This window comes from Rutidosis leptorrhynchoides, chromosome 1, assembly GCF_046630445.1.
Source record: "Rutidosis leptorrhynchoides isolate AG116_Rl617_1_P2 chromosome 1, CSIRO_AGI_Rlap_v1, whole genome shotgun sequence".
NCBI lineage: Eukaryota > Viridiplantae > Streptophyta > Magnoliopsida > Asterales > Asteraceae > Rutidosis > Rutidosis leptorrhynchoides.
This window is the reverse complement of record NC_092333.1, coordinates 65864004-66008182: the sequence shown is the minus strand read 5'-3', so window position 1 is coordinate 66008182 and position 144179 is coordinate 65864004.

Genomic DNA, 144179 nt, shown 5'->3' with positions numbered 1-144179 from the left:
ACTTAAGGTAAAATAAGTCATGTAAGGTCATCTTCTCCTTGTTTTTACCTCTTTGTGTAATCGAATTAGCCAAAAATCTATGTATAATACGTAGCTCTGCTTTGTTAATATCTAAGTAGGAGTGTCTTGCTCCTAGCGAAAAAACATTATAATCTGACATACGCCTCCAGACGGCGTTTGCGTCAAAATTCCTATCTACCCGCTCCCCATGATAAATCAAATTTGTACAATCGGGTAGTAGTAATTCACCAGGAGTGTAAATCTGTAAAGCCCTGGCCATGTCCAGCATGGACATCCTGTACATCCTACGGCCAAGTATAAATATAAGAAAACTTCTATCATCTAACCTATCTACATCCGCATTTAACGCTATAGTACTCATAAGCTCAACACACCATTCCTTATATATAGGCCTACGAATGGTGAATAAACGTTCCCAATCGGTAAAAGAAGAGCTGCCATACCATTGGATCAGATGCAGTCTAACTGAGTTAACTAGGTGGACCCTTTCCAAAGGCTCCCAATCGATTACCCTCGGCACTTCTACATTTTTCGTTACCAGTTTGAATTTGTTATTTTGATAAATCAGGTAATCTCTCCAACTTCGATCAAATCTTAGATTGGGATGCTACTGTTCTTCATGAATCGTCGGGTGTGCTACTATCGGATGAATCGAAAGTATTACGAAGGCATTAATATATTCTTGTTGCGGATCATAATATGGTACGTGTTGATCATGTTGTTGTTGTTGTTGTTGTTGTTGTTGTTCCTGTTGTTGCTCCGGTTCATATTGCATTTCTGGTTCAGGTTCTGGAGCAGGTTGTCTAGATGATGATGATGCACCATCAGTATTGGTATTTTTATGCAAAACACATTATACACAAAATTTGTGCATCCAAATATGAATTAGTGTTAGCAAAATAACAACTTGAAACAATTACAATAACATGTTTAATCAAAATTAAACTTATACACATTTTCACAATTTTCACAATTCTACACTTTTTCAAATAAGCATATATGAAAATGTTTACAAAGTTCATAAGCATTCAACTCAAATAACATGTTAAAACAACCATTACTAGCAATTAAACAAGTTTCAAATGGCATTTACATCAATTTAATCAAGTTCATGAATTTTAGACCTAAAAAGTCTACTTTAATTCTCAAAAATCATGTTTAGGATCAAAGTTTGAATCATTTAGCTACCTAAACATGTTACACTATTTAATTTAGCAATAATTCATGACAAAAATCGGCCATAACCTGTTTATATCAAAAAGTCCCAAATTGCTCAAGAACACAAACCCTAGATTCTTAAAAATTTTGAAGTTTTTGGCTTCAAATCATTTTAAATAGCATCAATCTAGGTTATACATGCATAATATACTTACAATTTAACACTAATTACACTAGAAATTAACAAAATCAAATTAGGTAAAATATTGGTAATTATCACAAAAAATAGAAAATTTAAGAGTTTAGGGGTGTAATTTTTACCTTCTTGCTAAAAAAAATCCGAACCTAGGCATGATTAGAGTGGATTGTAGGATGAAATTTGGTGAATTTTGGTGAAAAAATGAAGATTTTAGGGGTGTTTTGGAGAGTATGCTCGTATAAGTGTGTGTGTTTGTGAGGATACAGAGAGCAGACCCGCTGGAACTTTTATTTCTGGCCAAAATTTGGTCCCCATGCGACCGCATGGAAATGAAGGCCAAACCCCATGCGATCGCATGGGGTATTTTTTTTTAAAACCTTATACTTTTAAAACATAAATTAATAAATTTAAAAATTTGTTTCCTTTTAGAATGAGGGCGTTTCGGATCGTTGTCCTAGTCCATCTCTCAACAAAGTTTTAAAATTTGTTACTTTTTAAGCGTCGTTTTAGAAGCAAAGATTTTTGGGTTTTTTTATATTTTTTTTAATGTTTTTGGTATACTTTAATTCAATAAGATAAAAAATAATGATAATAAAAGTTCTCGTCCCTCCCTTGGGTAAAGCAATTTCGGTTCAACGACCTAGTTTTCAACTCACGACGAATTTTTAGAAATCACATTTTTAACTTAATGAAATAAAGTAAATTTTTGTTTTTAAATTCACACCTAACTTAAATTTAAAATGCATAAAATTAAAAATTCATATTAATATTATTAAAAATTCACACCAAATTCATATTATATTTTTGTTTTTATACATACAAACTTATATTAAAAATATTATTTTTTCAAATATTTACAAACTTAAATATATTTATTTTAAAAAGTTTACAATATTAATTTTAAAAACATGGTAAAATTAAAATTAAAAATCTTTTTGGTCTTTTATCCCACTTTAATCAATCAAATATTATCAAAAATATACGCCCCTCTTTTCGGTAAAGTAATTTCGGCTATATTACCTAGTTTTACTCCTGACGAATTTCTGAAATATTTTGGGTTGATTGATTAAAGATATTTATACCTTAAGAATAAACGGTAAATTTGGCAGTGATGTAATAAATTTTTGTATGATATCAATAATTTCGGTTACGCATACCTAATTTTATTGAATACCAATTTAATACTTTATAGCGAACGATTCAGCGTTTATTATCAAAAGGTTAAAAGCAATAAAAATAAAAATAAAAACTGTACATACTTACCTGTGAGATAGAATTCTCAGAGACCTGCTTTAGCCGACTCATAGGAGAGTCGTGTGATTTGGTTCTCCATAGCTACGTAAGCATAACCTCGATTCTTCAATATCTTTTCTTCTAAACATATGAACGGTCCTTCTCTGCATAGAGTAACAAATTCGGTATTTGAATATGTTTGATTATTTGAATATTTATCTTCGTGTGACCATTTTCCGCATTTATAACATCTTTCAAGGTGTCGTGCTCTTCTTTTTGTTGCGGATTTTGATTTGCCTTTACCAAAATGTATCTTATGATGATCTTTTCTTAGTTCTTTTCTTACTCCGTCCATTTTGCCTCTTATGAATGATACCAGTTCACTCGGAAGTGTGTCATTATTACGTTTAGTAATCATAGCGTGTAGCATTAGACCATGGTTCAGATCAAAGGAATTCTTCATCTCGTAAAACTTAAAAAAATAAAAATTCAGAATGGGGGGAGAATACTAGTTCTTTAGGGTCTGCTAGGGAAAGACCATTCGGATTCCATTCTCGAGAACTACACGAAAACAGAATATCTAACTCTAACAGAAATATATATTACCCTAAAAAGATTCGAAACTTCCCACATTTAGTTAGCTGTGGTATCAAAATTGTGATTAACTTCATCTTCAACTTCCATTAGATTATCTATGTAATGTTTAACTCTGTGACCATTAACTTTAAATTCAATCCCATTTGAATTTATTAACTCTATTATTCCGTACGGGAAAACTCTTTTGACTATGAATGGTCCAGACCATCTTAATTTCAATTTTTCAGGAAATAGCTTGAATCGTGAATTGAAAAGAAGAACTCTGTCTCCTTCTTTAAATTTTTTTGAACTTCTGATTCTTTTATCATGCCATTTCTTCGTTTTTTCTTTATAGATTAACGAATTTTCATATGCTTCATGTCTTAACTCTTCTAATTCGTTTAGTTGGCTTAACCGTAGACGTCCGGCTTCATGTAAATCAAGATTACATGTCTTCAAAGCCCAAAATGCTTTGTGTTCAATTTCTACTGGAAGGTGACATGCTTTTCCGTAAATGAGTCTAAAAGGTGTGGTTCCAATTGGAGTTTTATAGGCTGTTCTAAAAGCCCAGAGTGCATCCTCCAATTTCATGGACCATTCCTTTGGATTTGATCCTACGGTTTTCTCTAGAATACGTTTTAAAGCTCGGTTGGTATTTTCAACTTGTCCACTTGTTTGTGGATGATAAGCGGTTGAGAATTTATGAGTTACTCCATATCTTTTGAGAACTTTCTCAAGTTGATTGTTACAAAAATGAGTACCCCGATCACTTATTAAAGCTTTCGGTGTTCCAAACCTAGCAAAAAGACGTTTTAAAAAGTTGACTACAACTCGTGCATCGTTAGTCGGGAGAGCTTGTGCTTCCGCCCATTTAGATACATAATCAATGGCAACGAGAATGTAGAAATTATTATGAGATTTTGGAAATGGACCCATAAAGTCAATACCCCAAACGTCAAATACTTCACATACTTGAATGACATTTTGTGGCATTTCATCACGTTGACTTATTTTTCCGGCCCTTTGACATGCATCACAGGATTTGCAAAGAAGGTGTGCGTCTTTGAAAATTGTAGGCCAATAGAATCCAGCATCGTAAACTTTTCTTGCTGTAAGTTGAGGCCCATAATGCCCTCCTGTTGGTCATGTGTGACAATGGTTTAAGATTTGACTGACTTCATCCCCGAATACACATCGGCGTATTATTCCATCGGGACAACTTTTAAAAAAATGTGGATCTTCCCAGAAATAGTGTTTTATATCACTAAAGAATTTCTTTCATTTTTGGTATGACAGCCCTTTTTCAAGGAATCCACATACTAAGTAGTTTGCATAGTCTGCAAACTATGGAATTTCACTATAATCTATCTTCAATAGATATTCATTAGGAAAGTTATCTTGTATGGCCGATTCATTTAGAACTTCTAATTCAGGATTTTCAAGACGAGAAAGATGATCAGCTGAGAGATTTTATGCTCCCTTTTTATCTCGGATTTCAATATCGAACTCTTGTAAGAGTAAGATCCAACGGATTAATCTTGGTTTGGCATCTTGTTTCAAAAATAGGTATCTAAGAGCAGAATGGTCGGTATAGACCATCGTTTTAGCTAAAACGAGATATGAACGAAATTTGTCAAAAGCAAAGACAATAGCAAGGAGTTCTTTTTCAGTAGTTGTGTAATTTGTTTGTGCTCCTTGTAACGTCTTACTAGCGTAATAAATAGGTTGAAATCGTTTTTCAATCCTTTGTCCTAAAACGGCTCCCATTGCAAAATCACTTGCATCGCACATTAGTTCAAATGGTAGATTCCAATTTGGAGTTATCATGATCGGCACATTAATGAGTTTTTCTTTAAGAATATTAAAAGATTTGATGCATTCATCTGAAAAGATGAATGGAGCATCCTTTTCTAGGAGTTTATTCATAGGAGTGGCAATTTTAGAAAAATCTTTTATGAAACGTCGGTAAAAACCGGCATGCCCTAGAAAACTCCTAACTCCTCTAATATTGGTGGGATGTGGAAGTTTAGCAATTACATATACTTTAGCTCTATCTACTTCAATTCCTTCCTTTGAAATTTTATGACCATGAACGATGCCTTCTTTAACCATGAAATGACATTTCTCCCAATTAAGTACTAGATTTGATTGTTCGCATCTAATAAGCATTCGTTCAAGATTAACTAGACATGTTTCAAAAGTATCACCGAAGACTGAAAAGTCATCCATGAAAACTTCCATGCATTCTTCTATCATATCGTGAAAAATCGCCATCATGCACCTTTGAAAGGTTGTAGGAGCGTTGTAAAGTCCAAATGGCATGCGTTTGTAAGCAAAAGTACCATAAGGGCACGTGAATGTGGTTTTTTCTTGGTCCTCGGGTGCTATTGGAATTTGAAAATATCCGAAAAAACCATCAAGAAAACAATAGTAACTATTTCCGGCTAATCTTTCCAACATTTGATCAATGAAAGGTAAGGGAAAGTGATCTTTTCTGGTGGCGTCATTTAATTTTCTATAATCAATACAAACCCGCCATCCTGTTAAAGTCCTAGTAGGAATAAGCTCATTTTTTTCATTTGTGATGACAGTCATGCCACCCTTCTTAGGTACGCATTGAACTGGGCTTACCCATGGACTATCAGAGATTGAATAAATTAAACCTGCATCTAGTAGTTTAATAATTTCTTTCTTAATAACATCTTGCATATTAGGATTTAGTCTTCGTTGGCGTTGCACATACGTTTTATGACCTTCTTCCATAAGGATTTTATGTGTGTAATACGAAGGACTTATTCCTTTAATATCATGAATCTTCCATGAAATAGCTGGTTTATGAGCTTTTAGCACAGAAATGAGTTGAGATTTTTCATTTTTCGTAAGAGAAGACGATATTATTACAGGTAATTCAGATTCACCATGTAAATAAGCATATTCCAAATGGTTTGGAAGTGGCTTTAACTCTAATATCGGTGGTTCTTCTATCGATGATTTGTATCGATATCTGTCTTCTTCTTTTAGCATTTGAATTTCTTCTGTTGTTGGTTCATATCCATTAGCCATGAGTGCGGCTAACATTTCAGCTTCATCAATTGGTTCAGTTCCTTCTCCTAAAGAACATTTTCCTGTTCCTTGTAATTCTAAAAATTATTCTAACAATTCTGCATGTAAATCAATAGTTTGAATATAATAACATGTATCATCTGCAGATTGTGGTTGTTGCATGGCTCTATCAACTGAAAAGGTAACACTCTCGTCCACTATACTTAGGGTCAGTTTCTTACCAAACACATCTATTATTACTTTAGCCGTGTTTAAGAATGGTCTTCCTAATATGAGAGGAACTCGAGAATCTTCTTTCATGTCCAGAATAACAAAATCTACTGGAAATACTAAAGTACCAACTTTAACTAGCATGTTCTCCATTATCCCTATAGGATATTTTACTGATCGATCGGCTAGTTGTATGCTTATTCGTGTTGGTTTCAATTCTCCAAGGTCTAGTTTAGCGTATAGTGAATACGGCATTAAATTTATACTAGCATCTAAGTCTGCCAATGCTTCTATTGAACTAAGACTACCCAGAAAATATGGAATTGTGAAACTTCCTGGATCTGAAAGTTTTTCTGGTATCTTATTCAATAGTACTGCAGAACAATTTGCATTCATAGTAACAGCCAAGAGTTCTTCCATTTTCTTTCTATTCGTGATTAGATCTTTCAAAAATTTAGCATATCTAGGCATTCCTGAAATCACATCAATGAAAGGAAGATTGATATTTATTTGTTTAAACATATTCAAGAATTTGGATTGCTCGGCTTCAAGTCTTTCTTTTCTCATTTTACTTGGGTAAGGAAGCGGTGGTTGGTATGGTTTAACATAAGGTTTAGCCTTAACTGTGTTATCTTCATTAACCTTTTCAACTACCGGTTCTGTTTCCTTATTTTGACCAGGTTGTGGTTCTTGTGGAGTAGGAATAGCTTCATCAGAAATTACAGGTATTTCAGGTGGTTTAAGTGTAATACCACTTCTTGTGGTAATGGCTTTAGCTGTTTCATTCCGGGAGTTAGCATTTGTATCGCTAGGTAGACTCCCCGGTTTTCTTTCACCTATCAATCTTGCTAGGTTGCTTATTTCTTGTTCTAGATTTTGGATAGAAGCTTGTTGATTTCTAAATGCTTGAGCATTTTGTTCATTGGTTTGTTTCTGAGATGTGAAAAATTGAGTTTGAGATTCAACTAGCTTCGACATCATATCTTCTAAATTTGGCTTTTTATCATCGGTCTGTGGTGGTTTATTTTGAAAAATAGGTCTTTGCTGATTGTAAGTATTATTGGATACTTGCTGATTGCTAGGACCTTGTTGATTGTTGTATGAAACATTTTGGTTATAATTCTGGTTTTGATTGTAGATTGGTCTTGGCGGTTGATAATTATTCTGATAATTATTTCCAGGCCTTTGGTTCATGTATGAAACATTCTCTCTTTATTCCATTGTTTGTTCAATACTGAGACAATCTTTTGTTAAATGTGGTCCTCCACACTACTCACAACTAATTCTTATTGAGTGAATATCTTTAGTCATCTTTTCCATTCGTCTCTCGACAGCATCTATCTTTGCGGAAATGGAATCAAAGTCATGGCTAGAATCGGCTCTAGCCACTTTAGATGATCTAACAATATCTTTTTATTGGTGCCACTCATGTGAGTGTGAAGCAGTGTTATCAATAATTTTGTAAGCTTCAGTTGCGGTTTTCTTCATAATGGAACCACCAGCTGCTATATCTATGTCTTTTCGTGTAGTGATGTCGCATCCTTGGTAGAATATTTGTACTATTTGATAAGTGTCTAAACCATGTTGCGGACATCCTCTTAATAACTTTCCAAATCTTGTCTACGCCTCATATAGAGTTTCATTTGGCTTTTGTGTGAACGTAACAATTTCTCCTTGAAGTCTTACGGCTTTAGATGCCGGAAAGAATTGTTTAAAAAAATTTTCAACTAAGACATCCCATGTATCAATCGCCCCTTTAGGTAACGATTCTAACCAATCTTTGGCTTCTCCCTTTAAAGTCCAGGAAAATAATATGAGATATATATGTTCATCCTCCACTTCTCTTATTTTGAATAAAGTACAAATCCTATTAAAGGTACGAAGATGTTCGTTTGGATCTTCCTTCGGCGCACCACTAAATTGGCATTGATTAGTTACCATGTGTAGTATTTGTCCTTTGATTTCATAATCTGGCACATTAATGTCTGGTTGAGTAATTGCGTGACCTTGGCCAGTGCGTTTAGCTCTCATTCGGTCTTCCATACTTAAAGGTTTCAGATTCTCCATGATTGAATTTATTGAATCTGAATCACTAGAGGATTCTGATTTAATGGTTTATTCCTCGACAATCTCTGTTTGAATGATTGGTGGTTTCGGAGGAAAGATTAATGGTTCAGGATCTCTGAATTGTCCCTGAATATCCTCCGGATTCTCAATTGTGAGGTCTGGTTCAAAAAATGGATTATCGGAAATTTAAATTGGAGTACTTGGTCGACTGGATGATGATTCTAAAGAAAAATGAACGGCGACAATATTGGTTTGATGTCTTGATCGAGTCACAGGTGGTGAACGTATAAAAGGCGGTGAACGTTTTGCTCGGTGCATTCACTGAATATCCTATTAGTTAAAAATAAAAATTATATAAGTTTTCAAACTAATAGACTTATCTGATTTTGCCCACGTTTCGAATAGCCAATAGATGCAGCAGGTAGCCAGGACCCTTTAAATCGGAAGCCCACAACTCGCCACTAACAAATTCAACTATTACAACGAACCAGAAAATTTTGGATGTCTATCAATTTAACCACTTAAAATAATTTATCGTCGAAATTTAAAGAAATTTTAGAGAAGAAATAGAAAATTCTATGTCCTAAAAACTAAAGCGTCGAGAAATAAGAAAGAAAAAGAGCACGTCGGAAAACGTCAAAAAATAAAAGGTCGAAAAATAATAAAAAGAACGTAGCGCGTCGAGACTTAAAAGTCTAAAAAATAAAAATTAAAAGTTACGTCTAAAGGTATTAAAGCTTAAAAGGAATACTATATCCAAAACGGCAATAACTTAAAAAGTACTAAAATCTAAAAACGGCGTCGCAAAATTCTAAAGCACCTAAATCTTAGTCTAAAGAAAAAGCACTTACGGGATTTTACGGGAAATCCTAAAAATCTATAAATAAAAAGAACTACGGCAAATACTAAATTGAAAACTAATTACGAGCGAAAAATATACAACTTATGATTAAACGACTAAAAAGATACGAAAATATAAAAATAAAACTTAAAGTTTATAAAAGTACAATTTTTATAAAAATATTATTTATATAAAAGTATTAGTTTTATATATTTAATAAACTAAATTTAAAACTAAAAATACAAAATAAACTAAATAATAAAATAACTATACCCTAATTAGGGTTAATCAATAATAATTAATAATAATATACCGTAATTATTGCTGTACCAGGTTCAGATGTGGCGTGTCAGAGCTACTCATGCGGTCGCATGAGTTTTGGTCTACGGATCCATGCGGTCGCATGAATTAAAAAATCGGGCCAGATTATTTGGGCTGCTACAGTGTAGCCCGAATATAATTTTAAATTTTTTTCTGTTTTAAATTTTCTGTTTTAATATTTATATAAAGTATTTATATAAAATAAATAAAAACTTATATTTTTACAAAAAAAACTAGCTATTAGTTTTTGTAACTAAAAGAAAATACAAACTTTTTAATTTTTTTATATTTTGAACAACTCTTAAAAATATATATATTTTGTTTTTGTTTTTATATTTTTGTATTTTTAATATTTAAAACGTATTTTTACAAAAGTAAATTAAAAATCTTTTTTTTTATATATATAGCGTTTCGCTTCCGGCGTTTAAGCAGTTCCCCGGCAGCGGCGCCAAAAATACTTGATGTGCGTAGAGGTGTATACGAAATAGTTATATTTTTACTACAAAATACTATTAAATACGATATAATTTCACACAAGTTATTTATTTATTTATAGAGTAGATATACCTAAACCTTGCTACAACACTTATAGGCAGTGTACCTAATCGTACAGTAGTGTAGTTTTTAGTAAGTCCGGTTCGTTCCACAGGGAGCTAGCCAAGTTTAACGCTATATTTTATAAACTATATTTGTAAATATAAATATATATATATATATATATATATATATATATATATATATATATATATATATATATATATATATATATATATATATATATATATATATATATATATATAAGTAGTATTATTATTATAAAAGGGGGTTTTTACCGTTTAATGACCTGTTTGTCGATTTTAAAACTTTAGTCGCAGTTAAAACCTAATGTAAAATATTAAAAATATAAAAGACTTAATTTAAAGCGTAAAGTAAATGACAATAATTAAAGTGCGATAAATTAAAGTGCGATAAATAAAATGACAATAAATAAAATTGCGATAATTAAAAAGTGCAATAATTAAAATGACAATAAATTAAAGTGCGATAATTAAAAGTGCAATTAAATATGAAATAAAGGAATTATGCTTATTTAAACTTCCGTAATCATGATGTTTGACTTGTTGATTTTAGTTTATTACCATGAGTTAATTGTCCTTTGTCCTGGATTATTCAATATGTCCGTCTGGTTTTTGTCCATAACAGTCCATCAGTCATAAATATAAAGTGCGAGTATCCTCGTCAAATTATCCTTATATCCGAAGTCAAATATTCTAACTAATTGGGGACTTAAACTATAATTACACCAATTTTCCTTGTATGTAATTCACCCCTGTTTTAAATGAACGATTATTAGTACTTATAAATATCCCGCCCATCGTGTCCGATCGAGTGTTTGTGGTTATTTATAGGTACGTTCAATTGTAAATCTTTATATTAAATTAACAAACTATCATTTAATTAAACAAATATAAAGCCCATTAATAGCCCATAGTCTAGTTTTCACAAGTGTCGTTCTTTTGTCCAAACCCCAATTATGGTACAAAGCCTAATTACCCCGTCTTTAATATTTAGCCCAACATCACGATTACTTCGGCTTAAATAAGCATAATAATAACTTAGCTACGAGACATTAATTTAAAAAGTTTGAACATAACTTACAATGATTAATAATAGCGTAGCGTTACACGGACAGAATTTTGACTTACACCCTTACAACATTCGCTAACATACCCTTATTATTAAACTTTAATATTAAAATTATAATTAAAATATATATATAAATATATATCGTGTGAGGGAGAGGAAAGAAAAAGATGTGTTTAGTTCGACCAAAAACTGCGAAATTTATAGATGTGGCCTGACATTTTGGGTCATGCGACCGCATGAAATTCCTTCTTCCTGGCCATGCGATCGCATGGCCAGCTGGTACAGCTTACATTTGGTTGTTTTCTTCTTGCCGACGGTTTTATTAAATATATATAATATATAAATAATTTTAAGAATTATTTATATATTATATTATATTTATGTGCATAGTTGACTTGTAATTTTCGCTCCGTTGCGTCGCGCGTTGAAAGTTGACTCTGGTCCCGGTTCCGGATTTTCGAACGTCCTTTCGTACAATTTAATATCTTGTATTTTGTGTTTCGCGGCTCGTACTTTTGTAATTTTGAGACGTTTCTCATTAATAATTTGAACCACTTTGATTGTACTTTGTACTTTTTAGCTTTTTGGTCGTTTGCGTCTTTAAATCGTCGAATCTGTCTTTTGTCTTCACCTTTTATTATTTAAACGAATATCACTTGTAAATAGAACAATTGCAACTAAAAGCTTGTCTTTCTTGAGGGATAATGCTATGAAATATATGTTCGTTTTTAGCATTATCATCTGCATGTCAAAAGTTTTGCTTATCATTTCGTGTCGAAAATTTCCTGTTTATCATTCTTAGAAAATCACTTGCTTATCATTCTTAGTCTAGACACATCTTACTGCATTGACTGCATGATTAGTGTATACACAAAATTCATATCTTAGCGTATCTTCTAATTCGTATCTTAGCGTATCTGTTACTGTAAACTTTACCGGACAGCTTCTGAAAATTCCTCCGTAATCTACGGGATCTTCTGTACTATACATAAGTATTCTATGTAATTAGAATATCATTTGATATCCAAAAATCATTTCATATCGAAAACCCTTTATCTAACTGTACAAGATGGAACTCGTAACTAGTTCAAATTCCTCGAATTCCGACAGCTATTCCGACATGTGTAGCGACCCGACCAAATCATATTTGACGGCGCCGTCTACTTAGGTCCCGTTACGTGGTCATAAGTCTTTAACATGACGTTTGACCAAAATATGTCGCATTCATTTCATAAGTAAAAGGATGTTTCAAGTTTACAAAAGTAGTTCACAAGACTAGTTACATTACAATGTTTGACGTACGAATGAAACCTATGCGACACAATTTAAAGTAGTCAAAAGACGCTCCAACTATGCATGTATACTCGACATCTAAGCAAGTATCAAAAAGAGTGCGGAAGCATGTATCAAGTAGCTTTCAAGGACTTGAGAAAACATATAGAAAACTGTCAACGAAAACGTTGGTGAAATCATAGGTGTTTTAGTAAACGTTGCATTTGAACCACAAGATTTAATATAATATGATTATCAAAATCATTTGCATTCCAAAGTTGTTATTTGTTTCGCGGGCACCCAATTATCAAACTTAACTGTTTTGCACCCTTTGCGTAGTGTTAGAACATACACTAGACCCGAAAATATATTTCATCCGCTAACGGTAGCGAACCGTCCGAATGAGGCTCGTCAAGCCCATGTGATCACATAATATAAGTTCACGTTTACACCCTGCAAGTGTAACTAATGATAATTGAATTGAGGATTTTCGTTCAAACCCGTACGTGGAATGTTCGTTTTCGTACTTGTGTTCAATGTGTAAAAGTATGATACGTATATGTTTCTCATCCCATAGTTTAAAGCGTAAAAGTTGTTTGAAAGATGGGACTATGATCTCACCTTGAGTGCACGTATGAAAAGTACTTCACAAAGTAACGTGTGCGAAGGATAGTGCTAGTCTTGACCTAAACAAATAGGTCGTATCAATAACGGTAAACACGAAAGGTCAAAGATGTTCAATTAGTCCTATGGCTCGTTACGACTCGATTATGTAGCATGTGAATTAATTTGTCAAGTTTCATGCAAGATACAAGTATAGAAACAAGTTGGGAAGGTTGCATAATCATTTGGTTAAGTTTGACAAAAAGTCAAACTTTGGTCGGTCAAAGTCAACGAAAAAGTCAACACGTTCGGGTCGGGTCCCGAACTATTTTTCTGAGGTTTCTATTCATATTTAAGCATGTTAGAATAAGTCTCATGTGAATCGGAGGTCCATAGGGTGCCAAACATTTTCCATATAATTGACATGTAGGTCAGAACCTGAACACGTTATATGTCGCGCCGCGACCCAAGGCTGCCGCGCCGCGGCATATAACGGGTGCTGGTACCTGGTCAGTCTCAAATGTTCAAGTCTTTTTCCGAACTTCGAACGAACACAAATCACAAACCGTAAACACTTATGACTCGCACCTTATATCGTTGGAAAGCTCTTTTGACAAGGAAGACAACTAAGCACATTTCACTAACCGAAAACATTATTTGCAATAACCGACTTTTCAAATCAAATGATCAATCAATGCACACATTTAATACTCAAATTTGATAAGTGCACATTTATGATTCGGGCATTTAATGCATACATACAACACGCCATTTTGTAGGTAATTGAGCATACAATACAACTAACTACTTACTAACAATAATTCATGGCATTCAATGCATCAAATATTCATTTCAAGCTTATCAAACCCTAACCCAAATTCACCAAAATCACTAATCAAGTTTATGGAGTTTTCTCAAGCAATCTACACTTGAAATTGAAGCTAGTGATGTTAGGAACACATTTAATACATGCATTTATGACATTTAACATCATTCAAACAACCAAACCACCAAATCAAACACACCAAAGTTTATGTTCATGCTAGTTACTTCAAATAACAAAATCAAACATATAAATCATATATTCATGTTAGACTTGAGCCATAGACACTAATTAACAACTTTATAAGTTAAAAACATCAAGAACACAAAATCTAGTGATTTTAGAAAGTTACCCAAATGTAATGAAATCGGTATGGAATCGAAGAGGAAGTTGCAAGGATTCCAAATATGTAATTTGTTTTGGTTGAAGCTTGATCGATTTGTTTTAGATGATGAATTTTTGTTTGAAGATTTGAGAGAAACTTTGAAAGTAATTAGAGAAAATGGAAAAGAAATGGGGAGGTGGGTTTGACTAGTCAAAAGCTAGTCACCTCTTTGGCATTTTGGCGAAACTAGTCCCTCGAGTTCGGTTACGGGTGCGTGAATTACCTAAACGAGATATTTTTAAAACGCGTATTAACGAGGGATGTCATAATCATATAACGAAATTTAAATAGTTAAACGGAAAAGTAAATGGAAAAAGGCGGGATGTTACATTACCTACTCCTTAAAAGATATTTCGTCCCGAAATTTAAGTAGGCGTAGTAGTCGTTGTTTCTTCCTCGAAATTTTGCGTTTCCGGAATCGGGAATAAGTGAGGGTATTTATTTTGCATTTGATCTTGCCTTTCCCAAGTAAACCCGAGTCCTCTTTTGGCATTCCAACGGACCTTGACAATCGGGATTCGGCTTTGTTTCAACGTCTTGACGGAGGTGTCCACAATTTCAACCGGTTCTTCCACAAAATGAAGTTTGTCATCAATAGTAAGTTCCTCGAGAGGGATGACGATATCGGGTTCGGCAAAACACTTTTTCAAGTTAGATACATGGAAGGTAGGATGAACGGAGCTCAATTGAGGCAGAAGATCTAAACGATAAGCAATGGTTCCAATACGCTCCAAGATCTTGAAAGGACCAATATACCGCGGATTTAATTTCTCCCGTTTTCCAAAACGAATGACACATTTCCAAGGTGCGACTTTTAACATGACGCGGTCACCGACTTGAAATTCAAGGTCGTTGCGTCTTTTGTCGGTATAGCACTTTTGACGACTCCGGGCCGTCCGAAGCCTATCTCGGATTTGAACGATCTTCTCGGTGGTTTCGTGAATGAGTTCGGGTCCGGTGATTTGCACGTCGCCTACCTTGGCCCAACAAAGAGGGGAACGACATTTTTGGCCATATAGCGCTTCAAAAGGTGCGGCTTTAATACTCGCGTGATAACTATTGTTGTAAGAGAACTCGGCGAGAGGTAAGTGCTTGTCCCAAGCTTTTCCAAAATCAACCACGCAAACTTGTAACATGTCCTCCAAGGTTTGAATTGTGCATTCGCTTTGCCCATCGGTTTGGGGATGATATGCGGTGCTCATGTCTAAACGCGTTCCCAACGCTTCTTGCAAGGTACGCCAAAATCTAGAAACAAAACGGCTATCTCGGTCGGAGATAATCGATAAAGGTACACCGTGTCGGGCTACGATCTCCTTGATGTAAAGTTGTGCAAGTTTCTCCATTTTGTCGGTCTCCTTCATGGCGAGAAAGTGTGCGGATTTAGTGAGATGGTCAACAATAACCCAAATGATATCATAACCGCCCGTCGTTTTTGGTAGTTTATGATAAAATCCATCGTTATCCTTTCCCACTTCCATTGTGGGATCTCGGGTTGTTGAAGTAGTCCGGACGATCTTTGGTGTTCGGCTTTGACTTTGGAACACGTCAAACACTTGGAAACATAAGTAGCTACGTCCCTTTTGATGTTCGGCCACCAATATTGTTGTTTAAGGTCGTGGTACATCTTATTGGTACCGGGGTGAATCAAGTATCGTGACTTATGGGCTTCATCTAAAATAAGGCTTCGTAGGTCCCCATAGCTAGGCACCCAAATCCTTCCGGCGTAATATCGGAGTCCGGTCTCCCTAATTTCGAATCGAGAGACGAGAATGTTCAAGAGCTCGTGTGAAACGTTTTCATCCTTGAGAGCCTCATCTTGGGCTACCCGAATTTGGCTATTAAGGTTTGTGTGGATGGTGATGTTTAAGGCTCGGACACGAAGAGGCACCGCTCTTTCTTTTCGACTTAAGGCATCAGCTACTACATTTGCCTTTCCGGGATGGTAACGAAGCTCTCAATCGTAATCGTTTAAGGTTTCAATCCACCTTCGTTGTCTCATGTTTAGTTGCTTTTGATCGAAGATGTGTTGGAGACTTTTGTGATCGGTAAAGATTGTACTCTTAGTTCCATAAAGATAGTGTCTCCACATTTTAAGTGCAAATACAACGGCTCCGAGTTCGAGATCATGTGTCGTGTAGTTTCGTTCATGAATTTTGAGTTGTCGAGAAGCATAAGCAAAGACTTTCGTTCGTTGCATCAATACACACCCAAAACCATGTTTCGAGGCATCGCAATATACAACAAAGTCATCATTGCCTTCGGGAAGTGACAAGATAGGAGCGGTGGTTAGCTTCGTTTTCAAGATTTGGAATGCGGATTCATGTTCGGTTGCCCAAACGAATTTTCTTCCCTTATGAGTTAACGCGGTTAGAGGATGAGCAACCAAAGAGAAATCTTTGATGAATCTACGATAGTATCCAGTGAGACCCAAGAATTGACGAATGTGAGTAGGAGTAGTAGGAGTCTCCCATTTACTAATGGCTTCGATTTTTGATGGATCTACTTTAATACCTTGATCACTTACCACATGACCAAGAAATTGAACTTCCTTCAACCAAAATTCACACTTGGAGAATTTGTCATAGAGTCGTTCTTGTCTTAAAAGTTCAAGCACAAGTCGGTGGTGTTCCTCGTGTTCTTCTTCGCTTTTAGAATAAACCAAAATATCATCGATGAACACGATAACGAATTTGTCAAGATACTGTTTGCACACGCGGTTCATAAGATCCATGAACACCGCCGGTGCGTTAGTGAGACCAAATGGCATGACAAGGAATTCATAACTACCATAACGAGTTCGAAAAGCGGTTTTGGAGACATCTTCCCCCTTAACCCTTAATTGATGATAACCCGAGCGGAGATCGATTTTTGAATATACACAAAACCCTTGTAGTTGATCGAAGAGGTCATCGATGCGAGGAAGAGGATATCGGTTCTTAACCGTCAGTTTGTTTAGTTCACGATAATCAATGCACATTCGTAGGGATCCATCTTTCTTTTTAACAAACAAAATCGGAGCGCCCCAAGGTGAATGGCTAGGTTGGATAAAACCACGATCAAGTAGTTCTTGGATTTGACTTTGTAATTCTTGCATTTTGGATGGAGCGAGTCTATATGGTGCACGAGCTACGGGTGCGGCTCCCGGGATAAGATCGATTTGGAATTCAACTGGTCGATGAGGTGGAAGACCCGGCAATTCGTCGGGAAATACATCGGAATAGTCACTAACAATTGGCACATCATTGATGTGCTTCTCATCAGACTCGACTTTCTTAACGTGAGCAAGGATCGCAAAACAACCCTTACGCAGTAGTTTTGTAACTTTAATACCTGAAACGAGGTTGAGTCCGGTGCAACTCTTATCGCCATAGATGATCAAAGGTTCACCATTCTCGATAGGAATTCGGATTGTGTTAAGATCACAAAGGATGTGAGATTTCATTTTGGCTAGCCAATTTATACCGATTATTACATCGAAGCTTCCTAGTTCCATGGGTATCAAGTCAATTTCAAACTCATTACCCAAAATGTTTAACGTACACCCCCGGTAATATGTGTCGGCACTCAATAGTTTTCCGTTGGCCAATTCAATGGTATAAGTGGTATCTAGTGGATGTGGTGGAGTATTAAAAGAATGAGTCAAAGTCTTGGATACAAAACTCTTATCGGCACCCGAATCGAATAAACAAGTAACATAAGTGTTGTTGAGGAGAAACGTACCCGTGACTAATTCATTGTCATCTCGGGCTTCCTCGGTGTTGATGTTGAAAGCTCGTCCGCGTGTGTTGGTGTTGGCTTTCTTCTTCAGACATACATTTCTAAAATGACCCGTTTGGCCACATTCATAACAAGTACCCGGTTTTGCTGCATTGGGCACCTTTTGAGTGACGGGGGCGGCACTTCTACAATCGTTGGCCACATGACCACCCCTTTGGCACCGGTGGCAAAATAGATTGCTACATTCACCATAGTGGTGTTTGTGGCATTTGTTGCAAAAGGGTTTATTTTCGCCATAACTTTTCTTGGCGTCGGAGGTGAAAGGCTTTTTGGTGAAGTTGTTGTTGTAGTTGTTGCTTGATTGGGGGGCTTCCCATTTTCTTTTGTTGCCGCCCGATTTATCCTCGGCCTTAGGTGCCGGAACTACGATTTCGTCAACCATTTCGATCAATTGGCGGGCCATGTTCAAAGCTTGTTGTAGGTTAGCGGGTTTGGATGACATCACTCCTTGTTTGATGCTCTTTGGAAGACCATCCATATAGAGTTCAACCCTTTGAGATTCGGGGTTCACGAGGTTGGGACACATAAAGGATAGCTCGGCGTATCATTGATTATAGGCCTTGAGATCATTTTCGACCGCCTTTAAAGTTCTTAGCTCTTGTTCGAGCTTTCGGGTTTCTTCACGAGGGAAAAATTCGACGATCATCCTTTCTCTCAAATCGGCCCAAGAGAGGGCGTGAGCTTCATCGGTACCCACCGATTGTACATACGTGTTCCACCACGTGAGGGCGATACCGGCAAAGGTGTGGGTGGAATATTTGACTTTATCTTGGTCCCGACGACCGCTTATGCTAAAAATGGCTTCCGTTTGTTCGAACCATCGAGTGAGCACAACCGGTCCCCCGGTTCCATCAAAAGTGTGAGGTTTGCACCCCATGAAGACTTTGTAGGAGCACCCTTTGCTTGAGTTACCGGCCCCTTGATTGTTGTTGTGGTTGTTGTTATTGTTGGAGGAGTGATCGGCCATGGCCGCTTCCACGGCGGTGGCTATCATTCGTTGTAGTGCCTGTTCGGGTGTCTCATGGCGTAGCACACTACGAGGAGGCATTGTTCCTTAAAAACACAAGAATACCATTGATTAGTATTCTTAATAATACTAACCATGATATGGAATAAGGATAGAGAGAAATTTTCCTTGACTCGCCTTAAATTCTTTATGTCATAATGTCGGAACGTTCATATGAGTCACCGTAATATAATCCCGGAAATTATATTACCCTAATTCATATGTGCATTCGGCACTAATTCATATAGTCAAGGTGGCGCGTCAATTAAATCAAGTAACGTGAGATTAAGATTGAATAAGAATTAGATATGATAGACGAGTTCGAGTATAATGCACAAGTAGTCAAGTAATCCCTACTTCAAGTCTATATGCCTGTTGTAGTCTAGACTCACCAATGTACCCTATGACTCGGGGTTGACACCAATGAACTCTAAATCCCTACAACCAACGCTCTGATACCATCTGTAGCGACCCGACCAAATCATGTTTGACGGCGCCGTCTACTTAGGTCCCGTTACGTGGTCATAAGTCTTTAACATGACGTTTGACCAAAATATGTCGCATTCATTTCATAAGTAAAAGGATGTTTCAAGTTTACAAAAGTAGTTCACAAGAATAGTTACATTACAATGTTTGACGTACGAATGAAACCTATGCGACACAATTTAAAGTAGTCAAAAGACGCTCCAACTATGCATGTATACTCGACATCCAAGCAAGTATCAAGTAGCTTTCAAGTAGCTTTCAAGGACCTGAGAAAACATATAGAAAACTGTCAACGAAAACGTTGGTGAAATCATAGGTGTTTTAGTAAACATTGCATTTGAACCACAAGATTTAATATAATATGATTATCAAAATCATTTGCATTCCAAAGTTGTTATTTGTTTCGCGGGCACCCAATTATCAAACTTAACTGTTTTGCACCCTTTGCGTAGTGTTAGAACATACACTAGACCCGAAAATATATTTCATCCACTAACGGTAGCGAACCGTCCGAATGAGGCTCGTCAAGCCCATGTGATCACATAATATAAGTTCACGTTTACACCCTGCAAGTGTAACTAATGATAATTGAATTGAGGATTTTCGTTCAAACCCGTACGTGGAATGTTCGTTTTCGTACTTGTGTTCAATGTGTAAAAGTATGATACGTATATGTTTCTCATCCCATAGTTTAAAGCGTAAAAGTTGTTTGAAAGATGGGACTATGATCTCACCTTGAGTGCACGTATGAAAAGTACTTCACAAAGTAACGTGTGCGAAGGATAGTGCTAGTCTTGACCTAAACAAATAGGTCGTATCAATAACGGTAAACACGAAAGGTCAAAGATGTTCAATTAGTCCTATGGCTCGTTACGACTCGATTATGTAGCATGTGAATCAATTTGTCAAGTTTCATGCAAGATACAAGTATAGAAACAAGTTGGGAAGGTTGCATAATCATTTGGTTAAGTTTGACAAAAAGTCAAACTTTGGTCGGTCAAAGTCAACGAAAAAGTCAACATGTTCGGGTCGGGTCCCGAACTATTTTTCTGAGGTTTCTATTCATATATATGCATGTTAGAACAAGTCTCATGTGAATCGGAGGTCCATAGGGTGTCAAACATTTTCCATATAATTGACATGTAGGTCAGAACCTGAACACGTTATATGTCGCGCCGCGACCCAAGGCTGCCGCGCCGCGGCATATAACGGGTGCTGGTACCTGGTCAGTCTCAAATGTTCAAGTCTTTTTCCGAACTTCGAACGAACACAAATCACAAACCGTAAACACTTATGACTCGCACCTTATATCGTTGGAAAGCTCTTTTGACAAGGAAGACAACTAAGCACATTTCACCAACCGAAAACATTATTTTCAATAACCGACTTTTCAAATCAAATGATCAATCAATGCACACATTTAATACTCAAATTTGATAAGTGCACATTTATGATTCGGGCATTTAATGCATACATACAACACGCCGTTTTATAGGTAATCGAGCATACAATACAACTAACTACTTACTAACAATAATTCATGGCATTCAATGCATCAAATATTCAATTCAAGCTTATCAAACCCTAACCCAAATTCACCAAAATCACTAATCAAGTTTATGGAGTTTTCTCAAGCAACCTACACATGAAATTGAAGCTAGTGATGTTAGGAACACATTTAATACATGCATTTATGACATTTAACATCATTCAAACAACCAAACCACCAAATCAAACACACCAAAATTTATGTTCATGCTAGTTACTTCAAATAACAAAATCGAACATATAAATCATATATTCATGTTAGACTTGAGCCATAGACACTAATTAATAACTTTATAAGTTAAAAACATCAAGAACACAAAATCTAGTGATTTTAGAAAGTTACCCAAATGTAATGAAATCGGTATGGAATCGAAGAGGAAGTTGCAAGGATTCCAAATATGTAATTTGTTTTGGTTGAAGCTTGATCGATTTGTTTTAGATGATGAATTCTTGTTTAAAGATTTGAGAGAAACTTTGAAAGTAATTAGAGAAAATGGAAAAGAAATGGGGAGGTGGGTTTGACTAGTCAAAACCTAGTCACCTCTTTGGCATTTTGGCGAAACTAGTCCCTCGAGTTCGGTTGCGGGTGCGTGAATTACCTAAACGAGATATTTTTAAAACGCGTATTAACGAGGGATGTCATAATCATATAACGGAATTTAAATAGTTAAACGGAAAAGTAAACGGAAAAAGGCGGGATGTTACAACATGGATGTTCACTTAAGCTCCGAAAGCAGTGTCACCAGAATGAATCAACCAATCAGCCATCCCCAATTCATCTGATGGGTTCGTAACCTCCTCAATCATTGGAGACAAGAAGAAGGTGATCCTTTCCATCCACCACATTGTCCTCTTGGCGATGAACCTGAAGCACTTACCGGCGAACCTGTCCGAGACACCATTTTCTCTCATTTCCAGAGTATCTCGGCATGATTATATACTATCTCACATTCTAGATCTTATTCACCCACTCGTCCGAATCACCAATCATCTCAGTGTAATAGAAGAAGTCAACGAGCTTCGCGCTCGGGTAGTGGCTTTGGAGAATATAGTGCAAAGGTTACAAACACCAGCAGCAGCACCAGCAGCATAACCAGTACCACCATCATCAACGCCAACAGTACCATTACTAACCCCAACCACAATCGCATCGTAAATCTCAACTTTACAATCTGTACCTCGAGCGTCAACGTCATACACCCTGTAGATACCAAGGAGTACCAACAACAATAACCGATGAAGTATTAATCTATAACTTCATGGGAAAAACATTCTGCGGCGATTATGTAATCTCTAAAGTCTTAAAGATTATTTATTTTAGCTCAAACCAAAAAGCAAATGAGATTAATATCATATTAACTCATAAATCCATGATTACATCTGAAGAAAATATACATGTATATATGTTTTCATAAGGATTGTAATTAAAAATTCTTTTGTACAAACTGTTAATGGTGAAAATATTTTAACGGGTAGGTAATACCCGAGGAATATTTAGATTTCACATTTGTAAGTTACACTGTACATTCTTCGAATCTGATTCAACAGTCATTTACTATCCTACTTACATCCACCGATATACGTATCAGTTTACCGCAGAATAACCATTTTTATTCAATTTCATATTTGGATTTTGACCTATAAGAATCCAACAAGTGGCATAATGAAGAAAACATTGGACAAAATAAAATTTGTTAGAAACAAACAAATTAACTATGAGAAAAATTTTGTTAAGAATCCACGCTAACTGTTCCTAGCTAACTGATTACATTTTATTTATCGCAATTTATTTATCGAAATTTATATTCTCGCAATTTTATTTATCGTCATTTAATTTCTGTTATTTATTTTACGCACTTTAAATATCGGGACACGTATACAAGGTTTTGACATATCATATCGACGCATCAATATATATTATTTGGAATAACCATAGACACTTTATATGCAGTAATGATCGAGTTAGCTATACAGGGTTGAGGTTGATTCTATAATAATATATATACTTTGAGTTGTGATCGAGTCTGAGACATGTATACAATGGGTCACGAATACGTATTAATTAATTCGAATATTATATATTAAACTATTTATGAATTGTTGAATTACTAATTGTGGACTACGAACTGTGGACTAATGATATTGGACAATTAAAATGAATTAAAATATTGATTATAACATATGAAACTAAACATCTCTTCAAGTTTGCCACTTGATTTCAACTTAAACCTCATTTGTATCTTGACGATTCCAATCTGCATTCAAACCTTTCATGATACTTGAAAACACCTCAATCGAGAGGATGAACCAACTGCACTTTGTAGTGACCCGAACTTTTCCATGTTTATATATATATTAAATGAAATTGTTATTTACATGATTAAGTCTTTCCAACATGTTAAGCAATCAAACTTGTTAAGACTTGATTAATTGAAGTAGGTTTCATATAGACAATTGACCACCCAAGTTGACCGGTGATTCACGAACGTTAAAACTTGTAAAAACTATATGATAACATATATATGGATATATATATAGTTAACATGATAATATGATAAGTAAACATATCATTAAGTATATTAACAATGAACTACATATGTAAAAACAAGACTACTAACTTAATGATTTTTAAACGAGACATATATGTAACGATTATCGTTGTAAAGACATTTAATGTATATATATCATATTAAGAGATATTCATACATGATAATATCATGATAATATAATAATTTAAAATCTCATTTGATATTATAAACATTGGGTTAACAACATTTAACAAGATCGTTAACCTAAAGGTTTCAAAACAACACTTACATGTAACGACTAACGATGACTTAACGACTCAGTTAAAATGTATATACATGTAGTATTTTAATATGTATTTATACACTTTTGAAAGACTTCAATACACTTATCAAAATACTTCTACTTAACAAAAATTCTTACAATTACATCCTCGTTCAGTTTCATCAACAATTCTACTCGTATGCACCCGTATTCGTACTCGTACAATACACAGCTTTTAGATGTATGTACTATTGGTATATACACTCCAATGATCAGCTCTTAGCAGCCCATGTGAGTCACCTAACACATGTGGGAACCATCATTTGGAAACTAGCATGAAATATCTCATAAAATTACAAAAATATGAGTAATCATTCATGACTTATTTACATGAAAACAAAATTACATATCCTTTATATCTAATCCATACACCAACGACCAAAAACACATACAAACACTTTCATTCTTCAATTTTCTTTATCTAATTGATTATAATAATATTTCGCGTTCAAACTTTTATACAATATTTTACAAACTTACAATACCGCTTATTTTACATAAAGCATGAAATATAGCACACAATAACTTTGATACAAGATAGTTGTGAAGATAATTCTAGCTAGTACACAAGTCGTTCAGCAAAGGCAATAAAGACACGTAATTCATACGTCCAGAAACAAGTCATGCATTCTGGTTTTACTAGGACTACTTCCCATCCTTGGTCTTGTGGAACATAACCGTTATGGCCGTTGATAAGACAGCGTGTTGTAACGTCGTCAAAGGGACGAGGGTTACGTAATGTCCAACAGTCCCGTAATAATCTAAAAACCTCATTTCTTACCCCAATTACCGACTCCGTCACTTGTGGAAACATTTTGTTTAATAGTTGTAGCCCGATGTTCTTGTTCTCACTTTGGTGAGAAGCGAACATTACTAATCCGTAAGCATAACATGCTTCTTTATGTTGCATGTTAGCCGCTTTTTCTAAATCACGAAGTCCAATATTCGGATATATTGAGTCAAAATAATTTCTTAACCCGTTGCGTAAAATAGCATTTGGGTTCCCCGCAATATATGCGTCAAAGTAAACACATCGTAACTTATGGGTTTCCCAATGTGATATCCCCCATCTTTCAAACGAAAGTCTCTTATAAACCAAGACATTCTTGGAACGTTCTTCGAATGTCTTACAAACTGATCTCGCCTTAAATAGTTGTGCCGAGGAATTCTGGCTGACTCTAGACAAGATTTCATCAATCATGTCTCCGGGTAGGTCTCTTAAAATATTGGGTTGTCTATCCATTTTGTGTTTTTAAACTGTAAAATAGACAAGAGTTAGATTCATAAAAAAAATACTTATTAATACAAGCAATTTTTACATATATCATAAAGCATAAGAACACTATATTACATATATTACACCACACGAATACAACTATCTTATTCTGACTTGCTCGTTTCTTCTTCTTCGGTTTTGGTTCGTTTTGACAAGTTTCTAGGGATATATGATGTTCCCCTAATACTAACTGTCGTTTTCCACATTGGTTTAGAAAAACCTGGTGGTTTAGAGGTTCCCGGGTCATTGTTACAACTTAAGGACTTCGGGGGTTGACGATACATATAAAGTTCATCGGGGTTGGAATTAGATTTCTCTATTTTTATGCTCTTTCCCTTATTATTTTCTTTTGCCTTTTTAAATTCAGTTGGGGTAATTTCTATAACATCATCGGAATTCTCGTCGGAATCCGATTCATCGGAGAATTGGTAATCCTCCCAATATTTTGCTTCCTTGGCGGAAACACCATTGACCATAATTAACCTTGGTCGGTTGGTTGAGGATTTTCTTTTACTTAACCGTTTTATTATTTCCCCCACCGGTTCTATTTCTTCATCCGGTTCCGATTCTTCTTCCGGTTCCGATTCTTCTTCCGGTTCCGACTCTTCTTCCGGTTCCTCTTTGGGAACTTGTGAATCAGTCCACGAATCATTCCAATTTACATTTGACTCTTCATTATTATTAGGTGAGTCAATGGGACTTGTTCTAGAGGTAGACATCTATCACATAATATCAAACGCGTTAAGAGATTAATATATCACATAATATTCACATGTTAAAAATATATAGTTTCCAACAAAATTTGTTAAGCAATCATTTTTCAAGTAGACACAGTCGAAGTCCAGACTCACTAATGCATCCTAACAAACTCGATAAGACACACTAATGCAAAATTCTGGTTCTCTAAGACCAACGCTCGGATACCAACTGAAATGTCCCGTTCTTATTGATTAAAAACGTTCCATATTAATTGATTTCGTTGCGAGATTTTGACCTCTATATGAGACGTTTTTCAAAGACTGCATTCATTTTAAAACAAACCATAACCTTTATTTCATCAATAAAGGTTTAAAAAGCTTTACGTAGATTATCAAATAATGATAATCTAAAATATCCTGTTTACACACGACCATTACATAATGGTTTACAATACAAATATGTTACAACAAAATAAGTTTCTTGAATGCAGTTTTTACACAATATCATACAAGCATGGACTCCAAATCTCGTCCTTATTTAAGTATGCGACAGCGGAAGCTCTTAATAATCACCTGAGAATTAACATGCTTAAAACGTCAACAAAAATGTTGGTGAGTTATAGGTTTAACCTATATATATATATCAAATCGTAACAATAGACCACAAGATTTCATATTTCAATACACATCCCATACATAGAGATAAAAATCATTCATATGATGAACACCTGGTAACCGACATTAACAAGATGCATATATAAGAATATCCCCATCATTCCGGGACACCCTTCGGATATGATATTAATTTCGAAGTACTAAAGCATCCGGTACTTTGGATGGGGTTTGTTAGGCCCAATAGATCTATCTTTAGGATTCGCGTCAATTAGGGTGTCTGTTCCCTAATTCTTAGATTACCAGACTTAATAAAAAGGGGCATATTCGATTTCGATAATTCAACCATAGAATGTAGTTTCACGTACTTGTGTCTATTTTGTAAATCATTTATAAAACCTGCATGTATTCTCATCCCAAAAATATTAGATTTTAAAAGTGGGACTATAACTCACTTTCACAGATTTTTACTTCGTCGGGAAGTAAGACTTGGCCACTGGTTGATTCACGAACCTATAACAATATATACATATATATCAAAGTATGTTCAAAATATATTTACAACACTTTTAATATATTTTGATGTTTTAAGTTTATTAAGTCAGCTGTCCTCGTTAGTAACCTACAACTAGTTGTCCACAGTTAGATGTACAGAAATAAATTGATAAATATTATCTTGAATCAATCCACGACCCAGTGTATACGTATCTCAGTATTGATCACAACTCAAACTATATATATTTTGGAATCAACCTCAACCCTGTATAGCTAACTCCAACATTCACATATAGAGTGTCTATGGTTGTTCCGAAATATATATAGATGTGTCGACATGATAGGTCAAAACATTGTATACGTGTCTATGGTATCTCAAGATTACATAATATACAATACAAGTTGATTAAGTTATGGTTGGAATAGATTTGTTACCAATTTTCACGTAGCTAAAATGAGAAAAATTATCCAATCTTGTTTTACCCATAACTTCTTCATTTTAAATCCGTTTTGAGTGAATCAAATTGCTATTGTTTCATATTGAACTCTATTTTATGAATCTAAACAGAAAAAGTATAGGTTTATAGTCGGAAAAATAAGTTACAAGTCGTTTTTGTAAAGGTAGTCATTTCAGTCGAAAGAACGACGTCTAGATGACCATTTTAGAAAACATACTTCCACTTTGAGTTTAACCATAATTTTTGGATATAGTTTCATGTTCATAATAAAAATCATTTTCTCAGAATAACAAATTTTAAATCAAAGTTTATCATAGTTTTTAATTAACTAACCCAAAACAGCCCGCGGTGTTACTACGACGGCGTAAATCCGGTTTTACGGTGTTTTTCGTGTTTCCAGGTTTTAAATCATTAAGTTAGCATATCATATAGATATATAACATGTGTTTAGTTGATTTTAAAATTCAAGTTAGAAGGATTAACTTTTGTTTGCGAACAAGTTTAGAATTAACTAAACTATGTTCTAGTGATTACAAGTTTAAACCTTCGAATAAGATAGCTTTATATGTATGAATCGAATGATGTTATGAACATCATTACTACCTTAAGTTCCTTGGATAAACCTACTGGAAAAGAGAAAAATGGATCTAGCTTCAACGGATCCTTGGATGGCTCGAAGTTCTTGAAGCAGAATCATGACACGAAAACAAGTTCAAGTAAGATCATCACTTGAAATAAGATTGTTATAGTTATAGAAATTGAACCAAAGTTTGAATATGATTATTACCTTGTATTAGAATGATAACCTACTGTAAGAAACAAAGATTTCTTGAGGTTGGATGATCACCTTACAAGATTGGAAGTGAGCTAGCAAACTTGAAAGTATTCTTGATTTTATGTAACTAGAACTTGTAAAATATATGAAGAACACTTAGAACTTGAAGATAGAACTTGAGAGAGATCAATTAGATGAAGAAAATTGAAGAATGAAAGTGTTTGTAGGTGTTTTTGGTCGTTGGTGTATGGATTAGATATAAAGGATATGTAATTTTGTTTTCATGTAAATAAGTCATGAATGATTTCTCATATTTTTGTAATTTTATGAGATATTTCATGCTAGTTGCCAAATGATGGTTCCCACATGTGTTAAGTGACTCACATGGGCTGCTAAGAGCTGATCATTGGAGTGTATATACCAATAGTACATACATCTAAAAGCTGTGTATTGTACGAGTACGAATACGGGTGCATACGAGTAGAATTGTTGATGAAACTGAACGAGGATGTAATTGTAAGCATTTTTGTTAAGTAGAAGTATTTTGATAAGTGTCTTGAAGTCTTTCAAAAGTGTATGAATACATATTAAAACACTACATGTATATACATTTTAACTGAGTCGTTAAGTCATCGTTAGTCGTTACATGTAAATGTTGTTTTGAAACCTTTAGGTTAACGATCTTGTTGAATGTTGTTAACCCATTGTTTATTATAACAAATGAGATGTTAAATTGTTATATTATCATGATATTATGATATATAATATATCTCAGTATGATGTATATACAGTTAAATGTCGTTACAACGATAATCGTTACATATATGTCTCGTTTCGAAATCATTAAGTTAGTAGTCTTATTTTTACATATGTATTTCATTGTTAATACACTTAATAATATATTTACTTATCATTTAACATAATTAACCAAGTGTATCAATATCTTAATATGATTCATATGTACCTAGTAAGACGTTGTTATAACGATAATCGTTATATATATCGTTTTCGAGTTTCTTAAATTAATTGTCTCATTTTTATGTATATAACTCATTGTTAAAATACCTAATGAGATACATACTTATAATAAAAACATGTTAACTATATATATAACCATATATATGTCATCGTATAGTTTTTACAAGTTTTAACGTTCGTGAATCACCGGTCAACTTGGGTGGTCAATTGTCTATATGAAACATATTTCAATTAATCAAGTCTTAATAAGTTTGATTGCTTAACATGTTGGAAACATTTAATCATGTAAATATTAATCTCAATTAATATATATAAACATGGAAAAGTTCGGGTCACTACAGTACCTACCCGTTAAATAAATTTCGTCCCGAAATTTTAAGCTGTTGAAGGTGTTGACGAATCTTCTGGAAATAGATGCGGGTATTTCTTCTTCATCTGATCTTCACGCTCCCAGGTGAACTCGGGTCCTCTACGAGCATTCCATCGAACCTTAACAATTGGTATCTTGTTTTGCTTAAGTCTTTTAACCTCACGATCCATTATTTCGACGGGTTCTTCGATGAATTGAAGTTTTTCGTTGATTTGGATTTCAACTAACGGAATAGTGAGATCTTCTTTAGCAAAACATTTCTTCAAATTCGAGACGTGGAAAGTGTTATGTACAGCCGCGAGTTGTTGAGGTAACTCCAGTCGGTAAGCTACTGGTCCGACACGATCAATAATCTTGAATGGTCCAATATACCTTGGATTTAATTTCCCTCGTTTACCAAATCGAACAACGCCTTTCCAAGGTGCAACTTTAAGCATGACCATCTCTCTAATTTCAAATTCTATATCTTTTCTTTTAATGTCAGCGTAGCTCTTTTGTCGACTTTGGGCGGTTTTCAACCGTTGTTGAATTTGGATGATCTTCTCGGTAGTTTCTTGTATAATCTCCGGACCCGTAATCTGTCTATCCCCCACTTCACTCCAACAAATCGGAGACCTGCACTTTCTACCATAAAGTGCTTCAAACGGCGCCATCTCAATGCTTGAATGGTAGCTGTTGTTGTAGGAAAATTCTGCTAACGGTAGATGTCGATCCCAACTGTTTCCGAAATCAATAACACATGATCGTAGCATGTCTTCAAGCGTTTGTATCGTCCTTTCGCTCTGCCCATCAGTTTGTGGATGATAGGCAGTACTCATGTCTAGACAAGTTCCTAATGCTTGCTGTAATGTCTGCCAGAATCTTGAAATAAATCTGCCATCCCTATCAGAGATAATAGAGATTGGTATTCCATGTCTGGAGACGACTTCCTTCAAATACAGTCGTGCTAACTTCTCCATCTTGTCATCTTCTCTTATTGGCAGGAAGTGTGCTGATTTGGTGAGACGATCAACTATTACCCAAATAGTATCAAAACCACTTGCAGTCCTTGGCAATTTAGTTATGAAATCCATGGTAATGTTTTCCCATTTCCATTCCGGGATTTCGGGTTGTTGAAGTAGACCTGATGGTTTCTGATGCTCAGCTTTGACCTTAGAACACGTCAAACATTCTCCTACGTATTTAGCAACATCGGCTTTCATACCTGGCCACCAAAAATGTTTCTTGAGATCCTTGTATATCTTCCCCGTTCCAGGATGTATTGAGTATCTGGTTTTATGAGCTTCTCTAAGTACCATTTCTCTCATATCTCCAAATTTTGGTACCCAAATCCTTTCAGCCCTATACCGGGTTCCGTCTTCCCGAATATTAAGATGCTTCTCCGATCCTTTGGGTATTTCATCCTTTAAATTTCCCTCTTTTAAAACTCCTTGTTGCGCCTCCTTTATTTGAGTAGTAAGGTTATTATGAATCATTATATTCATAGATTTTACTCGAATGGGTTCTCTGTCCTTCCTGCTCAAGGCATCGGCTACCACATTTGCCTTCCCAGGGTGGTAACAAATCTCAAAGTCGTAATCATTCAACAATTCAATCCACCTACGCTGCCTCATATTCAGTTGTTTCTGATTAAATATGTGTTGAAGACTTTTGTGGTCGGTATATATAATACTTTTGACCCCATATAAGTAGTGCCTCCAAGTCTTTAATGCAAAAACAACCGCGCCTAATTCCAAATCATGCGTCGTATAATTTTGCTCGTGAATCCTTAATTGTCTAGAGGCATAAGCAATCACCTTCGTTCGTTGCATTAATACACAACCGAGACCTTGCTTTGATGCGTCACAATAAATCACAAAATCATCATTCCCTTCAGGCAATGACAATATAGGTGCCGTAGTTAGCTTTTTCTTCAATAACTGAAACGCTTTCTCTTGTTCATCCTTCCATTCAAATTTCTTCCCTTTATGCGTTAATGCAGTCAAGGGTTTTGCTATTCTGGAAAAGTCTTGGATGAACCTTCTGTAGTAACCAGCTAGTCCTAAAAACTGGCGTATGTGTTTTGGAGTTTTCGGGGTTTCCCACTTTTCAACAGTTTCTATCTTTGCCGGATCCACCTTAATACCTTCTTTGTTCACTATGTGACCGAGGAATTGAACTTCTTCCAACCAAAATGCACACTTTGAAAACTTAGCGTACAATTTTTCCTTCCTCAATACTTCTAACACCTTTCTCAAATGTTCACCGTGTTCTTGGTCATTCTTTGAGTAAATAAGTATGTCATCAATGAAAACAATGACAAACTTGTCAAGGTATGGTCCACACACTCGGTTCATAAGGTCCATGAACACAGCTGGTGCATTAGTTAAACCAAACGGCATGAACATAAACTCATAATGACCGTAACGTGTTCTGAAAGCAGTCTTTGGAATATCATCTTCTTTCACCCGCATTTGATGATACCCGGAACGTAAGTCAATCTTTGAATAAACAGACGAGCCTTGTAGTTGATCAAATAAGTCGTCGATTCTCGATAGTGGGTAGCGGTTCTTGATGGTAAGTTTGTTTAACTCTCGGTAGTCGATACACAACCTGAATGTACCATCTTTCTTCTTGACAAACAAAACAGGAGCTCCCCACGGTGATGTGCTTGGTCGAATGAAACCACGCTCTAAAAGTTCTTGTAATTAGCTTTGCAGTTCTTTCATCTCGCTGGGTGCGAGTCTGTAAGGAGCACGAGCTATTGGTGCAGCTCCTGGTACAAGATCTATTTGAAATTCAACGGATCGATGTGGGGGTAATCCCGGTAATTCTTTCGGAAATACATCAGGAAATTCTTTTGCAATGGGAACATCATTGATGCTCTTTTCTTCAGTTTGTACTTTCTCGACATGTGCTAGAACAGCATAGCAACCTTTTCTTATTAGTTTTTGTGCCTTCAAATTACTAATAAGATGTAGCTTCGTGTTGCCCTTTTCTCCGTACACCATTAAGGGTTTTCCTTTTTCTCGTATAATGCGAATTGCATTTTTGTAACAGACGATCTCTGCTTTCACTTCTTTTAACTAGTCCATACCGATTATCACATCAAAACTCCCTAACTCTACTGGTATCAAATCAATCTTAAATGTTTCGCTAACCAGTTTAATTTCTCGATTTCGACATATATTATCTGCTGAAATTAATTTACCATTTGCTAATTCGAGTAAAAATTTACTATCCAAAGGCGTCAATGGACAACTTAATTTAGCACAAAAATCTCTACTCATATAGCTTCTATCCGCACCCGAATCAAATAAAACGTAAGCAGATTTATTGTCAATAAGAAACGTACCCGTAACAAGCTCCGGGTCTTCCTGTGCCTCTGCCGCATTAATATTGAAAACTCTTCCGCGGCCTTGTCCATTCGTGTTCTCCTGGTTCGGGCAATTTCTAATAATGTGGCCCGGTTTTCCACATTTATAACAAACTACATTGGCATAACTTGCTCCGACACTACTTGCTCCGCCATTACTCGTTCCGACACCATTTGTTCCTTTCGTTCTATTAACCCCTGGTCCGTAGACCTCACACTTCGCCGCGCTATGACCATTTCTTTTACACTTGTTGCAAAATTTGGTGCAGAACCCCGAGTGATACTTTTCACACCTTTGGCATAGCTGCTTCTGATTGTTGTTGTTGTTGCAGTTATTATTGTTGTTGGGATGATTGTTGTAGTTGTTGTTGCTGTTGTTGTTGTTGTTGTTGTTATTGTTGGGCCGTTTGTTGTAGTTGCGATTGATATTGCGATTGTTGGGATAATTGTTGCGATTATTGTTGTAATTGCTGTTGTTGTTGTATTGGTGATTCTTATCACCGTTTTCCTCCCACTTTCTTTTGACTTGCTTCACATTGGCCTCTTCAGCAGTTTGTTCTTTAATTCTTTCTTCAATCTGGTTCACTAGTTTGTGAGCCATTCTACATTCCTGTTGTATAGAGGCGGGCTCGTGTGAACTTATATCTTCTTGGATTCTTTCCGGTAATCCTTTCACAAATGCGTCGATCTTCTCTTCCTCATCTTCGAATGCTCCCGGACACAATAGGCACAATTTTGTGAATCGTCTTTCGTACGTGGTAATATGAAATCCTTGGGTTCGTAACCCTCTAAGTTCTGTCTTGAGCTTATTGACCTCGGTTATGGGACGGTACTTCTCGTTCATCAAGTGCTTGAATGCTGACCACGGTAGTGCGTACGCATCGTCTTGTCCCACTTGCTCTAGATAGGTATTCCACCATGTTAACGCAGAACCTGTGAAGGTATGCGTAGCGTACTTCACTTTGTCCTCTTCAGTACACTTACTTATGGCAAACACCGAATTGACCTTCTCGGTCCACCGTTTCAATCCGATCGGTCCTTCGGTTCCATCAAATTCCAAAGGTTTGCAGGCAGTGAATTCTTTGTAGGTGCATCCTACACGATTTCCTGTACTGCTAGATCCAAGGTTATTGTTGGTATGTAGCGCAGCCTGTACTGCGGCTATGTTTGAAGCTAGAAAAGTACGGAATTCCTCTTCATTCATATTCACGGTGTGTCGAGTAGTCGGTGCCATTTCCTTCAAAATAGTCAAATGGAACAAGTTAATCATACAGAATATTAAGAGTAGTTAATAGTATTTCGTAGCATAATATGAACTCATTTATAAAAGCTTTTTCTTCATATTAGCGTTTTATAAGTTTAAATTCGGGTAGTACCTACCCGTTAAGTTCATACTTAGTAGCTAATATACAATTCAACTACTACAATTCTATATGAAAAACTGATTATAATAATATTTCGCGTTCAAACTTTTATACAATATTTTACAAACTTACAATACCGCTTATTTTACATAAAGCATGAAATATAGCACACAATAACTTTGATACAAGATAGTTGTGAAGATAATTCTAGCTAGTACACAAGTCGTTCAGCAAAGGCAATAAAGACACGTAATTCATACGTCAAGAAACAAGTCATGCATTCTGGTTTTACTAGGACTACTTCCCATCCTTGGTCTTGTGAAACATAACCGTTATGGCCGTTGATAAGACAGCGTGTTGTAACGTCGTCAAAGGGACGAGGGTTACGTAATGTCCAACAGTCCCGTAATAATCTAAAAACCTCATTTCTTACCCCAATTACCGACTCCGTCACTTGTGGAAACATTTTGTTTAATAGTTGTAGCCCGATGTTCTTGTTCTCACTTTGGTGAGAAGCGAACATTACTAATCCGTAAGCATAACATGCTTCTTTATGTTGCATGTTAGCCGCTTTTTCTAAATCACGAAGTCCAATATTCGGATATATTGAGTCAAAATAATTTCTTAACCCGTTGCGTAAAATAGCATTTGGGTTCCCCGCAATATATGCGTCAAAGTAAACACATCGTAACTTATGGGTTTCCCAATGTGATATCCCCCATCTTTCAAACGAAAGTCTCTTATAAACCAAGACATTCTTGGAACGTTCTTCGAATGTCTTACAAACTGATCTCGCCTTAAATAGTTGTGCCGAGGAATTCTGGCCGACTCTAGACAAGATTTCATCAATCATGTCTCCGGGTAGGTCTCTTAAAATATTGGGTTGTCTATTCGTTTTGTGTTTTTAAACTGTAAAATAGACAAGAGTTAGATTCATAAAAAAAATACTTATTAATACAAGCAATTTTTACATATATCATAAAGCATAAGAACACTATATTACATATATTACACCACACGAATACAACTATCTTATTCTGACTCGCTCGTTTCTTCTTCTTCGGTTTTGGTTCGTTTTGACAAGTTTCTAGGGATATATGATGTTCCCCTAATACTAACTGTCGTTTTCCACATTGGTTTAGAAAAACCTGGTGGTTTAGAGGTTCCCGGGTCATTGTTACAACTTAAGGACTTCGGGGGTTGACGATACATATAAAGTTCATCGGGGTTGGAATTAGATTTCTCTATTTTTATGCCCTTTTCCTTATTATTTTCTTTTGCCTTTTTAAATTCAGTTGGGGTAATTTCTATAACATCATCGGAATTCTCGTCGGAATCCGATTCATCGGAGAATTGGTAATCCTCCCAATATTTTGCTTCCTTGGCGGAAACACCATTGACCATAATTAACCTTGGTCGGTTGGTTGAGGATTTTCTTTTACTTAACCGTTTTATTATTTCCCCCACCGGTTCTATTTCTTCATCCGGTTCCGATTCTTCTTCCGGTTCCGATTCTTCTTCCGGTTCCGACTCTTCTTCCGGTTCCTCTTTGGGAACTTGTGAATCAGTCCACGAATCATTCCAATTTACATTTGACTCTTCATTATTATTAGGTGAGTCAATGGGACTTGTTCTAGAGGTAGACATCTATCACATAATATCAAACGCGTTAAGAGATTAATATATCACATAATATTCACATGTTAAAAATATATAGTTTCCAACAAAATTTGTTAAGCAATCATTTTTCAAGTAGACACAGTCGAAGTCCAGACTCACTAATGCATCCTAACAAACTCGATAAGACACACTAATGCAAAATTCTGGTTCTCTAAGACCAACGCTCGGATACCAACTGAAATGTCCCGTTCTTATTGATTAAAAACGTTCCATATTAATTGATTTCGTTGCGAGATTTTGACCTCTATATGAGACGTTTTTCAAAGACTGCATTCATTTTAAAACAAACCATAACCTTTATTTCATCAATAAAGGTTTAAAAAGCTTTACGTAGATTATCAAATAATGATAATCTAAAATATTCTGTTTACACACGACCATTACATAATGGTTTACAATACAAATATGTTACAACAAAATAAGTTTCTTGAATGCAGTTTTTACACAATATCATACAAGCATGGACTCCAAATCTCGTCCTTATTTAAGTATGCGACAGCGGAAGCTCTTAATAATCACCTGAGAATAAACATGCTTAAAACGTCAACAAAAATGTTGGTGAGTTATAGGTTTAACCTATATATATCAAATCGTAACAATAGACCACAATATTTCATATTTCAATACACATCCCATACATAGAGATAAAAATCATTCATATGGTGAACACCTGGTAACCGACATTAACAAGATGCATATATAAGAATATCCCCATCATTCCGGGACACCCTTCGGATATGATATTAATTTCGAAGTACTAAAGCATCCGGTACTTTGGATGGGGTTTGTTAGGCCCAATAGATCTATCTTTAGGATTCGCGTCAATTAGGGTGTCTGTTCCCTAATTCTTAGATTACCAGACTTAATAAAAAGGGGCATATTCGATTTCGATAATTCAACCATAGAATGTAGTTTCACGTACTTGTGTCTATTTTGTAAATCATTTATAAAACCTGCATGTATTCTCATCCCAAAAATATTAGATTTTAAAAGTGGGACTATAACTCACTTTCACAGATTTTTACTTCGTCGGGAAGTAAGACTTGGCCACTGGTTGATTCACGAACCTATAACAATATATACATATATATCAAAGTATGTTCAAAATATATTTAGAACACTTTTAATATATTTTGATGTTTTAAGTTTATTAAGTCAGCTGTCCTCGTTAGTAACCTACAACTAGTTGTCCAAAGTTAGATGTACAGAAATAAATTGATAAATATTATCTTGAATCAATCCACGACCCAGTGTATACGTATCTCAGTATTGATCACAACTCAAACTATATATATTTTGGAATCAACCTCAACCCTGTATAGCTAACTCCAACATTCACATATAGAGTGTCTATGGTTGTTCCGAAATATATATAGATGTGTCGACATGATAGGTCGAAACATTGTATACGTGTCTATGGTATCTCAAGATTACATAATATACAATACAAGTTGATTAAGTTATGGTTGGAATAGATTTGTTACCAATTTTCACGTAGCTAAAATGAGAAAAATTATCCAATCTTGTTTTACCCATAACTTCTTCATTTTAAATCCGTTTTGAGTGAATAAAATTGCTATTGTTTCATATTGAACTCTATTTTATGAATATAAACAGAAAAAGTATAGGTTTATAGTCGGAAAAATAAGTTACAAGTCGTTTTTGTAAAGGTAGTCATTTCAGTCGAAAGAACGACGTCTAGATGACCATTTTAGAAAACATACTTCCACTTTGAGTTTAACCATAATTTTTGGATATAGTTTCATGTTCATAATAAAAATCATTTTCTCAGAATAACAAATTTTAAATCAAAGTTTATCATAGTTTTTAATTAACTAACCCAAAACAGCCCGCGGTGTTACTACGACGGCGTAAATCCGGTTTTACGGTGTTTTTCGTGTTTCCAGGTTTTAAATCATTAAGTTAGCATATCATATAGATATAGAACATGTGTTTAGTTGATTTTAAAATTCAAGTTAGAAGGATTAACTTTTGTTTGCGAACAAGTTTAGAATTAACTAAACTATGTTCTAGTGATTACAAGTTTAAACCTTTGAATAAGATAGCTTTATATGTATGAATCGAATGATGTTATGAACATCATTACTACCTTAAGTTCCTTGGATAAACCTACTGGAAAAGAGAAAAATGGATCTAGCTTCAACGGATCCTTGGATGGCTCGAAGTTCTTGAAGCAGAATCATGACACGAAAACAAGTTCAAGTAAGATCATCACTTGAAATAAGATTGTTATAGTTATAGAAATTGAACCAAAGTTTGAATATGATTATTACCTTGTATTAGAATGATAACCTACTGTAAGAAACAAAGATTTCTTGAGGTTGGATGATCACCTTACAAGATTGGAAGTGAGCTAGCAAACTTGAAAGTATTCTTGATTTTATGTAACTAGAACTTGTAAAATATATGAAGAACACTTAGAACTTGAAGATAGAACTTGAGAGAGATCAATTAGATGAAGAAAATTGAAGAATGAAAGTGTTTGTAGGTGTTTTTGGTCGTTGGTGTATGGATTAGATATAAAGGATATGTAATTTTGTTTTCATGTAAATAAGTCATGAATGATTACTCATATTTTTGTAATTTTATGAGATATTTCATGCTAGTTGCCAAATGATGGTTCCCACATGTGTTAGGTGACTCACATGGGCTGCTAAGAGCTGATCATTAGAGTGTATATACCAATAGTACATACATCTAAAAGCTGTGTATTGTACGAGTACGAATACGGGTGCATACTAGTAGAATTGTTGATGAAACTGAACGAGGATGTAATTGTAAGCATTTTTGTTAAGTAGAAGTATTTTGATAAGTGTCTTGAAGTCTTTCAAAAGTGTATGAATACATATTAAAACACTACATGTATATACATTTTAACTGAGTCGTTAAGTCATCGTTAGTCGTTACATGTAAATGTTGTTTTGAAACCTTTAGGTTAACGATCTTGTTGAATGTTGTTAACCCATTGTTTATTATAACAAATGAGATATTAAATTGTTATATTATCATGATATTATGATATATAATATATCTCAGTATGATGTATATACAGTTAAATGTCGTTACAACGATAATCGTTACATATATGTCTCGTTTCGAAATCATTAAGTTAGTAGTCTTATTTTTACATATGTATTTCATTGTTAATACACTTAATAATATATTTACTTATCATTTAACATAATTAACCAAGTGTATCAATATCTTAATATGATTCATATGTACCTAGTAAGACGTTGTTATAACGATAATCGTTATATATATCGTTTTCGAGTTTCTTAAATTAATAGTCTCATTTTTATGTATATAACTCATTGTTAAAATACCTAATGAGATACATACTTATAATAAAAACATGTTAACTATATATATAACCATATATATGTCATCGTATAGTTTTTACAAGTTTTAACGTTCGTGAATCACCTGTCAACTTGGGTGGTCAATTGTCTATATGAAACATATTTCAATTAATCAAGTCTTAACAAGTTTGATTGCTTAACATGTTGGAAACATTTAATCATGTAAATATTAAACTCAATTAATATATATAAACATGTAAAAGTTCGGGTCACTACACATCCAACCTCAAGAAATCTTTGTTTCTTATAGTAGGTTATCATTCTAATACAAGGTAATAATCATATTCAAACTTTGGTTCAATTTCTATAACTATAACAATCTTATTTCAAGTGATGATCTTACTTGAACTTGTTTTCGTGTCATGATTCTGCTTCAAAAACTTTGAGCCATCCAAGGATCCGTTGAAGCTAGATCCATTTTTCTCTTTTCCAGTAGGTTTATCCAAGGAACTTAAGGTAGTAATGATGTTCATAACATCATTCGATTCATACATATAAAGCTATCTTATTCGAAGGTTTAAACTTGTAATCACTAGAACATAATTTAGTTAATTCTAAACTTGTTCGCAAACAAAAGTTAATCCTTCTAACTTGACTTTTAAAATCAACTAAACACATGTTCTATATCTATATGATATGCTAACTTAATGATTTAAAACCTGGAAACACGAAAAACACCGTAAAACCGGATTTACGCCGTCGTAGTAACACCGCGGGCTGTTTTGGGTTAGTTAATTAAAAACTATGATAAACTTTGATTTAAAAGTTGTTATTCTGAGAAAATGATTTTTATTATGAACATGAAACTATATCCAAAAATTATGGTTAAACTCAAAGTGGAAGTATGTTTTCTAAAATGGTCATCTAGACGTCGTTCTTTCGACTGAAATGACTACCTTTACAAAAACGACTTGTAACTTATTTTTATGACTATAAACCTATAATTTTTCTGTTTAGATTCATAAAATAGAGTTCAATATGAAACCATAGCAATTTGATTCACTCAAAACGGATTTAAAATGAAGAAGTTATGGGTAAAACAAGATTGGATAATTTTTTCTCATTTTAGCTACGTGAAAATTGGTAACAAATCTATTCCAACCATAACTTAATCAACTTGTATTGTATATTATGTAATCTTGAGATACCATAGACACGAATACAATGTTTCGGCCTATCATGTCGATACATCTATATATATTTCGGAACAACCATAGACACTCTATATGTGAATGTTGGAGTTAGCTATACAGGGTTGAGGTTGATTCCAAAATATATATAGTTTGAGTTGTGATCAATACTGAGATACGTATACACTGGGTCGTGGATTTATTCAAGATAATATTTATCGATTTATTTCTGTACATCTAACTGTGGACAACTAGTTGTAGGTTACTAACGAGGACAGCTGACTTAATAAACTTAAAACATCAAAATATATTAAAAGTGTTGTAAATATATTTTGAACATACTTTGATATATATGTATATATTGTTATAGGTTCGTGAATCAACCAGTGGCCAAGTCTTACTTCCCGACGAAGTAAAAATATGTGAAAGTGAGTTATAGTCCCACTTTTAAAATCTAATATTTTTGGGATGAGAATACATGCAGGTTTTATAAATGATTTACAAAATAGACACAAGTACGTGAAACTACATTCTATGGTTGAATTATCGAAATCGAATATGCCCCTTTTTATTAAGTCTGGTAATCTAAGAATTAGGGAACAGACACCCTAATTGATGCGAATCCTAAAGATAGATCTATTGGGCCTAACAAACCCCATCCAAAGTACCGGATGCTTTAGTACTTCGAAATTTATATCATATCCGAAGGGTGTCTCGGAATGATGGGGATATTCTTATATATGCATCTTGTTAATGTCGGTTACCAGGTGTTCACCAAATGAATGATTTTTATCTCTATGTATGGGATGTGTATTGAAATATGAAATCTTGTGGTCTATTATTATGATTTGATATATATAGGTTAAACCTATAACTCACCAACATTTTTGTTGACGTTTTAAGCATGTTTATTCTCAGGTGATTATTAAGAGCTTCCGCTGTCGCATACTTAAATAAGGACGAGATTTGGAGTCCATGCTTGTATAATATTGTGTAAAAACTGCATTCAAGAAACTTATTTTGTTGTAACATATTTGTATTGTAAACCATTATGTAATGGTCGTGTGTAAACAGGATATTTTAGATTATCATTATTTGATAATCTACGTAAAGCTTTTTAAACCTTTATTGATAAAATAAAGGTTATGGTTTGTTTTAAAATGAATGCAGTCTTTGAAAAACGTCTCATATAGAGGTCAAAACCTCGCAACGAAATCAATTAATATGGAACGTTTTTAATCAATAAGAACGGGACATTTCAGTTGGTATCCGAGCGTTGGTCTTAGAGAACCAGAATTTTGCATTAGTGTGTCTTATCGAGTTTGTTAGGATGCATTAGTGAGTCTAGACTTCGACCGTGTTTACTTGAAAAATGATTGCTTAACAAATTTTGTTGGAAACTATATATTTTTAACATGTGAATATTATGTGATATATTAATCTCTTAACGCGTTTGATATTATGTGATAGATGTCTACCTCTAGAACAAGTACCATTGACTCACCTAATAATAATGAAGAGTCAAATGTAAATTGGAATGATTCGTGGACTGATTCACAAGTTCCCGAAGAGGAACCGGAAGAAGAATCAGAACCGGAAGAGGAGGAACCGGAGGAGGAAATAGAACCGGTGGGGGAAATAATAAAACGGTTAAGTAAAAGAAAATCCTCAACCAACCGACCAAGGTTAATTATGGTCAATGGTGTTTCCGCCAAGGAAGCAAAATTTTGGAAGGATTACCAATTCTCCGATGAATCGGATTCCGACGAGAATTCCGATGATGTTATAGAAATTACCCCAACTGAATTTAAAAAGGCAAAAGAAAATAATAAGGGAAAGGGTATAAAAATAGAGAAATCTAATTCCAACCCCGATGAACTTTATATGTATCGTCAACCCCCGAAGTCCTTAAGTTGTAACAATGACCCGGGAACCTCTAAACCACCAGGTTTTTCTAAACCAATGTGGAAAACGACGGCTCGTATTAGGGGAACATCATATATCCCTAGAAACTTGGCAAAACGAACCAAAATCGAAGAATAAGAAACAAGCGAGTCAGAATAAGATAGTTGTATTCGTGTGGTGTAATATATGTAATATAGTGTGCTTATGCTTTATGATATATGTAAAAATTGCTTGTATTAATAAGTAATTTTTTTTTATGAATCTAACTCTTGTCTATTTTACAGTTTAAAAACACAAAATGGATAGACAACCCAATATTTTAAGAGACCTACCCGGAGACATGATTGATGAAATCTTGTCTAGAGTCGGTCAGAATTCCTCGGCACAACTATTTAAGGCAAAATCAGTTTGTAAGACATTCGAAGAACGTTCCAAGAATGCCTTGGTTTATAAGAGACTTTCGTTTGAAAGATGGGGGATATCACATTGGGAAACCCATAAGTTACGATGTGTTTACTTTGACGCATATATTGCGGGGAACCCAAATGCTATTTTACGCAACGGGTTAAGAAATTATTTTGACTCAATGTATCCGAATATAGGACTTCATGATTTAGAAAAAGTGGCTAACATGCAACATAAAGAAGCATGCTATGCTTACGGGTTAGTAATGTTCGCTTCTCACCAAAGTGAGAAAAAGAACATCGGGCTACAACTATTAAACAAAACGTTCCCACAAGTGACGGAGTCGGTAATTGGGGTAAGAAATGAGGTTTTTAGATTGTTACGGGACTGTTGGACATTACGTAACCCTCGTCCCTTTGACGACGTTACAACACGCTGTCTTATCAACGGCCATAACAGTTATGTTCCACAAGACCAAGGATGGGAAGTAATCCTAGTAAAACCAGAATGCATGACTTGTTTCTGGACGTATGAATTACGTGTCTTTATTGCCTTTGCTGAACGACTTATGTACTAGCTAGAATTATCTTCGCAAGCATCTTGTATCAAATTTATTGTGTGCTATATTTCATGCTATATGTAAAATAAGCGGTATTGTAAGTTTGTAAAATATTGTGTAAAAGTTTGAACGCGAAATATTATTATAATCAGTTTTTCATATAGAATTGTAGTAGTTGAATTGTATATTAGCTACTAAGAATGAACTTAACGGGTAGGTACTACCCGAATTTAAACTTATAAAACGCTAATATGAAGAAAAAGCTTTTATAAATGAGTTCATATTATGCTATGAAATACTATTAACTACTCTTAATATTCAGTATGATTAACTTGTTCCATTTGACTATTTTGAAGGAAATGGCACCGACTACTCGACACACCGTGAATATGAATGAAGAGGAATTCCGTAATTTTCTAGCTTCAAACATAGCCGCAGTACAGGCTGCGCTACATACCAACAATAACCTTGGATCTAGCAGTACAGGAAATCATGTAGGATGCACCTACAAAGAATTCACTGCCTGCAAACCTTTGGAATTTGATGGAACCGAAGGACCGATCGGATTGAAACGGTTGACCGAGAAGGTCAAATCGGTGTTTGCCATAAGTAAGTGTACTGAAGAGGACAAAGTGAAGTACGCTACGCATACCTTCACAGGTTCTGCATTAACATGGTGGAATACCTATCTAGAGCAAGTGGGACAAGACGATGCGTACGCACTACCGTGGTCAGCATTCAAGCACTTGATGAACGAGAAGTACCGTCCCAGAACCGAGGTCAATAAGCTCAAGACAGAACTTAGAGGGTTACGAACCCAAGGATTTGATATTACCACGTACGAAAGACGATTCACAGAATTGTGCCTATTGTGTCCGGGAGCATTCGAAGATGAGGAAGAGAAGATCGACGCGTTTGTGAAAGGATTACCGGAAAGAATCCAAGAAGATATAAGTTCACACGAGCCCTCCTCCATACAACAGGCATGTAGAATGGCTCACAAACTAGTGAACCAGATTGAAGAAAGAATTAAAGAACAGACTGCTGAAGAGGCCAATGTGAAGCAAGTCAAAAGAAAGTGGGAGGAAAACGGTGATAAGAATCACCAATACAACAACAACAGCAATTACAACAATAATCGCAACAATTATCCCAACAATCGCAACATCAATCGCAACTACAACAAACGGCCCAACAACAACAACAACAACAACAACAACAACAGCAACTACAACAATCATCCCAACAACAATAATAACCGCAACAACAACAACAATCAGAAGCAGCTATGCTAAAGGTGTGAAAAGTATCACTCGGGGTTCTGCACCAAATTTTGCAACAAGTGTAAAAGAAATGGTCATAGCGCGGCGAAGTGTGAGGTCTACGAACCAGGGGTTAATAGAACGAAAGGAACAAATGGTGTTGGAACGAGTAATGGCGGAGCAAGTAGTGTCGGAGCAAGTTATGCCAATGTAGTTTATTATAAATGTGGAAAACCGGGCCACATTATTAAAAATTGCCCGAACCAGGAGAACACGAATGGACAAGGCCGCGGAAGAGTTTTCAATATAAATGCGGCAGAGGCACAGGAAGACCCGGAGCTTGTTACGGGTACGTTTCTTATTGACAATAAATCTGCTTACGTTTTATTTGATTCAGGTGCGGATAGAAGCTATATGAGTAGAGATTTTTGTACTAAATTAAGTTGTCCATTGACACCTTGGATAGTAAATTCTTACTCGAATTAGCAAATGGTAAATTAATTTCAGCAGATAATATATGTCAGAATCGAGAAATTAAACTGGTTAGCGAAACATTTAAGATTGATTTGATACCAGTAGAGTTAGGGAGTTTTGATGTGATAATCGGTATGGACTGGTTGAAAGAAGTGAAAGCAGAGATCGTTTGTTACAAAAATGCAATTCGCATTATACGAGAAAAAGAAAAACCCTTAATGGTGTACGGAGAAAAGGGCAACACGAAGCTACATCTTATTAGTAATTTGAAGGCACAAAAACTAATAAGAAAAGGTTGCTATGCTGTTCTAGCATACGTCGAGAAAGTAGAAACTGAAGAAAAGAGCATCAATGATGTTCCCGTCGCAAAAGAATTTCTCGATGTATTTCTGAAAGAATTACCGGGACTACCCCCACATCGATCCGTTGAATTTCAAATAGATCTTGTACCAGGAGCTGCACCAATAGCTCGTGCTCCTTACAGACTCGCACCCAGCGAGATGAAAGAACTGAAAAGCCAATTACAAGAACTTTTAGAGCGTGGTTTCATTCGACCAAGCACATAACCGTGGGGAGCTCCTGTTTTGTTTGTCAAGAAGAAAGATGGTACATTCAGGTTGTGTATCGACTACCGAGAGTTGAACAAACTTACCATCAAGAACCGCTATCCACTACCGAGAATTGACGACTTATTTGATCAACTACAAGGCTCGTCGGTTTATTCGAAGATCAATTTACGTTCTGGATATCATCAAATGCGAGTAAAGGAGGATGATATTCCAAAAATTGCTTTTAGGACGCGTTATGGTCATTACGAGTTTATGGTTATGCTGTTTGGATTGACTAACGCACCAGCTGTGTTCATGGACCTTATGAACCGAGTGTGTGGGCCATATCTTGACAAGTTTGTCATTGTTTTCATCGATGACATACTTATTTACTCAAAGAATGATCAAGAGCACGAAGAACATTTGAGAAAAGTGCTAGAAGTATTGAGGAAAGAAAAACTGTACGCTAAGTTTTCAAAGTGTGCATTTTGGTTGGAAGAAGTTCAATTCCTCGGTCACATAGTGAACAAAGAAGGTATCCAGGTGGACCCGGCAAAGATCGAAACCGTTGAAAAGTGGGAAACCCCAAAAACTCCGAAACACATACGCCAGTTTTTAGGACTAGCTGGTTACTACAGAAGGTTCATCCAAGACTTTTCCAGAATAGCAAAACCCTTGACTGCATTAACGCATAAAGGGAAGAGATTTGAATGGAATGATGAACAAGAGAAAGCATTTCAGTTATTGAAGAAAAAGCTAACTACGGCACCTATATTGTCATTGCCTGAAGGGAATGATGATTTTGTGATTTATTGTGATGCATCAAAGCAAGGTCTCGGTTGTGTATTAATGCAACGAACGAAGGTGATTGCTTATGCGTCTAGACAATTGAAGATTCACGAACAAAATTATACGACGCATGATTTGGAATTAGGCACGGTTGTTTTTGCATTAAAGACTTGGAGGCACTACTTATATGGGGTCAAAAGTATTATATATACCGACAACAAACGTCTCCAACACATATTTAATCAGAAACAACTGAATATGAGGCAGCGTAGGTGGATTGAATTGTTGAATGATTACGACTTTGAGATTCGTTACCACCCGGGAAAGGCAAATGTGGTAGCCGATGCCTTGAGCAGGAAGGACAGAGAACCCATTCGAGTAAAATCTATGAATATAATGATTCATAATAACCTTACTACTCAAATAAAGGAGGCGCAACAAGGAGTTTTAAAAGAGAGAAATTTAAAGGATGAAATACCCAAAGGATCGGAGAAGCATCTTAATATTCGAGAAGACGGAACCCGGTATAGGGCTGAAAGGATTTGGGTACCAAAATTTGGAGATATGAGAGAAATGGTACTTAGAGAAGCTCATAAAACCAGATACTCAATACATCCTGGAACGGGGAAGATGTACAAGGATCTCAAGAAACATTTTTGGTGGCCGGGTATGAAAGTCGATGTTGCTAAATACGTAGGAGAATGTTTGACGTGTTCTAAGGTCAAAGCTGAGCATCAGAAACCATCAGGTCTACTACAACAACCTGAAATCCCGGAATGGAAATGGGAAAACATTACCATAGATTTCATTACTAAATTGCCAAAGACTGCAAGTGGTTATGATACTATTTGGGTAATAGTTGATCGTCTCACCAAGTCAGCACACTTCCTGCCAATAAGAAAAGATGACAAGATGGAGAAGTTAGCACGACTGTATTTGAAGGAAGTCATCTCCAGACATGGAATACCAATCTCTATTATCTCTGATAGGGATGGCAGATTTATTTCAAGATTCTGGCAGACATTACAGCAAGCATTAGGAACTCGTCTAGACATGAGTACTGCCTATCATCCACAAACTGATGGACAGAGCGAAAGGACGATACAAACGCTTGAAGACATGCTACGAGCATGTGTTATTGATTTCGGAAACAGTTGGGATCGACATCTACCGTTAGCAGAATTTTCCTACAACAACAGCTACCATTCAAGCATTGAGATGGCGCCATTTGAAGCACTTTATGGTAGAAAGCGCAGGTCTCTGATTTGTTGGAGTGAAGTGGGGGATAGACAGATTACGGGTCCGGAGATTATACAAGAAACTACCGAGAAGATCATCCAAATTCAACAACGGTTGAAAACCGCCCAAAGTCGACAAAAGAGCTACGCTGACATTAAAAGAAAAGATATAGAATTTGAAATTGAAGAGATGGTCATGCTTAAAGTTGCACCTTGGAAAGGCGTTGTTCGATTTGGTAAACGAGGGAAATTAAATCCAAGGTATATTGGACCATTCAAGATTATTGATCGTGTCGGACCAGTAGCTTACCGACTTGAGTTACCTCAACAACTCGCGGCTGTACATAACACTTTCCGCGTCTCGAATTTGAAGAAATGTTTTGCTAAAGAAGATCTCACTATTCCGTTGGACGAAATCCAAATCAACGAAAAACTTCAATTCATTGAAGAACCCGTCGAAATAATGGATTGTGAGGTTAAGAGACTTAAACAAAACAAGATACCAATTGTTAAGGTTCGATGGAATGCTCGTAGAGGACCCGAGTTTACCTGGGAGTGTGAAGATCAGATAAAGAAGAAATACCCGCATTTATTTCCAGAAGATACGTCAACACCTCCAACTGCTTAAAATTTCGGGACAAAATTTATTTAACGGGTAGGTACTGTAGTGACCCGAACTTTTCCATGTTTATATATATATTAAATGAAATTGTTATTTACATGATTAAGTATTTCCAACATGTTAAGCAATCAAACTTGTTAAGACTTGATTAATTGAAGTAGGTTTCATATAGACAATTGACCACCCAAGTTGACCGGTGATTCACGAACGTTAAAACTTGTAAAAACTATATGATAACATATATATGGATATATATATAATTAACATGATAATATGATAAGTAAACATATCATTAATTATATTAACAATAAACTACATATGTAAAAACAAGACTACTAACTTAATGATTTTTAAACGAGACATATATGTAACGATTATCGTTGTAAAGACATTTAATGTATATATATCATATTAAGAGATATTCATACATGATAATATCATGATAATATAATAATTTAAAATCTCATTTGATATTATAAACATTGGGTTAACAACATTTAACAAGATCGTTAACCTAAAGGTTTCAAAACAACACTTACATGTAACGACTAACGATGACTTAACGACTCAGTTAAAATGTATATACATGTAGTATTTTAATATGTATTTATACACTTTTGAAAGACTTCAATACACTTATCAAAATACTTCTACTTAACAAAAATGCATACAATTACATCCTCGTTCAGTTTCATCAACAATTCTACTCGTATGCACCCGTATTCGTACTCGTACAATACACAGCTTTTAGATGTATGTACTATTGGTATATACACTCCAATGATCAGCTCTTAGCAGCCCATGTGAGTCACATAACACATGTGGGAACCATCATTTGGCAACTAGCATGAAATATCTCATAAAATTACAAAAATATGAGTAATCATTCATGACTTATTTACATGAAAACAAAATTACATATCCTTTATATCTAATCCATACACCAATGACCAAAAACACCTACAAACACTTCCATTCTTCAATTTTCTTCATCTAATTGATCTCTCTGAAGTTCTATCTTCAAGTTCTAAGTGTTCTTCATAAATTCTACAAGTTCTAGTTACATAAAATCAAGAATACTTTCAAGTTTGCTAGCTCACTTCCAATCTTGTAAGGTGATCATCCAACCTCAAGAAATATTTGTTTCTTACAGTAGGTTATCATTCTAATACAAGGTAATAATCATATTCAAACTTTGGTTCAATTTCTATAACTATAACAATCTTATTTCAAGTGATGATCTTACTTGAACTTGTTTTCGTGTCATGATTCTGCTTCAAGAACTTTGAGCCATCCAAGGATCCGTTGAAGCTAGATCCATTTTTCTCTTTTACAGTAGGTTTATCCAAGGAACTTAAGGTAGTAATGATGTTCATAACATCATTCGATTCATACATATAAAGCTATCTTATTCGAAGGTTTAAACTTGTAATCATTAGAACATAGTTTAGTTAATTCTAAACTTGTTCGCAAACAAAAGTTAATCCTTCTAACTTGACTTTTAAAATCAACTAAACACATGTTCTATATCTATATGATATGCTAACTTAATGATTTAAAACCTGGAAACACGAAAAACACCGTAAAACCGGATTTACGCTGTCGTAGTAACACCGCGGGCTGTTTTGGGTTAGTTAATTAAAAACTATGATAAACTTTGATTTAAAAGTTGTTATTCTGAGAAAATGATTTTTATTATGAACATGAAACTATATCCAAAAATTATGGTTAAACTCAAAGTGGAAGTATGTTTTCTAAAATGGTCATCTAGACGTCGTTCTTTCGACTGAAATGACTACCTTTACAAAAACGACTTGTAACTTATTTTTCCGACTATAAACCTATACTTTTTCTGTTTAGATTCATAAAATAGAGTTCAATATGAAACCATAGCAATTTGATTCACTCAAAACGGATTTAAAATGAAGAAGTTATGGGTAAAACAAGATTGGATAATTTTTTCTCATTTTAGCTACGTGAAAATTGGTAACAAATCTATTCCAACCATAACTTAATCAACTTGTATTGTATATTATGTAATCTTGAGATACCATAGACACGTATACAATGTTTCGACCTATCATGTCGACACATCTATATATATTTCGGAACAACCATAGACACTCTATATGTGAATGTTGGAGTTAGCTATACAGGGTTGAGGTTGATTCCAAAATATATATAGTTTGAGTTGTGATCAATACTGAGATACGTATACACTGGGTCGTGGATTGATTCAAGATAATATTTATCGATTTATTTCTGTACATCTAACTGTGGACAACTAGTTGTAGGTTACTTAAAACATCAAAATATATTAAAAGTGTTGTAAATATATTTTGAACATACTTTGATATATATGTATATATTGTTATAGGTTCGTGAATCAACCAGTGGCCAAGTCTTACTTCCCGACGAAGTAAAAATCTGTGAAAGTGAGTTATAGTCCCACTTTTAAAATCTTATATTTTTGGGATGAGAATACATGCAGGTTTTATAAATGATTTACAAAATAGACACAAGTACGTGAAACTACATTCTATGGTTGAATTATCGAAATCGAATATGCCCCTTTTTATTAAGTCTGGTAATCTAAGAATTAGGGAACAGATACCCTAATTGACGCGAATCCTAAAGATAGATCTATTGGGCCTAACAAACCCCATCCAAAGTACCGGATGCTTTAGTACTTCGAAATTTATATCATATCCGAAGGGTGTCCCGGAATGATGGGGATATTCTTATATATGCATCTTGTTAATGTCGGTTACCAGGTGTTCACCATATGAATGATTTTTATCTCTATGTATGGGATGTGTATTGAAATATGAAATCTTGTGGTCTATTATTATGATTTGATATATATAGGTTAAACCTATAACTCACCAATATTTTTGTTGACGTTTTAAGCATGTTTATTCTCATGTGATTATTAAGAGCTTCCACTGTCGCATACTTAAATAAGGACGAGATTTGAAGTCCATGCTTGTATAATATTGTGTAAAAACTGCATTCAAAAAACTTATTTTGTTGTAACATATTTGTATTGTAAACCATTATGTAATGGTCGTGTGTAAACAGGATATTTTAGATTATCATTATTTGATAATCTACGTAAAGCTTTTTAAACCTTTATTGATGAAATAAAGGTTATGGTTTGTTTTAAAATGAATACAGTCTTTGAAAAACGTCTCATATAAAGGTCAAAACCTCGCAACGAAATCAATTAATATGGAACGTTTTTAATCAATAAGAACGGGACATTTCACACTTCATCTACGGAAGAAAAGATTGATGCATATAGTTATGCACCTGAAAACACTGGGAACCTATCACACCCCCAGTTAGGGCCTGGGCGAAATGTGACTTAATATCAAAATATACCAACATATTATAATAACGAGAACAATACTAAATGAGAAAATTAACTTCAATGAGTACGCAGCGGAAAATGAAATGTCGTTACAAAGGAATAAAGTAATTGTTTAAATGCAATAGTAATAAATGCGATAATCTCTTGATCCTATGTCCAAGTAGCATCACATAAGCAGTAGATAAGTAAGCTTGAATCAAACAGCACCTGAGACAAAACATGCTAAAGTGTCAACCAAAAAGGTTAAGTGAAGTTCATAGGTTTAACAAAAGTTTGACCGTTGTTTTAGACCACAAGATTTAGTTTGTAAAGTTGATCTCCCGCAGGATCAAAAAGTTATGCCAAAGCGTGATATTTAGACTAAACGTTCAAGTTTGCCCCATGACAAGTTATGTCTGTCCTTGTCGGTTTTAATTTCATTATCAAGTAATACAAAGACTTAGTCAAATGTATCGGGGACGTTACTCCCGATAGGCCTACCCCCAATAATTAAGCATGCCGCAGCAATTAAAAATATCATTGTAGGAACTTAGTCGGACATAGCCGGGTATAGCATAGTTTAACAGTTTGGTACTTGTGTCTAAAGTGTAAAAAGTAAAAACAGCATGTGTCTCACCCCAAGTAAAGTAAGTAAGTTGTGCACAATAGAAAGTGGGGCTATGAAGTTCACCTTAGTAGAGAGAGCTAGTTATTCCTCAGAATAGAGAGTTGAACGAGTGAGCAGGAAAGTCAATCTATTGACATTTAAGAGTAGTTAAGTGTTTTTCCCATGTTTAAGTTTAAATATGATAGCGTTTTAAGTATAGCTTGTTTTACTAAGTTTCTATAACTAGAAAGTTTCCACTTTTCGAAAGTTTCCATTTTAGGATACTTGCCGTATTAGATAAGCTTCCAATCACCCCTTTCTCTTCAAATGGCCATTTCAGGTCTAGGGGCTTGAGCTATAGGACCCTTTAAATCGAAAATCCAAACCCTTCCGCCTAGAGTTTTGTAGAAACCATTCGTCAAGAAAGTTCGAAGATCTATACATTTCTAATACATATCCCAAAAAGGTTTTTATGTGTTACAATATAAGTAGCAGGTTATAGGTGCTAATAATAGTAATAGTGTATACATATTAATTAATAGTATAAGTAGTATTAGGGTTTCATTAATTAGAGTTAGTTATTTAAAGTAGTATTAAATTAACTAGGGTTTAGTAATTAATGTCCTAGGGTTTCATAAATTAGGGTTTAGTAATTTAGGGTTTTATTTATTGTAGTAATGATTAGGGTTTAATAATTAAAGTGGTATTAATTAATTAGGGTTAGGTTTAATAATTAATTAGGTTTTTAATAAACTAGGGTTTTGATTAAAGTAGTATAGTTTAGGTGTAATTAGGGTTTAGGGTTTTAGTGTATATATGTACATGTTGTCGTGTATATGTATATATGTATATAAAAATTTAGTTTTTACATGTATATATATATGTATATGTCGAATTATATGTATATATATATGTAGGTTTATTTTGTTTCCTTAATTAAACACTAACAAATCTCCTAAGTGTATCTAGGGTTTTAAAGATCAAAACTTCCTTCCCTTTTTTTTTCTAGTCGACACATACATACACATGTATAGATTTATATTTTTTTTTTACATGTAGATCTAGGTTTGTTCTTATGTTTATGTGTTTATGAATTTATATGAATATAGATTAAAACAAAGATCAAAGAATTAAGGAAATAGTTTAGGGTTTTATATTATACCTTTGAAGATCCAAGAAGATTAACAAAGATAAGATGAACACTTTGAAGATTGAAGATCAAAGTCTTGAAAATCTTGAAGAAACCCTTGAAGATCCTTGAAGAACACGAAGAACGCGAAGAACAACTCAAAGATCACTTGGAAACCCTTGAAGATTTCGATGGGTGGTGGTGGTGATATTTCCGGCTTTGGCCGAAAATTAGAGAGGGAGAGAGAGAGATTTGAGAGTGAGATTTGATTGTGATTTGGTACATGGAATGGTTTAGCCTAGGTCCCTATTTATAGGAGTGTTAGGATTATTCTAGAATTAGGGTTTTATAAGGAATTACTTAGGGAACAAGTTGGACTTGGAGAAGGGTTGGTGATTTGGACCGAAATTTTGGAGTGTATGAGGGTAATTTTACCCTCTAAAAATCGGCTAGGGTTTAGGGAGATTAGGGTTTAATATTTTCACTTTAAACCTTGCACCTTAATTTAGCTTAATTACCCCTTAATTATCCATGTTTACTTATTTCAAGTACACAAGTCTTAAAGTTATTTATTTGTTCACAAAGACTAATTAACTTATTATTTTTATTAACTCGTCAATTAATGTACAAAGTTAATTATCGTATTTTATAATTCTTAACACTTAACCTTTATCGATTAAAGTTTAATTATATTGTTGGGCATTTAATAAGGAAAAGTATAGAATGAAAAAATGAGGAATATAGAATGGAAAAATGAGGGTCGTTATAGTACCTCCCCGTTATTGAAAACTTCGTCCCGAAGTTTTTAGGTAGATTCCTCGTTTACATCGGCAGTTGAGAAGAGATGGGGATATTTCCGTTTCATGTGGTCTTTGCGTTCCCAGTGATATTCGGGGCCTCTACGCGAATTCCACCGGACTTTAACGATAGGTATGTTGCTTTTACGCGTTTGTTTGACCTCTCCTTCCATGATTTCTATAGGTTCTTCAACAAAGTGCATTTGCTCATCAATGCGGACATCATCTAAAGGAATAATGAGTGTTATCATCAAAACTCCGTTTAAGATTTGATACATGAAACACATCATTTACTTGACTGAGTTTGGTTGGTAGTTCTAATCGATATGTCACGGGACCGACTCTTTCAGTGATTGTGAAAGATCCTACATATCGTGAACTGAGTTTACTTCGCTTACCGAAGCGAACAACACCTTTCCAAGGGGATTCTTTCAACATGACTTTATCTCCAACTTGGTATTCGATGTCTTTTCGTTTCTTATCGGCATAGCTCTTCTGTCGGCTACGGGCATTTTCTAAACGTTGCTTAATCTGAATGATCTTTTCGGTAGTTTCGTGGATGATTTCAGGACCAGTTAAATGCCTGTCCTCAAGTTCATCCCAACACAGAGGGGATCTACACTTCCGTCCATACAAAGCTTCAAAAGGTGCAACTTTAATGCTAGAGTGATAACTGTTGTTGTAAGAAAATTCAACCAAAGGTAGATGTCTATCCCATCCTTTGCCGAAATTGATTGCATAAGCACGTAGCATATCTTCCATGGTTTGAATAGTTCGTTCACTTTGACCATCCGTTTGAGGATGATTGGCTGTACTCATGTCGAGTTGAGTTCCAAGAGCAGATTGTAAAGTTTTCCAGAATCTGGAAACGAATCAACTGTCGCGATCAGAAATAATCGAGATAGGAACACCATGACGTGAGACGATTTCTTTAATATAAAGCTGTGATAATCTCTCCATCTTGTCAGTTTCCTTGATCGGTATGAAATGTGCAGATTTAGTAAGACGATCAACTACGACCCAAATAGTATCGTTACCGTTCGCAGTCTTAGGTAACTTAGTAACAAAGTCCATAGTGATACATTCCCACTTCCACTGCGGAATATCGGGTTGTGTCAACAGACCAGAAAGCTTTTGATGTTCGGCCTTGCCCTTCAAACAAGTAAGACACTTACTAACATAAGTAGCTATGTCAGCTTTCATGTTAGGCCACCAGTAGAATTGCTTCACATCGTGATACATTTTACCGGAACTGGGGTGAATAGAATATCTAGTCTTATGTGCTTCATCCAAGACTAGTTCTCAAAGATTACCGAAACTAGGAACCCAAATCCTGTTGCCAAAGTACCGTGTACCATTAGCTTTCACTTGAAGTTGGTTCTCAAAACCAATGGGTCCTTCACCTTCGATAAGTGTCGGTTTAATGGCTTCCAATTGAGCTTCACAGATTCGTGAGATAAGATTTGATTTGATTTTCAGGTTTAGAGCACGAACACGTTTAACATCGTCTTTTCGACTAAGGGCATCGGCAACTACATTCGCCTTGCCAGGATGATATTTCAGCTCACAGTGATAATCGTTCAATAACTCGAGCCATCGGCTTTTCCTCATGTTCAGCTGTTTTTGATCAAAGATGTGTCGAAGACTTTTATGATTAGTGTACACCGTAAAATGGGTACCATACAAATAATGTCTCCATAGCTTTAATGCAAATACCGTGGCACCTAACTCAAGGTCATGTGGGGTATAGTTCTTTTCATGTTTCTTCAACTGCCTAGATGCATAAGCAATAACCTTTTCTCGTTGCATTAAAACACAACCAAAGCCTTGCTTTGAAGTGTCGCAGTAAACAACAAAATCATCAGTACCTTCAGGTAAAGATAGAATCGGGGCTGTGGTCAATTTCTCCTTCAGAATCTTGAAAGCAGATTCCTGTTCTTCGGACCACTAAAATTTCTTCCCTTTTTGAGTTAGCTTCGTAAGAGGTTTAGCAATGAGAGAAAAATCTTTTATGAACCTTCGATAGTAACCGGCAAGTCCCAAAAATTGGCGAATATGCTTCGCAGTCTTTGGTATCTCCCAGTTCTGAATAGCAGCAATCTTAGCTGGATCGACATGTATTCCGTCTCTATCAACAACATGTCCAACGAATTGTAGTTTTGAGCCAAAACTCGCACTTAGAAAATTTAGCATAGAGTTGTTCCTTTCTTAAGAGTTCAAGAATCATACACAAATGTTGCTCATGTTCTTTCTCACTCTTGGAATAGATCAAAATATCGTCAATGAACACAATAACGAATTTATCGAGGTAAGGCTTGCAGACACGATTCATAAGATCCATGAATACAGCAGGAGCATTGGTGAAACCAAAAGGCATGACACAGAATTCATAATGTCCATATCGAGTACGAAAAGCAGTCTTAGGAATATCGGATTCCTTGACTTGGAGTTGGTGATAACCAGATCTCAAATCAATTTTTGAATAGACGCTTGACCCTTGAAGTTGGTCAAATAGATCATCAATACGTGGCAACGGATAACGGTTCTTGATAGTAAGCTTGTTAAGTTTGCGATAATCAATGCACATCCTTAACGTACCATCTTTCTTCTTAACAAACAGAATAGAAGCTCCCCATGGGGACAAGCTAGGACGAATGAAACCTTTATCCAATAGTTCTTGGAGCTGGTTGGATAATTCCTTCATCACAGAGGGTGCTAAACGATACAGCGCTTTAGCAATAGGAGCAGCACTGAGAGTTAAATCAATTTGAAATTCAACTTGTCGAGGAGGTGGAAGACCAGGAAGATCTTCGGGAAACACATCGGGAAAGTCTTTAACCACTGGTACATCTTCAATACGTTTCTCTTTCGATTCAATCATCTTAACGTGAGCTAGAATAGCTGGATAACCTTTCATAAGGTATTTGCGAGTTTTAATACAGGAGATGATGTTGAGATTGGAACCACTCTTTTCACCTTGGATGATGAGAGTCTCTCCATTTCCCAATGGAACATGAACAGTTTTATCGTAACACATGATAGCAGCATGTAATGGACGTAACCAATCCATTCCAACTAAGACGTCAAAACTTCTGAGCTCGACCGGCAAAAGGTCTATCTTAAATTCCTTATCGGCTAAGATTAAGTTGCAATTTTTATAGATTTTATCGACTTGCATGATCTTTCCATTGGCTACTTCTACTAATCGTTTAGTTTCTAAGGGTTGAGGCTTTTCAGTAAATAGGGTACAAAAATCACTAGACACGTAACTTCTATCGGCACCAGTATCGAATAAAATAGTTGCATAACAATTATTGACAAGATACGTACTTGTGATGACCTCATCCTCATCTCGAGCTTCAGCAGCAGTAATAACAAACGCACGACCCTTTTCAGCAGTAGTATTAGCTCCAGTAGTGGGATTATCCTTCTTCTTAGGATAATTAGGACTAATGTATCCCTTCTCTCCACAAGTATAGCAGGTTGGAGGAGCTTTGGCTGGAACAATAGCCTTATCCTTTGGAGGAGTCTTACACGTCTTAGCAACGTGTCCCACTTTTTTACACAACGCACAAACCGCAGTATACTTCCCCGGGTGATGCCTCTCACAACGAATACAGAAAGGATAAGTACCCTTATAATTCGACCTTGTGTTATCCGCAGGCTTCTTATTATCATTCTGAGCTGAACCTTGAGATGGCTCAAACTTCCTCTTACCATCATTACCCTTGGTTTCAACCTGCTTATTAGCTGACGCTCTTCTTCTCTTGGCCAACATGAGATTTTGTGCCATAAGAATCACAGTATCCAGAGTAACCTTCTCGACAGCTATAACATTCCCTTGAACATCCTCGGGAAGACCTTCAATATACCGCTCAATTCTTCTAGCTTCGGTAGGAAACATCTCAGGACATAGAGTAGAAAGCTCCAGATAATGATTGGTATAGTTCTCAATGTCATTACCCTTGACCTTGAGCTCCCAGAACTCAGCTTCAAGCTTTTGGACTTGACTTCGAGGGCAGAATTTGTTAACCATCATGCTTTTGAGTTTGTCCCATGGAATTGCATTAGCATTATCAATCCCTACAGACTTGGCATGAGCTGACCACCAAGTTAAAGCATTACCACCTAATGATATAGTGGCATACTTTACTCGATCGTCATCTCTACAGTTGCAAATACGGAAAATAGATTCCATCTTCTCGAACCAGCGAACTAGCTCGACAGCTTCTTCATTTCCTTTGAACGCAGGAGGGTGACAGTTTGAAAAATCCTTGTAGGAACAAGGTTTTGGTTGAGGATTAACATTGTTAGCTTGATTGTTGCCTTGTGCGGCAGTGAGTAGTTGTTGGAATTGCTCAGTAGTCAATACGATATTGTTAACCAATGGTGCAGCTGGAAGAACCATGATGTCGCTACATAAGTGAACATAAGTCGGATAAGTTAACAAATTATAGGGTTGAGCAATTACAAGTAGGAATAAGATAAAGTATTGATATCACATGATATATATAAAACACTTTATATTATTAAGGAACGAGGCATTAAATAAGCCTTTTTATTACACGATTCAGAAATAGAAATAGTTTTAAGGTATAGCCTTTACATAGATGGAAAAATAGGAAAGATATCTAAAGAATATTAAGATTGAAGTAGTCATCATATTTATTCTTCTCGTCCTCAAACTGCTTCATAACTTTTTCCATGTTATCCTTCACAAGTTTCTCCAGCTTTTCAGTTTGAGAGTCGAGAGACTCTTTGATAAACTTATCATATCGCTCGTTCTTCCCTTTTTGCTTTTCGTAGAGATATTCGATATTGTCGTAAAGGTTAGTAACATGATTGTTAACGGAATTGGTGTTGTACTCTCTTAAAGCAAGCTGTTTGTCGACTCGACTTCTTTCCATTTTCATTCGGAAGTCCACATCCTCCTGGAGATAGGCAAGTGATTGCTTCCCCCAGCGAGTGTTGCGTTCTTCCTCGCTTCTTAGCAGCATTAACTCCTTCCTTAGCTCGACGTTTTCTTTCATAAGTTTCTCCATTCGAAGCTCCACTCTCGCCACATGGCGAAGCAGACCTCCAATGTTCCTTTCAGTATCATTTCGTAGGGTCATGATTTCATACTTAGGACCATCATAAAAGGAGATCGGGCTCTCTTCCTTGACAGACCAGCTTCTTCATGACGTTTTTCTTTATCCTCGATTATTGGAGTTGGATAATATTGAGGAGACCTTTGTGAATTTCGAAGAGTATTTGGGCTATAGTTTGGTGACGGTGAGGCAGGACTGTAGGAAGGACTTCGAACAGATCTTGATGTTACAGAGTGTCCAACACCTACTTCGGTGGTAGGGTTGTGAGTTGCCTTGATGGGCTTGTTAACGCTTGAGCTTGACATCCTATCATTAGGAAAGAGACTTGATTAGAATCTTTTAGTCAAGTTTAGGAAGCATAAATGTTAAGATTATAGGGCAATCCTAAGTACATTAAAGTCTATGGCAGGAAAGGTTATAGTTTCCTAGATTGCTAAGGCACCCAAGCTAGCAAATAAGGCACACAATAAAATGCAATTCTAGTTCTCTATAACAGCCTGGTTATGCTCTGATACCAATCTATCACACCCCCAGTTAGGGCCTGGGCGAAATGTGACTTAATATCAAAATATACCAACATATTATAATAACGAGAACAATACTAAATGAGAAAATTAACTTCAATGAGTACGCAGCGGAAAATGAAATGTCGTTACAAAGGAATAAAGTAATTGTTTAAATGCAATAGTAATAAATGTGATAATCTCTTGATCCTATGTCCAAGTAGCATCATATAAGCAGTAGATAAGTAAGCTTGAATCAAACAGCACCTGAGACAAAACATGCTAATGTGTTAACCAAAAAGGTTGAGTGAAGTTCATAGGTTTAACAAAAATTTGACCGTTATTTTAGACCACAAGATTTAGTTTGTAAAGTTGATCTCCCGCAGGATCAAAAAGTTATGCCAAAGCGTGATATTTAGACTAAACGTTCAGGTTTGCCCCATGACAAGTTATGTCTGTCCTTGTCGGTTTTAATTTCATTATCAAGTAATACAAAGACTTAGCCAAATGTATCAGGGACGTTACTCCCGATAGGCCTACCCCCAATAATTAAGCATGCCGCAGCAATTAAAAATATCACTGTAGGAACTTAGTCGGACATAGCCGGGTATAGCATAGTTTAACAGTTTGGTACTTGTGTCTAAAGTGTAAAAAGTAAAAACAACATGTGTCTCACCCCAAGTAAAGTAAGTAAGTTGTGCACAATAGAAAGTGAGGCTATGAAGTTCACCTTAGTAGAGAGAGCTAGTTATTCCTCGGAATAGAGAGTTGAACGAGTGAGCAGGAAAGTCAACCTATTGACATTTAAGAGTAGTTAAGTGTTTTGCCCATGTTTAAGTTTAAGTATGATAGCGTTTTAAGTATAGCTTATTTTACTAAGTTTCTATAACTAGAAAGTTTCCACTTTTAGAAAGTTTCCATTTTAAGATACTTGCCGTATTAGATAAGCTTCCAATCACCCCTTTCTCTTCGAATGGCCATTTCAGGTCTAGGGGCTTGAGCTATAGGACCCGTTAAATCGGAAATCCAAACCCTTCCGCCTAGAGTTTCGTAGAAACCATTCGTCAAGAAAGTTCAAAGATCTATACATTTCTAATACATATCCCAAAAAGGTTTTTATGTGTTACAATATAAGTAGCAGGTTATAGGTGCTAATAATAGTAATAGTGTATACATGTTAATTAATAGTATAAGTAGTATTATGGTTTCATTAATTAGAGTTATTTATTTAAAGTAGTATTAAATTAACTAGGGTTTAGTAATTAATGTCCTAGGGTTTCATAAATTAGGGTTTAGTAATTTAGGGTTTTATTTAATGTAGTAATGATTAGGGTTTAATAATTAAAGTGGTATTAATTAATTAGGGTTAGGTTTAATAATTAATTAGGTTTTTAATAAACTAGGGTTTTGATTAAAGTAGTATAGTTTAGGTGTAATTAGGGTTTAGGGTTTTAGTGTATATATGTACATGTTGTCGTGTATATGTATATAAAAATTTAATTTTTACATGTATATATATGTATATGTCGAATTATATGTATATATATGTAGGTTTATTTTGTTTCCTTAATTAAACACTAACAAATCTCCTAAGTGTATCTAGGGTTTTAAAGATCAAAACTTCCTTCCCTTTTTTTTTCTAGTCGACACATACATACACATGTATAGATTTATAATTTTTTTTACATGTAGATCTAGGTTTATTCTTATGTTTATGTGTTTATGAATTTATATGAATATAGATTAAAACAAAGATCAAAGAATTAAGGAAATAGTTTAGGGTTTTATATTATACCTTTGAAGATCCAAGAAGATTAACAAAGATAAGATGAACACTTTGAAGATTGAAGATCAAAGTCTTGAAAATCTTGAAGAAACCCTTGAAGATCCTTGAAGAACACGAAGAATGCGAAGAACAACTCGAAGATCACTTGGAAACCCTTGAATATTTCGATGGGTGGTGGTGGTGATATTTTCGGCTTTGGCCGAAAATTAGAGAGGAAGAGAGAGAGATTTGAGAGTGAGATTTGATTGTGATTTGGTACATGGAATGGTTTAGCCTAGGTCCCTATTTATAGGAGTGTTAGGATTATTCTAGAATTAGGGTTTTATAAGGAATTACTTAGGGAACAAGTTAGACTTGGAGAAGGGGTTAGGGTTGGTGATTTGGGCCGAAATTTTGGAGCGTATGAGGGTAATTTTACCCTCTAAAAATGGGCTAGGGTTTAGGGAGATTAGGGTTTAATATTTTCACTTTAAACCTTGCACTTTAATTTAGCTTAATTACCCCTTAATTATCCATGTTTACTTATTTTAAGTACACAAGTCTTAAAGTTATTTATTTGTTCACAAAGACTAATTAACTTATTATTTTTATTAACTTGTCAATTAATGTACAAAGTTAATTATCGTATTTTATAATTCTTAACACTTAACCTTTATCGATTAAAGTTTAATTATTAAGTTTAATTATATTGTTGGGCATTTAATAAGGAAAAGTATAGAATAGAAAAATGAGGGTCGTTATAGTACCACCCCGTTATTGAAAACTTCGTCCCGAAGTTTTTAGGTAGATTCCTCGTTTGCATCGGCAGTTGAGAAGAGATGGGGATATTTCCTTTTCATGTGGTCTTTGCGTTTCCAGGTATATTCGGGGCCTCTACGCGAATTCCACCGGACTTTACACAACTCTTTCATTCTGCTTAATCTCTGAACGTATCAAGAAATTATATTCTTGATAGTTCCATTCTCAATGATTCTGGTAATTTACAAAATCAAATCGTGATATTTCGTTCCTTCCTGCTTAGGACACTATGAACAATCAAAACTTCATACCTACGAATTCTGGACCATTATTCGCTTGACTTGAAGTTGGGGAGAGAAAACAAAAGCATGGAACTCCGAAACATAAGGGAAAATATAAAGCCTGATAACAACACAGAAATTACAAACCGTGTATATCAATACGTATAGCAAGATAAAGACACAGGAGAATTATAAATACTATAACCCCAAGGTAATAGTAGAAGTGAATAAAATCCTCCGGTAGGAGTTGGAAAAGAATAAAGACAGATACGATAGTCAGAATAAGAACAAGGATCAGAACTGGATTAAGCATTGTTACAATTTTTAGATGTATGGATTAGAGAAGAAAGTATATGAATGGTGAGAATAATAAAATGGAAGAGGTCAATTTATAATGAAATTACTTGACAGAGCAATCGAGGCAGATGACCGCATTTAATTAAAGAGATCTTATTTTCCTTAATCACTGACGAATCAAATCTTATATAGATAATGAAGATTTTCTTTGAAATCCCTTGAATTCCGAAATTCAACCATGACTAGTCAAAAGTTATGATGAAACTTGTCTTTCTCATTTCACTATTTAGTGATAGCTTCATTCGTACTCTTCGAGTAATCGAATTGTCTTATTAATATTACTCAATGATGATAAAACTCTATTTATCAACTCATATTTGTCGTGAAAACACTTTTATTGTTAGCCATGACGACCACACTCAAATTTCGGGACGAAATTTCTTTAACGGGTAGGTACTGTGACGACCCGAAAAATTTCGACTAAATTTAAACCAAACTCTCGATACGATTTTAATATTTTTGACACGATAAGAAAAATCTATTAGGTTGAGTCTCAATATTTTTGAACTGTTTCATATATTCAATTGACCTTTGACTATGTCCGACGATTCACGAATAACTATTTGTAAATAGATATGTGTGTGTGTGTGTGTGTGTGTGTGTGTGTGTATATATATATATATATAAACTGGAAATATAATTTGAAATATTATATGTTGTTGTTATTAAATGTAATTATGTAAAATAAAAATAAAATAAAATATGATATTATTATTAAAATAAGTATATATATATATATATATATATATATATATATATATATATATATATATATATATATATACATATATTATGTATATTAAAAATAAATATTAAATGATCGTAATACTTGTTTGATGTTCCGATTGATATTAAGTAAGTTAAATTCGAACTTATATTATTTTAAAATAAACGGTGATTCGAAAATGAGTTAGATAAATTATAGGCTTATTAAAAGTATATTTAGGATCTAATTAATAAATTTTAATACATTTTATATTTTACCCTGAATCGAGCGCAGACAGTTGATTTAATTTTTAATTAATAATTTTAAACAATTAATGACCGCTTTATAAATTAATGATTAGATTATATATATATATATATATATATATATATATATATATATATATATATATATATATATATATATATATATATATATATATATATATATATATATATATTTAGTAATGTAAAATTTGGGATTATTCTGAGAACTTTTATCCACCATGGACTAATGACGGAGAACAAAATTCAGTCCGTAAATGGTGTCTGCTAATATTATCACACGTTTAATTATTTATATTATATATTTCTTTTCACCACTTTATTGAACCTCCACCCGTGAAACTAATAGACAATATTCAATGTGTATTTGTGCATATTGTTATTATGTTACTGTATTTGATTGAGATATGCATCAACCAACTCAATCATTATTTCTCTCATATACATATAGTTATATAGCTAGGTGATAGAGAAGAATATAGATATACAATACTAGAGTTATATGAATCGTTCTTTATCACTTTGTCTCTCTTATTCCACATCTCTCTCCCTCACCATTTCTCTTCTTCATGAACTTAAAAACCATTACAACCGACACTCTATGACCACCTTAAACCCTCTCCATCGCCACTCTCCTTCTTAGTGTAAACCCGCCACCCTACAAAGCAAACCCGTCACCACCAAACGCCACCATACACCTTCATCTTCTCCACCACCAATTAACCACCTTCTTCATCCCTAATTGAAACCACTAAAACATCACATAACTGTCTGCTATAACGTGCTATTCCAATTTATGTTTTTTTCTGTTTTGATCGAGCAACATCATAACCACCATCATCAACGGTTCAAACTAACACCTTCATCATCTCAAACACTACCAACGTAAGGAACCATTAAACACCCAACATCATCATGAACCTGCAAGTGTTGCTGTTTCTACTCGATTATTACTGCCGCTATTTCCTTTTTCTTGTTTCAGTCTACCTACTACAGCTACTACTGTAGCACCTTAAATCATCAAAACTACCACTATCCATCACTCGATAAACTACTGCTGTTCTGCTGCTGTCTTGGCAGTTTAAAATCCACCTCAACAGTCACATACAATCACTCAACAACCATATTGCCACCACCAAGAACCACCCATCTGCTGCTACGTTTTACTGCCGTCAAACACCAACACCACTATCACCATAAACCACAACCATCTCTAATCACCATCGTATCCGTAATCAACAACCATTGAATCATCAAAAATTCTACGAGAACACCCTGCTCGTTCACTGTTTCTACAGCCCAACCAAAAATCGAATACCATGCCATATTTTTCTTTCTTCTCTTTCAGTCGTTAACGATGAAGATGATGAAATAATTCCTGTGTACTTGATCAATAATTGTCAAACCAGATTATGACCTATAAGTCCTTCAAGACGTTGATGTTGGGTGGCCACGCAAGAAAGGAGAGGCTTTTTATTATTTTAATTTTTTTAACCTAATCTGTGACGTGGAATTCCACTGAAGTATACTACATCGGAAGTTTTAAACGAACTGAACTGGGTTACTTGATTTAGTCGGTTATGATATGAGATTGATGATTGGGCCGAGAGCTTTTATATTGATGATTGGGCCGAGAGCTTTTATATTGATAATTGGGCCGAGAGTTTATAGTTCCATTGGGCCATGAACTTAATTAGTTGTTGGACTATGTCCTATTTTCGTTGGGCCAAGAAACGGGTTATATAGTATTAGTATCGGATTTAAATCAGAAAATCAAGCAAGAGAGCAATGGTTTAGGGGTGTTTGTGTGAGCGTGAGGTCGCGGGTTCGAGTCCCATTCGGGGCATTTCTTTTTACAAAAAGCTTCTAAAGGGTATATTTTTATTACTTTTATTTCAATTATTATTATTATTATTATTATTATTATTATTATTATTATTATTATTATTATTATTATTATTATTATTATTATTAGAATTGTTATTATGATGATTATTATTATTATTATTACACTTAGTATTATTGTTATTATTATTATTATCATGAAGTATTAGAATCATTATTATTATTATTAGTATTATTATCATTAAGTATTATGAACATTAGTTATTACTATTATTATTAATAATATAAGTATTAGTTACCATTTATTATTATTATTATTATTATTATTATTATTATTATTATTATTATTATTATTATTATTATTATCATAACCTTAGTTACAATCATAATTATTATTATTTTTATTGTTATTACTAATATTATATTATTATCAATATAAGTATTATTATTAAGTAAAATTATTATTAATATAATCATTATCAATAAGAATTCTAATACTATTATAAGCATTATAACTATTAATATTATCATTAATATTAGTATTAGTATCATTTTAGATGTATTATTATTATTAACAAAAGTATTACTATTAAGATTACCATTAGCAAAAAGATTGTTATAATTATTATTATGAATAGGCATTAAGAATTAACATCAAAACTATTATTTTTATCATCATTACTATTATTAAATTATTCATTATATTAAAAATTACTGATATTATCATTATTAATATAGTTATTATTATTATTATTACTAGGATTATTTTTACTAAAAATTATTATTTTATTTTCATTAAAACTATCATTATTGTTATTATCAGCATTATCTATATCAATATTACTAAAAATAATTACGTTTATGAAAATAAAAGTTTTAAAAATATTATTAAGGTAGTAAGTATGTTTTTAATCAAATTAACAAAGTTTATATAAATATTCATATATAACATGTTAGGTATTTTTTATTAAAATACTAATCAAATATATATCAATATAAATATATAAATATTGAACCTTTTGAATATATATACAAACTAAATAAGTATAATATATAATTTAAGATATAATATATAAACTTGTTCGATTACGATTATATATTTTAATATATATACAAATGATATAGGTTCGTGAATCCGAGGCCAACCCTGCATTGTTCAGTATCGTCATATGTATTTTTACTGCAAAATACAGTATTGTGAGTTTCATTACTCCCTTTTTTAATTGCTTTTGCAATATTTTTTTTTTAGGACTGAGAATACATGCGCTTTTATAACTGTTTTACGAAATAGACACAAGTAATCGAAGCTACATTATATGGTTGAATGATCGAAGCCGAATATGCCTCTTTTGCTTGGTAGCCTAAGAATTAGTAAACCGATCTACTAATTGACGCGAATCCTAAAGATAGATCTATTGAGCCTAACAAATCCCATCCAAAGTACCGGATGCTTTAGTACTTCGATGTTGTTTTATCATGTCCGATGGATGTCCCGGAATGATAGGGGATATTCTTATATGCATCTTGTTAATGTCAGTTACCAGGTGTTCAATCCATATGAATGATATTTTTGTCTCTATGCATGGGACGTATATTTATGAGAACTGAAAATGAAAATCTTGTGGTCTATTAAAATGATGAAAATGATTATTTATGTTAAATTAATGAACTCACCAACCTTTTGGTTGACACTTTAAAGCATGTTTATTCTCAGGTATGAAAGAAATCTTCCGCTGTACATTTGCTCATTTTAGAGATATTACTTGGAGTCATTCATGACATATTTCAAAAGACGTTGCATTCGAGTCGTTGAGTTCATCAAGATTATTATTAAGTCAATTATAGTTGAATATATTATGCAATGGTATGCATGCCGTCAACTTTCGATGAAATGAAAGTTTGTCTTTTAAAAACGAATGCAATGTTTGTAAAAAGTATCATATAGAGGTCAAGTACCTCGCGATGTAACCAAATGTAATGTATTCGTCCAGGTGGATTAGGACGGGTCCTTTCAACTTTCCCGTGATCAACCTCTTAAATTAGAATTACAGCTCAGGAGCTTTAAAGTTTGGTTTAGGCCTTTTTATTAGGGTTTATGATTTATGATTACGGGACTAAATTGAATATCGAAGAAGAAGATATAGTTACGCTCCTCGTCTCTGTTGTTTAATGACCTTTTTACCCCCACATGTTCTGCACGTGATAGGAGGGTAACGGAAAAATAGACAGAAAATAGACGGAGGACGAGGGATGTAGATTTCTGATACATTAGGGACGAGGGATACACAAAAAAAGGAAAAGGACAGGGAGTCAAAGTTGATGTAAAATTCAGGGACGAGGAATGAAATTTTATCTTCTAACAACCTATAAACTTAATTTATCATTAATTATCTTAATCTTTCTAAACTAAGTCATTAATTATCTTAATAATCTTTCTAAACTTATATTCTTCCGTATCATTGTAATTTGTAATTGCTCATCATACTATATTTATTAATTTAAAAGTTGTTCACTTAGGAAAAAAAAATCTTAAACTCTTAATCATATTGTTACTCTTAATCATGTAATTGTTAATGACCGGTCACACTAACTTCTTATACAAAGATGAACGAATATCTATATACTAATATAAAAGAGAGTTTTAATTAGCCTAATTGTCAAAAGAAGAGTGAAATTCGGAATGATTGACAACTGTTAATTCCAAGTGTCAAATTAACAGAATTTGTGATTAAAAGGCATGTTAAATAAAAATACGTATTACTAGGAAGGGATTAGCTTAATGAATAATGAATAAAGATAAAAAAAAATAAAAGGAAAAAACACAGAACAATAACCACGAATTTTTTTCCCAACCTATATCCGTTTCTCAAACAAACCCTAACACCCCACAATTCTTGAAGAGAATTCAGGAAAGAAATTCAGCTTTGATCAGCATATAAGGAAAATCAATGGCTGTAATCAAACAATTTCAAGCCCAACGCATCAATCGTATAGATGATCTTATCTGTAATCCTAACGAATTTCAAAGCATGAATTTCAGGTTTGATTCAAATATTGTTCCATTTTACTGCATTAGAACATCACACGTGTGATTGACTTCTTCTTTTACAACCCAATTGAAGAAATAACTGCAACTCATTAGAACCCGTTTGATTACTACCCATTTGATTTTCAACCCATTAGAACATAACAGTAGTGAATGAATTCTGTTTATTTTAACAAATAACTGCAACCCATTTACATCCCATTTGATTATCAACCCATCACAGTTCTGTTTACAGCCCATCATAGTCCTGTTTACAACCCATTTACTCTATTTACCATAAATCATCAACTTTGCATATATAAATGTATTTACTAAATTTAAACACAATATGTAGGATGACAAAATCGGATTGACAATCAAAAGTAGGTTTAGGCATAAGTTTGTTAACAAACCGTCTGAAGACGAGAATTTTGACATTAAGAATGTTAGTGTAGGAAATGTTAACAAGCTGTACAAGTCAGCTCATTGGAGTCACGACTTCAAACTTTCTTGCACATACACCACTTCTGTTACGCGAGTCAACGTCTGGAATGGAAAAATATTTAATCGCTTTAATTTGTGTATGATAGGCAATTATATGTCTAAAGACGTGAAGACTCGGGGATGCTAAGATAATTCGCTGCATAGTGACTTGGTTATATCATGTAAATGCTATTCAATATGACCCAAATGATGACTTTGTTATTCATCTATATAATCTGAAGGGGAGTAGGGTGACATCACTGAATTTGATATGAGAAGTCTGAGATGGGAATATTGCCATGGTAACTTTGTAAGGATAGTTACCACTACTTTTTGTTATGCATTTTTAATTTGTAACTCTTCATGATGGAATAATTTAGATCATTTTCTATTATAATATTTTCGACTTGATCTCCCCTTAGGTGGGTGCTTAAATATCTTCAGTCCAAAAAGAGTATTGAGGCTTATCTCAGTAACCAGTAACCATTTCAAGAATATATTTTTAATATACATATGCATATTTTAAATTAGCATGTGACGTTCCTATATTTTGCAATGTGGCAATATGAACTAATATTATGTTTTTAGTTAGTTGAGGAAGTTCTACAGTTTTCATGAAGCAATTTATCTGTTTTATCGTGATTTACTTTGTTACACCAACAGTACAGATACATCTCTATATCTTTATTCATTTGTACATCGTTATTAACAAATGTCCTTATAGAATATAAAAATTATATCTATATGTAACTACTCTTTAAACGTGTTTTGAGTAGCCGTGCAACGCACGGACTCAAAACCTAGTTAAGGAATCTATTATAAATTAATTGTTTTTAATTATTATTATTATTATTATTATTATTATTATTATTATTATTATTATTATTATTATTATTATTATTATTATTATCATTATCATTATCATTATCATTATCATTATCATTATCATTATCATTATCATTATGATTATCATTATCATTATCATTATCATTATCATTATCATTATCATTATCATTATTATTATTATTATTATTATTATTATTATTATTATTATTATTATTATTATTATTATCATTATTATTATTATTATTATTATTATTATTATCTCGTTATCATTATCATTATTATTATCATTATTATTGTTATTATTGTCATTGTTATTATCGTTATTATTGTTATTATCGTTATTATCGTTATTATTATTATTATTATTATTATTATTATTATTATTATTATTGTTATTATCGTTATTATTATTATTATTATTATTATTATTATTATTATTATTATTATTATTATTATTATTATTATTATTATGGAACGCAAGAGTAATTCACACATATCACTCATAAAAACTTTCCATTATGAGAGAGACACTTTAAGCGTTGTTTAGATGTATATAGACAATACACGAATCACATTCAACTAACATGTAACCAAATTAAATCATGCAACTACACAACAAGTGAATGGAAATTGGTAAAAATGGCCATCATTCACGAAAGTGTTTAATAATATGTCCTAAAAAAATTGTAATTGTAAAAATGGCCCCTTTATACCCCATGCAAAGTTCGTGATGGCATGTGTGTGGTATTGTTGCGCCAGAACATTAAATGGTCGTATATTTTGAATTATTGCTCCGATTTTATCACTGTTTTTTTTAAATCTCGGTAACACGCACATCACGCATGGTGTGTGGTGCGTGAAGGGGGAGCATTTTGACAACTACAATTTTTTGACGACATATTGTAAAATATTTTTCGGGAATGAGGACAATTTGACCAATTTTTCAAAAGTTAATTCTTTTAGTGTCCAAAATTTGTCGGCAAGCTCAGCCTATATACGAAATTTTATTTATTCATGTTAAGTACGTTGTTAACAACATGAAATAGTTCATACTATTGATAATGATGAGTAAAAGCCCAAAAGTAGTAGTTTGGTTTTGCAGAGAACAATATATTTTAATGATGGGCCGAAGCCCAAAAGTAGTGGCTGGGTTTTTTTTATTTAAATATTTAAAATGTATTTTTTTTTCTTGAATAGCAGTTCGGGTCACCCGGGACTAAACCACTCACGACTCCATCTTCTGCAGTTGCATAACCTCTCTTGGGTAGAATTCAAGGGTTAATGGGCAACCTTGTTTGCAATGTTGCACCCCACGTGAGTCGAACTTCTGACCTCTCGCTAAGAGAGGCAGACCACTATAACATGAGCTACAACGCAAAGTTTAAATATTTAAAATGTATTACCGGTAAGATTTAAATCTTCGACCTCGAATATCATCATACTAATCATTTTGAGTGTGTTTAGCACTTTTTTTTTGTTTTATAAATTGTAAATTTTGGTATGCAGTAAATAGACTGTTGACTATGATAGTTGCTGCTTGTACTAAAATCTGATTTATTTGTGGAACTTTAACTTTATCGACATAACGCTCTATTTTCGTTTGTTAAAAAACAAAATATGTGGTTTGATTAATTTACAAATGTTTTTTTTTTTTTTTTTTTTTGGAACATTTTTATATATTAAAATAAAAACCTCTGGCAAGGAACTAGGAAAGGCCAAAGATTACAATGGATCTAACAAGCCAATCGCTCCATGAAACCTTACATTTGCTTCTACTACTAAACCATAAAAAATAGTAAAACAAATAGAATCAAAAAGCAAGTTTTTCTTCAACGAGGGATGAAATATCACACTATTCATGAATCTCCACAAGTACCAAACGGAAGCCGCTATGATAGAATACAATTTGTTCTTCACTTCTAGCCTTTCCCGCCAACGATCGAACCAAGCGATCCACTCGTTCCAATCTTTGAACCTCAGCCAATCAATATTTACCCACCTACGAACCTTGGTCCAAATGTCAACCGCAATGTGACAATCGAACATAACATGCTCAATAGTTTCGACGCTGTAACAATAGGACACACACCCATTTTTTGAATCTCCACACAACGACGCGATAAATTTAATCGGGTCGGTAATCTGTTTAAAACGAGTCTCCATTAAAAAAAAGTTTATTTTCCAAAGGATGCAAGTATTCCAGCGCGTATATGGCTCTTTCGTGGGCAGCATAATCTCGTCAATATAACACCTTGTACTTGCGACTGAAAAATCAACTTCGTCTCGTAACTCCCAAATCAAAGTGTCATCTCCTTGTGATAGACTAACTTCACCCAATTCGTTAATCAATTCGGCTAAAAGATCCATGTTTCTATCTCCTATATCCGATCGGTTCCATAACCAAATCCAATTTCCATTAACTAATCTATCACTGAGCTTGCAATCCTTATGAATCTCGAGATGATAAAGGCTACGGTATTTATCTTTTAACACTCCGTCACCCCGCCAATTATCTAACCAAAAGTTAATATAGAGGTCACTACCAATTTGTGCTCCCACAACGTCAACTGGAATTAAACTTCTTCGCTTAGCTTTAATAAATGCATTAATAAGGTTTGACCATGTACCTTTAGAAAACAAAACTGCTCTGCTAATGCCTGCTTTTTCACCATGAATTGCCTTCACTACCGTGGCCCACATCGAGTTCGGATGAGCCAAAATACGCCATATCCATTTAAACATTGGGGTCATATTAAAAGTTTTTAAGCTCCCGACATTAATTCCACCTTTCTCGAACGAGGATAGAGTTTGGTTCCACTCAATCCAATGCATTTTGCGATTACTTTCGGACTCATCCAAAAAATTTGAGCACGAAGCATCTCAATCTTATTGATCACCGTATCCAGACATCGAAATAATGATAAATAGTAAATACCCTAACTACCCAAAATCGATTTAATGAGGGTTAGTCTTCCACCAATCGATAGGAGATTCGCTTTCCAACACGATAACTTTTTATTGAACCGTTCCTCAAAAGACTTCCAATTTCTCACCAAATTCATGTTCACTCCTATTGGAAGACCCAAATAAGAGAATGGGAATACCCCTTTCAAATTCCCGAACTCGTTAACCGTCGAGTCTAAGATCTCATCAGTTATCCCGAGTCCGAATAAATGCGACTTTGCAACATTTATTATCAGACTCGAGAATTTGTGGAACTTGTCCAATGCTTGAATCGTATTGTGTAAACTATCCTTATTCCACTCGAATAATATTAATGCATCATCCGCATAAAACAAGTGAGACACATTTCAAGAAGAATCGCCAGTACTTACTCCGGTGATCACCCCCGACTCCACTTTTCTTTTCAAGCATAAATGTTACCCTTCTATAACTATTAAAAATAAAAATGGACTTAACGGATAACCTTGTCTCAAACCACGATGTAACCGGAATTCACCCGGTGGGCTTCCATTAACAAGAACTGACGTCCATGAATTACACAAACACATCTTGATGCAGTCTCTCCATAATTCACCAAAGCCAAGAATCGTAAGCATGTAATCAAGAAAAATTTACATATGACATTCTAATTATTTTTTAAAGGCAAACTCACACACACCATTACACGAATTAACCAAAAAAAATATATATAAATTATCCTAAGCAGGACTCGAACTCCCAACCTCCTGGTTGGAAAGGCCACCTCAATATCGTTGGGGAAATGGCACTTTGGTCCTTGATAATATTAAGATTTTTTTTTTCTTAGATTAAAATATGAAGTTGTTTCACTGGTGCTAATGCTAATATCTATCTTATCTATCTAAATCGGTAAGCTAAGTCCACGTGTCCTCCACATATTGTCCTACAACGATTCCTATTTTTCTAATTAATCATGATTAATTTAATATTTAATATTTAATTTAATATTTAATATTTAATTTTAATACTTATATACTAAAAGTAGTGGCGGTTTTCGTCGTTTCAGTTATATCGGATTGTCGTTTTGAGTTTGCATTCACATTACAAACGGTCCCTCAACTTCGGCTAAATTTACACAACGGCCCCTTAAGTTCACACTTTTTCAGAGGTAAAAAGTGTAAATATATAAATTTATTAAAATAAAAAAATTAATTCCACCCGAATTTATAACGGGCCCTATCTTCTTGCTCGGTGCGAATTAAATTTTTCCCAGACCACCGTTCAACTCGAAAAAATCTTACGAACCCAATGGGACTAACTATACGCGAAACGGACACTTTTTAAAAAACGCTAAACACAACGACAGCCGGTATTTTTCTGTTCGCCGCGAGTTAAATTTTTCCGAAAGCACCGTTACACTTGAAAAAATTAATTGAACAAAACAAAACTAACTATGTTCGAAACAGATACTTTTTGAAAAAACGATTAACACAACGACATCCAAAACAACGCTTAATACATGGCCCGTGTTCCCCTCTGTAAATACACAACGCTACGTTAAATATGAATACGCATGCCGAAAGCCCCCGCGGCAACGCGCGGGCCGGTCCGGACTAGTTATCGCTAATTATCTATGATTGCCACGTGTCCACAAAATTAAGCCCGTGCAATTCTTTCAAGTTTCATTCAGATGAGGGTTCAAAAAAAAAAAAAAAAAAAAAAAAATACTCCGTACTTCTTTAATAATTTCAACAAAGAAGTTACTCAGCAATTAACAGATCTGTTCTCAACATCGATCCAACCTTAAAATTCATAATTCCGTGAGACCGTAACCGCCAAAATCAAACCTTCCAAATCAACAGTTCATCAATTTTTTCAGCCAGAAAACTTGTCCACGGATAGTCGTGATTATATCGTGTTTAAATGGATTCGAAGATAACAAATTCCAGTATTTGATCGAGTTTTGCAACCTTGGGCACATACATAATTGCTTATGTGATTTATAAAATTCTATTGATTGTGACATGTGTATATACGAATAGATACATATGTGAGTGATAGGGCAGATATGAAACTTTAGTCAAGGTGTTTTATTGATAATCTGACTGACATGCAGTTTGTTTCAAAAACTGTACCCTAATGGCTTTGGTCATGTAGGTCACAATCGATTGTGTTTATCATACTAATACCAATGTCTCTGTGCTAATAACAGCCCTTGCTGGAAACTATGTAAATTTTGGGATGTTTGAATTGTATGGAGATTAAGCTCTTGCCGATGCACCTGACATTGTTCTAAATATGACCCTATCCGTTCCTTTAGCAGATTTTTTTTTTTTGCTTACATGAAGGTATGTTGATCATTTTGGTTCATTGGCATACATTGGAAATTTGGAATATGACTACTGTATTATTTTTGGTGCATTTAATACCTTCAGATTTATAATCTATGTAAAACGTGTTTTCATACACGATTAATGTTGGTTTTTATGTGTTTGTAGCTTACGAAGGTATATTATATTATGCTTTTTTTGGAGGTTCTATTCAACAGCCATATAGTTTTTATGTTGAATCTGGATATGAACACTTTCATGCATATTGTTGGCTCGCTAGAGTCTAGACTGAAAGGCCTTGATACTACATCTCAACTCAGGTATTTTTGTCAAGCAACTTATAGTTGGGTAGTTAACATTCGTTTATAAAAATGTGAAGAAAATAGTTTTATGTTTTAAATTAATGTGGATCAGAATCAGTGAATATTAATCTTCCATGATGAAATTATATTTAACTTAATGTGGATCAGAAGAATCAGTGAATATTAATCTTCCATGATGAAATTATAATGTAGGATATAACCTCAATTAATGAATATTAGATTGAAATTGTTAACACTATGTTACCAAAATGAAAATGAAATGATGTAGATAAATGTTACCGACAACATGTATCTGACTAAGATTAACTGAAAGAGCTTATATTGATGAATGTTAGGTGACAAGTCAATAATATTCTTTGGGGGGAATATAAATTTTCATATAACTTGAACATTCTAATCGGCAAACGTCAGAAAAAGGAATTTTTAATAAATGTTAATCAAAATCGAAGTACAGACTTTAAGCTTTTTTGATGAATATGTAGGTGGGTTTCAACATTAATTGACGAATATTAAATAAAAAATCGCGAACCTTCATCCTGACTGAATGTTACCGAAATAATAAACTTTACCAAAATGAAAATAATGCTGGCGAATGTTATCAGCAACATTTATATGACTAATAATTCATTGAAAGAACATACAAAAATGTTATTAAATTTATCACTTAAATATTCATTAATGAGTAATTTTTCTATGCATACAAGTCAAATAAATATCTATCAATGAGTTTTAACTGATACATATTTATATTTTGGGTACGGAAAATATGTTAAGGTGGCTCTTTGTTTGGGGGATCAAAAGTGAAGCCTACTTTTGTTCTATTCGATGAACCATATTTGCATTATACCTCTTTTCATGGATTTTTTTAGCATGAATTTTCATTTCTATAAGGTATTCAACAATTTCAAAACTTGGTTATGTCAGGCTGCATCAGCAGTTGACAATTTGTCTGCTTTTTATTTCAATAACATCATCATTGCGAGGCACCAACATCATCTGCTGCAGTCAACCTTGCTCGGTGAAATGTCTCGTTCATATCGATTATAAACGTTTCATATTAATTAATTTCTTTTAAAAGGTTTTAACCTCTATATGAGACGTTTTTCAAAGACTGCATTCGTTTTTAAAACAAACCATAACCTTTATTTTATTGACAAGGTTAAAAGGACACCACCTAGATTATCAAGAATTTGATAATCTAAAAATATCACACTTACACACTACCAATACATATTGGTTTACAATATTAATATGTTACAACAAAGTAAATCTCGAATGCAGTTTTAAACAATATTATACAAGCATGCTGACACCAAATCTTGTCCATATTTTAGCATGCAACAGCGGAAGCTCTTAATAATCACCTGAGAATAAACATGCTTTAAACGTCAACAAAAATGTTGGTGAGTTATAGGTTTACCCTATATATATCAAATCGTAATAATAGACCACAAGATTTCATCTTTCAATAACATACAATCTGTATAAAAATCATTCATATGTTGAACACCTGATAACCGACATTAACAAAATGCATATAGAATATCCCCAAACAGAAATCCATCTGTATTAATAACTCGAAGTACTAAAGCATACCATTTTCCAGTATGGGGGGAGTTAGTGCCCGTAGATCTACCTTTAGGATTCGCGTCAATTAGGGTGTCTGTTGTAGTGACCCGAACTTTTCCATGTTTATTTATATTAAATGAAATTGATATTTACATGATTAAGTGTTTCCAACATGTTAAGCAATCAAACTTGTTAAGACTTGATTATTTGAAATGAGTTTCATGTAGACAATTGACCACCCAAGTTGACCGGCGATTCACGAACGTTAAAACTTGTAAAAATGACATGACGATATATATATATATATATATATATATATATATATATATATATATATATATATATATATATATATATATATATATATATATATATGGATATACATATAGTTAACATGAGATTATGATAAGTGAGTATCTCCATAAGTATATTAACAATGAGTTATATACATAAAAACAAGACTACTAACTTAAGGATTTCGAAACGAGACATATATGTAACGATTATCGTTGTAACGACATTTAAATGTATATATATATATATATATATATATATATATATATATATATATATATATATATCATATTAAGATATATTAATATATCATAATATCATGATAAGATAATAATTTAACATCTCATTAGATATAATAAACAATGGGTTAACAACATTAAATGAGATTGTTAACTTAAAGGTTTCAAAACAACACTTACATGTAACGACTAACGATGACTTAACGACTCAGTTAAAATGTATATACATGTAGTGTATTTAGATGTATTAATATACTTTTGGAAGACTTCAAGACATATATTAAAACACTAATACTTAACGAAAATGGGTACAGTTACATTCCCATTCTTTTTTCATCAAGAATTCTAGTCGTATTCATACCCGTATTATACACAGCTTCTAGACGTACTTACTGTGGGTATATACTAATAGGAACTAGCATGGGATTCCACTCTTGATTATGTCATGTATGACTAATCAATTTTAACTTCTGCCATGAACTAGTCAACTAACTAGAACTCCTTTTAACCCCACTCACCACTCACCACTTACCACTCATCATTCACTCCATTTCACTTCCAATTCTCTTTCTAATTCTCTCTCAACACACACACACACTTATGAATGAATTTTTCCAGTAGCTAATTATCATCTTCATCAAAAATTACTTCAAGAATCAAGCTATAATCATCTTAGGAAGAACACTTCAAGAACACTTCGAAAATCCTTTCAAGTTTACTAGTTTACATCCAAGCTTTCTAATCCATTCCAAGTAATCATCTAAGATCAAGAAACCTTTGTTATTTACAGTAGGTTATCTTTCTTATTCAAGGTAATAATCATATTCAAACTTTGATTAAATTTCTATAACTATAAAATATCTTAATTCGAGTAAAAATCTTACTTGAACTTGTTTTTGTGTCATGATCCTACTTCAAGAACTTTCAAGCCATCCAAGATCCTTTGAAGCTAGATCATTTCTTGTCACTTCCACTAGGTTTATCTACTAAACTTAAGGTAGTAATGATGTTCATAACATCATTCGATTCATACATATAAAACTATCTTATTCGAAGATTTAAACTTGTAATCACTAGAACATAGTTTAATTAATTCTAAACTTGTTCGAAAATAAAGTTAATCCTTATAACTTGACTTTTAAAATCAACTAAACACATGTTCTATATCTATATGATATGCTAACTTAATGATTTAAAACCTGGAAACACGAAAAACACCGTAAAACCGGACATACGCCGTCGTAGTAACACCGCGGGCTGTTTTGGGTTTGATAATTAAAAACTATGATAAACTTTGATTTAAAAGTTGTTCTTCTGGGAAAATGATTTTTCTTATGAACATGAAACTATATCCAAAAATCATGGTTAAACTCAAAGTGGAAGTATGTTTTTCAAAATGGTCATCAAGGCGTCGTTATTTCGATTGAAATGGCTACCTCTTACAAAAATGACTTATAACTTATATTTCCGACTATAAACCTATAATTTTTCTGTTTAGATTCATAAAATAGAGTTCAATATGAAACCATAGCAATTTGATTCACTCAAAACGGATTTAAAACGAAGAAGTTATGGGTAAAACAAGATTGGATATTTTTGCTTGTTGTAGCTACGTGAAAATTGGTAACAAATCTATATTAATCATATCCTAGCTAACTTATATTGTATTATACATGTATTCTAATATATTATGTAATCTTGGGATACCATAGACACGTATGCAAATGTTTTTACATATCATATCGACCCATGTATATATGTTATTTGGAACAACCATAGACACTCTATATGCAGTAATGTTGGAGTTAGCTATACATGGTTGAGGTTGATTCCAAAAATATATATACTTTGAGTTGTGATCTAGCATGAGGCTTGTATGCACTGGGTCGTGGATTGATCCAAGATAATTATATTTATTTATTTCTGTACATCTAACTATGGACAACTAGTTGTAGGTTATTAACGAGAACAGCTGACTTAATAAGCTTAAAACATTAAAACGTATTAAAAAAATATTGTAAATATATTTTGAACATACTTTGATATATATGTACATATTTGTTATAGGTTCATGAATCGACCAGTGGCCCAAGTCTTACTTCCCGACGAAGTAAAAATATGTGAAAGTGAGTTATAGTCCCACTTTTAAAATCTAATATTTTGGGATGAGAATACATGCAGTTTTATAAATGTTTTACGAAATAGACACAAGTAAATGAAACTACATTATATGGGTGAATGATCGAAGCCGAATATGCCCCTTTTGCTTGGTAGCCTAAGAATTAATAAACTGATCTACTAATTGACGCGAATCCTAAAGATAGATCTATTGGGCCTAACGAACCCCATCTAAAGTACCGGATGCTTTAGTACTTCGAATTCATTTTTATCATGTCCGAAGGATTTCCCGGAATGATAGGGGATATTCTTATATGCATCTTGTTAATGTCGGTTACCAGGTGTTTACCATATGAATGATTTTTATCTCTATGTATGGGATGTATATTGAAATATGAAATCTTGTGGTCTATTATTGCGATTTGATAAATATATAGGTTAAACCTATAACTCACCAACATTTTTGTTGACGTTTTAAGCATGTTTATTCTCAGGTGATTATTAAGAGCTTCCGCTGTTGCATACTAAAATAAGGACAAGATTTGGAGTCCATGCTTGTATGATATTATGTAAAAACTGCATTCAAGAAACTTATTTTTGATGTAATATATTTTTATTGTAAACTATTATGTAATGGTCGTGTGTAAACAGTATATTTTAGATTATCATTATTTGATAATCTACGTAATGCTTTTTAAACCTTTATCGATAAAATAAAGGTTATGGTTGTTTTAAAAATGAATGAAGTCTTTGAAAAACGTCTCATATAGAGGTCAAAACCTAGCGACGAAATCAATTAATATGCAACGTTTATAATCAATATGAACGGGACATTTCAGTTGGTATCCGAGCGTTGGTCTTAGAGAACCAGAAAATTGCATTAGTGTATCTTACCGAGTTTGTTAGGATGCATTAGTGAGTCTGGACTTCGACCGTGTTTTTCTTCAAAAACGATTGCTTAACATTTTTTTGTTGGAAACTATATATTATTAACATGTAAATATTATGTGATATATTAACCTCTTAATGTGTTTGATATTGTGTGATAGATGTCTACCTCTAGTACAAATTCCATTGATTCACCTAATAATAATGAAGAGTCGAATATATTTTGGGAAGATTCACAAATTCCCGAAGAGGAACCGGAAGAGGAGGAACCGGAAGAAGAGGAACCAGAAGAGGATGAATCGGAAGAGGAGGAACCAGAAGAAGAAGATGTTCCGGAGGAAGAAATAGTGTTACCTACAGTAAATCGTTTAAATAAAAGAAAATCCTCAACCAACGAACCAAAATTAATAATGGTCAATGGTGTTTCCGCCGAGGAAGCAAAATATTGGGAAGATTACCAATTTTCTGATGAATCGGATCCCGATGAGGATTCCGATGATGTTATAGAAATTACCTCGACCCAATTTAATATAGCAAAAGAAAATAATAAGGGAAAAGGTATAAAAATAGAGAAACCCGATTCCGATCCCGATGAGCTTTATATGTATCGGCAACATCCGTATTTCCTAAAGTGTAACAATAACCCGGGAACCTCTAAACCACCAGGTTTTTCTAAACCATTGTGGAAAAAGACGCCTCGTATTAGAGGAACACCATATATCCCTGGAAAATTAGGAAAACGAACCAAGTCCGAAGAAGAAGAAACAAGTGATTCAGATTAGGGAGTTGTAATCATGTTGTGTATTATATGTATTATAGTGTGCTTGTACTTTTATGTTCTATGTAAAAATTGCTTGTATTGTTTGTTAATTATCTTTTATGAATCTAATCCTTGTCTATTTTACAGTATAAAAACAAAATGGACATTAAGGGTAGACAACCGAATATTTTAGAAGACCTACCAGAGGATATGATTGAGGAAATCTTGTCTAGAGTCGGTCAGAGTTCATCAGCACATTTAGTTATGGCGAAATTAACTTGTCAAACATTTGAAAGACTTTCAGAAATGCCTTAGTTTATAAAAGGCTTTCCTTTGATAGGTGGGGTATATCACATTAGAGAGACCGTAAGTTATGCCGTGTTTTCTTTAAAGCATTAAATGTGGGGAACCCAAATGCAATTTTACGCTACGGGTTAAGAACCTATTTTGACTCAACATATCACAACATAGGATTTCGTGAATTAGAAAGAGCTTCTAACATGCAACATAAAGAAGCATGTTATGCTTACGGGTTAGTGATGTTCGCTTCTTACCAAAGTGAGAAAAAGAACATCGGGTTACAACTTTTAAATAAAACCTTTCCACAAGTGACGGATTCAGTAGTTGGGGTGAGAAACAAGGTTTTTAGATTATTACGGGGCTGTTGGACATTACGAAACCCTCGTCCTTTTGACGACATTACAACATGCTGCCTAGCCAATGGTCATAACGGTTATTTTCCACAAGACCAAGGATGGGAAGTCGTCTTAGTAAAACTAGAATGCATGACTTGTTTCTGGACTTATGAATTACGTGTCTTTATTTCCTTTGTTGAACAACTTGCGTATTAACTAGATTTATCTTCAAAATTGTCATGTATCAAAGTGTAATATATTTCATGTTATATGTAATATAGCAAAGTTGTAAGTTTGAAGAATATTTGTATGTGATATATTATTATAATCATTTTTTCATATGGAATTGTAGTAGTTGAATTGTATATTAGCTACTAAGTATGAACTTAACGGGTAGGTAGTACCCGAATTTAAACTTATAAAACGCTAATATGAAGAAAAAGCTTTTATAAATAAGTTCATATTATGCTACGAAATACTATTGACTACTCTTAATATTCTGTAAGATTAACTAGATTCAGTTGGCTATTTTGAAGGAAATGGCACCGACTACTCGACAAACCATGAATATGAGCAAAGAGGAATTTCGTACTTTTCTTGCTGCAAACATAGCTGCAGTACAAGTTGCGCTACATACCAACAATAACTCTGAATCTAGCAATGCAGCTAACGGCGCAAGAAATCGTGTAGGTTGCACCTACAAAGAATTCACTGCCTGCAAACCTTTGGAATTTGATGGATCCGAAGGACCAATTGGATTGAAACGGTGGACCGAGAAAGTTGAATTGGTGTTTGCCATAAGTAAGTGTACTAAAGAGGACAAAGTTAAGTACGCTACGCATACCTTCACAGGTACTGCGTTAACGTGATGGAATACCTATCTTGAACAGGTAGGACAAAATGCTGCTTACGCACTACCGTGGTCGGCATTCAAGCAATTGATGAACGAGCAGTACCGTCCTAGAAACGAAGTCAATAAACTCAAGGCAGAACTTAGAGAGTTACGAACACAAGGGTTCGACGTTACCACATATGAACGACGATTCACAGAGTTGTGCCTATTGTGTCCGGGAGCATTCGAAGATGAAGAAAAGAAGATCGACGCGTTTGTAAAAGGGTTACCAGTAAGGATTCAAGAAGATGTAAGTTCACACGAGCCCGCTTCTATACAGAAGGCAAGTCGAATGGCTCATAAACTCATAAATCAGATTGAGGGAAGAATTAAAGAGCAGGCGGCCGAAGAAGCCAACACGAAACAACTCAAGAGGAAGTGGGAGGAAAACGGTGACAAGAGTCACCAGTACAACAACAACAACAACAATTACAACCACAATCGCAACAACTATCCCAACAACCGCAACAACAATCGCAACAATAACCGCAATCCTAACAATAACTACAACAAACATCCCAACAACAACAACAACAACTACAACAACCGTTTCAACAACAATAACAATCCCAACAACAACCTCAATAACAACAACGGCAATAAAAACCAAAAACAGCCATGTCATAGGTGTGAAGAAAATCATCAGGGGTTTTGCATGATATTTTGCAACAGGTGTAAAAGAAATGGTCATAGCGTGACAAAGTGTGAGGTCTACGGACCAAAGTTTAACAGAACTAAATGAACAAATAATGTCGGAACAAGTAATGCCGAAACGAATAGTGTAGGAGCAAGTAATACCAACGCTGTTTGTTATAAATGTGGAAAACCGGGCCACATTATTAGAAATTGCCCAAATCAGGGGAATACTAATGGGCATGGCCGTGGAAGAGTTTTCAATATTAATGCGGCAGAAGCACAGGAAGACCCGGAGCTTGTTACGGGTACGTTTCTTATTGACGATAAATTTGCTTATGTTTTATTTGATTCGGGTGCGGATAAAAGCTATATAAGTAGAGAATTTTGTGCTAAATTAAGTTGCCCATTGACGCCTTTGGATAGTAAATTTTTACTCGAATTAGCAAACGGTAAATTAATTTCAGCAGATAATATATGTCGGGAGAGAGAAATTAAACTGGGGGATGAAACGTTTAAAATTGATTTAATACCAGTCGAGTTAGGGAGTTTTGATGTAATAGTTGGCATGGACTGGTTGAAAAAGGTAAGAGCAGAGATCGTTTGTTACAAAAATGCGATTCGCATTATGCGTGAAAAAGGAAAACCTTTAATGGTGTACGGAGAAAAGAGCAACGCGAAGTTAAATCTTATTAGTAGTTTGAAGGCACAAAAACTAATAAGAAAAGGTTGTTACGTCATTCTAGCACACATCGAGGAAGTTAAACCTGAAGAAAAGAACATCAATGATGTTCCCGTCGTAAAAGAATTTCTCGATGTATTTCCGAAAGAATTACCGGGACTACCTCCGCACCGATCTGTTGAATTTCAGATAGATCTTGTACCAGGAGCTGCACCAATAGCTCGTGCTCCATACAGACTTGCACCCAGTGAGATGAAAGAACTCCAAAGCCAATTACAAGAAGTTTTAGAGCGTGGTTTCATTCGACCAAGCACATCACCTTGGGGAGCTCCTGTTTTGTTTGTCAAGAAGAAGGATGGTACATTTAGGTTGTGTATCAACTACCGAGAGTTGAACAAACTTACCATTAAGAACCGCTACTCACTACCGAGAATCGACGACTTATTTGATCAACTACAAGGCTCGTCGGTTTATTCGAAGATCGATTTACGTTCCGGATATCATCAAATGCGGGTGAAGGAGGATGATATTCCGAAGACTGCTTTTAGGACGCGTTACGGTCATTATGAGTTTATGGTTATGCCGTTTGGTTTAACTAACGCACCAGCTGTGTTCATGGACCTCATGAACCGAGTGTGTGGGCCATATCTTGACAAGTTTATCATTGTTTTCATCGATGACATACTTATCTACTCAAAGAATGACCAAGAGCACGAAGAACATTTGAGAAAAGTGCTAGAGTTGTTAAGAAAGGAAAAACTGTACGCTAAGTTTTTAAAGTGTGCATTTTGATTGGAAGAAGTTCAATTCCTCGGTCACATAGTGAACAAAGAAGGTATTTAGGTGGATCCAGCAAAGATTGAAACCGTTGAAAAGTGGGAAACCCCAAAAACTCCGAAACACATACGCCAGTTTTTAGGACTAGCTGGTTACTACAGAAGGTTCATCCAAGACTTTTCCAGAATAGCAAAACCCTTGACTTCATTAACGCATAAAGGGAAGAAATTTGAATGGGAAGATGAACAAGAGAAAGCGTTTCAATTGTTAAAGAAAAAGTTAACTACGACACCTATATTGTCATTACCTGAAGGGAATGATGATTTTGTGATATATTGTGACGCCTCAAAGCAAGGTCTCGGTTGTGTATTAATGCAACGAACGAAAGTAATTGCTTATGCATCTAGACAATCGAAGATTCACGAACAGAATTATACGACGCATGATTTAGAATTAGGCGCGGTTGTTTTTGCATTAAAGACTTGGAGACACTACTTATATGGGGTCAAAAGTATTATATATACCGACCACAAAAGTCTTCAACACATATTTAATCAGAAACAACTGAATATGAGGCAGCGTAGGTGGATTGAATTGTTGAATGATTACGACTTTGAGATTCGTTGCCACCCGGGAAAGGCAAATGTGGTAGCCGACGCCTTGAGCAGAAAGGACAGAGAACCCATTCGAGTAAAATCTATGAATATAATGATTCACACTAACCTTACTACTCAAATAAAGGAGGCGCAACAAGGCGTTTTAAATGAGGGAAATTTAAAGGATGAAATACCCAAAGGATCGGAGAAGCATCTTAATATTCGGGAAGACGGAACCCGGTATAGGGCTGAAAGAATTTGGGTACCAAAATTTGGAGATATGAAAGAAATGGTACTTAGAAAAGCTCATAAAACCAGATACTCAATACATCCTGGAACGGGGAAGATGTAAAAGGATCTCAAGAAACATTTTTGGTGGCCAGGTATGAAAACCGATGTTGCTAAATATGTAGGGGAATGTTTGATGTGTTCTAAGGTCAAAGCTGAGCATCAGAAACCATCAGGTCTACTTCAACAACCCGAAATCCCAGAATAGAAATGGGAAAACATTACCATGGATTTCATCACTAAATTACCAAGGACTGCAAGTGGTTTTGATACTATTTGGGTAATAGTTGATCATCACACCAAATCAGCACACTTCCTGCCAATAAGAGAAGATGATAAGATGGAGAAGTTAGCATGACTGTATTTGAAGGAAGTCGTCTCCAGACATGGAATACCAATCTCTATTATCTCTAATAGGGATGGCAGGTTTATTTCAAGATTCTGGCAGACATTACAGCAAGCATTAGGAATTCGTCTAGACATGAGTACTGCCTATCATCCACAAACTAATGGGCAGAGTGAAAGGACGATACAAACACTTGAAGACATGCTACGAGCATGTGTTATTGATTTCGGAAACAGTTGGGATCGACATCTACCGTTAGCAGAATTTTCCTACAACAACAGCTACCATTCAAGCATTGAGATGGCGCCGTTTGAAGCACTTTATGGTAGAAAGTGCAGGTCTCTGATTTTTTGGAGTGAAGTAGGGGATAGACAGATTACGGATCCGGAGATAATACAAGAAACTACCGAGAAGATCATCCAAATTCAACAACGGTTGAAAACCGCCCAAAGTCGACAAAAGAGCTACGCCGACATTAAAAGAAAAGATATAGAATTTGAAATTGGAGAGATGGTCATGCTTAAGGTTGCACCTTGGAAAGGCGTTGTTCGATTTGGTAAACGAGGGAAATTAAATCCAAAGTATATTGGACCATTCAAGATTATTGATCGTGTCGGACCAGTAGCTTACCGACTTGAGTTTTGCTAAAGAAATGTTTTGCTAAATAAGATCTCACTATTCCGTTAGAAGAAATCCAAATCAACGAAAAACTTCAATTCGTCGAAGAACCCGTCGAAATAATGGATCGTGAGGTTAGAAGACTTAAGCAAAAAAAGATACCAATTGTTAAGGTTCGATGGAATGCTCGTAGAGGACCTGAGTTCACCTGGTAACGAGAAGATCAGATGAAGTAGAAGTACCCGCACTTATTTTCAGAAGATACGTCAACACCTTCAACTGCTTAAAATTTCGGGACGAAATTTATTTAACGGGTAGGTACTGTAGTGACCCGAACTTTTCCATGTTTATTTATATTAAATGAAATTGATATTTACATGATTAAGTGTTTCCAACATGTTAAGCAATCAAACTTGTTAAGACTTGATTATTTGAAATGAGTTTCATGTAGACAATTGACCACCCAAGTTGACCGGCGATTCACGAACGTTAAAACTTGTAAAAACGACATGACGATATATATATGGATATACATATAGTTAACATGAGATTATGATAAGTGAGTATCTCCATAAGTATATTAACAATGAGTTATATACATAAAAACAAGACTACTAACTTAAGGATTTCGAAACGAGACATATATGTAACGATTATCGTTGTAACGACATTTAAATGTATATATATATATATATATATATATATATATATATATATATATATATATATATATATATATATATATATATATATATATATATATATATCATATTAAGATATATTAATATATCATAATATCATGATAAGATAATAATTTAACATCTCATTAGATATAATAAACAATGGGTTAACAACATTAAATGAGATTGTTAACTTAAAGGTTTCAAAACAACACTTACATGTAACGACTAACGATGACTTAACGACTCAGTTAAAATGTATATACATGTAGTTGATGTCGTGCTAGGTGTATATAAAATAGCTTAAATTTTAGCAGGGAAATACTATTAAATATGATACTATTTTACACAAGATATTTATTTATTTATAGAATGGATATACTTAAACCTTGCTACAACACTTATAGGCAGTGTACCTAATCGTACAGTAGTGTAGTTCCACAGAGAAATTCTTTAAACAAAGCTTAACGCTATATTAGTTTACTTTTATAAAAATACAAATACATATAAGTAATATTATTATTATAAAGGGGGTTTTTACCGTTTAATGACCGGTTTGTCGATTTTAATTCTTCAGTCGCAGTTAAAACCAAATTTAAAATATTAAATAAAAGACTTAATTTAAAGCGTAAAGTAAATAACGATAATGAAATTGCGAATAATAAAAGTGTGATAAAATAAACTTGCGATAATTAAAAAGTACGATAATTAAAAGTGCAATTAAATACAATAACAATAAATAAAAATGCGATAATTAGAAGTGCAATTAAATATAAAATAAAGGAAATTAAATATGAAATAAAAGAATTATGCTTATTTAAACTTCCGTAATCATGATGTTTGACGTGTTGATTTTAGTTTTATGCCCATGGGTTAATTGTCCTTTGTCCTGAATTATTTAATGTGTCCGTTTGGTTTTTGTCCATAACAGTCCATCAGTCATAAATATAAAGTGCGAGTGTCCTCGTCAAATTATCCTTATACCCGATGTTTAAATATTCCAACTAATTGGGGACTTAAACTGTAACAAGATTTTAATACTTTGTTTAATAATTACACCAGGATGTCGACTGAGTGTAACCCAAGGTTTTAATACTTTGTTAACAATTATGCCAAGTGTCCTTGTACATAATTTCACCCCTGTTTTAATAATTCTAGTGGCTATTAATCCATTCCCGTGTCCGGTTAAATGAACGATTATTCGTACATATAAATATCCCGCCCATCGTGTCCGATTGAGTGTATATGGTTATTTATAGGGACGTCCAATTGTAAATCTTTATATTAACATTAACAAACTATCATTTAGTTAAACAAATATAAAGCCCATTAATAGCCCATAGTCTAATTTTCACAAGTGTCGTTCTTTTGTCCAAACCCCAATTATGGTACAAAGCCCAATTACCCAATTTTAGTAATTAGCCCAACATCATGATTATTTCGGATTAAATAAGCATAATAATAACTTAGCTACGAGACATTAATGTAAAAAGGTTGAACATAACTTACAATGATTAAAAATAGCATAGTGTTACACGGACAGAATTTCGACTTACACCCTTATAACATTCGCTAACATACCCTTATTATTAGGATTTAAAATTAAAATTAAAATTAAAATATAAATTATATATATATATATATATATATATATATATATATATATATATATATATATATATATTTACGTATATATTGAGAGAGATTGATATATTGGATGATTTTTGCGATCAAACTGCGTTTGCTTTTATAGGGAATTGAGTCCAGGGGAACTCTGTGACTCGCGGCATTTTTTGCCTTCAAACTCCGCGAGTCGCGGAGTTTGAAATTCCAGCTCACCAGCTTTGGCTTCTTTCTTGCCGACGATTTTAAATATTAATATAATATAATATATATATATATATATATATATATATATATATATATATATATATATATATATATATATATAATTTTTAAGAATTATTTATATATTATATTATATTCATGTGCATAGTTGACTTGTAATTTTTAGTCCGTTGAGTCGAGCGTTGAGAGTTGACTCTGGTCCCGGTTCCGGATTTTCGAACGTCCTTGCGTACAATTTAATATCTTGTACTTTGCGTTTTGAATCTTGTACTCTTGTAATTTCGAGACGTTTCTTATCAATAATTGGAACCACTTTGATTGTATTTTGTACTTTTGAGCTTTTTGGACCTTTGCGTCTTCAATTCGTCGAATCTGTCTTTTGTCTTCACCTTTTATTATTTAAACGAATATCACTTGTAAATAGAACAATTGTAACTAAAAGCTTGTCTTTCTTGGGGAATAATGCTATGAAATATATGTTCGTTTTTAGCATTATCAAATATTCCCACACTTGAGCGTTGCTTGTCCTCAAGCAATATAGTCTTGAAATACTAGAATCACTTCTTTATTCTTCACACTTTGTACATCAGTGATTTCTATACGGTGGTATAAACAATGGTAGTAACGATATGGTTTACAGTCCCACATGACTATAAAAATTTAGATCCATTAAGGAAATTGGATCTTTATAAAAACATTTGATCTTTTGAAAATTAAATCTAGTTTTTACCCTAGATAAGTTTTCCGGAATAACCATTCACCGGTGTTTGCAAATTCTTTTTGTGGGTTTAGTGGGTTTCAGATTTGAAAATTTTAGCTCAAAACTTGCGGTTTTGTGTTACCCACTTGCTAACCTTGTATTTGGAAAGCAACACGTCCAGTTTACTTGTCCCGTATATTACCTTTCGGTAAACTACCGTCCGGTTGTAAAGGAAAGTGTTGAACAAGCAACTGTTAAGGCAATGTCCCCTGACATGCTTTTAATTATGGTCTATAACGTGTCGGACGCAATTACTATCCTTGGTAGGAGCAATAGTAAAGCTCACCCTTATGATTTTTCGGTCTGGCACAAGGTCCTGTCTTTGACCATGCTATGCAACCACCGTTCTTACGGTTGACACCCGATTTGGTTCAGGTGACCTAATGAATTCCAGGTGAATTCCTAGGATTTTACGTTCAATGGTAATGAACGCATTGAAAATGGGTTTTTAGAAAACAAATCGGTTTGTAATTTTGATCAAAATATTTTCTCGTTCAGGCTCGAGTTTAGATATCATTGAATTCCATGAGTTTGTAATTCTCAATCTTTAAGGTCAATCTCAAGGATTGAGTAATATCAGGCTTAAAAGCTGATTTTTGATCTTTTAAGGAGATTATCCTTTCTGGGGATCTGATTCATTAGTCTTATCCAGCTAATTTGCACGGTGCCCCCCCATTGTACGAGATAAATCCTTCTCATGGTTAGGATAAATCTGACCACTTGGCAACCCTGTTTTATGCTGAGGTCCGTGGATTTCCTGCTGATTTTAGTGATGACTTTTCTAGATTTTTCGTCAACCTACAGCTGGTCTGGACGACAACTTTCTGACCTAAATCAAGAAGCGCGTGTCTTTTTCGGAAGACTTTACTTCCTTTTAATGATGGAATTGATTCATCGTGTAGATCCATCTCTTCTTTTCTTTCATCGGGTAAAACAGTTTAGTTTAGTCCAAAGCAAAAGTATTTTTAGTTATTTGTTACAGAAATATGTGACATATGTTTAAGATAACTTGGTAATTTTTCCCACACTTGGCTTTTATTTTCCTTTTTATTGTCCTCTATTCCATTTTAAATGAATTCTAACATTTTGGTTTGTTTCTCAATTTATGTCCTTTCCAAGGTAACAATAATTTCGGTGTTAACACCTAGTTTTATTGTTCATAAATATGTATAAACATGATTTTGAGTTCATTTAATTGAAAATTTTTACTAGAATTGGGTAGTCAGTATATAAGACTAGGATTGTTCTTTATTATCAGAGAGCACTAGGTTCTAATACAACTACTGCTTTATTAGAATTTTTAATGGTAACTAAGTGTTTAAGATAAAAATTTTAAAAATCCGAAAGAATTTAACCCCTTCCCACACTTAAGATCTTGCAATGCCCTCATTTGCAAGAAATCAGTAACAATTTAAATTATTGAGGGTGATTTGTGTGAAAATGATTAAATTTTACCAAAGTTTCCAAATATATTGGCGTTTGTTTGCTGAATGATAAATGGTGCATATCATTTGTTCATTCCGTCTTGTTGTTATATCACATTTATTTTGCATCTTGTCGTCAAAATTAGTTGCTTTTGCTGAACTTAATGTCAGTCTTTGAAAATGCGTTGTTTTACCCTGTTGTGTACATAAGATAAACTGCAAACATATATACATATTTTTGAAGTTTGGTATATTACCCCACATTCAAAAATTATTGAAATCTAAGAATAAAAGTTATAAAATTATAAAAACTATTACAATATTAACATAAGTATTAAACGTATCAACATTACAAATTACAAAATAAATAAAACTAAGTAGACTAGGGATGATACTGATACCAGTAGGGGTTCCATGCATAACCATAGGTGTTATAAAATGCTTCGGCTGGGTTATACGTAGGATACGGTGGTTGGATCTCTATAGACCAGGGAGGGAATATGGGCGATGGAGTAGGAATATAGTTTCTACCTATATGTTGGCAATAAGCTATGATTTGGTTTTGATGAACTTGCCAATCTTCAAATGCTCTATGTCTAGCATTTTCATACTCTTGTGAAGCTATAAACCTTTGCATTTCTGCCATTTCATTTCCCCCTCCTACATTACCTTGTTGTTGGTTTCTCTCAACCTGTGGATGTCTACCATGGTATTGTACTGCGGCGTTATTTCGCCTCTTCAAAACCTTCGCACCATGGTATACATTTAAACCTATTGTATCGCGGGGTTCTGGTTCTTCGACTAATAATCCCCCCCGACTTATATCCACACCGAGATATTCAGCAATCAAAGTAATAAATATACCACCTCCTATTATGTTATGCGGTCTCATCCCCCTAACCATAGCTGATAAATAATAACCCACACAATAAGGTATACTTACAGCGCTTTGTGGGTCTCGAATACACATGTGGTAAAACAAATCCTGTTCATTTACCTTTTCCTTGTTCATACCTCGTTGTGTAATCGAATTGGCATAAAACCTATGATTTACTCTTAATTCAGCTCTATCTATATCCAAATAAGAGTAATTTCCCCCTTTAAATCGGTGATGGCTAGTCATTTGACTCCATACACCATGCGTATCAAAATTTTCGTCTATATTTCTACCATTTAGTATCAACCCTCTACAATCGGCAGATGCTAGCTCCTCAGGCGTATATATACGTAAAGCCTGAGCCATGTCTAGTAAAGACATGTGGCGCATCGAACCTCCTAACAAAAATCTAATAAAAGATCGATCGGTTAAACTAGCTACCCGATCATTTAATTCTATACTACACAACAATTCTTCACACCATACTTTATATACAGGTCTACGCATGTTGAATAACCGTACCCAATCGTTAAAAGTAGAATTACCATACCTCTGTGCAAGTAATTCCCTAATTGGCCCGGCCAATTCTACAGCTTCTAATGGTCCCCATTCTATGACCCTAGGTACTTCAACAGCTTTAGAATGAAGAGTATGCAAACCCCTTTGGTATTTTGGATAATCTATCCAAAGTCTGTCAAATCTCAGGTTCGGGTGCAAATCTTCCAAGTGCATATTAGAAAATGTCATGACTGGATGAGGTATATCTTGTTTGTAGTAGTTATCCACCTCCTGTTGTTCCGTATTCTCAGTAGGAGCATTGCGAGCTTGGGATGAAGATTCACCCCTTTCAGTCTGCAAAACACATCAAACACAATTTTTGTGCATCCAAATATGCATTAGTGTCAGCAAAATCATCAATCAAAATAATTACAATGACATGTTCAATTTATATCAAACATAAGCTCATTTTCACATTTTTATCAAATCTACACTTTTTCAAATAAGCATATACGAAAATGTTCACCAAGTTCATAAGCATTCAACTCAAATAACATGTCAAAATAATCATTACTAGCAATTAAACAAGTTTCAAATGGCATTATCTCTCAAAAATCAAGTTCATGTATTTTAGACTTGAAAAGGTCCACTTTAATTCTCAAAATCATGCTTAGGCTCAAAGTTTGGATCATTTAACTACCTAAACATGTTACACTACTTAATTTAGCAACAATTCATGACAAAAATCGGCCATAACCTGTTTATATCAAAAAGCCCCAAATTTGCTCAAGAACACAAACCCTAGATTACTCAAAATTTGAAGTTTAAGGCATCTAATCATGTTAAATAGTATCAATCTAGGTTATACAAGCATAATACATAAGCAATTTAAACATAATTACACTAAAAAGCATCAAAATCAAATTGGGTATAAAATTGCTCAAGAACACTAATTTTCGGATTAAATGGTGTTTAAGTGTAGAAATTTACCATTTTTCTTGAGTAATTCCTTGATAGCATCCTTCTAAACATGATTTTAGTAAAAGATTTGATGATTAACGGTCAAAAATTGTGAATTTGGTGTGTGTTTTTCGGGTTTTTTCGGGTTATTTTCGCAGTTTATTTTTGTGTTGTGGTGTGTGGACTGAGCTGATTACGTTTTATTTTTTTCTGGGTTTTGGTCCCTCCACGAGTCGCGGTGTTTGACCCTTCAAACTCTGCGAGTCGCAGAGTTTGTATTTTTTTTTTTTTTAACATCTTATACTAATTAAAACAATTAAGTAATTAATTTTAAAATTTTGTTTCCCTTGTTATTTAGGACGAGGTCGTTTCGGATCGATGTCCTAGTCCGTCCTTCGACAAAATTTTAAAATTTGTCTTTTTGTAGCGATTGTTTTAAAAGCTAAGATTTTTGGGGTTTTTTTTAATGTTTTTGGCATACTTTAATTCAATAAGATTAAAAATAATGATAATAAAAGTTCTCGTCCCTCCCTCGGGTAAAGCAATTTCGGTTCAATGACCTAGTCTTCAACTTACGACGAATTTTAAAAATCATATTTTTAACTTAATGAGATAAAGTAAATTTTTTTTTTAAATTCACACCAAACTTAAAATAAAAATACATAAAATTCAAAATTAATATTAAAAATTCACATCAAACTTAAAATTTGAAATGCATAAAATTAAAAATTCATATTTTAAAAATTAAAAATTCACACCAAACTTAATTTAAAAATTCATATTATAAATTCACACCAAACTTATATTAATTTTTCAAATATTTACAATTTTAAATATATTGTTTTTACAAAGTTTACAATATTAATTTAAGATTTATATATTAATTTTAAAAACATGGTAAAAATAAAATTAAAAATCTTTTTGGCTTTTTATCCCACTTTAATCAATCAAATATTATCAAAAATATGCGCCCCTCTTTTCGGTAAAGTAATTTCGGTTCCATAACCTAATTTAACTCATGACGAATTTTTGAAATATTTTGGGTTGATTGATTAAAGATATTTATACCTTAAGAATAAACGTTAAATTTCGCAGTGATGTAATAAATTTTTGTATGATATCAATAATTTCGGTCGCCAAACCTAATTTTATTTAATACCAATTTAATACTTTATAGCGAACAAATTAGCGTTTATTATCAAAACGTTAAAAAAAATAAAAAAATAAAAACTGTACAGACTTACTTGTGAGATAGTATTCTTTAGTTATATGATCTATCCCATTCATAAGATAGTCAGTTTAATTGGTTTTCCATGGCTACATAGGCGTAACCTCGAGCATTCAGTGTTTTTTCTTCTAAACATATGAATGGTCCGTCTCTGCATAAAGTAACAAATTCGGTATTTGAATAGGTTTGATTATTTGAACATTTACCTCCATGTGACCATTTTCCGCATTTGTGACATCTTTCAAGGTGTCATGCTCTTCTTTTCGCTGCGGATTTTGATTTTTCTTAACCAAATTGTAACTTATTATCTTCGCATCTGGATTGTTTTCTTACTCCGTCCAATCTTTCTCTGATTACTGATACTATTTCACTCGGAAGTGTGTCATTATTACGTTTAGTGATCAAAGCGTGTAGCATTAGACCATGGTTTAGTTCACAGGCAGTATTCATTTTGTAAAAACCTAAAAAAAATAAAAATTCAGAATGGGGGGAGAAAACTAGTTCTTTAGGGTCTGCTAGGGAAAGACCATTCGGGTTCCATTTTCGAGAACTACACGAAAATAGACAATCTAACTCTAACATAAATACATATTATCCTTTAAAGACTTGATTCTCCCCACACTTAGTTAGCTGTGGTATCGAAATTGTGATTAACTTCATTGTCAACTTCCATTGGACTATCTATGTAGTGTTTAACTCTGTGACCATTAACTTTAAATTCAATCCCATTTGAATTTATTAATTCTATCGTTCCTTATGGGAAAACTCTTTTGACTATGAATGGTCCAGACCATCTTGATTTCAATTTTCCAGGAAATAGCTTGAATCGTGAATTGAAAAGAAGAACTCTGTCTCCTTCTTTAAATTCTTTTAAACTTCTGATTCTTTTATCATGCCATTTCTTCGTTCTTTCTTTATAGATTAATGAATTTTCGTATGCTTCATGTCTTAACTCTTCTAATTCGTTTAGTTGACTTAATCGTAGACGTCCAGCTTCATGCATATCAAGATTACATGTCTTCAAAGCCCAAAATGCTTTGTGTTCAATTTCTACTGGAAGATGACATGCTTTTCCATAAACAAGTCTAAAAGGTGTGGTTCCAATTGGAGTTTTGTAGGCTGTTCTAAAAGCCCAGAGTGCATCCTCCAATTTAATGGACCATTCCTTCGGATTTGATCCTACGGTTTTCTCTAGAATACGTTTTAAAGCTCGGTTGGTATTTTCAACTTGTCCACTTGTTTGTGGATGATATGCGGTGGAGATTTTATGAGTTACTCCATATCTTTTAAGAACTTTCTCAAGTTGATTATTACAGAAATGAGTTCCCCGATCACTTATTAAAGCTTTCGGTGTTCCAAACCTTGCAAAAAGACGTTTTAAAAAGTTGACTACAACTCGTGCATCATTAGTTGGGAGAGCTTGTCCTTCCGCCCATTTAGATACATAATCAATGGCAACGAGAATGTAGAGATTATTATGAGATTTTGGAAATGGACCCATAAAGTCAATACCCCAAATGTCAAATACTTCACATACTTGAATGTCATTTTGTGGCATTTCATCACGTTGACTTATTTTTCCGGCCCTTTGACAAGCATCACAGGATTTGCAAAGAAGGTGTACGTCTTTGTAAATTGTAGGCCAATAGAATCCAGCTTCATAAACTTTTCTTGCTGTTAATTGAGGCCCATAATGCCCTCCTGTTGGTCCTGTGTGACAATGGTTTAAAATTTTACTAGCTTCATCTCCGAATACACATCGGCGTATTAATCCATCGGGACAACTTTTAAACAGATGTGGATCTTCCCAGAAATAGTGTTTTATATCACTGAAGAATTTCTTTCGTTTTTGGTATGAGAATCCTTTTTCAAGGAATCCACATACTAAGTAGTTTGCATAGTCTGCAAACCATGGAATTTAATTATAATCTATCTTCAATAGATATTCATCAGGAAAGTTGTCTTGTATGGCCGATTCATTTAGAACTTCTAACTCAGGATTTTCAAGACGAGAAAGATGATCAGCGGCGAGATTTTCTGCTCCTCTTTTATCTCGGATTTCAATATCGAACTCTTGTAAGAGTAAGATCCAGCGGATTAATCTTGGTTTAGCATCTTGTTTCGCAAATAGGTATCTAAGAGCAGAATGGTCGGTATAGACCACCGTTCTAGCTTGAACGAGATATGAACGAAATTTGTCAAAAGCAAAGACAATAGCAAGGAGTTCTTTTTCAGTAGTTGTGTAATTTGTTTGTGCTCCTTGTAACGTCTTACTAGCAAAATATATAGGTTGAAATCGTTTTTCAATCCTTTGTCCTAAAACGGCTCCCATTGCAAAATCACTTGCATCGCACATTAGTTCAAATGGTAGATTCCAATTTGGTGTTATCATGATCGGCGCATTAGTGAGTTTCTCTTTAAGAATATTAAAAGATTTGATACATTCATCTGAAAAGATGAATGGAGCATCCTTTTCTAGGAGTTTATTCATAGGAGTGGCAATTTTAGAAAAATCTTTTATGAAACGTCGGTAAAAACCGGCATGCCCTAGAAAACTCCTAACTCCTCTAACATTGGTGGGATGTGGAAGTTTAGCAATTACATCTACTTTAGCTCTATCCACTTCAATTCCTTCCTTTGAGATTTTATGTCCAAGAACGATGCCTTCTTTAACCATGAAATGGCATTTCTCCCAATTAAGAACTAGATTTGATTGTTCGCATCTAATAAGCATTCGTTCAAGATTAACTAGACATGATTCAAATGTATCACCGAAGACTGAAAATTCATCCATGAAAACTTCCATGCATTCTTCTATCATGTCGTGAAAAATCGCCATCATACACCTTTGAAATGTTGCAGGGGCGTTGCAAAGTCCAAATGGCATGCGTTTGTAAGCAAAAGTACCATAAGGGCACGTGAATGTGGTTTTTTCTTGATCTTCGGGTGCTATTGGAATTTGAAAATATCCGGAAAATCCATCTAGAAAACAATAGTAACTATTTCCGGCTAATCTTTCCAACATTTGATCAATGAAAGGTAAGGGAAAGTGATCTTTTCTGGTGGCGTCATTTAATTTTCTATAATCAATACACACACGCCATCCTGTTACAGTCCTAGTAGGAATAAGCTCATTTTTCTCATTTGTAATGACAGTCATGCCACCCTTCTTAGGCACGCATTGAAATGGGCTTACACATGGACTATCAGAAATTGGATATATCAAACCTGCATCTAGCAATTTAATAATCTCTTTCTTAACTACATCTTGCATATTAGGATTTAGTCTTCGTTGGCGTTGCACATACGTTTTATGACCTTCTTCCATAAGGATTTTATGTGTGCAATACGAAGAACTTATTCCTTTAATATCATGAATCTTCCATGCAATGGCTGGTTTAAGAGCTTTCAACACAGAAATGAGTTGTGATTTCTCATTTTCAGTAAGAGAATACGATATTATTACAGGTAATTCAGATTCACCATGTAAATAAGCGTATTCCAAATGGTTTGGAAGTGGCTTTAACTCTAATTTCGGAGGTTCTTCTATCGATGATTTATATCGATATCTGTCTTCTTCTTTTAGCATTTGAATTTTTTCTGTTGTTGGTTCATATCCATTAGCTATAAGTGTAGCTAACATTTCAGCTTCATCAATTTGTTCTGTTCCTTCTCCTAAAGAACATTCTCCTGTTCCTTGTAATTCAGGAAATTCTTCTAACAATTCTGCATGTGCATCTATAGTTTGAATATAATAACATGTATCATCTGCAGATTGTGGTTGTTGCATTGCTCTATCAACTAAAAAGGTAACACTCTCGTCCTCTATACTTAGGGTCAGTTTCTTACCAAACACGTCTATCATTGCTTTAGCCTTGTTTAAGAATGGTCTTCCTAATATGAGAGGAACTTGAGAATCTTCTTCCATGTCCAGAACAACAAAATCTACTGGAAATACTAAAGTACCAACTTTAACTGGCAAGTTCTCCATTATCCCTCTAGGATATTTTATTGATCTATCGGCTAGTTGTATGCTTATTCTTGTTGGTTTCAATTCTCCAAGGTCTAGTTTAGCGTATAGTGAATACGGCATTAAATTTATACTAGCACCTAAGTCTGCTAATGCTTCTATTGAACTAAGACTACCCAGAAAACATGGAATTGTGAAACTTCCTGGATCAGATAATTTTTCTGGTATCTTATTCAACAGCACTGCTGAACAATTAGCGTTCATAGTAATAGCCGAGAGTTCTTCCATTTTCTTTCTATTTGAGATTAGAACTTTCAAGAATTTAGCATATCTAGGCATTCCTGAAATCACATCAATGAAAGGAAGATTTACATTTATCTGTTTAAACATATCCAAGAATTTGGATTGCTCGGCTTCAAGTTTCTCTTTCTTCATTTTACTCGGGTAAGGAAGTGGTGGTTGGTATGGTTTAACATAAGGTTTAGCCTTAACTGTGTTATCTTCATTAACCTTCTCAACTACCGGTTCTTTTTCCTTATCTTGATCAGGTTGTGGTTCTTGTGGAGTAGGAATAGCTTCATTAGAAGTTACAGGTATTTCAAGTGGTTTAAGTGTTGTACCACTTCTTGTGGTAATGGCTTTAACTGTTTCATTCCGGGGGTTAGCATTTGTATCACTAGGTAAACTTCCCGATTTTCTTTCACCTATTAACCTTGCTAGGTTACTTACTTCTTGTTCCAAGTTTTGAATAGAAGCTTGTTGATTTCTAAATGCTTGAGCATTTTGTTCATTAGTTTGTTTCTGAGATATGAAAAACTGCGTTTGAGTTTCAACTAGCTTCGTCATCATATCTTCTAAATTCGGCTTTTTATCATCGGGTTGTGGTAGTTTGTTTTGAAAATTAGGTCTTTGCTGTTTGTAATTATTGTTGGACACTTGTTGATTGCTAGGACCTTGTTGGTTGTTGTATGGAACATTTCTGTTATAATTCTGGTTTTGATTGTAAATCGGTCTTGGCGGTTGATAATTATTCTGATAAGTATTTCCAGTCCTTTGGTTTATGTATGAAATATTTTCTCTTTGTTCCATTGTTAATTCAATACTGAGACAATCTTTTGTCAAATGTGGTCCTCCACACTGCTCACAACTAATTCGTATTGAGTGAATATCCTTAGTCATCTTTTCCATTCGTCTCTCCACAGCATCTATCTTTGCAGAAATGGAATCTAAGTCATGGCTAGAATCGGCTCTAGCTGCTTTAGATGATCTAACGATATCTTTTTCTTGGTGCCACTCATGTGAGTGGGAAGCAGTGTTATCAATAATTTTATAAGCATCAGTTTCTGTTTTCTTCATAATGGAACCACCAGCTGCTATATCGATGTCTTTTCTTGTAGTGATGTCGCATCCTTGGTAGAATATTTGTACTATTTGACAGGTGTCTAAACCATGTTGTGGACATCCTCTTAATAACTTTCCAAATCTTGTCCACGCCTCATATAGAGTTTCATTCGGTTTCTGTGTAAACGTAACAATTTCTCCTTGAAGTCTTACGGCTTTAGATGCAGGAAAGAATTGTTTAAGAAATTTTTCAACTAAAACGTCTCATGTATCAATCGCCCCTTCAGGTAACGATTCCAACCAATCTTTGGCTTCTCCCTTTAAAGTCCAGGGAAATAACATGAGATATATCTGTTCATCCTCCACTTCTCGGATTTTAAATAGAGTGCAGATCTTATTAAAGGTACGAAGATGTTCATTTGGATCTTCCTTCGACGCACCACTAAATTGGCATTGATTAGTCACCATGTGTAGAATTTATCCTTTGATTTCATAATCTGGCGCATTAATGTCAGGATGAGTAATTGCGTGACCTTGGCCAGTACGTTTAGCTCTCATTCGGTCTTCCATACTTAAAGGTTCCAGATTCTCCATAATTGAATTTGTTGAATCCGAATCACTAGAGGATTCTGATTTAATGGTTCGTTCCTCAACAATCTCTGTTTGAATGATTGGTAGTTCCGGAGGAAAGTTTAGTGGTTCAGGATCTATGAATCGTCCCTGAATATTCTCCGGATTCTCAATTGTGAGGTCGGGTTCAAAAAATGGATTATCGGAAATTTGAATTGGAGTACTTGGTCGACTGGATGACGATTCTAAAGAAAAATCAACGGCGGTAATATTTGCTAAATGTCTTGATCTAGTTACAGGTGGTGAACGTACAAAAGGTGGTGAACGTCTTGCTCGGTGCATTCACTGAATATCCTATTAGTTTTAAAAAGGAAAGAAAAATTATATAAGTTATCCAATCAATAGACTTTTCTGATTTTGCCCACGTTTCGAATAGCCAAAAGATGCAGCAGAGGGGCAGGATTCGTTTGGTCTCAATATAATTGAGGACTGTTTGGCTCCAATAACCCGGTCCACGTACAAATCCAACTATTACTACGAACCAGAAAATTTTGATGTCTATCAATTTAACCACTTAAAATAAATTTTCGTAATTTTAAGAAATTTAGATAAGAAGTAGAATAAAAATCTATATCCTAAAAACTAGAATGACGAGAAATAAGAAAGAAAAAGAGCGTGTCGAAAAAGGTCGAAAAATAAAAATAAGAAAGAAAAATAGTAACTTATAGAACTTAAAAACACTCGACTAACCCAACCTTATTACTATCACTAACTTAAAATTATAATCGCAAATTGAGATTACTAATTGGAATGATAATTGATACATACGTAAAAGGCGTCGAGAAATAAGAAAATAGCGCGTCTAAACTTAAAAAGGAACTAAAAATTTAAAACTAAAAGTTGCGTCTTAAAGCTTACAAGTAAAACTATATCCCAAATGGAAATAACTTAAAAAGAAACTAAAACTTAAAGAGGCGTCGCAAAATTCTAAAGTACCTAAATCTTAGTCTAAAGAAAAGGCACTTAAGGGATTTTACGGCAAAGCCTAAAAATCTAGAAGTAAAAAAAATAACTATGGCAAAAACTATATCTTAATACTAAATACGAGCGAAAAATACAAATATTACGCTAAAACAATTAAAAATGGACAAAATATAAAAATATACAAAAAGTTGTAAAAATTACAATTTTTATAAAAATATTATTTTTATATTATATATTTTATTACACTATTAATTTTATATTTTAATTAAACTAATTTAACTAAATATATAAATTAAATAAAAAGAAACTTAAAACTAATTATAATAATAATAAGTAATTAGGGTTAATATTAATAATAAATAATAATTACCCCGTATTTAATGCCTGATTAGGGTTTCTGTCGGTGTGTCAGAGTGTCTCCGCGAGTTGCGGTATTAGAAGCTGCAAACTCCGCGAGTCGCGGGGTTCCAAAATTCAACTCAGGCACTGTTTTTAATTCGACGTTTTTTTTATAAGTTTTAATAAAAACAAAATATTTAAATAAAACTTATATTTTTATAAAATAAAAATAAAGAAACTTTACAAAACTTAAATATTTAACAAATTCTTAAAAATATTTATATTTTTGTTTTCTTTTTATGTTTTCGAATAATTAAAAACGTATTTTTACAAAAGTGAATTTTAATAAAAGTAAACTAAAAATAAAAATCTTTTTTTTTATTTATTTAGTGTTGCGCTTCCGGCTTTTAAGTTTGATTGTTCCCCGGCAGCGGCGCCAAAAATACTTGATGTCGTGCTAGGTGTATATAAAATAGCTTAAATTTTAGCAGGGAAATACTATTAAATACGATACAATTTTACACAAGATATTTATTTATTTATAGAATGGATATACTTAAACCTTGCTACAACACTTATAGGCAGTGTACCTAATCGTACAGTAGTGTAGTTTTTAGTAAGTCCGGTTCGTTCCACAGGGAAAATCTTTAAACAAAGCTTAACGCTATATGAAAGGATCCGAAACTAATCATCCGGACATCGTCCATATAGATTAAAAACGAATTACAATAGTTGATAACATCGCGAGGTACTTGACCTCTATATGATACATTTTACAAACGTTGCATTTATTTCTTAAAGGCAATCTATTATTACATCGAGAGTTGACATATTAGCCTAACATTTTATAACAACCAAATGATCTAATCTGCCATTTTCATAACAATAGTCTTTAATGAACTTCAATGACTCGAATGCAACGTCCTTGTATCATAGCTTAAATGGTCCCAAGTAGTATCCTTAACATGAGCTAATGCACAGCGGAAGACTTAATTCGTACCTGAGAATAACATGCTTTAAAAAGTCAACATAAAGTTGGTGAGATATATAGGTTTGATGCTAGCAGCGTTATAACAATGGACCACAAGATTTCGTATATAATCATTTCAATAAAAATATTCTAAGTGGTTGAGCACTTGGTAACCATACTTAACATTTAATCACGTCGCATATTCCCTTTAATATGAAATCTTACTACACCGTACCAGGGTGTAGTCGCAAAACGAAGTACTGTGCAACCGTTGAATACTGGTCGTCCAGTCCGGTTGGGGTTGTCAGGCCCGATAGATCTATCAACAGGATTCGCGTTTACAATACCGCTGTAAATAACAGTTACCAAGCTACAGGGAAGTATGCCAGTGGTACAACTCAACGTAGAATATATTTTTCAGTTACTTGTGTCCATAACGTAAAACATAAAATACATGTATTCTCATCCCGAAATATTTAGAGTTTAAAAGTGGGACTATATACTCACTGTTGTCTCGAAGATATATATATTTTTGACTTGGTCTTCCGGTTGATATCACGAACCTATCCATATATAATATATCAATATATTTTCATTTTAAACAAACATCTCGTATATATATTTATAATACTTTTAATACTTTGAATAATTCCTTAGTCCGTAGTTAGCGTTTCGATGTTAGTAATTCAATTTTAATGGTTCATTTTTAGATGTTTAATATACCCGCAATAAATAAACCCCCAACGAAATAAATAAAACTCCCATAAAACCCCATCGTATATGTGTTGGTCGAGATTAATCTTGACCCATGGTACCGGTGTTGTCAAATGACGTGTTGCGTACATAAAGTACCGGTGTTGTCAAATGACGTGTTGCGTACAATCATGGGATCTTATGATTAATCTTCTCGTGTTGTTTACGGGTGATCCTGAACCATATGAAATTGAATTATGAGTACATATATATAAAATATCATGTTATCTTAGAAATATGTGATTTATATCTTTTTTTCCAATTGATCCCGTAGTTGAAATGATCTAGGATAACCAATTTTGTTTCGGTCATAGTTTCTTCGTTACAAGTCCGTTTTCGTTGATTCAAATTGCCATCTTCTTGGATCGAGTTCTTCTTTAAGACTATGAACTGTAAATACCTTAGTTTGTATTCAAAATCATACGGCATAAGTGAAACATTAGTGAAACATATGAAGTTAAACATTTTGTTACAAAAAAAAAAAAATCATTTAATGACCATTTTTCTAAAAATACTTATACTTTGAAAAACCAAGTTTTACCTTATTAAATTAGCATATATTTAAGTTATATTACAGGTCTTGAAGTATTTTAAAAGTTAAGTTAGAAGGATCTATTTAGTTTGCAAACAAGTTTGAAAACATTCAAACTATGTTCTTGTTGTTAAACTTTTGTACCACAAAATAAGATAGCTATATATATATGAATCGAACAAGGTTATGAACATAGATTCTACCTCAAGTTCCTTGGATAAGTTTGCTGTAAAAGAGGAGTAAGAAGCTAGAATCAAAAGGGTGATAGAAGTGGATGAAAGATTGGAAGTAAGTTGGTGTTCTTGGAAGGTTTTCTTGAAGTGTTTTTGTATGGTTTTCTTATGGTGTTTATGTAAGGTTTTTGAAGCTAGATCTTCTTAGAACTTTACTGAATTGTTGAAGGTGTTTAAGGGTTATAAGTGTGTGTGTTTTAGCTAGGAGATTGAAGTAGTAAATGAATCAAAATGATGATACATATATACTCCTAAAAATGTGATCTTTAAGGATAACATGACAAAATTTTAGTTTGTAATCTTATGTATTTGTCAAACAATAATACAAAAGCAATTACCTTATACCTAGGGTAGTAACAAGGGCTGGTTAGGTGGTGATTTGATGTGTATATACCAATAGTAAATACGTATAGAAGCTAGGTATGATACGAGTACAAATACTCTAGATATACGTATAGAAATTTTGTGAAAAATGGAATGAGGATTCAAATATAGCTATCTTTTGTGAATACACTTATATGATTTTATGTATTTAAGTCTTAAAAGTGAGTAAATACATTACTTATACGATATATGTATAAACATTATAAGTCTTAAGTATTTATGTCAAATAACGTTACGTATAGTTATCGTTTTGAAAACTTAAGTTAGTAGTTTCAAAATATACTTATAACTTATAGTTTTTGATACAAAATAAGATATTAAAACATTCATTAATCATGTTAAATATGTATATATACATATATATACGCAAACGTATAATTATCATATATTGTATAGTTCGTGATATCGTCGGTCAAACTAGACGGTCAAACGTTGTGTAAAACTCTTTTCGGAAATATAAATCTCGACAATTTGGATTACTTATCATGTTGGTAAGTTTTAATTTATGTAAATATTAATCTTATAAGTATAGAACGATCGAAAAAAAATGCGGGTCAACTTTAGGGTTTTTGCTTATCGTGTCGGAACCATATAGAGATTAGAGTTTAAATTTGGTCGGAAATTTCCGGGTCGTTACAGTACCCATCCGTTAAAGAAATTTCGTCCTCGAAATTTGGTAGAGGTTGTCATAAATAACCATAGGAATGTTTTCATGACGAATATGAGGTAATAATGAAATTTTATCATTATTGAAAGATTTAGATAAAACGATTTGGTTATGTGAGACGCACGAGCGAAGCTATCACAAAAAAAAAAAATGAAATGAGTAAATATGGAATCGTTTTTAATCGATGACGTGGTTTAGAATTGATTTCCGGGATTTAAGGGATTTAGGAAAAATCTTACGTAATAAGATTTGGTTATTCGGCGATTAGAATCTTCTTTGATTTAATGCGGTAATCTGTTTCGATTTCTCTGTCGGATATTTCACTATAAATCCACCCCTTCGTTTCCTTATTTTTCACAACTCGCATCTTCTACTCTTTCTCCTTAATTCCTACTTTAAGGTATCCTTTGAAATGCTTCATCCCGTTCTGATTTTTGTTATACTTCTAACTTTTATATCTTTCATTCTTCTCTTCCATCTACCGCCAGAAGAATCTATTCACTTTTATGATTTTCTTGGAATTATAATGTTTCTAATTCTCCCGTGTCTTTACGTCGCCATACGTATTGATATACATGGTTTGTAGTTTCTGGGTGGTTGTTGGGTTTGATATCTTTCCTTATACTTCGATGCTCCTGCTTCTGTTTTCCATAATCATTGTCATCCATAGTTAATATTCTCTCCTATTTGCTGTGATCTATACCCCAATTTCTATTTTGGGACTTTGTCCCTTCGTTTCTTCTTCCCGTCCTTGAGTCAAGCGATCAATAGTTCGGAATTCGTAGGTATAAAATTTGGAATGAACCTAGCTATTGGTTTTAGAATAAAATTGTAATGGCACGATCTTGATTCGTTAAATTACTCGAATATTCCGGAAAAATAGAACTATCAAGGTGATACGTTCTAATATGTTTGGAGACTTGATAGAATGTAAGAGCCGTGTAACATGGCACATGATGACGGTACTGTGAATCATCACATTCCATTAGAAACTTAACATGACTTACTGTAATATAATGAAGTTGATCAAGTTTCATTATATTATACTAATTCATGTATCAGTTCCCAACACTACTTCAAAACATTCCTATTTTAAACTTGAAGGTTTTAGAACTTAGAAACTAACACAGTTTCTTTTATATTGTAACGCAGATATTACGGAGAAATACATGATTTTGGATAAGAACAGTTGTGAGAATATCTCCAGAAATATGGAGGATATGTATAACAAAAGATATGAAGATATCTTATAATATCTAAGATAAGATGATGATGAAGAATATCATCGGGAAAGGTTTAGGATAAGGGGTAGGTTTTTTTTTTTTTTTTTTTTACTAATGGTTTCAGCAAGCACTGAATCGTTTGAATCCTTTGAAAGCAGATTCAGTTCTTGTGATTTATCTACATCCTCCTTCATACTTTGCTCAATCCGTTTTCCAGTTCCAACTCTCCTCTTTTTCTAAGCTTTACCAATACAATGTACTTCATCATTAAACTTTTGACTGTTAAAGTCGTTTACAGTTTTTTTTTTTTTTTTTTTTTTTTTTTTTTTCTGCTTCTTCAGCATTTCAAGAACTACTTCATAGTCCAGGATGTTTTTCAGAACTTCACATTCGAAAAATGTAATTCTTAGGGATAGTCGTTCTCGGTATAACTGGGAGAATTTCTACGAGATTTTCAAAATACTGATTGCGGGTTTCGCCAAAGAGATAACGAGTTGCTGGTACGTCTGCTGATGATGTTGTGAAAAAGGTTCTCCGGTAACAACGTCGAAAGGACAAAGTATAAATATCGAGATTATAATAGGAGTAGTCTCACTGAGAAGTCGAAGTGGAGCTGTGACAAAATTAGCTTCTTGAAAAGGAATCGTATGATTGTTTTTGATAATGAATGATAAGGAATTCGACGCGGATACGTTTTAACTATAACTTCGGTTTCGAAAATTTTTCAGGTGCATCACTGTATGCATAAATCTTTCTTCCGTAAACGAGGTGCGGCTGGTTCAACTTCTCGATCGAGGTGTTTTCAAGAATCATGAAAAGATTTGAATGAGGATTATAATTGTCGAAGTACAAATGAGGTTTAGGATGAAATCAAGTGGCAAAATTGAAGAATTGTTTAGTTTCATATGTTATAATCAACATTTTATTTCATTTTAATTGTCCAATGTTTCTTCTTTATGCCACTTGTTGGATTTGGATAGGTAAAAAAAAATTCAAATATGAAATTTAAATGGAAATGGTTATTCTGGGGTGAACGGATACGTATATCGATGGTTGTAAGTAAAATAACAAATGACCGTTGAATCAGATTCAAGAATGTACAATATAACTTATTAATGTGAATTCTAAATATTCCTCGGGTACTACCCACCCGTTAAAATATTTTCATCATTATTAGTTTGTACGAAGGAATTTTTAATTACTATCTTTATGAAAATATACTTGCATATATATTTTCTTCAGAGATAATCATAGATTTAATGAGTCAATAAGATAATAAACTCATTTGATTTATCGTTAATTCTAGATTACATAATCTCTAAGACTTTAGAAATTACATAATCGTCATACGATACGTAAAGCGAAGATAATCGATGTAGAACGATATATAGAACGAAGATCATACTCGAAGTACAGATATTGAGTCGCGTGATGTTGATATTCGAGATACAGATTGTGATGTTGAGATTTTGGGGGTGACAAGAGTACTGTCGGCGTTGATGATGGTGGTATAGATTATGCTGCTGGTGCTGCTGCTGGTGTTTGTAACCTTCGCACCGTATTTTCTAAAGCCACTACCCGAGCGCGAAGCTCGTTGACTTCTTCTATTATACCGGGATGATTGACGGTTGGAACGAGCGAATGAACAAGATTCGAAATATGGGATAGTATGTAATCATGACGAGATACTCTAGAAATGAGCGAGAAAATGGTGTTTCGAATAGGTTCACCGGTAAGTGCTTCAGGTTCATCGTTAAGAGGACAATTTGGTGGATGGAATGGATCACCTTCTTCTTGCCTCCAGAGATTTAGTATATTACGAACCCATCCCCAATTCATCCAAAATAGATGATGGGAAATTGGTTGATCCATTCCGGTGACGCTGTTCTCGGAGCTCGAATGGAAATCCATATCGGCGTAGCTATCGAAGTCGGAGGAATTCGAACTGGATGAAGAATCCATCTTGTATAGTCGGAGAAGTGAATTTTTGGTTTGGAATAGATTATAGGAGTTGGGTTTGGTACTCTTCAATACATAATTTACATATGTATATATAATATCAAAATCCCATGAATTACGGAGAATCTTTGAAATACGTCAGGCAATGTCTATAGTAACAGATACGCTAAGATATGAATTTTGTCTATACACTATCGATGCACTAAATGCAGTAAGACGTGTCTAGACTTAAGAATGATAAGCAGGCAGTTCCCTAAGGATGATAAGCAGATGATTTCCGACTAGGATTGATAAGCAAAACTTTTGACAGGCAGACACGGTCAAAGTCCAGACTCACTTAATGTATCCTAACAACTACTAGTTAGACACACTAATGCAAGGTCTGGTTCGCTAAGACCAACGCTCTGATACCAACTGAAAGGATCCGAAACTAATCATCCGGACATCGTCCATATAGATTAAAAACGAATTACAATAGTTGATAACATCGCGAGGTACTTGACCTCTATATGATACATTTTACAAACGTTGCATTTATTTCTTAAAGGCAATCTATTATTACATCGAGAGTTGACATATTAGCCTAACATTTTATAACAACCAAATGATCTAATCTGCCATTTTCATAACAATAGTCTTTAATGAACTTCAATGACTCGAATGCAACGTCCTTGTATCATAGCTTAAATGGTCCCAAGTAGTATCCTTAACATGAGCTAATGCACAGCGGAAGACTTAATTCGTACCTGAGAATAACATGCTTTAAAAAGTCAACATAAAGTTGGTGAGATATATAGGTTTGATGCTAGCAGCGTTATAACAATGGACCACAAGATTTCGTATATAATCATTTCAATAAAAATATTCTAAGTGGTTGAGCACTTGGTAACCATACTTAACATTTAATCACGTCGCATATTCCCTTTAATATGAAATCTTACTACACCGTACCAGGGTGTAGTCGCAAAACGAAGTACTGTGCAACCGTTGAATACTGGTCGTCCAGTCCGGTTGGGGTTGTCAGGCCCGATAGATCTATCAACAGGATTCGCGTTTACAATACCGCTGTAAATAACAGTTACCAAGCTACAGGGAAGTATGCCAGTGGTACAACTCAACGTAGAATATATTTTTCAGTTACTTGTGTCCATAACGTAAAACATAAAATACATGTATTCTCATCCCGAAATATTTAGAGTTTAAAAGTGGGACTATATACTCACTGTTGTCTCGAAGATATATATATTTTTGACTTGGTCTTCCGGTTGATATCACGAACCTATCCATATATAATATATCAATATATTTTCATTTTAAACAAACATCTCGTATATATATTTATAATACTTTTAATACTTTGAATAATTCCTTAGTCCGTAGTTAGCGTTTCGATGTTAGTAATTCAATTTTAATGGTTCATTTTTAGATGTTTAATATACCCGCAATAAATAAACCCCCAACGAAATAAATAAAACTCCCATAAAACCCCATCGTATATGTGTTGGTCGAGATTAATCTTGACCCATGGTACCGGTGTTGTCAAATGACGTGTTGCGTACATAAAGTACCGGTGTTGTCAAATGACGTGTTGCGTACAATCATGGGATCTTATGATTAATCTTCTCGTGTTGTTTACGGGTGATCCTGAACCATATGAAATTGAATTATGAGTACATATATATAAAATATCATGTTATCTTAGAAATATGTGATTTATATCTTTTTTTCCAATTGATCCCGTAGTTGAAATGATCTAGGATAACCAATTTTGTTTCGGTCATAGTTTCTTCGTTACAAGTCCGTTTTCGTTGATTCAAATTGCCATCTTCTTGGATCGAGTTCTTCTTTAAGACTATGAACTGTAAATACCTTAGTTTGTATTCAAAATCATACGGCATAAGTGAAACATTAGTGAAACATATGAAGTTAAACATTTTGTTACAAAAAAAAAAAAAAATCATTTAATGACCATTTTTCTAAAAATACTTATACTTTGAAAAACCAAGTTTTACCTTATTAAATTAGCATATATTTAAGTTATATTACAGGTCTTGAAGTATTTTAAAAGTTAAGTTAGAAGGATCTATTTAGTTTGCAAACAAGTTTGAAAACATTCAAACTATGTTCTTGTTGTTAAACTTTTGTACCACAAAATAAGATAGCTATATATATATGAATCGAACAAGGTTATGAACATAGATTCTACCTCAAGTTCCTTGGATAAGTTTGCTGTAAAAGAGGAGTAAGAAGCTAGAATCAAAAGGGTGATAGAAGTGGATGAAAGATTGGAAGTAAGTTGGTGTTCTTGGAAGGTTTTCTTGAAGTGTTTTTGTATGGTTTTCTTATGGTGTTTATGTAAGGTTTTTGAAGCTAGATCTTCTTAGAACTTTACTGAATTGTTGAAGGTGTTTAAGGGTTATAAGTGTGTGTGTTTTAGCTAGGAGATTGAAGTAGTAAATGAATCAAAATGATGATACATATATACTCCTAAAAATGTGATCTTTAAGGATAACATGACAAAATTTTAGTTTGTAATCTTATGTATTTGTCAAACAATAATACAAAAGCAATTACCTTATACCTAGGGTAGTAACAAGGGCTGGTTAGGTGGTGATTTGATGTGTATATACCAATAGTAAATACGTATAGAAGCTAGGTATGATACGAGTACAAATACTCTAGATATACGTATAGAAATTTTGTGAAAAATGGAATGAGGATTCAAATATAGCTATCTTTTGTGAATACACTTATATGATTTTATGTATTTAAGTCTTAAAAGTGAGTAAATACATTACTTATACGATATATGTATAAACATTATAAGTCTTAAGTATTTATGTCAAATAACGTTACGTATAGTTATCGTTTTGAAAACTTAAGTTAGTAGTTTCAAAATATACTTATAACTTATAGTTTTTGATACAAAATAAGATATTAAAACATTCATTAATCATGTTAAATATGTATATATACATATATATACGCAAACGTATAATTATCATATATTGTATAGTTCGTGATATCGTCGGTCAAACTAGACGGTCAAACGTTGTGTAAAACTCTTTTCGGAAATATAAATCTCGACAATTTGGATTACTTATCATGTTGGTAAGTTTTAATTTATGTAAATATTAATCTTATAAGTATAGAACGATCGAAAAAAAATGCGGGTCAACTTTAGGGTTTTTGCTTATCGTGTCGGAACCATATAGAGATTAGAGTTTAAATTTGGTCGGAAATTTCCGGGTCGTTACACTATATTAGTTTACTTTTATAAAAATACAAATATATATAAGTAATATTATTATTATAAAGGGGGGTTTTTACCGTTTAATGACCGGTTTGTCGATTTTAATTCTTCAGTCGCAGTTAAAACCAAATGTAAAATATTAAATAAAAGACTTAATTTAAAGCGTAAAGTAAATAACGATAATGAAATTGCGAATAATAAAAGTGCGATAAAATAAACTTGCGATAATTAAAAAGTACGATAATTAAAAGTGCAATTAAATACAATAACAATAAATAAAAATGCGATAATTAGAAGTGCAATTAAATATAAAATAAAGGAAATTAAATATGAAATAAAAGAATTATGCTTATTTAAACTTCCGTAATCATGATGTTTGACGTGTTGATTTTAGTTTTATGCCCATGGGTTAATTGTCCTTTGTCCTGGATTATTTAATGTGTCTGTTTGGTTTTTGTCCATAACAGTCCATCAGTCATAAATATAAAGTGCGAGTGTCCTCGGCAAATTATCCTTATACCCGAAGTTTAAATATTCCAACTAATTGGGGACTTAAACTGTAACAAGATTTTAATACTTTGTTTAATAATTACATCAGGATGTCGACTGAGTGTAACCCAAGGTTTTAATACTTTGTTAACAATTATGCCAAGTGTCCTTGTACATAATTTCACCCCTGTTTTAATAATTCTAGTAGCTATTAATCCATTCCCGTGTCCGGTTAAATGAACGATTATTCGTACATATAAATATCCCGCCCATCGTGTCCGATTGAGTGTATATGGTTATTTATAGGGATGTCCAATTGTAAATCTTTATATTAACATTAACAAACTATCATTTAGTTAAACAAATATAAAGCCCATTAATAGCCCATAGTCTAATTTTCACAAGTGCCGTTCTTTTGTCCAAACCCCAATTATGGTACAAAGCCCAATTACCCAATTTTAGTAATTAGCCCAACATCATGATTATTTCGGATTAAATAAACATAATAATAACTTAGCTACGAGACATTAATGTAAAAAGGTTGAACATAACTTACAATGATTAAAAATAGCGTAGCGTTACACGGACAGAATTTCGACTTACACCCTTACAACATTCGCTAACATACCCTTATTATTAGGATTTAAAATTAAAATTAAAATTAAAATATAAATTATATATATATATTTATGTATATATTGAGAGAGATTGATATATTTGATGATTTTTGCGATCAAACTGCGTTTGCTTTTATAGGGAATTGAGTCCAGGGGAACTCCGTGACTCGCGGCATTTTTTGCCTTCAAACTCCGCGAGTCGCGGAGTTTGAAATTCCAGCTCACCAGCTTTGGCTTCTTTCTTGCCGACGATTTTAAACATTAATATAATATATATATAATTTTTAAGAATTATTTATATATTATATTATATTCATGTGCATAGTTGACTTGTAATTTTTAGTCCGTTGCGTCGAGCGTTGAGAGTTGACTCTGGTCCCGGTTTCGGATTTTCGAACGTCCTTGCGTACAATTTAATATCTTGTACTTTGCATTTTGAATCTTGTACTCTTGTAATTTCGAGACGTTTCTTATCAATAATTGGAACCACTTTGATTGTATTTTGTACTTTTGAGCTTTTTGGACCTTTGCGTCTTCAATTCGTCGAATCTGTCTTTTGTCTTCACCTTTTATTATTTAAACGAATATCACTTGTAAATAGAACAATTGCAACTAAAAGCTTGTCTTTCTTGGGGAATAATGCTATGAAATATATGTTCGTTTTTAGGATTATCAGTAGTGTATTTAGATGTATTAATATACTTTTGGAAGACTTCAAGACATATATTAAAACACTAATACTTAACGAAAATGGGTACAGTTACATTCCCATTCTTTTTCCATCAAGAATTCTAGTCGTATTCATACCCGTATTATACACAGCTTCTAGACGTACTTACTGTGGGTATATACCAATAGGAACTAGCATGGGATTCCACTCTTGATTATGTCATGTATGACTAATCAATTTTAACTTCTACCATGAACTAGTCAACTAACTAGAACTCCTTTTAACCCCACTCACCACTCACCACTTACCACTCATCATTCACTCCATTTCACTTCCAATTCTCTTTCTAATTCTCTCTCAACACACACACACACTTATGAACGAAATCTTCATCAAAAATTACTTCAAGAATCAAGCTATAATCATTTTAGGAAGAACACTTCAAGAACACTTCGAAAATCCTTTCAAGTTTACTAGTTTACATCCAAGTTTTCTAATCCATTCCAAGTAATCATCTAAGATCAAGAAACCTTTGTTATTTACAGTAGGTTATCTTTCTTATTCAAGGTAATAATCATATTCAAACTTTGATTAAATTTCTATAACTATAAACTATCTTAATTTGAGTAAAAATCTTACTTGAACTTGTTTTTGTGTCATGATCCTACTTCAAGAACTTTCAAGCCATCCAAGATCCTTTGAAGCTAGATCATTTCTTGTCACTTCCAGTAGGTTTACCTACTAAACTTAAGGTAGTAATGATGTTCATAACATCATTCGATTCATACATATAAAACTATCTTATTCGAAGATTTAAACTTGTAATCACTAGAACATAGTTTAATTAATTCTAAACTTGTTCGCAAATAAAGTTAATCCTTCTAACTTGACTTTTAAAATCAACTAAACACATGTTCTATATCTATATGATATGCTAACTTAATGATTTAAAACCTGGAAACACGAAAAACACCGTAAAACCGGACATACGCCGTCGTAGTAACACCGCGGGCTGTTTTGGGTTTGATAATTAAAAACTATGATAAACTTTGATTTAAAAGTTGTTCTTCTGGGAAAATGATTTTTCTTATGAACATGAAACTATATCCAAAAATCATGGTTAAACTCAAAGTGGAAGTATGTTTTTCAAAATGGTCATCAAAACGTCGTTCTTTCGATTGAAATGGCTACCTCTTACAAAAATAACTTGTAACTTATATTTCCGACTATAAACCTATAATTTTTATTTTTATATTCATAAAATAGAGTTCAATGTGAAACCATAGCAATTTGATTCACTCAAAACGGATTTAAAACGAAGAAGTTATGGGTAAAACTGTTGGGATTTAACAAGTTCAAAAACACATAAACCATTTTAAGAATTATATGAAAGCGGAAGCATGTTAATAACCATTTTAGAACTTGTATTTCTTTAACCTTTTAAAGTTAAATCCCAAATAGGATCAAGTTATGAAACATACTTACAAACTACAAGTAAGAAAAGAGTTTATACCTTCTCCAAGCTAGCTAGTGAATGATGAAGATGATGATGATGAATGGAGCTCCAAAAGTATGAAACCTCAAATTGATATACCCCAAACTTATGCACCAAAACCTAGCCTTTGGTTAGGATTTAATTACACTTGAATCTAGCTTGTAAAAACTAATTTTAGGACTCCCTTTTGAGAACCAAACCTCACGGCCAAACTGCTCAAAGAAAACAGAATTTTTTGTTGCTTGGTGTGTTTTTTGCAAGTCTTTTTTGGTCTTTGAATGCCTTGGTTAATATGCTTCTTGAAATGGGAAGTAACCATACAAAAGACAAGTCAAATGCATGCTTACATGGACTCCAATGCCACTTCCATTTCTTTTATAAAATAGTTTAATAAAACTAGATTTATATAAAACTAGTTTTATAAAATACATTTTATAAATTTGCATATTAATTTTATGTACATTTTATTATATAAACCAATTTATATAAAATGTAACACAAATTAATTAATTATTTAACCTATAAATAATTAAATCCATAATATATAAATTATTCCATAATATATATATATATATACACACATCAAGTAATATTTCAGAAAACCATTTTTCTTAAGGTTCAAGTGTCGCGTATTTAATCAACGATCCAACCGCTAAGATTAAATACGAATAAGGTGTCGGTAAGTTTGTTATTGGGTATGACCCGACTTGGATCATAACACATTAGCCACATTAATTTAATGTGTCTCTCGGGCATACGAAATACCTTCAATCTCCCACTTGCACGAGAAACATAAGAAATTAATGCAAGTGATGGATACCACCTAACGACCATCCATCACCCCCAATATGTTATGACTTTGTGCCATTCAATAACATCATCCTTTTCGAGTTCCCATCTCGAATATGAATAGGTGAATCTTTCATTTATCCTTTCATACTAGATGTCATGTTAATTCCAAGAGATACAGAGTGATCACTCTCTTTTAGATTTAACTTTATCAGGCCTTAGACATCTGACTCTCAACGAATAAGAGGGACAAATTCCATCTTGACTACATACGTCCTAAATATGTACCTTGCATTATACCTGAGCTCTTCCTTGTGAACTACCATATTTCAGAATAGTGAAGGAAAGAATCAAGGCACAATACTTGGTAAATATCCGAACCCAATATGTATCTCAGGTCAGAGGATACAATGATATTCGCCTTTACTCAAGATTACAAGTGATCAACCACAAAGGCTCCATTTAGTAAGTCTTGAGAGCGGGTCTTCCAATATTTGTGTCCCACAAATATCTATGAACCTTGGTTGCAACCTTGCCCCACATTCATCCCGTGAATGTATACCAATCCAAGTTCATAATAGTCTAAACCTCACACTTGTTCCCACAAATGTGATCGACTACGGAATTTAGAATAATTACTTATTCATGGATAAAATATGCAAAATAGGAACATAACTCAAAATAAATTAATACCATAATTATATTAATGAGTTTGAACAATTTCGTTCCGTTACAATACTTAAAACAGATCATGACCAATCACTAGAATATCGAAGCCCTAATGCACAAACATGTCCAGTATGTTTTGCTCCATGTAAGAGCTTCGTGAGAGGATCCGCTATATTAAGATCTGTGTGAACTTTGCGAATACATATCTTTCCCTTTTCAACTTCATCCCTTATGTAGTTGAATCTCTGCTCAATGTGACGGGTCTTTTGGTGAGCGCGAGGTTCCTTGATTTGAGCAATCGTACCCTCGTTGTCACAAAAGATCTCAAGAGGGTCCTGAATGGAAGGGACTACTCCTAAGTCGTCGATGAATTTCTTCATCCATGCAGCTTCCTGTGCTGCCAATGAGGCGGCAATGTACTCCGACTCTGTAGTGGACAATGCAACAACATCCTGTTTTGAACTCTTCCAAGAGACCGCACCTCCATTTAACGTGAATACATAACCGGATTGTGATCGAGAATCATCTCGATCAGTTTGGAAACTCGCGTCCACGTAACCTTTTACAGCGAGTTCCTCCTCACCAGACCCATATATTAGAAACATATCCTTAGTCCTCCTAAGGTATTTCAATATACTTTTAACAGCAATCCAATGACTGTTTCCTGGGTTATTCTGGTATCTGCTTGTCAGGCTAAGAGCGCATGACACATCCGGTCTAGTGCATATCATTGCATACATGACTGACAAAATGGCAGACGCATATGGGACTTTCTTCATTCTCTCCTGTTCATCTTTCGTGGTGGGGCACTGAGATGAACTAAGGAGCGTTCCTCTTTGAATAGGTACCAAACCTTTCTTAGAGTTCTCCATCTTGAACCTTTTTAAGATCTTTTCAATGTATGCACTTTGATTCAAACCTATCAGTTTCTTGGATCTATCCCTGTAGATCCCAATCCCCAAAACGTATTGTGCTTCTCCATGATCCTTAATTGAGAAGCATTTACTTAGTCAAGTTTTAACTCTTTGCATTGCCGGAATATCATTTCCAAATAACAATATATCATCCACATATAGTACAAGGAACATGATAGTGCTCCCACTAGCTTTCTTATATACACAAGCTTCATCACCATTTTTAATGAAGCCAAATTTCACGGCTTCCTCATTAAAACGATGATTCCACATTCTAGATGCTTGTTTCAATCCGTAGATTGACTTCTTTAACTTGCATACCCTTTTAGGATATTTTGGATCAACAAAACCTTCAGGCTGAACCATATAGACATCTTCCACAAGATATCCATTTAGGAAAGCGGTCTTGACATCCATTTGCCATATTTCATAATCATAATGAGCAGCAATGGCAAGTAATATCCTAATAGACTTTAGCATTGCCACAGGCGAAAAAGTTTCATCATAGTCAACCCCTTGAGTTTGAGTGAAACCTTTTGCCACAAGTCTAGCTTTATATGTATCCAAGTTTCCATGTATGTCGGTTTTCATTTTGAAAAGCCATTTACAATCAACTAGCCTTGAGCCAGCAGGTTGTGTAACAAGTTCCCAAACTTGGTTGTCATACATGGATTGCATCTCAGCGTTCATGGCTTCCTGCCATTTATCTTTATCAATTCTTGATAAAGCATCTTGGTAGTTTATTGGTTCATCCAAATCAACCACATAGCAACCATCCGTGAGAAACCCATATCTCTCAGGAGGATTACTAATCCTACCAGATCTGCGAACGTCTTGTGTATTTTGATCATCCATTTGATCACTCTCAACATTTTCATGTTGAGTGCTAGTGTCAACCAATTGTGTATCATCTACTTGATCTTGAACCTCTTCAAGATCTATCTTCCTTTCACTACTTCCTTCCATTAGGAACTTAGTTTCAAGGAATTCCGCCTTCCGAGCAACAAATACATTCTGCTCGGATGGATCATAGAAATAATATCCCATATTATCCTTGGGATATCCTATGAAGATACACTTCGTGGATCGAGCATTCAACTTATTAGGGACGTAACGCTTAGGATAAGCTTCACATCCTCATACCTTTAAGTATGATAGAGATGGAGGTTTTCCGAACCACATCTCATGAGGTGTTCGTTCCACTTTCTTGGTTGGGGCCATATTTAAAATACGAGCCGCGGAGCATAGACAATAACCCCAAAATGATAGAGGTAACGAGCTTCTAGCCATCGTAGATCGAACCATATCCATTAGGGTTCGGTTCCTCCTTTCGAAAACTCCATTCAGTTGGGGTGTTCCAGGAGGAGTGAGTTGCGAGATAATCCCACAACTTCTAAGATGATCTTGGAAAGCATCACTTAGGTATTCACCTCCTCTATCGGTACAAAGTACCTTTATTGTCTTGTTGAGTTGATTTTGTACTTCGTTTTGATATTCTTTGAATGCTTCAAAGGTTTCGTCCTTGTGTCTTAATAAGTAGACATATCCGAAACGACTAAAGTCATCAATGAAAGTAACAAAGTATCTTTCACCATTCCTAGTCATGGGTTTAAAGGGTCCACATACATCCGAATGTATTAATCCCAATAAATCTTTAGCCCTTTCATAGGTCCCTTTGAAAGGTGATTTAGTCATTTTGCCTTGTAAACAAGATTCACATACATCAAACGAGTCCATCTCATTTGATTTCAAAAGTCCATTCTTTTGAAGTGTATGCATTCGATTCTTGTTTATGTGACCAAGGCGACAATGCCATAAGTAGGAATCACTCAAATCCCTTTTGAGTTTCTTGGTGCTAGTATGGTATATTGAGCTACTAGATGATGTATCATTATGAACCAATTCATAAATTCCATTTGAAGGCGAAGCCTTAAAATAGAATACATTATCTAAATAAACGTGGATATCATCATTAACAAAATTAAGATAAAAACCACATTGTTTTAAACGGGAAACTGAAATAATGTTTCGACATAAATCCGGTGCATACAAAACATTGTTCAAAATAAGTTCCAAACCACTTGGAAGCTTTAATACAAAGTCTCCTTGAGCCTTCACTTGCACTTTGGCTCCATTACCCATAAAGAGACTTGATGTTCCCGCTTGCTTGCTACTTCTTTTGAACCCCTGCAAAGAATTGCAAATGTGAGTTCCACATCCAGTGTCTAATACCCATGTATTAGAAGAAGTAATACTAAGCTCTATATATACCATATATATATTACCTGAGGTTTGCCCCGCATCCCTCTTCTCCTTCAACTCCTTAAGGTAGACCGGGCAGTTGCGTTTCCAGTGACCCATTTCACCGCAACCGAAGCACGGGTCTTCCTTGGGGTTTGCTTGTTCGGCAACCTTTTGCTTCTTGTTCTTGTTTTTGGTTGGGGTAACCATCCTCCCCTTTCCCTTGCCTTGATGGGCGGGTCCTTTCCTCTTAGCCGCCTTTGGCTTAGAGGTGTTATTACCTTTGGACCCACCATCATTGATCATTAGCACGGGTGAAGCCCTCTTACCCATGCTAGTTTCTGCCGTCCTAAGCATGCCATGAAGTTCGCCAATGGTCTTATCCATCCCATTCATATTGTAATTAATTACAAATTGGTCAAACCTCTTTGACAAGGAGTTTAGGATAAGATCTGTGGCTAGCTCATTAGATATGTTGAGATTAAGACGGTTTGCGCGATCAATGAGGCTTTTCATCTTAAGGACATAAGATGAAATGGATTGGGTGTCGTCCATACGACATGCATGAAGCGCTCGAACGGTCTCGAAGCGCTCGACACGTGCTTGTTGAAGGAACATCTCCTTCAATTGCGTGATCATGTCGTATGCAGTATGATGCTCGAAATCCTTTTGGAGTTCGGGTATCATAGTCCCAAGCATTAGGCAGGCGACTTGCACCGAATCGGCGCAATACTTATCCCAATAAGCCATGCCTTCTGTATCATCCTCGTCGGGTTGATCGGGAATGGGGTCTTCCAACACATACGCCTTATCCTCAAGTTTGAGGACAATCCTAAGATTGCGGAACCAATCCATAAAGTTCGTATAGTTGAGTTTGTCTTTCTCGAGGAGAGACCTTAACGATAGGTTGTTCAAGTTAATGGGTGCGTTTTGCATGTTGTTGTTATTGGCGGCCATCTACAAAATTTAATAAAGTTCATTTAAGTATCGTTTTAAATTTAATAAACAATACCCTTTAAATATTAATTGACTTATTAAATATTAGAATCCAACGGTAAATCAAATTTCGGTTAGGTGACCTTTATCCCGTTATTTGATTCAGCTAGGTAGTCATTATATGACAATTGCAATCCTTTTGCAACTTCTAAGTTATGGGATCATGCAATCCTTTTGCATGGCATATTATCCCATCAACGCCTATTTGTTCATCATGCTTCGGTGACCCTAAGTTCATGATTCCCAAATCAAGTCGTCCTACTTGTGCTAACGTGTAAATTCAACATACTAGTGGTTAGGTGACCTTTATCCCACAAGTGTGCGAAATTCACCTCAATCATATTAGTTTGCTCATAACGGTTAGGTGACCTTTATCCCATTAAGAGTTCCCTAATATTTTTAAGTGTTTCCACAAAAGGATGGCGTTAAACTTGTTTACCTTGTTTTAGTTTTAAAGGGATTTTCGGCTTTCTTTATTCTAGTTTAAGAAAACATATATGCCATACACCAACATGCATTTAGTGTATGGTTTATTTGAAATCCATTTTCAAGTCTAGTAATTTTAGCCAATTAATTGATATAAACCATTTTATATGTGCAATCCGTTTCTAATTCTTAATAACCATTTATTAACGTCTTTTGCCATTTCAATTTAACCATTTAAATTGTCGTTTTGCATGTGTTTAATAACGTCTAATTTAACCAATTAAATTTTAGTTTTGTTTGTTGTTAACTTGTGTGATTAACTTGTAGCATACAAACATACAATCCACAATCATACAATAAACAACCAAGCATGCAAAACAAATATGTTCACAATCAAGCCATTTTGGTAGACATTTGTTTAGCCGAAAACAAATGCCATCGGATAAGGGGTTATAACACAAAGTAGGAGATTTCAATTCTCCCACTTAACCTTGCATCCAAATGCTTCTTGTTGTGTTCTTCAAGTCTTCATCATTCTTCATCATTTTACAAAATATATCTTAATACATTTTGTCTAAAAAATAAAATTACAACCTAATCTATTTTACATACCAAATATAAAATAAATTACATAACCAAATGAATTATTACATGCCAAATGAATAAATATTATTACAAACCAATTGAATAAATATCAATCAACCATGCATGCAACCAAACACAAGGTCAAGGCTTAGATTGTGAACATCATCAACACAAGTGATAGGCAATACAGAATCACAAGTGATTGGAAACACAAAATCACAAGTGATCTGCAACACAGAATCACAAGTGATTGGCACTACAGAATCACAAGTGATCGGCAAAATAGAATCACAAGTGATTGGTAGTACAGAATCACAAGTGATTGGCAGCACAGAATGCAGAATCACAAGTGATTTTGGCCAAAATGACAAACCACCCAAAACCGAAAATTTTACATTCTACTTCATGCATGTTCATAGAATGCAAAATTATAGTGGGTTCAATAACCATCTCGAAGCATATTTCAACAACTTCGGCTCTAGATACCATTGTTGGGATTTAACAAGTTCAAAAACAAATAAACCATTTTAAGAATTATATGAAAGCGGAAGCATGTTAATAACCATTTTAGAACTTGTATTTCTTTAACCTTTTAAAGTTAAATCCTAAATAGGATCAAGTTATGAAACATACTTACAAACTACAAGTAAGAAAGGAGTTTATACCTTCTCCAAGCTAGCTAGTGAATGATGAAGATGATGATGATGAATGGAGCTCCAAAAGTATGAAACCTCAAGTTGATATACCCCAAACTTATGCACCAACACCTAGCCTTTGGTTAGGATTTAATTACACTTGAATCTAGCTTGTAAAAACTAATTTTAGGACTCCCTTTTGAGAACCAAACCTCACGGCCAAACTGCTCAAAGAAAACAGAATTTTTTGTTGCTTGGTGTGTTTTTTGCAAGTCTTTTTTGGTCTTTGAATGCCTTGGTTAATATGCTTCTTGAAATGGGAAGTAACCATACAAAAGACAAGTCAAATGCATGCTTACATGGACTCCAATGCCACTTCCATTTCTTTTATAAAATAGTTTAATAAAACTAGATTTATATAAAACTAGTTTTATAAAATACATTTTATAAATTTGCATATTAATTTTATGTACATTTTATTATATAAACCAATTTATATAAAATGTAACACAAATTAATTAATTATTTAACCTATAAATAATTAAATCCATAATATATAAATTATTCCATAATATATATATATACACATCAAGTAATATTTCAGAAAACCATTTTTCTTAAGGTTCAAGTGTCGCGTATTTAATCAACGATCCAACCGCTAAGATCAAATACGAATAAGGTGTCGGTAAGTTTGTTATTGGGTATGACCCGACTTGGATCATAACACATTAGCCACATTAATTTAATGTGTCTCTCGGGCATACGAAATACCTTCAAAAACAAGATTGTATATTTTTGCTTGTTGTAGCTACGTGAAAATTGGTAACAAATCTATATTAATCATATCCTAGCTAACTTATATTGTATTATACATGTATTCTAATATAATATGTAATCTTGGGATACCATAGACACGTATGCAAATGTTTTGACATATCATATCGACCCATGTATATATGTTATTTGGAACAACCATAGACACTCTATATGCAGTAATGTTGGAGTTAGCTATACATGGTTGAGGTTGATTTTCAAAAATATATATACTTTGAGTTGTGATCTAGCCTGAGGCTTGTATACACTGGGTCGTGGATTGATCCAAGATAATTTATATTTATTTATTTCTGTACATCTAACTATGGATAACTAGTTGTAGGTTATTAACTATGGATTGATGTAATATATTTTTATTGTAAACCATTATGTAATGGTCGTGTGTAAACAGTATATTTTAGATTATCATTATTTGATAATCTACGTAATGCTTTTTAAACCTTTATCGATAAAATAAAGGTTATGGTTGTTTTAAAAATGAATGCAGTCTTTGAAAAACGTCTCATATAGAGGTCAAAATCTCGCGACGAAATCAATTAATATGGAACGTTTATAATCAATATGAACGGGACATTTCATCTGTTCCCTAATGTGACGACCCAGAAATTTCTGACCAAATTTAAACTTTAATCTTTATATTATTCCGACACGATAAGCAAAGTTTGTTAAGTTAAATCTCAAGAATTTTAAACTGTGTTCATACATTCATTATAACCTCGACCAAATTCCGACGAGTCACGAACCGTTATATATAAATAGATATGTATATGTATATATATATTATAACTTGAGAATATTAATAAAGTATTAAACGTATAATACTTTACACGAATGTATTTGTTTCAATATGATTTTTGACGAAATTAAAAAGAAATATATTAAATGATTGAATTATCAGAAACATTGAATTATGATTACAAGTCTCTGTTGAGAGGTCCACTATGATTTGAGAAAATCTATTCCTCTTAACGATATTCAGAATAATTTGTAAAGCTATTTATAAATAAAAACAAAAAGTGTCATTTACGAAAGTTAGACAAAAGTTAGTGGAGAATTGGTTTCCATAATATTCTATTAATCTATTTTCAAACGTACAAAGACGTTTTCAGTTTAAAAAGAACTTTATTAATAAAACGTATATAACTTTTATAAATATCTAGTATCACTTTTGACAACTCATTACTTAACCAGTATAATAAATATAACGATATTTATATTTTATTTCATTAAATATATATAACAATTTAAATTAATATTATATATATTTATACGCGTATTATACATACATAGTTTTTATACTTTTACTATACTTTAACTTTACCTTTACTTTACTTTTACTTTACTTTAACTTTAATAATTCATACTTTAATAATTCACTTTAATAATTCATACTTTAATAATTCACTTTAATAATTCATACTTTAATAATTCACTTTAATAATTCAAAAATCTATTATAAATAGAATTCAATAGGTTTCATTATTTCATAGAAATTTGAAAATATATTTCTCTAAACTCTCTCAATCGATTATATATATATATATATATATATATATATATATATATATATATATATATATATATATATATATATATATATATATATATATATATATATATATATTTGCTCTGTATTATTTCAAGATATTATTAGTATACATAAAATATTATGACGGAGTGCTGTCCGAGTGATTTCAAAATAGTTTTTTTGAATGAGTCGAAGCTAAGGAAATTATGGGTTATAGCTATGGAGGTGATGGGTATGGTTCATGGGTATGCTCGTGAGGTCAATCTAGTGTTTATCATCTCCGTTGCGTCTACGTACTTTCCTGCAATATTGAATCTCAATATTGATACGTTCGTGAATCCGAGGCCAACCTTGCACTTGTTAAATGATGTTATATGTATTTTTACTACGAAATACAGTATTGTGAGTTTCATTTGCTCCCTTTTTAATTGCTTTTGCAATATATATTTTTGGGCTGAGAATACATGCGCTGTTTTATAAATGTTTTACGAAATAGGCACAAGTACTAAAACTAATTCTATGTGGGTTTAAACCAGAAATATACCCTTAGCTTGGTAACATTAAACTACTTGTCTATGTACGGTAGGCGCGAATCCTAAAGATAGATCTATTGGGCCTGACAAACCCCATCCTGACTATGGGATGCTTTAGTACTTCGAGGTTATATTAAACACACCTGATCTGGTGTACTTCAGAGGGTAAAACATGAACGTTAAGGCTTGTTACCGGGTGCCTACAATTTATAGAATACTTTTATACACTTGCGAGTGTACATATATTTATAAACGGAAATCTTGTGGTCTATTAATATATTGAAATGATTGTTATGATAAACCTATGAACTCACCAACCTTTTGGTTGACACTTTAAAGCATGTTTATTCTCATGTATTAAAGAAATCTTTCGCTGTGCATTAGCTCATTTTAAGGATATTACTTGGAGTCATTCATGGCATATTTTGAAAGACGTTGCATTCGAGTCATTGAGTTCATCAAGATTATTATTAAGCCAATTATAGTTGGATGTATTATGAAATGGTGTGCATGCCATCAACTTTCATTGTAAAGAAAGTTTGTCTTTTAAAAACAAATGCAATGTTTGTAAATTGTATCATATAGAGGTCAAATACCTCGCGATGTAATCAACTATTGTGAATCGTTTATAATGTATATGAACGGGTCCTTTCAGTTGGTATCAGAGCGGTGGTCTTAGCGAATCAGGTATGCATTAGTGTGTCTAACTGATAGTCGTTAGGATGCATTAGTGAGTCTGGACTTCGACCGTGTCTGCATGTCAAAAGTTTTGCTCATCATTTTTGTCGGAAATTACCTGCTTATCATTCTTAGTCTAGACACATCTTATTGCATTGATTGCATGAATAGTGTATAGACAAAATTCATATCTTAGCGTATCTGCTAATTCATATCTTAGCGTATCTGTTACTGTAAACTTTGCCTGACATATTCCGTAAATTCCTCCGTAATCTACGAAACCTTTTGCTCTATATAATTAGAATACCACCCGATAGCCGGAAAATCATTTCATATCGAAAAATTCTTTATTCAATCGTACGAAATGGAATTCGTCATTAGTTTAAGTCCCTCGGATTCCGAAATGGAATCCCACTCAAGTTCCGAAAGCAGTGTGACCGGAATGGATCAACCAATTAGTCATCATCTATTCTGGATGAATTGGGGATGGGTTCGTAGCCTCCTTAATCATTGGAGACAAGAAGAAGGTGATCCCTTCCATCCACCACATTGCCCTCTTGGTGAAGAACCTGAAGCACTTACCGGCGAACCTACCTGAAACACTATTTTCTCTCTTATTTCTAGAGTATCTCGTCACGATTACATACTACACCAAATTCTAGATTTTATTTATCCGCTCGTCCGAACCGACAATCACCCCGGTGTAATAGAAGAAGTCAACGAGCTTCGCGCTCGGGTAGTGGCTTTGGAGAATATGGTGCAAAGGTTACAAACACCAGCAGCAGCACCAGCAGCATAAACAGTACCACCATCAGCAACACCAACAGTACCATCACCACCACCAACAACAACATCCACATCCCACACCGCAACATCACAATCTGTATCTCAAACATCAACGTCATACGCCCTGTAAATATTCAGGAATATCAACAACAACAACAAACGATGAAGTATTAATTCATAAACTTCATTGAAGAGATATCTCTGCGGCAGTTATGTAATCTCCAAAATCTTAGAGATTATTTAATTCTGACCGTAAATCGGATGAGTGAACGGAAATGGTAGAGTAGAAACTTTGATCGAAAATGGTGTACGATTTACAAGCTAGAATTGTTTTACCAACAGCATCAACAGGACCGTAGCATCATCAACACAGTCAGTGCCGTCAGTATCGTCAGAATCAACAGCACCTGTAACATCATAAACTCTGTCAGTTCAAGAATCGTTGTGGACATCATTACAAATCAACAACAAATATATTGTATCAACGAGTTATGAAGTATTAACTCATTTCCAATCGAAAGATTTATATGTATATTTTATATGTATAAATTTTTAAACCATAATAAATCTTCCCGTACTAAGCTATTATGTGTAAATCTTAACTACTCAGTTAATTCATATTACAAATATGCAATGATGTACGTCCTTCATCCGCAACTTAACCATCGTTAATTACAATCTCTATCTCAATTCAATAAAAATCCAATTCATAATAAATCAAGTGTATTATTCGAATATATGTTTGATTTTACACTTTAATCATCGATGTACCTCGAAACTTTTCAAATAACATCATTCGTACCTTGCGAAGTTCACAAGAATTTCATGAAAACCAACAAATAACAAAGTAATGATTCATAATTTCAATATTATTGAAGAAATACTTATGCAATTTATAAAGTTTTAGGGATTACTCAATTCTAGTTCCAACCATAAAACAAATGAGTTTAATTTAATATTAACTCATTAAATCTATATTACATCTAAAGAAAATATACACATATATTTTCATAAAGACTGTAATAAACTTCTTTTGTACAAAATATTAATTGTGAAATTTTTTTTAACGGGTAGGTAATACCCGAGAGATATATAAATTCACAATTAATATATTACATTTTTCGAAACTGATTCAGCAATCATCAACTATACTCCCTACTTTCACAACAATATCCATTCTTTCATATAAATCAAAACAATCATACTCATTCAAATTCAATTACATATTCTGATTTTGAAATCGCATAATTTAATTCGAAATATAACCAGTATCATCACTCTTAGATTCTTATATCTTTCAAAGCTATACTTTGACTTCAAAACTGTGTTAGAACATCATATGTATTAACGATTACAATATGTGCTCAAAGCCTTCGAAATTCCTGGAGACACTTCAACTAAGGAACAATCGAGATGATGATTCAACCACATGTTACCCACAGTTATACACCTGAAAAACTCTCAAAACCCAAGTCATAGTTCGACACGTATCCGTGTTAGACTCTTTGGCATTTACTAGCTAAAATAACTTTTCAATTCCGTTTCAAAATAGACAGTTTTGTCACAGCTCCAGCAAGTAAACTTCGACTTCTCAATCAAAACAGTCTTATTATAACCTCGATAGATACGTTGCCCTTTCGCCAACGTTACCGGGGAATCGTTTATATTCACCACATTAGCAATAAACTTACCAACAACTTCACTGATCTTTGACTTTCAAAAAAAAATCATTATAATTATCGAAACCCTATCATATACTCATTCGTACCTTATAACAAGAATTGCCATACCAATTATTGAGAATCAGCAATCAGTATTTTGAAACCTCGCAGCATGTCTACATCAACAATTACATATACACACAACGTCTACCTCCAAGACTTACATTCTTTGAATGAAAAATTTCTGAAAAACACCCTAAACTGCGAACCAGTTCTCGAAATATTGAAAAATGCTGATGTAGCAGCAAAAACTGTAAACGACCTTAACAGTAAAAAGTTAGATGATAAAGGATAGTATATTGGCAAAGCTCAGAAAAAGAGAAGCTTTGGAACTGGAAAACGGATTGAGCAAAGTATGAAGGAGGCTGTGGATAAATCACAAAGGCTGAACCTGCCTTCAAAGAATCCAAATGATTCAGTATGTACTGAAGTCATTAACGAATACCTTGCTCCTGACTCTAAACCCCTGCTGACAATATTCTTCATCATCCTCTGATATTAGACATTCTAAGATATCATCGTATCTTTCATTATAAGTATCATCCATACTTCTGAAGATATTTTTATAATTATCCTTATCTGAAATCATTTACCTCTTCGCGCTATCTATATTATATCATAAAAGAAACTATTTTAGTTTCTAAATTATGAAACATTCGAGTTTAAAATAGGAATATTCTTGAAGAAGTGTTGGGAGCTGAAGCATAAGTTAGTATAATATAATGACACTTGATCAACGTGATTATATTACAGTAATTCATGCTGAGTTTCTAAATGAAACATGATGATTCACTGATCATAACATCATCATGTGCTATGTTACACGACTCTTGTATTCTCTTTGATCTCTAAATATCAAGAAAATATTTCTTGATGATTCGGCCTTTTCCGAGGTATTCTGGTAAGTTGACAAGTCAAGATCGTGCCATTACAATTTCCTTCCTAGAACATTAACAATGTTCATCCGAAATTCATATCTGCGAATTCTGGACCATTACAAGCGGTGCTAAATCGCAAGAAGAAGAAACGAAAGGACAAAGCTCCGAACTAGAAATGGGAGTATAAATCATAGCAAATAGAAGAGAGCATTAACTGTGGATGACAATGATTATAGAAGAAGCAAGGACTTTGAAATATAAGGGAAGATATAAAACCCAACAACAACCCAGAAATCACAAACCGTATATATCAATGCATGTAGCAATATAAAGACACGGGAGAACTAAAAACACTATAAAACCAAGAGTATAGTAGAAGTAAATAGATTCTTCCGGAGGCAGATGAAAAAGAAGAGCGACAGATATGAAAGTGAGGAGTATATCAAGAATTAGCACTGGATGAAGCATATTGACAAATACTTTAAAATATGAGTTGAGAAGGTGTGAGTTGTAAGAAAACAAATGAGGTGGATTTATAGTGAAATATCCGACAGAGAAATCAAAATGGATTATCGCATTAATTCGAAGAGGATCATAATTTCCTTAATTGCCGAATAATCAAATCCAATATAGATTACAAAGATTTTCTTTTCGGAGATCAATCGTGATGACGTCAAAAGATACGACGAATCACTACTATCTTATTTCATTTATTTACGATAACTTCACTCACACGCTTTGAGTAATCGAATTATTTTAACCATTCTTCTTGAACATGATAAAACTCTATAATCGTTATAATAACATTCTCATTGTTAGTCATGATGACCTCTATCAAATTTCGGGGACGAAATTTATTTAACGGGTAGGTACTGTGACGACCCAGAAATTTCTGACCAAATTTAAACTTTAATCTTTATATTATTCCGACACGATAAGCAAAGTTTGTTAAGTTAAATCTCAAGAATTTTAAACCGTGTTCATACATTCATTATAACCTCGACCAAATTCCGACGAGTCACGAACCGTTATATATAAATAGATATGTATATGTATATATATATTATAACTTGAGAATATTAATAAAGTATTAAACGTATAATACTTTACACGATTGATTTTCGACGAAATTAAAAATAAATATATTAAATGATTGAATTATCAGAAACATTGAATTATGATTACAAGTCTCTGTTGAGAAGTCCACTATGATTTGAGAAAATCTATTCCTCTTAACGATATTCAGAATAATTTGTAAAGCTATTTATAAATAAAAACAAAAAGTGTCATTTACGAAAGTTAGACAAAAGTTAGTGGAGAATTGGTTTCCATAATATTCTATTAATCTATTTTCAAACGTACAAAGACGTTTTCAGTTTAAAAAGAACTTTATTATTAAAACGTATATAACTTTTATAAATATCTAGAATCACTTTTGACAACTCATTACTTAACAAATATAATAAATATAACGATATTTATATTTTATTTCATTAAATATATATAACGATTTAAATTAATATTATATATATTTATACGAGTATTATACATACATAGTTTTTATACTTTTACTATACTTTAACTTTACCTTTACTTTACTTTTACTTTGTTTTTAACTTTAATAATTCACTTTAATAATTCATACTTTAATAATTCACTTTAATAATTCATACTTTAATAATTCACTTTAATAATTCATACTTTAATAATTCACTTTAATAATTCATACTTTAATAATTCACTTTAATAATTCAAAAATCTATTATAAATAGAATTCAATAGGTTTCATTATTTCATAGAAACTTAAAAATATATTTCTCTAAACTCTCTCAATCGATTTATATATATATATATATATATATATATATATATATATATATATATATATATATATATATATATATATATATATATATATATATATATATATTTGCTCTGTATTATTTCAAGATATTATTAGTATACATAAAATATTATGACGGAGTGCTGTCCGAGTGTTTTCAAAATAGTTTTTTTGAATGAGTCGAAGCTAAGGAAATTATGGGTTATAGCTATGGAGGTGATGGGTATGGTTCATGGGTATGCTCGTGAGGTCAATCTAGTGTTTATCATCTCCGTTGCGTCTACGTACTTTCCTGCAATATTGAATCTCAATATTGATACGTTCGTGAATCCGAGGCCAACCTTGCACTTGTTAAATGATGTTATATGTATTTTTACTACGAAATACAGTATTGTGAGTTTCATTTGCTCCCTTTTTAATTGCTTTTGCAATATATATTTTTGGGCTGAGAATACATGCGCTGTTTAATAAATGTTTTACGAAATAGGCACAAGTACTAAAACTAATTCTATGTGGGTTTAAACCAGAAATATACCCTTAGCTTGGTAACATTAAACTACTTGTCTTTGTACGGTAGGCACGAATCCTAAAGATAGATCTATTGGGCCTGACAAACCCCATCCTGACTATGGGATGCTTTAGTACTTCGAGGTTATATTAAACACACCTGATCTGGTGTACTTCAGAGGGTAAAACATGAATGTTAAGGCTTGTTACCGGGTGCCTACAATTTATAGAATACTTTTATACACTTGCGAGTGTACATATATTTATAAACGGAAATCTTGTGGTCTATTAATATATTGAAATGATTGTTATGATAAACCTATGAACTCACCTACCTTTTGGTTGACACTTTAAAGCATGGTTATTCTCAGGTATTAAAGAAATCTTCCGCTGTGCATTAGCTCATTTTAAGGATATTACTTGGAGTCATTCATGGCATATTTTGAAAGACGTTGCATTCGAGTCATTGAGTTCATCAAGATTATTATTAAGGCAATTATAGTTGGATGTATTATGAAATGGTGTGCATGCCATCAACTTTCGTTGTAAAGAAAGTTTGTCTTTTAAAAACGAATGCAATGTTTGTAAAATGTATCATATAGAGGTCAAATACCTCGCGATGTAATCAACTATTGTGAATCGTTTATAATGTATATGAACGGGTCCTTTCACCTAATTCTTAGGCTACCAAGCTAAAAGGGTGATATTCGGTATTCATAATCCAACATAGAATGTAATTTCAAGTACTTGTGTCTATTTTGTAAAACCTTTATAAAACTGCATGTATTCTCATCCCAAAAATATTAGATTTAAAAGTGGGACTATAACTCACTTTCACAGATTTTTCCTTCGTCGGAATAAAACTTGGCCACTGGTCGATTCACGAACCTATAACAAATATGTACATATATATCAAAGTATGTTCAAAATATATTTACAACATTTTTATTACGTTTTAATGATTTGAGTTTGTTAAGTCAACGGTCCTCGTTAGTAACCTACAACTAGTTGTCCACAGTTAGATGTACAGAAATAAAGCAATATATATTATCTCAAATCAATCCACGACCCAGTGTCTACAAGTCTCAGACTCGATCACAACTCAAAGTATATATATTATTTTAGAATCAACCTCAACCCTGTATAGCTAACTCAAACATTACTGCATATAGAGTGTCTATGGTTGTTCCGAAATATATATATAGATGGGTCGATATGATATGTCAAAACATTGTAGTCGTGTCTATCGTATCCCAAGATTACATAATATATGTTAGAATACATGTATAATACAATATAAGTTAGTTAAGTTATGATTTGTATAGATTTGTTACAAATTTCACGTAGCTACAATAAGCAAAATTATCCAATCTTGTTTTATCCATAATTTCTTCGTTTTAAATCCGTTTTGAGTGATTCAAGTTGCTATGGTTTCATAATGAACTGAAATTTATGAAACTAAACAGAAAAAGTATAAGTTTATACTCGGAAATACAGGTTACAAGTCAATATTGTAAGAGGTAGTCATTTCAGTCGAAAGAACGACGTCTTGATGACCATTTTGAAAAACATACTTCCACTTTGAGTTTAACCATGATTTTTGGATATAGTTTCATGTTCATAAGAAAAATCATTTTCCCAGAAGAACAACTTTTAAATCAAAGTGTATCATAGTTTTTAATTAACTAACCCAAAATAGCCCGCGGTGTTACTACGACGGCGTATGTCCGGTTTTACGGTGTTCTTCGTGTTTCCAGGTTTTAAATCATTAAGTTAGCATATCATATATATATATATATATATATATATATATATATATATATATATATATATATATATATATATATATATATATAGAACATGTGTTTAGTTGATTTTAAAAGTCAAGTTAGAAGGATTAACTTTGTTTGCGAACAAGTTTAGAATTAACTAAACTATGTTCTAGTGATTACATGTTCAAATCTTTGAATAAGATAGTTTTATATATATGAATCGAATGATGTTATAAACATCATTACTATCTCAAGTTTAGTAGGTAAACCTACTGGAAGTGACAAAAATTGATCTAGCTTCAAAGGATTCTTGGATGGCTTGAAAGTTCTTAAAGTAGAATCATGACACGAAAACAAGTTCAAGTAAGATTATCACTCGAAATAAGATTGTTATAGTTATAGAAATTGAACCAAAGTTTGAATATGAATATTATCTTGAATTAGAAAGATATCTTACTGTAAATAATAAAGATTTCTTGAGATTGGATGATCACTTGAAATGGATTAGAAAGCTTGAAAGTAGACTTGTAAACTTGAGAGTATTCTTGATTTTATGAAACTAGAACTTATAGAATTTATGAAGAACACTTGGAACTTGAAGATAGAACTTGAGAGAGATCAATTAGATGAAGAAAATTGAAGAATGAAAGTGTTTGTAGATGTTTTTGGTCGTTGGTATATGGATTAGATATAAAGGATGTGTAAGTTTGTTTTCATGTAAATAATTCATGAATGATTTATAATATTTTTTGTAATTTTGTGAGATATTTCATGCTAGTTGCCAAATGATGGTTCCCACATGTTTAATGACTCACATGGTCTGCTAAGGAGCTGATCATTGAAGTGTATATACCAATAGTATATAGATCTAGAAGCTGTGTATTGTACGAGTACGAATACGGGTGCATACGAGTAGAATTGTTGATGAAAATGAATGAGAATGTAATTGTAAGCATTTTTGGTAAGTAGAAGTACTTTGATATGTGTCTTGAAATCTTTCAAAAGTGTACAAATACATCTTAATACACTACATGTATATACATTTTAACTGAGTCGTTAAGTCATCGTTAGTCGTTACATGTAAATGTTGTTTTGAAACCTTTAAGTTAACGATCTCATTTTATGTTGTTAACCCATTGTTTATTATATCTAATGAGATGTTAAATTATTACATTATCATGATATTATGATGTATGAATATATCTTAATATGATATATATACATTAAAATGTCGTTACAACGATAATTGTTACATATATGTCTCGTTTCGAAATCCTTAAGTTAGTAGTCTTGTTTTTACATATGTAGTTCATTGTTAACACACTTAATGATATACTTAATTATTATTTTATCATGTTAAACATAGTGTATCTATATCTTAATATGATTCATATGTATTTAGTAAGACGTTGTTATAACGATAATCGTTATATATATCGTTTCGAGTTTCTTAATTCAATAATCTCATTTTTATGTATATCACTTATTGTTAATACACTTAGTAAGATACTTACTTATCATAATCTCATGTTAACCATATATATATATCCATATATATATCATCATGTTGTTTTTACAAGTTTTTAACGTTCGTGAATCGCCGGTCAACTTGGGTGGTCAATTGTCTACATGAAACTCATTTCAATTAATCAAGTCTTAACAAGTTTGATTGCTTAACATATTGAAAACACTTAATCATGTAAATGTCAATTTCATTTAATATATATAAACATGGAAAAGTTCGGGTCACTACACTCGGCATATTGCAGAGTGCCAAACATTGTTCCCAGAGGTAAACTATATTGACCATATAGTTTTCATTAGTATGAGTATGATTACAATGATATGAAATTTTTAGATGGTATTATAGTACAATACGTCAATATGTGAGTGATAAGGCATTTTTTTAGATAGTATTATAGTACAAGTGATGTGTCAAGACGTAACCTTTAAAATGTAGACAATATGCTTAATAATTAACACATAATACAGGCAACTAAAACCCGATCATGTAGTAACTAGCAAGTAAATTGACCAGTTCGATCCACAGGGAGAAGTTTGTTTAGATGATTTTACCACGATTAATTATTCTAAAAAGGGGGTTTATATTTGAAGTTGTGTTTTTGTTTAACGAAACAGTAAATAAATATAATGAATGACAATAATGAGAATGCGGTGTTTACTTCTATGCTTGATAGATGACAGGGATTGTTCTTTTATAATTAAAACCGTTATGCGATAGTTACAAAAGAGTAGTTTATATCAATTTCACAATATCTATAAACTTAAGAACTATGTTTAATCAACAGGATTCTTTCTTGGTTAAATTCACATAAAACCTAGTTTACTAAGATCACTCTAAGTAAACTACATGATTGTAAAACCTAAATATCATCCAATTACCATCCTATATTCACATATAGGTGTCTAGATCACTAGGTGTTGAAGTACAAATTATAGCCTTTGATAAATTCACATAAATCAAGTCATAACTCGTATAATTGAACTAGAATATAAAGATAGTTACAACAATAGATTTCTTGAAAGAACATGGTGATTTAGATTGATTAACTAACTAGATTCAACCCGGTTAAACTCACGTGAAACCTTAATTACAACAATCACTTGAGGTAATTTCATAACTATGTTGCTTTGGAACTTATTCAATTACCGAATTAAACACATAACAAAATTACTTAAGTGTATGTATCTAATCGTCTAGATTACTAGATGTATTGAAGTATAGATTGTTTTCCTAGTTAACTCACATTAATAGGTTGCAATCTATATAATTGAAGTAATGATCTAAACATGCATAACAATGGTTCTTACGGTTGAACTAGATAATTAAATCAATCAAACATATGTATAACTAGCATAACATCAAAGTATATGTCACACCCCCAAAATAGGGCCTAGGGTATTTGTGACTAATTATATCAAATCACAGTTGTATATACGAGAATGACTCTATATGAGACGTTTTGAATAAAACATTTATTAATAAAACAGCGGAAGCATTAAAAGTTTTACATCAAATTTAAACTGAAATAATAATAATAGTCTTAATGCAAAGTAAATGTAATGAAATGAAGACTCCATGTAGCAGCATTCAATTCATCAGGTAGCAATCATGGCAATCATCTTATTCTTCACCTGAGATAAAACATGCTTAAAGTGTCAACCAAAAAGGTTGGTGAGTTCATTAGTTTATCAAAATCAATCATTTCCGTTATAATAATAGGCCACAAGATTTCAGTTTCATAAATATCCGTACACTAGCAAGTGTATAAAAGCATTCTATAAGTTGTAGGCACCCGGTAACAAGCCTTAACGTTCATGTTTTACCCTCTGAAAGTACACCGAATCAGGTGTGTTATATAAACCTCGAAGTACTAAAGCATCCCATAGTCAGGATAGGGTTGTCAGGCCCAATAGATCTATCTTTAGGATTCGCGCCTACCGTACATAGACAGGTAGTTTAATGTTACCAAGCTAAGGGTATATTTCTGGTTTAAACCTACATAGAATTAGTTTTAGTACTTGTGCCTATTTCGTAAAACATTTATAAAACAACGCATGTATTCTCAGCCCAAAAATATATATAAAAAGGGAGTAATGAAACTCACCTTAAATAGCAGTTGAAGTATTCCACGCAAGAAAGGAAAGTAAAGCAAGTAAGTGACCGAGATATCAACTAGAAGTAGTTCTTAAGAGAGAAATGAGAGATTAAGGTGTAAGTTTGAAATGAGAAATGTATGTGGTATTTATAGTTGAAAATGTAAGGTAAAAAAAAAATTAAAATAAAATAAGTAAATCTTAAAAGTTAAAATAAGAAAAAGTATTTTGTATTTTTATTAAAAGTAAATCTTAAAAGTTAAAATAAGAAAAAGTAGTTTGTATTTTTATTAAAAGTAAAATCTTAAAAGTTAAAATAAGAAAAAGTATTTTGTATTTTTATTAAAAGTAAATCTTAAAAGTTAAAATAAGAAAAAGTAGTTTGTATTTTATTAAAAGTAAAATCTTAAAAGTTAAAATAAGAAAAAGTAGTTTGTATTTTTATTAAAAGTAAAATCTTAAAAGTTAAAATAAGAAAAAGTAGTTTGTATTTTTATTAAAAGTAAATCTTAAAAGTTAAAATAAGAAAAAGTAGTTTGTATTTTTATTAAAAGTAAATCTTAAAAGAAAAGTAGTTTGTATTTTTATTAAAAGTAAATCTTAAAAGAAAAAGTAGTTTGTATTTTTGTATTTATTTATTAAAAGTAGATATAGTTTTTATTTTTATTTTGTATAAAATTCTAAAAAAAAATTGTTTAATATATTTCTAAACATTTTATTTCTATATTTGTTTAATTATTAAATACGAATTTTATATAAAAATTATTATTATATTTAGTTTTTATAAAAATTAAAATTTATGATTATTAATTTATAGTTTTTATTAGTTTTATAAATGTTATAATATTATTTATTATTTAGTTAATTATATATTCTATTAACTAAATAACAAAAGTAATATAAATATTATATATATATTCATTGATGTAATTATGTTATATTATATATCATAATCTTATTTATAATATTTATAATTATATTATTTATTTTAAGCGTACGTTTATTCGGTCAACGTTAAATTTATTCGTATATAACAACTCTAGGTATTTTAGTAAAATCGGAAGTCGAAAAGTGAGGGTTGTTATAGTACCTACCCGTTAAAAGAAATTTCGTCCCGAAATTTAGTTTTTGCCATCAATCGGCGTTGTTCGTACCTAGACGAGGATATTTACGTTTTATCTGGTCTTCACGTTCCCAGGTAGGTTCGGGGCCTTTCGTGAATTCCAACGGATAGAATATTGTTCTGTTTCATGCATTTAAATAATACGAACCCTAATTTCTTACAGATTCTTCTATAAAGTGCATTTTATCATTAATGCAGAAGTTATCTAAAGGATTAATAAGAGTGTCATTTGACTAGGTTATCCTCAAAAGGGATGATGGTGTTATACGAGCATTTTAGTAAACTGAACACATGAAATGTGTTATGAATAGTATTGAGCTTATTTAAAACTTTGAGTGTTTATGTCACAATATTAGGGTAGAAAAAAAAACAGAGAGTAGTTCATGAAAATTATAGTCATGAAGTTTGATAGAGATCATCATTGTTTACAACAAGAATATTGTAATGATGAATATAAGTTGAAAAAATAAAGTTTTATCACTACTGAATAATATGGATAAAACGATTTGATTATAGGAAGCGTATAAACGAAGCTATTGTAAAAGAGTGAATGAGAAATTAAATGTTCGCCTTAACTTTTGACGTAGTCACGATTGATTTCCGGAATTCAAGGGATTAAAGGAAATCTTCGTAATCCAGGGATTAAAGGAAATCTTCGTAATCCATAAGATTTGATTCTCCGGTAATTAAGGAATTTGAAATTTTCTTTGATTAAATGAGGTGAATTGCTTCAATTGCTGTGTTTGAAATTTTGCTATAAATTAGCTTCTTCCGTTTCATTATCTTCACCACTTCTATACTGTCTTCCTCAATTCATACTTCCAAAGATTGTGAGAATGCTCCATCCAGTTCTTATCCTGGATATTTTTCTGACTATCATTTCAGTCATTCTTCTTTTTCATTTACCACAAGAGGAATTTGTTTTCTTCTACTATTACCTTGGGGTTATAGTGTTTTTAATTCTCCCATGTCTTTACGTTGCAATACGTATTGATATACACGGTTTGTAATTTCGGTATCGTTATCGGGCTACATATTTTTCCTTATATGTTGGAGCTCTTTGCCTTTTTATTCTCCTCTCGACTCTAAGTAAAGCGAGTAATGGTCCAGAATTTGTAGGTATGAAGTTTCGAATGGACCTACTGTTCTAAGCGTAATATCACGATTTGATTTGGTAAATTACCAGAATTACTGAGGATAGAACTATCAAAAATATATTTTCTTGATATGTTCAGAGATTAAGTAGAATGTAAGAGTCGTGTAACATGGCAAATGATGATTATAAAGTCTATGAATCATCATCTTCCATTAAAAATTTAGCATGACTTACTGTAATATAATCACGTTGGCCTGACGTCATTATATTATACTAACTCATGCTTCAATTCTCAACACTACTTCAAATCATTCAAAATTTGAATTTAAATTTTACGGAATATAGAAACTTAAACAGTTTTCCTTTATGATGTAATAAAGATATTGCAAAGAGATAATTAATTGCGGACAAGAATCGTTATGAAGATATCTTTAGAAATATCGAGGATATTTATAACAAAAGATACGATGATATTTTAGAATTTCTAAAATCGATGGATAATGAAGAAATTCTTCTGTAAGGATTTAGAATGCGTAAAAATATCTTCTGTGATTTCCTTCAGAAATCGAATCATCTAGATTCTTTGGTTATAGGTTTAGTCCTTGGGATTTGTCCTTGGTCTCCTTCATGTTTTGCTCAATCCATCTTTCAATACCAGATTTTCTTTTGAGCTTTTCCAACACACAATTCTTTATTATCAAGCTTCTGATCATTAAGGCCATCTACAGCTTTTGCTGCTTCATCAGCATTCTCAAGGTTAACTGATCTGAATCATTGATTATCAATCCGATATGTTTTCAAGGATTTTGAAGAATGTACAATGTAATATATTAATGTGAATGTTAGATATTTCTTGGGTATTACCTACCCGTTAAAATATTTTCACAATCAACAGTTTGTACAAAAGAATTTTTAAATACAATCTTTATGAAAATATACATACATATATATTTTCTTCAGATGTAATTATGGATTTAATAAGTTAATATAATATTAAACTCATTTGATTTACGGTTGAAACGAGAATAGATAATCTCCAAAACTTTAGAGATTACATAATCGTCGCGGAATATTTCTTTAATGAAGTTATGAATCAATACTTCATCGTTCATTGTTATTAATATACCTCAGTATATGATGTTGATGCTCGTGGATTTCTTGTGAAATTCATAAGGCACAAATGATGTTTTCGAGAAATTTTCGAGTACATCGAAAATAGGAGTGTAAAATCACACATGCATTTGAATAATACAATTAGTTTATTATGAAATGGAGTTTATTGTACTGAAGCAGTGATTAATGATTGTTAAGTCATTAACGAAGGATGTACATCATAGCGTATTAGTGATATGAATTAACCAAGTAGTACATACTAGTTAAGATTCACACGTAATAGTTTAGTACGAAAAGATTTATTATTGTTCCAAACCATATATATATATATATAAAGTATACATATATAATTCTTCAGGAAGAATGAGTCAATACATCTTAACTCATTATTACTAATATTCCTTAGTATCTATGGGCGTATGATGTCGATGTTTGAGGTACCGATTATGATGTTGAGACGTGGGATGCTGATGTTGTTGTCGGTGAAGTTGATGCTGTTGGTGGTGATGCTGATAGTACTGGTGGTGCTGGTGCTGCTGTTGGTGCTGCTTGTGGTACTTGGTTAGTAAGTGTGAGCCTAGCTACTAAATCGCGCACTATTTCCTCCAGGGTTTCTACTTTACGCTCGAGTCTATGGATTTGTTCTACTCATTCCTCTGTAAGGTTTGTCAATTCTTGATATTTAGTTGGAAGTCTTCTAACTTCTTCTAATAACCCTTTCTGGTTAGAATTCAGGAGTAGAGGACGAATATTGTCGTTGGTTACATCGAGTCGACCTTCGAGGCAGAAAATCCTTGCGAAAAGAGTGAAAACGGTATTGCGAACAGGTTCTCCGGTAAGTGGATCGAGTACTCCGACGTTTGGTGGTAAGTTTGGCACGTGATAAGGAGTACCTTCTTCATTTCTCCATAGGGTGAGTATTTCGCGAACCCATCCCCATTTTCTAAAGAAATCACGGTAATTGATCGGTGGGTGTGCTCCTGTCATGCTATCTTTGGAGCTAGAAGAACTTGAGGAATCAGGTGAGAAATCCATATTATGTGTTTGGAATAGGGTTTGATATGAAATGGGTGTTGAATATTGAATGATATATTCGTCTCCTTGAATACGTATATATAGCAGAAAGATTTCCGTAATTTACGGAGGAAATTTAGGAAAAGTGTTAGACAAGGTCTATTGGGAATAGATATGCTAAGATATGATTTGTCTATACTCCAATAATGGCAGTATGACGTGTCGAGATTATAAAATGATAAGTATGTAATCTAATAATCTTTCGATTAAAGACTTTCAATTCGTATACTGTGATAACCCAATGACATTTCTCGGTAAACCGATGCATAAAGGCATAAGGCATATAGGTACGTGATATAACAGGGAGTTATATACGTTTGAGTATGAATTATAGGAGTTTCAAAAATCTTGGATAATATTTCATGTAATACATATGTAATACACAAAACCAGGATAGATGACTAAGTGAGTTGTTCTTAATAAGTTCACCACTTATTAAGTGCGTAAGTGACTAAGTGTTGTATGATCACTATAGTCAGGTTTGATATTGTGCACCATACCCAAACATCTATGCCACCGCCGAGTCATTTGGATGATCAATTGTTACCGGTTGGCCCAGGAATTCTCGACCAAAATCTAAGTTTGGCATTCGAAATCCACAAGCGTCCCATAGTGGTACCAAGGATCACCCTAGGCCTTAAGTAGTGTTGACGTTCGAGTAATTTCACATTATCGTGTATGTTATAATCTTAAGATTTAAGTATAGTTTCTAAGGTATAGTGTAGCATTTATCAATTAAAGGCAACAATTAAAGGCACTATGGTCAAGGAAAGTTGTAGTCCTACATTGCTAAGGTACCTAATTGTATAAGGCACACATAAAATGCAATCCTGGTTCTCTACAACAACCTGCTCTGATACCAATCTGTCACACCCCCAAAATAGGGCCTAGGGTATTTGTGACTAATTATATCAAATCACAGTTGTATATACGAGAATGACTCTATATGAGACGTTTTGAATAAAACATTTATTAATAAAACAGCGGAAGCATTAAAAGTTTTACATCAAATTTAAACTGAAATAATAATAATAGTCTTAATGCAAAGTAAATGTAATGAAATGAAGACTCCATGTAGCAGCATTCAATTCATCAGGTAGCAATCATGGCAATCATCTTATTCGTCACCTGAGACAAAACATGCTTAAAGTGTCAACCAAAAAGGTTGGTGAGTTCATTAGTTTATCAAAATCAATCATTTCCGTTATAATAATAGGCCACAAGATTTCAGTTTCATAAATATCCGTACACTAGCAAGTGTATAAAAGCATTCTATAAGTTGTAGGCACCCGGTAACAAGCCTTAACGTTCATGTTTTACCCTCTGAAAGTACACCGAATCAGGTATGTTATATAAACCTCGAAGTACTAAAGCATCCCATAGTCAGGATAGGGTTGTCAGGCCCAATAGATCTATCTTTAGGATTCGCGCCTACCGTACATAGACAGGTAGTTTAATGTTACCAATCTAAGGGTATATTTCTGGTTTAAACTCACATAGAATTAGTTTTAGTACTTGTGCCTATTTCGTAAAACATTTATAAAACAACGCATATATTCTCAGCCCAAAAATATATATAAAAAGAGAGTAATGAAACTCACCTTAAATAGCAGTTGAAGTATTCCACGCAAGAAAGGAAAGTAAAGCAAGTAAGTGACCGAGATATCAACTAGAAGTAGTTCTTAAGAGAGAAATGAGAGATTAAGGTGTAAGTTTGAAATGAGAAATGTATGTGGTATTTATAGTTGAAAATGTTAGGTAAAAAAAATTAAAATAAAATAAGTAAATCTTAAAAGTTAAAATAAGAAAAAGTATTTTGTATTTTTATTAAAAGTAAATCTTAAAAGTTAAAATAAGAAAAAGTAGTTTGTATTTTTATTAAAAGTAAAATCTTA